At 42.2% G+C, this 144,179-nt stretch overlaps 3 protein-coding genes and 1 pseudogene across 15 annotated transcripts; 1 reads left to right on the top strand and 3 right to left on the bottom strand.

Moving 5' to 3' along the window:
- Positions 1-4,454: 4,454 nt before the first annotated feature.
- On the bottom strand, positions 4,455-5,042 carry LOC139042859 (myelin-associated neurite-outgrowth inhibitor-like). The gene has a single exon (XM_070503428.1). It carries the CDS (start codon positions 5,040-5,042, stop codon positions 4,455-4,457), a length of 588 nt encoding a protein of 195 aa, XP_070359529.1.
- Positions 5,043-41,423: 36,381 nt separating this feature from the next.
- LOC139042851 (ral guanine nucleotide dissociation stimulator-like) lies at positions 41,424-51,375 on the top strand. 2 transcript variants are annotated; one of them, XM_070503419.1, is made up of 4 exons: positions 41,424-41,675; positions 42,051-42,172; positions 42,378-42,469; positions 42,804-51,375. In XM_070503419.1, the coding sequence occupies exons 2-4, from the start codon at positions 42,063-42,065 to the stop codon at positions 42,863-42,865; spliced, it is 264 nt and encodes an 87-aa protein (XP_070359520.1). In that variant the 5' UTR covers positions 41,424-41,675; positions 42,051-42,062; the 3' UTR covers positions 42,866-51,375. The 2 variants fall into 2 exon arrangements, with proteins under 2 accessions (XP_070359520.1, XP_070359521.1); XM_070503420.1 differs by lacking the exon at positions 41,424-41,675 and having other exon boundaries at positions 41,685-42,172.
- Positions 51,376-58,126: 6,751 nt separating this feature from the next.
- On the bottom strand, positions 58,127-112,658 carry LOC139042841 (sodium/hydrogen exchanger 9B2-like; annotated as a pseudogene).
- Positions 110,160-143,769, bottom strand: LOC139042842 (dehydrogenase/reductase SDR family member 6-like). 12 transcript variants are annotated; one of them, XM_070503410.1, is made up of 10 exons: positions 143,361-143,769; positions 140,698-140,789; positions 139,760-139,838; positions 137,882-137,979; positions 136,052-136,165; positions 130,389-130,445; positions 122,089-122,202; positions 118,382-118,440; positions 117,712-117,804; positions 114,496-115,145 (listed from the first exon to the last, which is right to left on the bottom strand). In XM_070503410.1, the coding sequence occupies exons 6-10, from the start codon at positions 130,414-130,416 to the stop codon at positions 115,092-115,094; spliced, it is 348 nt and encodes a 115-aa protein (XP_070359511.1). In that variant the 5' UTR covers positions 130,417-130,445; positions 136,052-136,165; positions 137,882-137,979; positions 139,760-139,838; positions 140,698-140,789; positions 143,361-143,769; the 3' UTR covers positions 114,496-115,091. The 12 variants fall into 12 exon arrangements, with proteins under 12 accessions (XP_070359503.1, XP_070359504.1, XP_070359511.1 ...); XM_070503407.1 differs by having other exon boundaries at positions 136,057-136,165; XM_070503408.1 differs by lacking the exon at positions 143,361-143,769 and adding an exon at positions 141,030-142,087 and having other exon boundaries at positions 136,057-136,165.
- Between the last annotated feature and the right edge of the window lie 410 nt (positions 143,770-144,179).

Genomic DNA, 144,179 nt, shown 5'->3' with positions numbered 1-144,179 from the left:
CCCATTCAGATATTGTGGACATAGCAGGTCCACAGCCAGAAGACAGTTTGTCTTATTTCCTTTGCAGTAATACTGAGCCTTTCTCCTCAAATTCCTGACCTCAAAACTTCCCATTAAAAGCTTAACCACAGATATCAGTTTGATTAATATGTATTAGCCCTTTGCAAAAGGCAAAAGCCCACCACGTCCTCCGACATCACATAAAGGGTCTTGCTCCAGTTCATCTCTATCTCTGGGAAGCTGCTGCCCTCTGCCCCAGTGACAGAGCCTGTAGTTCAGATCCACCCATTCTGCAACATTTCACCTGTTTCAGATCTGCAGATATATTTAACTAGAGTTTCTTGTCACAGAAAACTTTTCTCCAAACGTGTAAATACACATGTATTTGATATGCATACTATTAGTCTTTGGGGTGTGTCTGGAGCAGAAATTGTTTAAGATTCTTCCACAAGTTGGTCCAAATTTATGCACTTTTTTTGTCGCATCTACAGTAATACGTCCTCCATCATCTTTTTGCTTGTTTGGGATCCCACAACCATGATGCTAAGTTTATCATCATTCTGGTGAGAATAAAGTAATATTTTATTGCTGTCTATGGATTAGGTATGGAAGTGATCATCTCCTCCCGTATTTGTTAGCCATTGGACTTCCCATTGCTGTGAATGTTCAAATCAACTGCTGATTTCCGGTCTACTTTGGTGCAAATGTTATTGAGTGCTTGCCATATTTAGGTTATTTCTGGAACGCAGTGAGTGGATCATTTGCTTAACAGAAGCAGGTCTGTGTTTGCAAGTATATTGAGAGTGGGATGACAATAGTGTACTCATTAATATGGTGAAGTAGAACCACAAGGTGAAGTCTCCTTAGTGGTTTTGTGCTGATTTTTGAAACTTTTAAAATTAAAATTATTTTAATTCTTATTATAAAATATATTGTACACACAAGAGAATACATCTTATTAATATTTACACATTTAAAATAAAATGTAATAACCTGTGATCATCACATATATAGGAAATATACATCAGCAATCCATTCAAACCCCTGGTGGCCTCTTCCTACATTTCCCAGAGAGCTACATTTTTAAATTTGTTTCAGTCAATCCTTTGGTTTCTTTATAACCTTATCGTAAGTGTTTGTATCTTCAAATATGTGTGTGTCTCTTTTGAGCTTTATATTCAAAGAATCACACTGGAAGTGTTCTTTTGTCTTTTCTTTTCTTGCCTTTTGTCCTGGGATATGCTGATGTGCTGATGTTTATAAATCACTTAAAAGGATAATAACTTCTGTATAGTTTTATGTTGTTTAAACACAATCTACTCAGGTCTTTTTCCTCTAATTTTCTGCAATTACAAATAAGAGTTCAATGAGTGTATCTGGACAAGTCTCCTTGTGAAAGTAGAAATTGTTTTACAGTGAACACTTAAGACAAAAATAAATGATTGTAGAACCTTTACCAGGTAATTCCTGTTTATTTTTCAGTGATTGCACAGATTTATACTTCTACCCCCAATGCATCCGAGTTCACTGTGCTTCACATCATTGTCCAAACCTGGTCCGTTCGCTCACTTGAGTATTTGACAAAAAAATAGCAGGTGTGGAATACTACCTAATGCTTTCATTTTCATTTCCATAATTATTAATTATACTCAGTGGTATTTGATATGTTTATTGGTCATCCACAATTTCTGTTACACTATTGTTCATTCCTTTTGCACACTTTTTTTCTAGTGGGTTGTTTGCCTTTGTTTTGATGGTTCCTAAAGATTTCATATATATTTGCTTGCTGATTCAGTCACTCATCCACCTGTCTAGGTGACCTTTCCCTTTGAATGGCTCTTAAACATCTCCGACATCATAAGTCCAAACCTGTATCCTGATCCCCCATCCCATACTGCCCCAGCACCTCCTTCCTCAGTACTTTGAATGGCAGTGACTTTTTTCAGCGCCTCAAGCCCAAAGCTTTGAGGTCACCCATGAGGGTTCTCACTGCACACACTCTGTGTCCCGTCCACCAGCTTTTCTGTTGGTTCTACCTCCAAACACACCCAGAATCTGGTGACTTCTCAGGACCTCCACAGCTACCACTCTGCTCTGAGCTGCTCATAACTTTCACTCGAATTTCTGAAATGTTTGCCTAATCTCCCTTCTTCAGTCCATGTCCCTCAGCAACCTACCCTCAACAGAGTAGCCCGAGTCCTATGTGAGAGTCAGATCATGGCACTCCCCAGCTCAAAGCCCTGCAACAGCTTCCCAGCAACCTTGGAGCCAAAGCCATGGTCCCCATGAAGGCCTCCAGGACCCTACCAGTGTAGGTCCTACTTACCCTCTGACCTCATCTCTCACTGCTCTCACCTTCTCCTCTTCCTTCCAACCAAACAGGCATCCATGTGATTCTAGAACACACTGTCCACAGTCATGCCTGAGGGCTGGTGCACTTGGAGGTTCCTCTTACTAGACTGCTCTTTCTCCAAGAATCTATGGGGTGAATTCCCTCATTTCTTTCCAGTCTGTGCTCCAAAGGTAGCTACTCAGTGGGGCCTAGCATGAGCTCCCCACTATCACCCCCGTCACTCTTGATGGGCCTCACTTTTGTCCCACTTTTCCTTTCACTGTAGCACTGATGATCTTCTAGCATACAATAGAATTTACCTATTTATTATGTTTACGTTTAGTATCTGCCTTTCCCACACACACATGCACTCAACCTAAAATATAATGCACCCATAAGCATTTTTGTCTTTGTTCTTCACTGATGCATCCAAAGTGCTGAGGACATTGCTTGCCATATTGTACTTGCATTCAACTGGGTAGATACTAGTTGAGGGATAAATAAAAGTCACGTATATAGAGGAGCACACACAAGTGTATATGGTGATGAGTATAGGAAACTCGGGATCCAACTACTTAGGAATAAATTCGGACAACATTGACAGGCTCTCCCATTTGCTGTATTTTTGGGAAAATAACTGAAGCTTTTAGTTTCCTTATTGCAAAATTGAGCATAAAATATATCAGTGTTGCCACGGAATAGCCAGATGAGACCATAATTATTTTGTTTTGTAAGGCATTCTTTTGAGAAAGTTTAGAATTTTCTCTTTACCTTTCATGGTCTTAAACTTTACAAATATGCCCATGTGTAGATTTTTTTTACTATATTATGTTTGGCATTGCATATCAATTTTGAGGGGGAAATATAATCTTGCTTCAAATGGGAAAAAAATTTCATTATTTCTTCAAATATCTCCTCCTGTGCATTTACTTATTTACTTTATTTTGGTGATGCTTATTATGTTAAAGCAATTTGTTTACCTGGATGTTGTCTGAGAGGGTTACACTGTGTGACAATTCAGCAGAATAATCAGTAACTGGTTATGTCTGTTCTGTTAATTAGCACTTTTTTTAGTTATATATTCTTTAACAATTAATTTTTGTATGTAGCATTTTCATCCAGTTTTTCTTATACTTTTTTTCCCTTTGTGTTTCTTATAAAATCTTCATCCTTAACTTCCAGAACCTGTTTACTGTTTGTTTTAAATTTTACTTTATGGTAAATTAATCATTTTTTATATGGCAGAAGACTTTTGTTTTACTTTATTTTTAGTTTGTTTTTCTCAGATATCTCTTAATTCCCCAGATATATTGCCTAACATTCCTGTAAATGTATTTCTGTGACTAAATATTAAATGCAGGCCGCAATTTATGTCCCTTCTACCATATGTCTTCAGTCATATCCTACAAGTTTGAAAAGTATCTCCTTCTTTTTCATACATCTTGATATATTTCTTTTTACATCTTCCTAAACCTATAGCAATTTAGAAGACTTGTTCTCAATTTCTAAGTGCAGAATTCTTTCTTATTTTTTCCTTATAAATATTCAATTTATTTTAACTTATTTAAGGGTTGTAATCAATAGTCACTTAATAAATTGTGTATTTGTATAGCTGAGTTACTCAAAATCTTTACATCTTTCGTTTTTTTTTTTTGCTCTATGAAGAAATTCGCTTTAACACGTACAACTTTAAGACTTGGCATACGTTACAACAGTGCATTAGGGATACAAGCTATAAAACACTTCCCATTCCTTTGGATTTTGCATATGATGGGTTTGCATCAGTCACTGCAGGTAGATTGAGCAAGCTTTGTTTTTGTGTTTGTTTTTTAAACATGCATTCAACTAGATGTGATTCTGAATAGATTAATACTCCGTTTTTATCATTATAGTTAGCTAAAAAATTGCCAGGCAGCCCACAAAACAGGATTTGCTGTAAGAACAACCCAGAGTCAGCTGGAGACTCATGGCGCTGGGACCTGCCGGGCGGGCCGCAGGAGTGCTAGCTAAGTGTCAGAGCATTAGGAAGAAAGTCCGGGCTGGAGGCGCCAGGCCTGCAGCACCAGCTGTGGAACCTCCATTATGTGACCGCACAGCTCCATCCTCAAACATCGCAGGGTGATCACCACTGAGGGGGCACGTAGCTGTAGGTGGGTGTTCCGGGGGCCTGATATGTGGGCACCTTGACTCGGTGAGGGGTGACAGGAGTTGAGGAGTGGGCAGTCAGCAGGGTACCTGCTGACATCGCCATAGTGGTCCCAGCCACCATGCCCATGGTGACCCCGTTGCCTGTAGGTGGAGGGATAGGTGCAGGGTACACCGTCGCCGGCATGCCATTGGGCTGCACCACCGTGGTGTGGTGGATGACGTGAGGAGGTGCTGCGTACAGGGGTTGTGTGCAGTATGTGCCTTGCTGTGCGTATGGGCTCTGCTGGGGGTAGGCACTTCGCACGGGGTACACGGCGGTCTGGTAGGGGTTGGGGGAGGAGGGGTATGGTGGCACTGCCCCACTGGTGGGGGAACAGGACACTTTGTAAGGTGTGCCAGGAGTGTAACCTGTTTGGAAGGTGGGGTTCGTTCCAGTGTACATGTTGGGGGAGTAGGCGGGAGCCGCTGCTGTGTAGCCCGTGGGGAAACCAGCTGGATAACCAATTCCTTTGGCATTTGCATAGGGAACCCCAGAGGAACCAGGGCTATAAATAGGATTCATGATTTCAAGAACATGACATCCACAACCAAGGCTAAGACAGGAGTCCAGATCAGCGCTGTCCAACAGCACTTTCTGCAGCGATGAAGCTCTTCTCCATGTGGGCCGTCCGATAAGCACCCATCAGCTAAAGTAACAATCGCTCCCCGCGCCGCGGCGGGCGGCCTGGGCCTCGCTGACCAGCTCGCCGGCGGGGGGAGCGCCGCGAGGCCTGCTCCAATGCGGGGCCCGAGCCGCCAGGGCCAGTCTCCGCCGCCGCCGCCGCCGCGGGCCTCTCCCCTGCTCCGCGCCCGGCCTGCCTCTCCGCAGCCCGCGCGACCCGCCCACGCTGCTACATCTTTTGTTTTTATATATTCTTTGATATTTTTGTTTTTCTCCCAACATTGGAGTATGAAAATTATTTTATAAATGAATAAGTTGAAAGACTTATATACAGTCAATGCTCATATTTCTATCTTCATTTAACTGTTTTTTATTTATCACATAACTATATATTTATGAATGCCTTTCTCCATTTAGTCCATTTTATTTATTTTATTTGTTTCAAAGTGAATTTCAGACACTGGTACACTTTAGCCCCTGAACATCTGAGGATAGATATATAATATTAACTAATTAGAGTTGTTTGCTTATTTTTAAATTTTATTTCTATATTTTCAATTAAAAAAATTGGTATGTGAAACTACATATGCTATATTTTTACTTAAATACAGTCAGATACACAAATTTAAATGTACCACTCAATGAATTCTGGCAAATGCATACACCCACGTAGTGTGTTGAATTTATCCTGCAGAAAATTTCTTCCTCCTACGCCCATTCCCGTTAATCCTTGCCCCAAACCCCAGAAGTTTCCACATTGTTCTGACTTTTTACCACCTTGGATTAGTTTGTTTTCTGGGCGTTTATACTAGTGGAGTTCTATGGCATCCAGTTTTGAGTAAGAGTTCTGTCATTCTACATGTTTTTGAGATTCACCCATGTTGTTTGTATAAATACTTGATTTGTTGTTGTTGTTTAATTTAAACTCTTTTCTTTTGAGAGGTAATCTTAGATTCATATGCTATTGTAAGATATAATGCAGAGAGATACTAAGTAACTTTTACCCATCTTTCCTCAAGGATGACATCTTATAAAACTAAAGTACAATAATTATAACCAGCACAGAGACATTGATAAAATTTCTCAATATTTCTCAGATTTTCCTAGTTTTACTTTTCTCGAAAGTATGTGTGTGGGTGTGTGCGTTTAGTTCTATGTAAGTTTATTATGAATGTAGGTTAGAGTGTCCTCCACTGCGGTCAAGATACAGATCAGGTTCATTACCATGAGAGTCCATCAGTTTGCCATTTACTGCCACACCAACACACCCTCCCCTAATTCGTGGAAATCATTAATTTATTCTCAACTCTATAATTCCATCATGAATTACATGAATTTATGTATATTACATAAATATTATATGAGAGGAGTTTTATACACTATATAATTTTTCAGGATTGGCTTTTTTTCACTGAGCATACTTGTCTGGAGATTCATTCAAGTCATTGAATGTAACAATTCCAAAAACTTAGACCATTTTTAATTAATTTGTTTTTATGTTGGAAATGGAAACATCTTGTATATTTTTTAACACTAGAAAAGAGGGGACTGGTGAAAGAGAAAGTTGACAAATATAAAGTTATTACCATGCAATCTTTAGTTGAAATTATTCTGTTTAATATAATAAATTTATATAATAAATTTAAAAATCTCAAACTACACTTCCACATACTAAACTTTTGAGGTGGAATGAAAATAGTTAATAAGAGAAATTTTATAGGAGCTAATGTCTGCATAAAAAAAAACCTTAAATAAACAACCTAACCTTGAAGTTTCCAAAGAACTAGTAAAAGAATAAATTAAGTCCTAAGTTTGTAGTAGAAATAAATAAAACTGAGACTAAAAACAATAAAAGAGATCAATTAAACTGAGAAATGCTTTTTTTTAAAGGTAAACAAAATTGGCGAAAATTTGGCTGGACTAATCAAGAAAAAAAAAGAGGGGTCAAAAAATACAATCAAAAATGAAAGATTACACATTACAAATGATACCACAGAAATAAAAAAGCACATTACATATTATTATGAACAACTATATGCTAACAATTTAGATGATCTGGAAGAAATGGATGAATTTCTAGAAATGTAAAATCTACCAAGACTGTCATGAGGAAACAGAAATGATATCTACATATACAATGTAATATTATTCAGCCATAAAAAAGAGTGAAATCTTGCCATTTGTGACCATGTTGTTGGACCCTGAGAACATTATGCTAAATACAATAAGTCAGACAGAGAAAGACAAATACTGTAGGATCTCTCTTATATGTGGAATATATCTATACAAACACACACTATTTATACACACTATGAACTATACACCATGTATATACTCTATAATATGTATGCTAGATATGTATGCTATATACTATAGAAAGATCGATCGATAGATAGATACAAGCTCATGGATACAGAGACCAGACTGGTGGTTGCCAGGGGTGGGAGGAAGGAGATGGGAGAAATAGTTAAATTGCTGTTTGTTTTTGTCTCGTTTAAATGAATTGAACAAAAAAGTAGAAATAAAAAGAAGTAGAAAATCCAAACAGACTAATATCAAGGAATAAGATTGAATTAGTAATCAAAAATCCTCCAACAAATGAAAGTCCAGGATCAGATGGCTTCACTTGTGAATCTGACTAAACAATTAAAGAAGAATTAACACCAATCCTTCTTAAACTGTTTCAAAAAACGGAAGAGAAAGGAGCACTTCCGAACTCATTTTATAAGACCAGACTTATCCTGATAGCAAAGCCCAATTAGGACACTAGAAGAAAAGAAAATTACAGGCTAATATTGCTGATAAACATAGATGCAAAAAGTCTCAAACAAAAATTAGCAAACTGAATTCAACAGCATATTAAGAGGATCATATACCATAATCAAGCAGGACATATCCCTGCGATGAAAGGATGTTTCAATATGTGTAAATCAATAAATGAGACATTAACAAAATGAAGAATTAAAATCATACAATCATTCCCACAGCTAACATCATACTCAACAGAAAAAGCTGAACACTTTCTCTCTGAGATTAAGAACAAGACAAGGGTGCCACTCTTGCCACTTCTAATTAACATAGTACTAAAATCCTAGCCAAAGAAATTAGGAAAGAAAAATAAATAAAAGGCATCTGAATAAGAAAGGATGAAGTAAAATTTTCTCTGTTTGTAGTTGACATGATCTTACATATAGTAAACCCTCAAGACTCCACAAAAAACTGTTAAAACCAATAAATGAATTCAATAAACTTGCAGGATATAAAATTAATATGCAAAAATAAGTTACATTTCTATACACTAACAATACACTACCTGAAAAAGAAATTAAGATCTCATTTACAATAGCATCAAAAAGAATAAAATATTTAGGAATAAATTTACTAAAGGAGGTGAAAATCTGTACACTGAAAACTATGAAATATTGGTAAAAGAAACTGAAGAAGACTCAAATAAGCTGAAAGGTATCTTGTGCTCAAGCATGGAAAGAATCGATGCTGTTATAATGTTCGTTATACCCTAAATGATCTACAGATTCCAAGCAATGCTTATCAACATCCAATGGCATTTTTCCAAGAAATAGAAAAAAATCTTAAAACTTGCATGGAACCCATAAGACCCCAAATAGCTACAGCAATCTTGATCAAGAACAAAGCTGATTTCAAGCTGTGTTACAAAGATATAGTAATCAAAACCATATGGTAATGGTATAAAAAAGACATAGGCCACTAAAAACGAAAAAAGAGAACAGAAATAAACCTGACTAACATTTTTACAAAGGCGCTAAGAAGGGGCTGGCTCCATGGCCGAGTCATTAAGCTTTGCCAGCTCAGGGTTCTGCCAGTTCGGATCCTGGTTGTAGACCTAGCACCACTCCTCAGGCCATGCTGAGGTGGCGGCCCACACAGCACAACCAGGGGACCTACAACTAGAGTACACAACTATGTACTGGGGGCTTTGGGGAGAAGAAAAAAGAAGATTGGCCACAGATGTTAGCTCAGGTGCCAATCTTTGAAAAAAAAAGGCACTAAGAATACACAGTGGGGAAGGGATTGTCACTTCAATAAATGATGTTGAGAAAACACAATATCTGCATGTAAAAGAATGAAATTAGACTCCATATTATACCATGTACAAAAATCAACTCAAAATGGATTAAAGACTTACAAGTAAGACTTGAAGCTAACAACTTTTAGATGAAAACAGAGAAAAACTCCTTGACATTGTTCTTGGCCATGACCTTGTGGTTTTGACACAAAAAGTATAGGCAAAAACAGAAAAATATAAACAAATGGAACTACATCAAAGTGAAAAGTTTCTGCATGGCAAAAGAAACAATCAACAAATAAAAAGGTACTCTATTGAATGGGAGAAAATATTTGTGAATCATACATACCGTAAGAGATTACTATCCAAAATATATAAGAAGCTCATACAACTCAAAAGTTAAGTAAATAAATAAATAACCTGATTAAAAAACACTCAAAAGACATAAATAGACATTTTTCCAAGGAAGATACACAAAAGGCCAACAGACATGTGAAAAGATGCTCAATTTCACCAATCATAGGGAAAATCAAAGTCCAAACCACAATTAGACATCACCTCAAATCTGTTAAGATGGCTACTATCAAAAAGTCCAAATACATCATATGGGTGAAGATCTAGAGAAAGGTGACCACTTGAACACTGTTGCTGGGAATGTAATTGATCAGCCGTTATGGGAAACACTATGAAGTTTCCTTAAAAAATTAAAAATGCAACTACTAGGGGCCAGCCCAGTGGTGCCGCAGTTAAGTTCACATGTTCTGCTTCAGCGGCTTGCGGTTTGCCAGATAGGATCCCAGTTGCGGACCTATACATTGCTTGTCAAGCCGTGCTGTGGCAGGTGTCCCACATATAAAGTAGAGGAAGATGGGTATGGATGTTAGCTCAGGGCCAGTCTTCCTCAGCAAAAAGAGGAAGATCGGCAGTAGTTAGCTCAGGGGTAATCTTCCTCAAAAGAAAAAAATCATTAAAACTCAAAAAAGTAGCACAAATCTCCCTGGTAATGGTAAATGGATAGCCGTAGTTAAATCTGCAATATGGTAATAGTGGTGTATAACTCACAACTCTAGTTTACAAGGTAAAAAAGTCAACATGGCAAAAATAACCAAAAATTCAATAATCTGTCATTAGTTACACAATACTAAAAAAATTTCAATTGTAGCAGCAAAAATCTAAAATTTGAGGGGGAGAAGAAACCAAAATATAAAGAATGTAAAATATATTGATGTTAAATTGTTAACAGTTCAAAACAGGATGTTATAAGTTTAAGGTATTTTATGTAAGCCTCATGGTAATCACAAAGAAAAATCTCATAGTAATTCTTCAAAAGAACATGATAAAAAGTCAAAGCATACAGTTACCAAAAACCTGAAAACACAAAAAAAGGACAGCAGGAAAAGGAAGAGAAACAAGGAACAATGGATATATAAAACAGCCAGAAAACAATTAATAAAATAGCAATAGTAAGTCCTACCTATATATAATTACTTAAAATTTAATATAAATTAAACTCTTCAATCAAAAGATAAAGAAAGGGTGAATGGATAAAAACAAGACCCAGTGATATGCTGCCTACAAAACACTCATCATAATTTTAAGGACACACATAGGCTGAGAGTGAAGGGATGAGAAAAGACATTTCAGCAAAAGTTAAACAAAAAAAGAAGTGGTAGCTATACTTATCACAGACAAAATAGACTTTAAACTAAACATGATCAAAAGAGATAAGATTATTACATAATGATAAAGGGATCAACACGTCAAGAAGATAGAACAATTGTAAATATTTATGCACCCAAGATCTGAGTAGCTAAATATATAAAACAAAAACTAACAGACCTAAAAAGAGAAAGAAACAGCAATACAATAATTATTGGGGACTCTAATACCACATTCTCAACAACAGATGGATCATTCAGACAGAATCAATAAGAAAACAGTAAATTTGAGCAACAGTATAGATCAAATGGACCTAACAAACATATAATGAACATTCTGTCCAGCAACAGCAGAATACACATTTTCTCAAGCTCACGTGAAATATTTTTCAACATATCATATGTTAGGCCACAAAATAAGTCATAGTAAATTTAGGAAGATTGCAATCATCCAACTATCTTCTCTGACCACAATGGCAAGAAACCAGCAATCAAAACAAGAGGAAAACTGGAAAATCCAAAATCCCATGGAAGTTAGATAACATTATCCTGAAGAACCAATGGATCAAAAAAGAAATCAAAGAGGAAATAAGAAAGTTTCTTGAGACAAATGAAAATGGAAACACAACATACCAGAATTTATGGGAAGCAGCAAAAAGAGTTCTAAGAGGGAACTTCAAAGCAATGAGCCCCTACATTAAGAAGCAAGAAAGATCCCAAATAAATGACCTAATTCTACATCTTTAGGAACAAGAAAAAGAACAAATTGAGCCCAAAGTTAGCAGAAAAAAAAAGAAAATCATAAAGATTAGAGCAGAAATAAATTAAAGAGGACAGAAAAACAATACAAAAGATTAACCAAACTGAGTTGATTCTTTAAAAAGATAAACAAGCTCTTAGCTAGATTAACCAAGGAGAAAAGAGAAAGAACCCAAATCAAGAAAATTATACATTAGAAAGGAGTTAGCCTAGATTCACCAAGAAAAAAAAGGCTCAGATAACGAAAATCAGAATTAAAAGAGAAGACGTTACAACTGATACCACAGACATTCAAAGGATCAAAACAGGCTACTATGAATATCTATATGTCAACAAACTGGACAACCTAGAAGAAATTAAAAAAAAAATTCTTAGAAACAACTTACCAAGAACAAATCAGGAAGAATTAAAAAATATGAATAAACCAATTACTAGTGAGGACATTGAACCAGTAATCAAAAATCTCCCAGCAAAGAAAAGCCCAGGATCAGATAGTTTCACTGGTGAATGGTACCAAACTTTAAAAAAGTCCTTCTCAAATTCTTCCCCAAAACTGAAGAGAAGTAAACACTCTCAAACTCATTTTACAAGGTCAACATTAACCTGATACCAAAACCAGAAATAGATATTACTAGAAAAGAAAATTACAAGCCAATATCCCTGATGAATATCGATGCACGAATTATCAATAAAATACTAGTAAACTGAATCCAGCAGCGCATTAAAAAGATCATTCACCGTGTTAAAGTTGGGTTTACCCCTGGGATGCAAGAGCGTTTCAACATATGCAAATCAATCAATGTGGTGCATCACATTAATAGAATGAAAGAAAAGAATCCTGTAATCATCTCAATAGACACAGAAAAAGCATTTGACAAAATTTAGCATCCATTCATAATAAAAACTCAACAATTTAAACATGGAACATATCTGAACATATTAAAGGCCATATATGACAAGTCCACAGCTAACATCATACTCAATAGCAAAAGGGTGAAAGATTTTTCTCTAAGATTAGAAACAGGACCAGAGTGCTCACTCTCACCACTCCTATTCAACAGAGTACTGGAAATCCTAGCTAGAGCAATCAGGCAAGAAGAAGACACAAAAATTATCAGAATTGGAAAGAACGAAATAAAATTGTTCCTAGTAGCAGATGACATGATCTTATATAGAGAATATTTTAAAGATCCAACCAAAAATCTGTTAAATCTAATCAATACATTGAGTAAAGTTATAGGATACAAAGTTAATATACAAAAATCAGTAGCATTTCTTACACAAACAGTAAAATTTCTGAAAAAGAAATAAAGACATTGATCCAATTCACAATAGCATCAAAAACAATAAAATACTCAAGAACAAATTTAACTAAGGAGGTGAAAGATCTCTGCTGAAAACTACAAAACATTGATGAAGGAAATCAAAGAATGCAAGTGGAAAAGTATTCTGTGTTCATGAATTGGAAGAATTAATATTGTTAAAATGTCAACATTATCAAAAGCTATCTATAGATTCAGTGGAATCACTATCAAGTTTCTAATGGCGATTTTTACAGAAATAGAAATAATACTCCTAAAGTTTACATGGAATGACCAAAGACCCCAAATAGCCAAAGAAATTCTGAGAAAGAAGAACAAAGCTGGAAGAATCTCAGTTCCAGATTTCAAGATATAGTATAAAGCTATCGTCACCAAAATATTACAATACTGGCATAAAAACAGACGAGTAGAAGAGCTTTGAGAGCCCAGAATACACCCAAGCTTGTGTGGTCAACTAATATCTGACAAGGGAGCTGAGAATGCTCCATGGTGAAAAGACAGTCTCCTCAATCAATGGTGCTGGGATGATTGCATATTCACATTTAAAAGAATGGAACTGAGCTCATGTCTTACACCACTTGCAAAAATTAACTTGAAATGGATTAGGCTTAAATGTAGGACCTGAAACAATGAAATTCCTAGAAGAAAACTTAGGAATAAATCTCCTTGACACGGATCTTGCAATAAACTTTTGTATATGGATTTTTTTGACGCATAAAGCACAGGAACAAAATAAAAAATAAACAAGTGGGACTGCATCAAACAAAAAAGCTTTTGCATGGCAAAAGAAACCATCAACCAAGTGAAAAGACAACACTTGGAATTGGAAAAAATATTTGCAAACCATGTATCTGATAAAGCATTAATATCCAAAACATAAAAACTCATACAACTCAGTGGCAACAAACAATGAAATTAAAAAGTGGGCAAGGGATCTGAATAAACATTTGTCCCAAGAAGATATACGAAAGGCCAACGTACATAAAAATATGCTGAACCTCACTTGATATTAGGAAAATGCAAAGGAAAATCACAAGGAGATATTATCTCATGCCTGTCAGAATGACCGTGGTCAAAAAGACAACAGTTAAGAGATACTGACCTGGATGTGGAGAAAAAGGAATGCCTGTGCCCTGTTGGTGAGATTGTAAATTGGTACAGTCGCTGTGAAAAACAGTATGGAGGAGTCTCAAAAATTAAAAATAGAACTACATTATAATTCAGCAATTTCACTTTTGATAATATATCCAGAAGAATAAAAGCATAAACCCAAAGTTAAAATAATACTCCGAAGTAACCCCATTGTTAGCCTCCAATATGGTTCTTTTTGCTTATCATCACCTAGAATATCAATACAGATTACAAGATATCCTGCTAAAACTGTATGCTAATTAGTTTCATATTTGGAGATGTCTTATAAATGTCATGGCAATAAAATATTCTTTTATATTTTGATTTTAATACTCAACTTCAGGTCTGTGTTCTTCGTTTAGGTTCATTAATGCTGCTCTGTTTGTGATTATCAATTTTATAGAATATTCCATTGCACGTTTTGCACTATTCCTTGTATTAAACTAAAAAGTCGAATCTAGTACACAGGGTATCAAGTCTTGAGGCACATTTTTCCCCAAAATAGTTCTCTCCAATTTACACAAACTCCAGCAGTGTTAGAATTTTAATTGTTGCCAAAGTAATGTGTGGGCATACTTGAATCCCTCCTTGTTTGTTCACATTTGCATCACCTTGACCTCTAGTGAGCTTGACATGCTTTTAAAATGTCTGCTAACATTTTGATCTTCCTCTTCTGTGAATTGCATGTTGGTATCCATTTCTCTTTTCCTATTTATTTAGTTATTCATCTTTCCCTATTGAATTTTTTGGAGTTTTAAAAGGCTTGTTCTTTATACCAACCCTTTTTCCATCACGTATGTTGTCTATATTTTCTTCTGATATGTCTTTTGTGTTTTGACTTTGAATATGTTGTCTTAGTTGTTATTGCTGCTGATTGCAATAATTATGTTAATATGCACTTAAATATTGAGGGAAAACCTCCTCATCTTCAGCTCTCTGCCGGCACCATGAAGCCCATCATAAACATCACTCGGCCTACCTGGGACGGACACCATGACCTGAAAAAGAGATGGTGGTGGGGAGGGGGTGAGACGGGAAATGGAGTCCAGTTGTGTTACTAAGCCCCGACTTCTGAACCAGTCTTCTCTGTAGGGATTTTAATTCAACTTGGCAGTTTGGGCTCATTCATGCCCCTCTTCTCACTGGTCACACTCTGGCATACTGCCGTATGAGGTTCACTCTGGGTGGAAGGTCCTTCTTTAGGTTTAGAATGACAGTTCTTCCATCCTGGGAAAAAATGAAGCCTATTAAAGGAAAATGCCACAGATGAAATTATTTTTGTGGCAAAAAGAGGGGAGATCATGCATGCATGTATGAATACCTGCTAATGTACTCCATTCACGTGTCGAGATTCTGCCCAAATCTGAGCCCTTTTCTTGAACTAAGTGCTATGGACTGGATATCTGTATCCCCTCAAATGAATATGTTGAAATCTTAGCTGTCAGTATAATGCTATTGGGAGACACCAGGCACTTTTGTAGATGATTATGTCATAAGGAGGCAACTCTTGAAAGGGATTAATGTTGTTGTAAATGAGATGCCAGAAAGCTCCCTTACTGCTTCCACCATGTGAGGACACAACAAGACTATGGTCATCGATGAACCCTCACCAGACGTCTGATCTGCATGACCTGATCTTGTAGTTTTAGCACCCAGAACCGTGAGAAGTAAATTTTTGTTTTCTAAGCCACCCAGTCTGCAAATTCTTGTTATAGCAGCTGAATGGACTTACACCAAGGAAAGTATCCTTTGAGAGGTTGGAAAAGATCACAGCCCCCAGTACAAGGTAGACGTGCAGACATGGAAACTGTGGAATGCAGAAATTCTGCAATGTCGACAATTTGCTGCTTTGGGGCCTACTGTAGAAACAGTTCAGAGCTGGGAATGTCTGGGTCATAAGGAGAAGGTCTCTCTGATCGCTCACCAGGGGAAGCTGGTGATAACGGCCCCAAATATGCCAGAACACTAGACAAGTTCTTTCCTATGCTAAGGAAGGAGAAGTCACCACAAACCTGGAAACAATTCAGTGTATACTCCAGCACAGCTCCAAATCCAAATCTTGTCTATGGTCTTGTTTCACTCTTCCTCAAAGCTTCTCTGAAGAACAAAAGGTTCCCTCAAGTTTTGAGGGGAGGGTGAAAGCAGGGTGGTAAGCATCTTGTATAAGCTTCTCTCCCATAATCAACTTAAAAACTAGTCTCAGAAACACACCCAAACAGAGACAGTGGAGAAGGCAGACCCTAACCCCCCACACAGGCTCTCTGACCTCACGTAGCAGCTTAAAATCTGGTTGTCCTGGCCTCTCTCACATCACAGGACAAAGATAGTATGATAACAAGCAGGAGACACTGCTTCAAAGTCCATTCTGCAGACTGCAACTCCATCTTCCTTATAATCTGGCTATGAAATCAACTAAGGCATAATGGGAAGTGGGGGAGAAAGGTGATACATAGGTGGGGGGATGTTCCTGTTGTTGGATCTTTGCAAGCCAGCTGTTCCAGTCTGGTTCAAGCTTGCTATAAGCAGAGTATTCAGTCGGCAACCATATCCACCTGCACAGTCTTCTGGGCCACCCCTTGCCAGACCCCTTCCCTCCCATCCCCCAGGGACTTAGTGGAGGGCTCTCCCTTTTCCATACAAACGTGGCCCTTCTGCCTCAGGAAGTCATTGACTGTGCCCCTCTTCCATGAAAGAATGAATTGTACACAGCAACTGCTCAGCCTTCTCTTGAAGGATGTGAAAACACCACAGAGGACAAGCAAAGGAAACAGAGGGAGGTGTGAACTTTATGTGACTCCTTATGACAGGCCTGCTTCCCCTTGGCTGGCGAACTCTCCTATATGTGCTCCATTTAAAAATGATGTGATATTAAACATGGCAAATCACAGAGAATCAATGTTAAAACTAATGCCAACAGTTAAAACATCCAATGACGTAGCAGGATGTCAAACTAACGTGCAAAAGTCAGTAGCTTTCATGTAACAAACAGTAGCCACAGCATATAATAGATGAGTAGACCTTATTTACAATAGAAATAAGGAAAGATAAACTAAAAAAGGTTACCAAGAAATGACCTGGACCTCTATGCACAAAAGTACAAAATAACCTATAAATGCATAACAAACACAGAGACAAGATGGTCCTCTCTGCTAAGTTCAGCCATAAAACCTGGACAACCATAAAAGAAGAAATTTAGTGAGAACTCTGAAAGGTGGTAAGAAGAAGGCAAACTGACTTGGGACTTCAGGACTGGAGGAACAACACAGTGACAGGGTGTCTTACCCCCCAACTTTAGAAGGAGACCCAGATTCAGTAATCTCAGATCCTGACCTGCCAACAGAACTCAGCCCAGGTAGGCTTGTCCTCCTCCAGATGTAATGAGTCTTAGGAACTGTTCCGAATTAGCACAGCAACACTCCCAAGGGGGTCTTTGGAAAGTGTCACTAACAAAGGAAACAAGGAGAAGATTCTCCTTCCCTGTCACCCATGAGACTTTCCTCCTTTCCCTGGAGGTACCAAGCCTGCTGGGCAGCAGCAAGAGGCACTTTGCCCACTGGAGGGGACAAAATGACTTCCTCCTAGGTTTTTAGGTTCTGTGGCTGCTCTGCAGATTAAGTTTGCGTGAGACAAATTAACAAAAGAAAATAAATTGATTACACAGTAATTTAACTATGGCTTGAATTTCATAAAATATGAGACTCAAGAAGGTAGCCAGATGACTCAGATTTTTTTCAATTTTTACCAATTTATTAAAGTAATGTTTCTCTAATAAACACTAACCGCCACTTGAGTGAGATTCATAATCATTCTTGTGATTGTGTTCAAAATTAGAGACAGTTTACTTACCCCTACTGCTGTGAATAAAATCAATTTTGTCAGTGCTGTTGGCACGTCATAACTGAAAATTCCGTAAAGTTGAGATTTGGGCCTACAAAATGCTATTTAAGAGAGCAGGTAGGTCTTGACGGTAAAGACAGCATCAAAAGCTTCATCCAGGCAGTTTGCTGTGACAAAACTTCAATGCTATCGTACGTCACCTGGGATTTCTTCAAGGTCTTTTTCATTCCTCTGAGAAATGATGATTCACTTCCATCCTGCTCTGTGTGCTGCCAGCACTTTTTCTTTAATTCACTGGAAGACCAAGACCCCTCTGAAATTTCTCCAGTCATAACTACATTTGAATGTAAAAGCAGCCCACTAAAAGGTGAGGCAAGACAAGTCACTGGGATAACTCCAGCATGGGGTCCATCTTTTGTGACAGCTCCAGCTGGAAAGTGCACATGGATGTCTGTGTTGTTAAGATCAGAACTTCCAGAAACACAGGGCAGATGGTATTTCTCGGCATTGCTGCAGAGCCTGCTAATAGCAAGATGGGCAGACTCTTCTCATGATATCCCCTAGCTGAGCAGTTAGAGTTAAATGACCTTCACCATCCTTTCAACTTGCCTCCACAAATATGATTTCTCCACCTAAAGGAGACCAAGCCAAACTTATTGCCATTCCTGGTTGACTCAAATGCCCATTTTATCTATCTGGAGCCCAAAGATGTCTTTTGGAGCATAGAAATCAATCAAAGTTGGCGTTTCAGGTGGTAGGGCCAAGTAAGTGCTGTCATTGATAGATTCAGATTTTGCGTCTTCTAAGATGTTTTCTCTGTAAATTTCTTTCTCATTCACATCAAAATGGTCCAACTTGACTTCCTTATATTGTTCTTTTCCCACCTTCACAGCAACAGCTGGGCAAATGGCCCCAAACCAGCTATCCAGAGAATGACCCCCTGCCTCTCTGGTACACCTGGTGAAGATGTGAAGAGGAGTAACCTGAGAGATCTGAATCTGCTGAGGACTCAGCCCATGCTGTTCCAGTTGCTTTGGGATCAAGTGCTTGCTGGCAATCTATCTTCTCTTGTGTATACCCTGGCACCTGAATGTCCTCATTCTGTCCAAGAAGACAGGTGGAGTAGTAGCAGTGGTATTGGCGATAGTTATTAAAATAACTTGGGAGAGGTTAAAGCCCACATTTAGAGACTGATTTGTGAAGCTATGGTTTTGTTCATGATCCAATACCTCAAGCAGAGCTGCTGCAGGATCACCTGGACACAATTTTTTCTAATTTGTCAACCTCATCTAATAGAAACACCAGATTGTTAACCTCAACGGTCTTCAAGTCATTGATTGTATGACCAGGTATACTGCCAACATAGGTGTGCCTGTGTCCTCCAATGTCAGACTATTCATGTTCTCATCCAAATACAATCTTGTGGAAATCTCGATCTAGAGTCTTGGCCACAGACTTTCCCACATTGTTTTGCCAACTCTAGGAGGGTCAGCAAATCAAAGAATGGGCCCTTCAGATTGGTTTTCAGCTGTTTGACAGCCTAATATTCCAAAATTCTTTCCTTCAAGTTTTCAAGGCAAAATGCTTATTATTCAGAAGAATTTAGGCTTCTTGAATGTCTGGATGGTCAGTTGTACTTTTGTTCCAGAAAGTTCCACCATAAATTCTAAATAATTTCTAATCTGAACATATTCTGGCATTGCTTGCAGCATCTTTTTAGTCTTTTTCTCTTTTTGACACAGACCTAATGGGCTTCTTCTGACATATTGGATGCTCACTTTTTTTTCTAGCATGACAATATCATGATTATCTTCTTCCTCATGTTCATCTTTTAAAGTACCTAGGATGCTGGCCAGCCCAGGGGTGTAGCAGTTAAGTGCTCACGTTCCGCTTCAGCAGCACAGGGTTTGCAGGTTCGGATCCCGGGCATCGCTTGGCAAGCCATGTTGTGGTAGGCATCCCACATATAAAGTGGAGGAAGATGGGCACGAAGGTTAGCTCAGGGCCAGTCTTCCTCAGCAAAAAGAGGAAGATTGGCAGCAGATGTTAGCCCAGGACTAATCTTCCTCAAAAAGTAAAAGAAAAAAATAAAGTACCTAGGATGTGTGAAATCCTATTGAGGCATATTCATATAATGCATTTATTATCATCCTTCTTGCTTTTTCTGTTTTGTTATTATTATTATATTTTTAGGAAGATTAGCCCTCATTAACATCTGCCACCAATCCTCCTCTTTTTGCTCAGGAAGACTGGCCCTGTGCTAACATCCATGCCCACCTTCCTCTACTTTATATGTGGGACTCCTGCCACAGCATGGCTTGATGAGTGGTGCATAGGTCTTCACCCAGGATCTGAACTGGCGAACGTTGGGCCACTGAAGGAGAACACGCAAACCTAACCACTGTGCCACCAGGCCGGCCCCATGTTTTCCGTTTTTTTTTAAAGCAATTTCAATTCTTGCGTTTGTTTCACAAGCAGTGGTATCATCATCTTGGACAGTTTCCTCCAGAGTCACGGTATCTACAATTTGGAGCGTTTCTGTTGCTTGTTTGGATAAGTGATGTCAGAATGTCTAGTAAATCTTCCCTAGGAGAACTGTCTAAAAGACGTCTCAATTTAGCAACTGCAGGGACATGTATATTCAACATTTCAATCGATAGTAGTTCATTTTTGTAGAACTCTTCTGATAATTCTCCCAGCTTCTCTTTAGTTTTACAGGTGTTGAAAAATCCCTCAAGTCAGTCCAACAGTTCCACTTTAACGACAGGATATGACTTCTCTTTTAAATCTGTACCATCTGCAAAGAGCACAGGCGTGTGGTCAACAAAAGTGAGAGGGAATTTGGCTGGGTACTGCCCACAATCTGAACCATCAGTGCAGCTGCCCCAATCCTGTGCAGTGGTGGCAGATCCTGAGTATTGCTGGCCAGGTAGGTCATGCTGGGGATGAGACTTAGGATGGTGCTCTGCAGCCCTCGAGCAGGCAGCTCCACACCAGCTGCCAGTTGCAAGTCCAGTCCACACTGGGTGCACATGGGGGAGCTTGGAAGCAGGAAGCCATCTGGGTGAGCAGCAGCAGGAAGTGGCTGAAGAAAAATTATGGGAAGATGAGGGGAGAAAATGTATAATAAATAAAGCTTGCCTTGTTATGCAGATAAATCTCTCAGTTAAAAAACTCTCTAGGGGTTGGCCTGATGGTTCACTGGTTAAGTGCGCATGTTCCGCTTTGGTGGCCTGGGGTTCGCCGGTTCTGATCCCGGGTGCAGACATGGCACTACTCGGCATGCCAGGCTGTGGCAGGTGTCCCACATATAAAGCAGAGGAAGATGGGCGTGGATGCTAGCTCAGGGCCAGTCTTCCTCAGCAAAAAGAGGAGGATTGGCAGCAGTTAGCTCAGGGCTAATCTTCCTCAAAAAAAAAATTCTCTAAGAGTCATTCTCTTTCTCCTGCAGAAGCTTTTACTAATGGAAATTTCCTTTATAAACATAAATTTCCGTTCCAAAGAGGAAGTCTATCCTTCATTTAAAGCAGTCAAGGTGGAGATCAAGAGTTTTTCCTGCATCTGCTGGCTCTCAATTGCTTTTGGCTCCAAATAATTTGTATGTCAAAGTACCATACTTTGGGCATCTTCAGCATTCCTTCAAGAAGAAACAACTTGTTCTTGGAAGTCTCTGTCTCCTCCCCAACCCAGATGCACTCAAGCTGTTAGAGGCCAACAGCAAACAGGGTTCTGCCTCAAGAAGCTTTGGGGAAGCCTCTTCACCCTCAAAGGCCTGAGACACACTAGAGGGATAGATCACTGCAGGTTCTTCAGCCATTGAAAATAATATAAACAGCTCCATTCTCATAAATTTAACAACTTGAAAACAAGGAACAACTTACCAAAAATTTCAAACTAACAAAACTCAACCAAGATGATAGTATTTTCCTCAATCGGGCGCTGCTAGCCAAGCTTTTTGCCACAAAACTCAAGACTTGGATTCATGCGACACACCTGAAGAAAGCACAAACTCTGGGGGGAACTGCACATCATTTGGTGACTTAAAAATAAAGATTTCTCCAAATGGAAGCAGACAGTATCTGATGCGAAGGTTTCCAAGGTGTCTGGACCAGGTCTGTTGGAAGTTTGTCTGCCAAACCTTTGAGGATGACATGACACTTCAGATCATCTCCAATGCCTATGATCTTGATAACATGCAAACTTCAGGTAAAAAGTGCCAGAGAGTTCTCCCTCCTCTCACTCCGTGTTCCTCAAATGTGGCCACAATAGGTTTCCAATCTGTGTGTTTTTCCTCCAACCTGGGACATGACTCCCAGAGAAGCTCCTTCCTGGCCTCGAGGGACGAGAGGCTACTGAAAGTGGAAAAATCTGACTGCAGATCAACAGTGCTTTCAGAGAAAGATGGCAATCAAAATGGGGACATGTGAAAGTTAATAAACGGAAACGTAGTTGAAATAGTGTTGGAAGGCTAATAGAGGGAGTTCTCATGCCCTATGTCAAAGGCGCAGTGCAACAGGAAGAATAAAGACTTTCTCTTCCTGACCAGTCAGAAACTAACCCAAGGAGAGACTGTCACAACTCTGCCGATGAAAAGCCACTGCCCTCAAGACTGTGTCCAATAGCCCCCACAGTTTTCCCCACTCTGAGATAAAAGAGCTTCTCCTCTCTTCCTTGCTGGGTGCTCCTGCATGGCTTGCCATGGTTGCACACTCCAAATGGCTATTCTTTGCTAATCCCAGATAAACCAATTTTTGCCAGAGAAATAACTGGCTGTCTATTTGTTTAAGGGCAAGACTTGTTAATAAGCAAGAGATGTAGAGAAAACATTTGATACAATCCAACTCCTGTTTGTCATAAAATTTTCTAGCAAGTTTGAAATAGATGGAAACTACTTTCACTTGTTGAAGGTCATCTACAGAAAATGCACAGTTGACTTCATGCTTAACAGGGAAAGACTAAATGATTCTCCCCAGAATAAGGAACAAGGAAAGGAATACCACTTTCACTACTCTTATTCAACAAAATACTGAAGCTTCTGGCAATAACAGAAGTAAAGGAAATAAAAGCCATAGAGTTTAGAAAGGAAAAAATGTAATCATTCCTAGTTTCATTGTTGTCTGTGTAAAAAAACTCTGGGAATCTACAAAAAAAAAAAAATCAGAACTAATACATGAGTACAAAAAGTTCACCAAGTACAAAGTACAAGATCAACACACAAAAGACAATTTTATTTCTACAACTAATGAGGAACCTGCAGATGATAAACTTGAAAATGCTGTATTATTTAAAACCACTCCGAAGAACATGAAATATTCAGGCATATATTCAAGAACATGTGTACAGGATCTGATGCTGAAAATTATAAAATACTGATTACAGTGATTAAAGAAGATGCAAATAAATTGAGAGCCTTACTATTGTCAAAGACAAATGCAGCAGAAATTAGTTAAAGTGGTGAAAGCAGATTTTATTCAGTAACAGCTGACAGAAGCTGAGCTGCGCTCAGATTTGTACGGAGGTGAATCTAGAATTTTAAAGAGGGAATGAAGGAGCAGGGTTCAGGGGCTCAGTAGAGTCAAGGAGGTAAAAAAGTACAAACGTTGGTCAGTGTAACTGTGATTAGACCCACTGTGTTCGTTACTTTGCAGTTATCAAAGTTAGGATTCTATCCTCACTCAGAAGTTGAGAGAAAGAGGCTCTATCTGTCTTAATGATCGTATTTCAAAGGAGTGGCTCTTAGGTCCTTTAGAGAATTGTGAGAGATACATATCGACAGTTGTAAGCCCTCTTTAGTAAATACTCTAAGAAGGGGGATCAGAGGCCTATAATTGGGTGTTGACTAAAATAAATAGCAAATTTTTCTGTCAGCTTTGAGCTCTCAGGAAGGCATTTTAATGGTGGGCTGGAGTCATTCCGGTTACACAGCCTTATGCTGCTAGAAGCCACGCCAGAGTTTGGTTGAGTCTCCTCCTGGTGTGGGGGTTTGGAAGGAGTTGTTACGTGCTGAGAATTCTGCAGTCCTCACCATGTTACTGGATAGAATAATGAGGACAGGTCTCAATTATCCCCAAATTGATCTATAGGTCTAATATTATTCTAATAAAAATTCCACCACAGTTTGTAGACAGAGACACCTTTTTCTAAAATTTATATAGAAAGGCACATAGCTGAGAGTAGCTAAAACAATCATGACAGGAAGAATAATGCGGCAGTAAACACTTTAACAATATTTAGTATTGCCTTGTACATACTGTAATCACAGCATCATCATTTTCATTGTAGGACAGCTACATAAATCAATGGAACAGAGTAGAGAATCCAGAAATGGACCACAGAGTTATACCCTAGTGATCTCTGACACCAAGAGTGAACCTTAATGTAAATTATGGACTTTGAGTGATAATGATGTGCCTATGTATGTTCATCAATTGTGAAAAGTATACTACTCTGATGAGGGGTATTGACAACAGAAAGGTTATGCATATGTGGGGGCAGGGACTATGTGAGAACACTGTGTATTTCATTAAATTTTGCTGTAAACGTAAAACTGCTCTAAAAAATAACATCCATTGATTTTTTAATAGGCAATGCAAGAATACCTTGTAGTGATAAAACTGGTCATTATTTTAGCTGTGATGGATACAGAAACTTGCACATCTGATAAAATTGTACAGAACTAAATACACAGGAACAAATTAGTACAAGTAAAACTGGAGAAACCTGAATAAGATAGTGGATTGCATCAATGCCAACAAGCTGGCTGTGGTATCGTCCTATAGTTTTGCAGAATGTTATCATTGTAAGGAACTGGGTAAAGTGTACACTGGAACTTTTGGAGTTATTCCTTACAGCAGTGTGGAATCTACAACGATCACACTATAAATTTCAATTAAAAATAGTTGGCAATGGAAAGTCAGTCTATGTTTTAAGTTAGGAAGTTTCATTAAATGGTCAGTCCCATTACTTTATAAATTGAATACAATGCCAATAAAAATTTTAACGAGCTTTCCTGTTGAGTTAGATAAATGATCCTACATGGAAAAAATAAACGCATAAGCTAAGTTAGGAAAATATGGACCAGGAAGAACTCTGAGGGAGGAGCTGCTCTATCACAGTTAAAAATATGGCAGAGACTGTAATGCGACAGGAGAGGATTGTTGCATGCACAAGAAGAGGAGAGAAGGGAAAGGGGGGGAGAGGGTGGCAGAGGGCAGAGGAGTGGGGGAGGGGTGGCCTGATTGGAAGTTGTTGACACGGGGAAGCCGGAGCTCACTAAGTAGAAGGCAGGCATCCTATGTGATGGTTTAGGGAGCATACGTGGCTTTCTCTGGTGGTCCTGTGTTGAAAGCAGAACGAGAGTTTTGGAAACTGGCAGTTACTGACCAAGTGCTGACTGTTCTGTGCTGAATGCTGCAGGGGCTGTGACTTGGCTTCTTGGGATGTTTGCTCCCCACGTTGGGGGTCAGAGTTATACTGTCATATATGATCTGTCCTTTGTCCATTTGTATATTCAGTCTCAAAAAAACAGTCGGTGCACAAATTCATCAGTTAGCTCGTCATTAAAAAATCGTCTCTTGGAAAGTTAAACCTTCGAAAGTTAAAAAGATGAAAATGTTAAAAAGATGAAAGATGCCAAATAAGTTTTATAGATGAATATGAAGAAATTGAATGAGAATCTCAAAATTATCCTTCAACAGATTAGGGTGTCATGAAACAGGTTTCTCAAAGTCCTATATTAACATTATTTTCTAAAAAAGAAATTTGGCAAAATGAATTGAAGGACTTAAAACGTCCTTAGCGTTGACTTCATGTTTACACTTTTAGTAATTTACAATCAGGAAGTAATTCTAAATAGCAATACGTTTTATCTCCTAAATTGATTTTTTTGTGTAAATTATTGATTAAAAAAAGAAAAAAAACGAAATCAAATCTCCAGCAGTGAAATATATTTACTTGAGAATATATGATGCAAACTATGTTTCAGTAGAGTGTCATTTTTATTATCAGCATAGGAGAAAAGATGAGTTATGGAAGGGATTCTGCTCATGCTCAGTTATTTCCTTTACTTAACATTAAATCTTGAATAAAGTATAATGTCAAGCTGACTCATTTACTCCTTCATTTTAAAAGCTGAAGACTATTTCCTTGGTTTTTAAATAATGAGGTGTAAAGGAGGGGGTGAGGTGTTGAAAATAACTTCCACTGAGATTGACAGTAGCAACTGCTCTTGATTTTTTTTGAGAGTTGTGGGGTCACCCATCAAAGCAGGAATGCTATTTATGTTGAGAAATTAACAATCTGAATTTTATTAGAAATTTTGACTTTTATGCACCCTCAAAAAGTAATTAGGAATTTATTTGAATTTTTAGCTCTGTTGAGGTATGAGTAATAGACAAAAAATGCACACGTTTTCTATATGTGTATTGATTAGTTTGGACATATGCATACACCCATCATATCATCCCCACAACCAAGTGCTGAACACATCCATGACCTCCAAAACTTTCCTTGTGATTTTTGTGTGTTTTTTTAAGCTTAGGAATTTCATGGATTTTAACCTAATGCTCAGATAAAAGAGGGAGAAGATGAGGTGTACGTTGTTTCATTATGGTACCTTAAGACATAGACTTTCAACATACACATGACTTCTGAAAAGCAACATTTATTACTCTCACAATGAAATATTTTCTCCTATTTCCTTCAAATATATGGCCTTCTTATTCTACCCCCCACCCACTTCCTTTTTGAGTAGGGACTCAGGAGAAATTTCCAATGGTACTAAGAAACAGGGTCCAAGGGGTGTCTGCCCCTCAGCCCTGCAGGCTTTCCCCCTGTGAGAAGCGCCCACTTTGCACGTGTGTGAGCCAGTGTGGAACAGGACAGAGTATGTCTGCAGACTGGTTCAGCCTGCTGAGCCCCTTTGCTGCTTCTAACCTATGGCCACGAAAAAGGCTAAATGGAGGGAAATTAAACTTTGATGTGTTGATGATTGAAAAGGAAAGTGCCTTGCTCTCTAAGGGATAAAGTCATTTGGAGGAAAATCAAATAACTGTCATAGTTATTTTTTCCTATCTTATTTTTCCACTGAAGTCACTAGATATTTCAGTCTTTCTGACTTCCTAACAGAATCCAGTAGTACTTTCCTTTTCTAAGGCCAATGAACTGTTATGTAAGGGGCTTCAATTGCTTTTTCCAAACCCTCCTGGGATTCTGTTTATCTACTGTTCGTTTTTCACCCCCTGCTTTTCAGATTGCCTTGTTCACTGTCCTTGTAAAATAAATGTGGCTCATTAAAATAAGCAGCATTAATATGTATCTCTTTCACTGCATTTTATCTAATAAATATGCTGAAGATTTTCTGTATTCTGCATGTGAATCCTTTGTTGAATATTGAAACTGGGACAATCTCTTCGCATCCTGTGACTTGCAAATTCCCTCTTGTAATGTGTCTTATGATGAACTGAAAGCCTAAATTTTAATGAATCCCAGTTTACCGATCTTTCTTTTATGGAGAGTGTGTGTGTGTGTGTGTCTTCTTTGAGAAGTTTTTTCTACCCTGTGGTCCCGAGGATGTTTTCTTATGTTGTCTTCTAGAAGTTTCATTATTTTACCTTTCCCCTTTAGGTCAAAGTGTCCAGGAATTGAGTTTTGTGTGTTGTGAGGGTAGGGCTCAAGGTTTCCTTTACATCCATATGCCCGTCTCTACGAGTAATAACAGGCAGCATTGGGACAGGTGGACACAAGCCTGGGAGTTAGGGGTCCTGTATTCTCAGCCTTACCCTCCCTTTAAAGCACCCTCTGAACGTGGGCAGGTGACTTTCCCAGTTCTCCCTCCTCTCAGACTCCTTCCTTCCTCTCTTCCTCCTATCCTTCATTCCTCCCTCCCTCGCTCCCTCCATTCTTTCCTTCCTTCCTTCCATCTATCCACCCGAGCATCTGTCCAGGTATCAATCTGTCCAACTGTCCTCCTGCCTGTTCGCCGGTTTGTCCTTCTTCTCTCCTTCCATCCTCTTTCCTCCCATGTCTCAACTTCTCTTCCTTGTCTTTGTTCTTCCTGCTTTCCCTGTGACCCTCCATTTGTCCGCTCTTCCTCTGTCCATCCAGGTATCCCCTCTATCTGTGCCTCTACCTGTCTCTTTGTTGCGTCTCTCTCTTCTTCAAGCACACTGTCTCTCTTGGGTTCATCTCACTCACAGGCTCGAACATCCCGCTACTCACACAATCCCTCCTTCTGTCACTCACATTTATGGCTCACCTGTGAATGGTTGTCCTGGGACAGCCACTGTTGGAGTGCAGATGAGCCTGTGGGGCTTCACCCACTGTGTGGGGTCTCTGTGTCTCCCAGACGACAGCCCTTTCCACAGCTCCTGAGCCGGGCAGCATGTTCCTGCCTACTTCCTCATTGCTTGAGCAACCAGAAGCCACCACAGGCCTAGGGGGCCCCTCTTCCTTCCCCAGAGGAGCTCTCCAGCCCCACACCTCAACTGACCAATTCTTACTGGGCAGCTGGGAAGCCGAGGTGTGCAATTCTGCTTTGAGGGCAAGCATGCTGATCACAAGGATTATAGCAATATTTCAATCTGATGCAGCCCTCAGAGAGCCACTGGTCTTGTGAAAGTCACAGAAAATTCTAATACAAGGTGGGATGTTTTGAGGAGAAGCACCTGGCATCCTTTGGGTTGGAAGAGCTCTCTGGAGGGAGTTTTGCCCAATTGGGGTCTTTAAGAAGGAGTAGGAGTTATATAGGGAAATAAGGTGTGGAGCGTGTTCCTGGCAGAGGAAATTGCATGAGCAATGGCCCTGTAGGCAAAAACAGCATAGTGTACGGGAGAAGTGACAGGAATTTGGTTTGCCTGAAGCACAAAGCCTAACTCAGAGTGAATGCATCAATGAGGCTGAAGAGTCAGCAGGAGCCAGATGTGCAAGGGCTTTGAGTGCCAGGTCAAGAAGTTTGAACTTAACCCTGAAGGCCTTAGGGAGCCATGGGTGATGCTAGAGCAGGAGTGTTCTAGTGAGATCTTCATTTCAGAAAAATGCTTCTAATGTTCAAGGCAGAGAACATCCTTTAGACAATGCATCCAGTGAGCATGTTAGGGTGTTGGTTCCGGTGAGAAAAGATAAGACCTACCTGGGACGTGAATGAACAGAAGGAATGCATTGAGGAGCAATCTGGAGGTGCAGTTGGTGTTACTGGCAGGGGAGGGAGGAGGAGCTGAGAGATATGCTGGCTTCAACTTGGATGAGCGCAGCATTGGGTGGTGGTTCCACTGGGAGCAAAGGCAACAGATGATACTGAGTTCAGGCTTCTGATCTGGTCTCAGCCCAGCTCTCATTGATGGCCATCTCTCTCCCTCTCTTCTTGCAGCCAAGGGGCATGACCTGAAGGCCCTCACACTGAACTCCACCATCTCCAACATCCAGTATTTGACAGACATGAGCAAGAGCTCAGCCACATTGAACTCCACTGAGAGAGTCCTGCAGCACCTGATGAGACCCTGGTGCCAGCAGCTCCCGGCAGGATGAGTCCCAGCCAGCCGCACCCCACCTGCTGTCTCTCCTGCTCGTCCTCCTCCTGCCTCCTCCCCTGCTTGGATCCTTGTTCAAGAAGAGCAGCCTGGGCCCCTTGTCTTGGGCTGTAGACTGATCTCCCTCAGGGAAGTCCCTTTTCTGAGCATTTGAGAGTCATGAACACTTTCGGTGACCACCCCAATTTTCACTCTTCCCACTGACTGCCAATTTGCTCCTCCCTCCCTCTGGCCCCCATTATCAGAGGATTCAGGACATCTCTCTAGAGTCCCCACATTCCTCTCTCCCCGGGCCTGCGGAGGAAGGGGCAGCCTCCAGCATGGAAGCTGTCTGCATCTAACACCCTGACCCCATGGCTCATGATGGAGAGTGTGACAGAGACCCCATGTGACAGAGAGCAGCATTCCTGGGTGCGGAACCAGCTGATCCACCATGTGACCCCGAGGGGCCTCTACTCCCTGGTCAGGGACAGCCTTTTTGTCGGTGGTGAGTGCTCGTGCTGAGCTGGATTGACAGTGATCGTTACTTATGCCCGTTCTGCTTTATTTCCTCTCTAACACGTCAGCCCAGGTTCTGAGTGGGGGACACAGAAACCACATATGTAAAAAGTTTCAACTTACAAAAGGAGACTATGTAAATGGATTTGTTGATCCCAATAAAAAAAAAATGTGAACTATCTCACTATTAATTTTTATATAGATTGCCTGGACAAATGGTAATATCTTGGTTATAATGGGTTTAAATATACCATTAAAATTAGTTTCACTTGTTTATTTTTACTTTTTTAAATGTGAGTATTTAAAAAAAGTTTAAATTTCATTAGATAGAGTGTGAAATTCTACTGTTGGACAGCACTGTTCAAGACGTGAAAATAAAGCCCAGAGAAAGTGGTTAGGGACAATTTTTCCCAGGAAAGGAGTCAATCTGACCCACGTGGCAAGATGCAGACAACAGTCTCATACACACATACATACACACACACACTTAGAAAGCAAGACCAACATCATCATAGAGTTGAACCACTACTTCTCAAGTGGCAAGAGCTTGCAGTCCTACATTGTTCTAAGTGGACGAACCTCAAGAAAGGAGCCAGGAGTCAAGAAAATTTACCAACCAGGAAGATCTAAAACCAGAGAGTAAAGGTCAGGATCTTTGGTGAAGTTCCCAGCGGTGGATTCTGTTAGAGACTCAATACGTTAGCGAGAACTTTGCAAGAAGGGTTGTTACAGAACTCACCTATCCTTTCCTATGTAAAAGTACACAAGTTTTGTAAAGAATACTAGCTCCTGCCAATCAACGAAAAGATGGTAGAACACGAATATCGCCCTTGTAAATCACTCCTGGATTAGTGAGCCAGTCAGGGAACAGATGACAGTGCATTGCGCTGGACCTCATTAGGCTGATTCTGACTTCATGACCATCCTGTGGATTGTCTCATGCCAGGAACTCTAAAACATGCTGTCCCCACCACTCTTTTGCCACCAAGGTCCACCAACCAGACCTTGCTGACAAATGCCCTGGCTGGGCCCCTTCTGACCACACCTGGAGGACTCTCCACAAATCCTACTCCGTCACGGCGCTCTTCCACCTGCCACTGGCCAGGGAGGCATTTCCTCCAAGGCTGACACTCTGTGTGCCCAGCTCTGGGAATGACACGTCTCCCTCAAGTGAAGAAAAGGATCTGAGTTCAGAGCCTGTGGGCTGCAGCCATTAGGACAAGGCCTGGGGTTTGCTGTCAGACAGAAGAGAACCTGTGGTGGGTGTGGGTCCCAGGGTTCAAGAAGCCCCCATGATTCCTGGATAGAATCCCAGAAGACGATGCAGGACGGAGGAGGGATGCTTGGGTGTGATTGTCCTTGGGAATGTCCATAGGGAGGCGGATTTGCCATTGGTAATGCCTTCAACAGGGTTGTTCATTCATCGATTCATCCTGTCTCAGGGAGTGCTGTCTACATCCTTCCAGCCCCTAGTCTCCCGTCTGGAGCAAACAGACAGCGTCAGAAGAACATTTACATTTCATTTGTAATGTATGCGTACAGGGCATGCAATGTGCTGGATGTTGCAAGTGTTTTGAAACATTAACTCCTTTAGCACTCTCCATATCCTCACAAATTAGGTACGCTTATCCTTCTTGCCAACAACAGATGAAGAAACTGAGGCACCAATGAGGTAAGTACTTTGCCCTCTACCAATATCTAGGAAGTGATTGAGGTGGAATTTGAACATAAGTTGTGGCTCCATATTCTCTGCTCTTAACCATGTTCTTTGCTCCCTATGACTTCACACCATGAAGACGTTGGCTCAGTGTATCCATTTTCTTGTTACACCCGGTAGCCCCACTCTTTGATCTCTGTCTGAAAAAGATGCTATTCGCATCAAAACTGTTGCACATACACAACCAAAATGACTTCTCCCCATATCCCATGTCCTGGAAAATACATAGAGAACATTTCAAAACATTTCTTGCCCAGGCTGGGAGTGCTTCTGGGAAATCCCACTGTTCCTGTAAGAAGCCAAGGGCAGGCTGGGAGCTGTGTCTTAGCGGAAAGGTGAGATCAGGAGATACTATGGGGTTACAAAATGGATGGGGGACCTCAGCAGGAATTGACTTCAGGATCTGGTGGTGTTTCAAGCTGGGTGCTAATTTTCTGGCTTTGGGTGTAGGGGCTGGTGCCGCATTCCAGGGAGAGGCCAGTCTCCCTGTGTTCTTGGGGAAACCAGACCCTTGAAAGCAAGGGAATGAGAATTTCCTTTCACGATGGACTTGGGAGGGGAAACATTCAGCCCAGAAGAGACAGTCATGATCCTGAGGAAACCAGAAGAAGCTGCCTCCTCGTCCGCCAAGCAGAAAGCCCTCCTTCATGGACTCACTTTATCCAGATGAGACCAAGAAGGAGGACATCATGAGATGCCCTTGCAGGTGGGAGACCTGTGACAGTGGAGCCTGTGCCTGGGAGGCTCTGAAAGGCATCATAGGGGTGACATTTGCTGTCAGCAGGGTGCCAGATGAGAGGCACGCCTGCTTGTGTCTGGGAACAGTTTGAGTGTCAGGGAGAAGGCACCGCTGGCGCAGAGGCTCACAGGAAGAAGTGGGTCTGACCAGACAATGTCCGAAAGAGGGCAGTGTAGCTGGAAGGAGCCTGAGAAGAGAGAGGAGGGTAGATGGGGACAGGCAGGGCCAGAGGGCAGGAACTGGCAGACTGTGCTTTTCCCGTCACTCTCTGATGACACTGCTCTAAGACATTGCACCTAGAAAATACAAATCCTTAACATCTCACAAATTCTGTGTGCCAGGAATGGGGCACAGCTTAGCTGGGTGCCTCCGCCTCAAGGTCTCTGTGAAGCAGGGGCTGCGGCTATATTGCGGCTCGACTTGTGGAGGGTTTGCTCCCAAGTTCACTCACATGCATGCTGACGGGGTTTGTTTGGACTGAAAGTCTGAGTTCCTGCCTGTCTGTTGGCCAATCATTCCCTCCGTTCTCTCCTATGGAACATCTTCATAGGACAACTGAAAACATGCACACTTGCTCCCCCAGTTCCAGAGATATAAGATGCAGAGAGAGAGAGAGATGGAAACAGAAGGAGGGAAAGACGGAGGGGACTAAAGCCAATGAGTAAGAAGGAAGGGCCAGGCTTTTTGTTCTTAACCCTGGGTTGCAGGCCATCCCATCACCTTGGCTGCATTCTATTCAGAAGGCAGCTCCTGACCACTTGTGGTTCCACAAGGACGTGCACAGCAGAAGACAGTGAGCACCAGGAGCCATAGTGGAGGCTGCCCACTACATAGGCCGACACGAGGCACTTGGGTCTGATTCTAAGTCAAACAGGAGACCTTGCAAGGTTTCATGCCAGTGAATGGAAGTATCTGAATTTCCCCTAATTTCCACCTCTTAAAGGTGCAGACCTGGAAATGAGGCCCAGAGGGGCAGTGACTTTCTCAAGGTCACAGAGCTGGAACCCAGGCCTGTTTTGAGGGGTACTCCACACTACATCCCACCCCTTCTTGTCATTCTTTCATCTCTAAGTGTGTGCATCAGACACATGCAAACCAGACCACAGGTGTTGTTGCTATTGTCTCTTCTACACCTGAGGACGTCCCGAGGGAGATATTTCTGGCCTCGTCCCCATTGTGCAGGTTGGGTGATTGAGGAGGCCCTGGGAGGCCCATTGGCATTTCCAGGACACAGAGCTTGTAGGAAAAAAGAGGTCGGAACTCAGCTGCATGTCCTCAAGCTGGAAACCTGGTTCCATCTCAAGGTCCTGTGTTGGGATCTGTGCTGGCTATTTGTGTACAGTTCTGGAGGTGACATGGGCAAGGAGGGTGAGCAGTCAAGATCCCAGAGAGGTTTTCGGTGGGTGTGATTGAAGAAGGCGCCCAGGTAAGGGAAACTTGAGGAAGTGACCTCACTTCCTTGGAGACAGACCCCAACAGAACTTAGCACACTGGTCTCCAGGCGCCCACATTCTAGACATAGCATCCTATTGAGCCCACTTGAGTGGCGACACTGAAGACAAGAGGATGTTCTCCTGCTGTCTCCCGAGTTGTGGAGGCTCTGGCTTCAGGAAAGCCAAGAAAAAGAGCCTTTTCAGTCACTATAGACACTGGCTTGGCCCTCACCTGCACCGCCTCTGTCCAACTGGCAGGAGGAGCACTCAGGTAACACAGGGAAAGCCAACCGGGTTAGGCCACAACTGGATGCCACCCGCACAACAATTTGAGCCTCCTTGTGTGTCGGAGGGGAGTGAGAGACGGACGGCGGTGCTGAGCGGGGACCCACCCTGGGCAGGAGCCATTTGCTCGGTGTTTGGAAGCCTGGCAGTGTGTCGTGTCCCCAGCCTAGGTGGTGGCTAGCAGGATGGGAGAGTGGGTGCTGGGAACCAAGCTCCTCTACCCATAGGTTAGTCCCGAGCCCTCCAGGTGTCATCTCATTCCCTCCCTGGCTAGAGGTCTATGCAGATGCTGCTCGGTACCTGATCTGTGCTGGGGTTTCCTCCTGTGGCCAAGTCGAGGCAGGCCCCTCAGACCTCCCGGCCCGGCTCTCGGGCACTGTCTTTGCAGAGCTGCACGCAGGAGGTGGTGGAAGAGCTGACGGATGGCTTCGGGTACTCCATCTCCCTGGACAGGGACCAGCTGCACCGCGCCACCATCAATAACCAGGGCTGCTCTGAGGTGAGAGTGGGCACGGAGGGGTCTTCCCACCCAGGCCCCTGAGATGACCAGGGCCGGCCCAGAATCCAACCTCAAACTGCCGTTCTCCTGGGACCCTAACAGGGCTGTCCCCCATGAGTGTCCCACAGTCCCATTCCCAAAGGAATCTGGACTTCCGCTCCTCCCCACCAGCTGCATAGGAGGGTAGGAGGGCACTCTTTGCATTTTCCTAGGAAGATTAGAGAAAACGTTGATGTCGTTGTCACTTCCCAATAGGCCCTGAGTATCTTTGAATTTCGCCTTTTTTGGAAAATGAAACCTCGATAACAAGGGTCTCCAAACTCCCTTTAATGTAAAAGAAATAACCATCAGCGTGTTTGAAAGTCAAAGGGATTCTCAGAACGTGTCACTGCCCTGTACACTGTTTCCAGACCTGGGAGGGGTGAGGTGGCCACATAACATTTCCCTCCAGGTCAGGGTCTGATGAAGCCTCAGGCAGTTACAGGGGATGTCCCTCAGCCCTCACTTTGGGCGGTTCTCAGTTCTGAGCCACAGGACCTAGAGAAGCCACTTGGCATGCCTAAGCCTCTGTTCTCCTCTCTAGAGAGGGGTGTCTGTTGAGGATTCACTGGGCTGGTGCCCTGCACAGACGGAGGTCTGTTGTCCCTCAGCGAGCAAATGGCCTTGAGGGAGATCAATGTGGAATCCTTCGCAGGACCAAAGTCAGATTGTGCTTTGAGAGCCCAGAACTTTGCTGAGTTGGGACCCCTGTCTCTCCTGTCGCACACGTCTGGGAGGGGCTAGGAGTTCCTGGGTCAGCTGCAGACCCTGATAACGCTGGTGGTTGGCAGTGGTGACCCTGACTCTGTGTCCCTCCTCGTCCCACCCAGAGTGAAGATGAGTCCACTCCATCTGTCACTGAGGCCTGCAGGATGCGTGCCCTCCGGGCAGGCATGATGCAGAGGCTCTCAGAGACTGTGCTGCCAGCCTTCCCCAGCAGAGTCCTCTGCAGTGTCATCACCTCCCTCTGCAGCTACTCAGGCTCCAGCACAGCCCACCAGGTGCTGGACCAGCTGTTTCCCAGGTGACTGCCCGCCTCCTCCTCAGCACAGTGGTGACTCTGCCCACTGCCAGCTGTGTGTCTTGCCTTGGGAATGTCACCGCATCTCTCTGAGCCTGAGTTGGCTCCTCTGAAACGTGGGGTGGGAGAGGATGAACTTGCTAGGCTTCTCCCAGGGATGAATGGGATCAGCCCTCCAGGTGCTGCCCTGGTGCCCGGCTCTACAGAGAGGGTGGTGGGCCATGCTGTGGTTGCTGGTGGTGATTATTTCTCTGCCCCCCCACGGAAAGTAGTCTTCCTCTCCCTTCACTGGCTTGTGGCTTTTTGAGTTTGGAAAAGCACCTGGAGAGCACCCTGTCAAGGAGTTTGAGATGCCATCCAGCTGGTCCTGGTGCTTGTCCTTGGTGTAGCCACTTAGGGATCTCTAGGGCCACAGAGGGGCCACAGGCCCACTCAGACACCCGGGGTGGTTCTGGTTGGAGGTCATTCAACAATGTCTATGAAGGACCTACTCTGAGCAGGACTTCTGGACACACTAAGTGTCACTCAGTGACTGAAGCAGACAGCCTCCCTGGCCCTCCCCTCTAATCTGAGAGTCAGACAGTCACACTTGACATCATTCACAGGTCCCATCTACCCTCCATCCCGGGCGATGCCCTCATCCCCTTTGGGACACATGGAGGCAGCTTGGCCCATTGCGTGCGGGATGCTGGAGGACAGGACCACCTCCCAAAGTGAGTGGTCTTTGGGTCGAGAAGGACGGCCTCCTGTCTCTAGCAAACAGGGTGTGGGGAGAGGATGGAGGCTGTGGCCGGGTCAGGCCTGGGAGAACCCTGCATCTCACCCATCTTTTGATCCCCATGGGAGGGCTGAGTTCTGGTGGCTTCCACTCCGGCAGGACTTGACTCAAAGAGAGCTGTGCATGGGTCCCAGGCCCCTTGAGAATTGGAAGGGAGGCTGGGCTGCGTTGTCCCCAAGAGACCCACTCCCAGCAGAGTCCCAGCCCCTCCTGCCTCCCTTTCTCCACATCCACACCTTGTGAGCACCACCGCCAGGTCCATAGTAGGAGGTGTGTGAGCAAGCTGCTCCCAAATCTGCTGGTCTTCATTCCAGTGGCCCACATTCATGCAGGGCTTGGGTGGGCTCTGTCCAGACCCTTGGGGAGGAGAGTATCGGTGGGAACAAGAGACTCTCACAGACTCTGTGTTCAGCCTGCTGGATGAGCAGGCCTGCCACAGCCAGGACAGCCAGCCAGGGCTCAGGGCTGGGATGGGGCCCTCCTCTGGAGGGGGAGGGTCTGGCAAAGGGGCGCAGATGCTAACAAGAGTGCCTTGGGAGGACGGTGTTTAAGGAAAGGCCAGGCCACTGACTCTCTGGCCCATCTGCCTCCACGCAGTGCTATCTATTTCCTGCTGGGAACCTGGCTGGGCCAAGGGCAGGATTGCAGGGAGCCCCTGCGGTTTCCCTCTTGGACCCTGCAGCTGGCCACTCTGCACGTCAGCTTTGGTGGCTCCCACGTGGAGGGCCATGCCTACCTTCTGCCAGGCCACCTGGAGCATCTCAAGGCCATTGAGGCCGAACGGAAAGGTGAGGGGACTGGAGTCTGGGAAGACTGTCTGTGTTGAGGTTCATGGGCTAGCGTTCCCTTAGAGGCAGTAGAGCCCTTCCTATCTTTGGAAAGGCACAGAAACTGTCAGGTGTGTGGGTGCAACTTTCTCTTTATCCTGCTCCAGAGCCAGCTCCAAAGCTCCTGCCACTTCCAGAGCCAGAGCCAGTGCCAGCCCCCGGGCTGGAGCCAGCTGCACCTCCAGTCTCACCACGTGTGGTAGAGCTGGAGCCAGCAGCCCCTGAGTCGGCCAGTCCAGGACCAGAGCAAGGGCCACCATTAGAGGCAGCCCCAGAGCCCAGCTGCCCCCGGGCCGTGACCACCGAGGACCAGCTGCGGGAGGAGAAGCTGAACATCTTGGACTTCCCTCCCCAGCTGGTGGCAGAGCAGCTGACGAGGATGGCTGCGGTGAGCAGAGGAGCTCACGGGGCGGGTGGCCCCTGCCTTCCCGGTGCCATGAGCCGCCCCACACCTGCCATTCCCTGCTCGGGATTCCGATGATCTGGGTCCAAATCCCTGCTCCCTCCCTTATCAACACTGTGACCTGGGCAGCTTTCTTTCTCCCCAAGCCTTCGCTGTCCCCTAGAGAACAGGGGACAGTAGAGATGGACACTCAGAGCACCTGCTGTACAGGGTGGCTGTGCCGGTGAATGAGGTGGGAGAGAGTGGAAGGTGGGCAGAGTCTGGCCCTTTGGTGGGGGATGGGCACTCACTGAAGTGCTGCCAGGTCCTTGGGTGGATCCCCCATCTGTGCAGGTGGCCCGGACAGCCTCAGCACTTAGCAGGAAGGTGATGTGTATTGACTCCAGTGGAGACAGTCAAACAAAGCCGGGGGTTGTCCCTGCCTCAGGGGGAATGTGCATGGGAATGGGGAGTGGGACCCGAGGGGCACTGGGATGGGTGGATGATGGCCCTTCTGGTGGGCATGTGTGGGCTGCCTTCTGGAGCTTGGAGGAAGTGAGACGGGGCTGGGAGCAAATGTCCCCTCCCTTCCCCACAGTACTGTGTCCGGGGTCATCCTGGACTGGGTGCATTCAGTGGACACAGACAAAACCCAGGGACTCCCACAAGCCTCAGGCCACATGCTCTGCTTCCTGAGCTCCAGTTCTGATCTCACCCTGCTGGGCCTATGGGGGACTGTGGACGCCGAGCTGGGGTGCGGCAGGACCGGGTGACACTCCGAATCTTCTGCAGGAGCTGTTCAAGACGTTGGTGCCCGCCCACTGCCTCGGCTCCATCTGGTCCGAGTGCGACAACAGGGAACGAGAGTACCTGGCACCCACTGTCCGTGACAGTGTGATGCACGACAACACCGTGGCCAATTGCATCCTCGTCACCTGCCTTGGGGACCCCAGCATGACAGCGCGGGACAGGGCCAGGGTGGTTGAGCTGTGGATCAGGGTGGCTGAGGTAAGCCTTGGCACGCTCTGTCTGGATGCGTGGGAATTGCCTCTTGTTTCTCAGCTCTCAGGATTGAAGTCTGGGGTCTTAGTCCCTGGACTGTCCCTTGACCCTCATGCCAGGGCCACGTTGACCTTGACTTGAGGTCCCAGTGGGGACAAGCTCACTTCCTCCCTTGTGTTGAGCTACAAATCCTTGTGCCTGGCAGTGTTACTCATCGGGTGGCAGGTGTGCCCTCCCTGGCTTCCCTGGGCATGTGTCTCCTCCAGGACAGGGGAAGTCCGTGAGGGGACAGAAACCAGAGGCAGCAGAGCTTCAGCTCCCCCTCACGGCTCCAACTCTTCGCTTCCCCAGGAGTGTCGAGGCCTCGGGAACTTCTGTTCCCTCCACACAATCCTTTCTGCCCTGCAGAGCCCTGCCATTGCCCATCTCCAAGACACCTGGGGACAAGTTTCCAGGTGGGTAGTGGGTGGTCTGCTCTCCAGCCAAGCACCATGAGGGTGAGGTGGCCCAGGCAGCCTGATTTGGGCCGGCATGTCCCCCAAAGTCAGCTGAGACCACCTGGGAGACAGCGAATGCCGGGCACAGGGACTGACCTGGGTGCTGGGTCTCTGAGTCTCTCAGCGCCCTTAAGCCAGCAGTTCCGTCCCAGGGATTCATTTCCTTCCAGACCAGATCCTGGCTTGAGCCCAGGTGGAGATTCTCAGGTGTTTCCTTTGCAGCAACAGAAGCCTCTATGCAGCTGAAACCAACACTGTTCCAAAGAGATCTGTTTGGGACATCTGGGAATGGAGGCCCCAAGGGACAAGAGGAGAGGCCCCTCCGCAGTCCCATGGGGACCTTAGAGCTCAGAACACCCCAGTGAAATCCCTCATCCAGGCCCCAGGCAGTTTGGATCTGCTGGGTTCTCAAACAAATGGGATTTGCCTTCAAGCATCCCACAGTTTTTCTTGCTTGCTTGCTTTCTTTCTTTCCCCACCCCGCAGGGAGAGTTCTCGAACCTGGAAGAAGTGGGTCAGGAGAGAGAAACGCGTGAGCAGGGAGCTGCTAGTGCAGGTAACCTGGAGGCTGGAGATCTGGAAGGAGGCCAGAAGGAGAGGGGAGGGGAGCATCCTGAGGGGATCCTAGGAGGTGAGGCTATGGCAAGGCTTGGCCCAGGCTGGGGGTCAGAGAGCCCTGTGAGGGTGGGGCAGGCCGGGGCCACTCGGCCAGGTCCCCCAAGACACCCTGCCCTCCCCCTCCCTGTCTGTTCAGCTGGGGTCTGGACGCACCCCTGGAGTCCAGAGGTCGGGGCCTTGGTCAGATTTGGAGCCAGGGCTGGGGTGAAGGCAGCGGGGACAGGGCCTGTAGCTGGCACGGGGAGCAGCCTCTCCCAGTGGGTCCTTGAGCCAGTCACTGCCCCTCTGGGGGCCTCCATCTCCTCCTCTGGGAAGTGGAGGGAACTGATCAGTGGTGCAGGCCTCCCAGCGAGGTGCTACCATCCAAGGGAGGACAGGAACGCAAGGAGATTTGTGCCGGCTCCTCCTCGAGAGGTGAGGGGAGAGCAGTGATGACACGCAGATGACTCTGAGTCCTCAGGAGACTCCTGGAAGCAGGTGACGTTCTCCTCACACTTTTCAGCTGAGGAAAGAGGGCCAGGGAGGCCTGGGCAGGCCCAAGGTCACACAGGGCTGAGTCCTGGAGCTGGGACTGGTCTAGAATCAGAGCACCCTGGAGGTGGGAGCAGCAGAGGCAGCAGGGGACTGGAGCCGATGGCCAGGGTCTGAGATCAGGGGCCTTGGGGGACATGCGGAGGGGAGTATGGGCGCACTGACCCTGTCCTCGGCCCCGACAGGAGGCGACCTCCGTGTTAAAGACTGCAGAGAGGGCCCGCCAGGGAGCCCAGGAGAGGCAGCGGCAGCAGGTGAGGGTGACTGTGGGGGAGGGGCCTAGGAGTCAGAGGAGATGGGGCTCCCCCTCCCAGCTGGAGACCTCCCTCAGGAGAGGGGCCTTCCTCCTCAGGCGAATCTGCTGTGGCTGCCAAGCATGACGGGCCTGCAGTGGCAGTGAGCAGGAGGAGGCCTGGAAGGGCTGGCAGCAGGGCAGATTTGGGGTGGGGAAGGGCAGGGGCCACTGCCCCTGGGAGGGGCCAACAGCCAGCCCTGGGACTTGACTGATGGAGTTTGGTGTTCCTGGCGGGGAGCGGGGGAGGGAATTGTGTGTGTTGGGGTGTCCCGAGGATCCTAGGCTGCTCTGTGTGGGAGCGTGGGGTGGGCAGGAGGCTGGGCTGAGGGGTTTCAGGGGAAGGTTCATGGGGGCACCTGAGAGCGGGAGCTCATCGCCATGCCCATCCCGATGGCGGCACAGGGTGTCGTCCCCTCCCTGGTGACGTTCTTCCATTCCCTGGAGCTGCTGGACGCTACGATGGAGGATTATGTGGAGGTGAGTGAGCCCGGAGGTGGGTCCGGGGGCTCAGGCTCCTGAGGGTGGGGAGGAGAGAGTCCTGTCCTGAGCCCTGAGCTCTCTGCGTTTGGCAAAGGTCCTCTCAGCAGGGCCTCCAGCCTCGTGTGGGAGTTGGGGTGTCAGGCCCATCTCCCCAGTGGGTGATGCAGGCTCTGCATAAGCCACCGTCCAGGTTCCCTGGGCTGATGAGGCTCAGAGCTGCCTGACTGTGTGGCCGCAGGACGTGGTGTCTGAGCTGGACTCAGCCTCTCCCTCTGGCCCTGCCAGTGAGGGAAGAGAAGTCGGGCCCCTCCCAGTCAGTAAGCACATCAGAGGCTGAGCTGTCCCTTCCTGCCTGAGGCCTGAGTCTCCCCACGTGTCATCAGAGAGGGTTGGGTCACAAGGTCTGTTGCCTCAGTTGCTCTGCGCCCCCTGCTCTGGAGCCCAGAGACTGGCCCAGGTCCAAGTCCGGGCTCTGGATGGGCCTGCCCACTGGCAGTAGTGCAACATTGCAAGAGGTGTGGACGGGGGCTAGTGCTGGCCCCAGGGGGCTGTTTCTGATGGACTGCGGCTGTCTGCTTTCCAGGGCAATGTGCTCAACTGTCGGAAATGGAATGAGGTAAGCGGCTGCGGCCTCCCGGTGGGGAGGGTGGGGGTTGGAAATCAGAGACCCCCCCCCGCAGTGGGCAGGACCCCCTCTGGCCCAATCCCCAGGGTGGAACATTTATTTGCCCACTTCGATATACAGAGCTAGGGATCCTATGGCATTGGCGGGTGGGGGAAGGGCTGGCATCAAAGACTCCTTCCTGGAGGAGGAGCTATTTTGGGCCAAGTGTGAGAGCAGGCAAGCCCTGACTGGAATCGCAGGGAGGGAGGGCTCCCAAGTGGGCAAAGGCCCCAGACTGGCCCCTTGCCCCCTTCCTCACCCCCTCCACGAGCCCTGCAGGGTCCCCCACTCAGGCCCTGTGGGCATCCTGTGCTTGCTCTGTCCTAGCAATTCAAACTGATGGACGAGATCGAGCTGCTCCAGGAGGCTGCAAATCTGTACACCGTGCAGCCCGACGAGCACTTTGGGGCCTGGTTCCAGGCTGTGGAGCCCCTGAGCAAGGAGGAGAGGTGAGTCGGGTCAGGAGTTGGGGGAGGGCAGGGCAGCCTCTCTCTGCTGACCAGCTCCAGAGCCCATGGCCGTTGCTCCATGGTCAGCCCCTGATCTGACTGCATGGCGACCCCTGGGGCTCTTCGACCCCAGCTGCTGGCAGGCTCCAGGACGCACATGTGATGTGTGGCTCCTGAGAGCTCCCAGCTCCGCTCTGTCCCGTAGCTACAGCCTGTCCTGCCAGCTGGAGCCCCGATACCACTGGGTCAGAAAGATTCGACTCTTCTTCAAAGGCAAGAAGAACCGCTCAGGCCAGAGTGAGTGTCCAGACCGGCAGTGGCTGAAACCATGGGCTCAGGAAACATTCAGGCTGAGCGTGGGCCTGGGGAGGCAGACAGCTGGCCCTGGGTTCCAGCTCCACTGCTGAGCAGTCCCGTCCTGGGCGATTGCACTCACGTTTCTGGGACTGGTTTCCTCCTCTGTGAAGTGGGTGACGCTAAATATCAGCCCCTGTGTCAGGGACAGATGGGGTGCTGTTGGCTGACTGAGCACTGAGCACAGGGCTGGAGCACAGAGCGCAGTGGGGGCTGGGATGCGGTGTGCACTGTGGTTCCAGGGCAGGCCGCTCAGGAAATGCCTCTCTTTCTCCAGACACCAGACCCCCAACCAAGGGCCCAGTGGTGGTGGTCGATGACCCTCCTGAGACCAGCTGAGCTACAGCGGGGACACAGCGTTGATACTCAGGGTGCACAGGGCCACCTCCCCTGATTCTGATGAGGAGAACTTTGTGATCCGTTTCTTGGGGTCCCCTGTTGGCCACGAGGGAAGACACCAACCCCTCTTCCCCCTCCCCCCTTTTGCCCAGCACCTATTTCCCTATTTGGCGGGGCCATATTTTGTTGTCAATGGTAAATGCTCCGTTTGAGTATTATATTAAATTGTTGCTTCTTTCTAATCCTGGGAGTGGAGGTGTGAGTCTTTCGCTCGCAGCGCTCATGGAAACCAGATCCAGAAACTCACATTCCTCCTCGAATTTAGAAATCTCCCAGAGTGAGCGGCTCAGTTTATGTGGAGAAGGGAGAAGTGCCAGTCCCCTCCCTGGCTACTGAAGGACGTGCCCAAGTGCCCCTCCCGCCGAGGACAGGATCATTGCAGTGTGGTTCACCCTGTCCAGGAGCAGAGAGGGCCCCTCCGACCTCTTGGGACTAAGCGGTTGGAGGCGTTTTCTCAGGCAGAGCCACAACCACTAAGCTGGGCGTGTCTGTCAAACTAGCACGTGCCTGTCCCTAGCACACGTCCTGCCCAGGACAGTGGCTGCCTTTCGACACTCTGCCGGAAGAGGGAACATTTTCCCGGTTTCTCTTGCACACAGATTAGGACCTTGTTTTCTGATTCAGTCTCCGCAATGGCTTCAGCTCTAAGTGGGGAAAATACCGTCAAAAGCTCAAAACGTGCACATAGAGAGGACGAGGCCAGAGGAAGGTCCTGTGGACATGGACCATGGGCAGGCAGGACTCTTCCTTCTCGGGCCCACTAGGGGCTCCCTGTTCACCTCTGACCTAGACTGGATCCCCCTGGGCTTCTGGTCCCTGACTCCGAATACCATTTCCTGCTTGTTGCCTATCCAAGGGGAAAGCTGTGGGATGCAGCTTTTAGGGCCTCAGCCAGGTCTCCCTCCAGAAACCTAGTGCTCCCAACAATCTGTTCCAGAAAATATAACCAGAGACAACACTTTCCAACTCATCTTATGAGCCCAGCAGTACCCTAAAAGCAAAACTAGAGTTTAAAAGTAGGGAAAACTTGAGAACAGCAAGTCTCAGAAATGAGCAATTACTGTCTTCTACAAATATTAGAAAACTGAAGCCAACAATGTAAAACAATCATACACCAGGACAAAGAGGAAATTTATTCAGGTATGCAAGGTTGTATCAGCATTCCAAAATCAAATCAATGTGCATCAATTCTGTGTTTGTGAGGCTGTATTCCTTTGAAGTCTTTGGAACTGTTGCTGTCTTTCAGACAAGTCTGAGTTTACATCAAAGGTCATCAACTAAAAACAACTACAGTATAAATCTTTTAACAAATGAATTTGAGAGTCATACCCACAAACAGAATATTCTTTATAAAGAGCATTCAAACTAGATCTATTTTTTCTTTTTTAAGATAATGACTAGCTGGCATTATTGTTCAATCAGAAAAATACAACTCTGGGCAAAACTACTATTCCAATTCAAATAGACTTTGCTACTGTTAAAATTCCTATAGTATTTGGTGTTTGTTCTCAATAATCAGATATTATCTTGAATTTATATTCTTTTCAAGTGCCTAGATCTTGTTTCCACAATAAAATGGCATTCCACGGTTCAGAGTATGCTTTATATTATTCTCTTTCCCTTAGCACCAAACACATTGGTTTTTCTCACCTATAGAACAGTTGCCAACAACTTACCCAGAATCTGTTTTCCACAACATGGCACAAACTATCTTGTCAGCTTTCTCTTGAGTTCTCTGGACCCTGCATTTCAGTCAATTAAACTGTTACATGTTCTCCCACGCATTATTTGTTTTCTTTTATTTGCTCGGAATACCTTCCCACCGCATCTCTTCTTTGTAAATGATATCTGTCTATCGCTTGAGGGTCACTCCAAGGAAAGCTTCCTGCAGGTGTACCACCAAACTGGCAGTCGTCTTCCCCTTTGGAATTCTTACATCATTTTGTCACTTGCTCTGTCTTCCTTCTCCCTCTGCTTGTCCCTTCTTGGTCTTCTTTACAGGCTTCTTTTCCTCTGTCCATTCCTCAATGCGCACTGAAATGTTAGACTTCCTCGGCATTCTGCCCTATGCCCTCTTCTCTTCTTGCTCTCCATACATTTCTTAAGCAATGTATTTCACTCCTGTGGCTCTAATGGTGACCAGTATGCTAATGAGCCTGGCCTAGAGAAGCTCTCTTGAGATTCTGACTAGCATATTTAACTATTCATTGGATATCTCTACCTGATTGTCTTTACAAGTATCTTAAGCTCAACATACGCACAACTGAATTCAAGACCTTTCCCCACCAAACCTATTCCTTCTTCAGAGAATTTCCTGTCTTAGAGATTGGAGCCACCATCTACCTAGTTGCTCAAACTAGAAACCGAGGAGTCATTCCTTCTATGCACTACCCCTCCTTGCTGACATCCACTGAGTTACTCGATCATGTTAAATCAGGCTCCTAAATATTTAAAAACTTTGTCCATCTCTCTCCATATAAATTGCCATTATTTCAGTCCAGGCCATAAGCACCTTTCCCCCAAAACACCATAAGGGCCTCCAGTCTTGGTCCTCCCCAGTGGAATTTCCACAATCCAGAGTAATCTTCTAAAATGTAGGGCAATTATGAGAACTTCCTGCTTAATATTCATCAATGGCTTCCCATAGAAGAAAAATGTCCAAATTCCTTAAACATAGCTTACAGAGCCCTCTGTAATAAGGGCTAACCTTGTCCCTGCCTATCTCTTCATTCTTCACTTGACATTCTAAACTTCAGGCATATGAAATTTCAGTTCTTCAAACTTGCCATGCATCACATCTCTGAGACTTTACATTCTGTATGCTGCCTTCTAACCCCACACCCCTGCTTTTTGCTCAGCAAACTCTATGTCAGTGTAAGAAGTCCTTCTTGTGGAAGCTCTCTTCACTTTGCATTCTTTTTTTTTTTTTCTTTTGGGGGGTGAGGAAGATTGGCCCTGAGCCAATATCTGTTGCCAATCTTCCTCTTTTTGCTTGAAGAAGATTGCCACTGAGCTAACATCTGTGCCAGTCTTCCTGTATTTTGTATCTGGGATGCTGCCACACCATGGTTTGATAAGCAGTGTATAGGTCCATGCCTGGGATCCGAACTTGTGAACCCCAGGCCACCGAAGGGGAGTGTGCAAACTTAAGCATTATGCCACCTGGCCGGCCCCCAGGATGCATCCTTATCATAGCATCTACCCCTTCTCACAGCATCCACCTTACTACTGTAATTGCTTGTTTAACTATTATCATTCTTTTATTTGACAAATATTCACTGAGAGTCCGCTATGTCACTGGTACTGCATTCTCCTCTGCATATAGAATTTAGTCAATTCAGGGTATTGTGTAAGCACATAAGGTATGTGGGAGACGGTCCAAGAAATGTCTCTTAATGACTTGCATTTCCATCTATTTCCCTACCAGCTTAAATTTCATAATCATTTCCGAGTTCTTTGAATTACCTAACACAGTGGATGGTAGATAAATATCTAATCTCATTAACTGTTGGATTTTAAACATATACAAACAATTTTTGCATTGTAAGAGGACTGCACCCAGCCATTACTTTCTACCTAGCAGAGTTTTTCTTTGATATCACTTTGGATATAATGGAGTGTAAACACTTAGGCAAATTTCTGCAGTGAAAAACGTGAGCCTCAGTATCAGAACAGTGTAATAATGCTGCCGCTTACTAGGCTGTGTCCATGGCCAAGAGCCTTAACCCCTCTGAGCCTCAGTTTCCTCATCTGAAAAAGTTAGTTACAAAGTCAAATGAGATATGAGAAAATAAAAGCATAGCACAAAATGTAAAGGGCTATCCAAATGCCATTATTACGATTGTTATTAGAGTGAACACAGATCAGGCCTCCCTGTCACTGGTCATCCCAGCTCTACAGGCAACGAGATTTCCAAATCTCATCCTTCACCTTCCCTTTATCATTTAAGAGGTAGGCTTCTGTACTTTAATAAACACATATTGATGGAAATGGTTAAAAAAAAAACACCCCACAACACCAGGAAAACCAAGCCAAAAAATTTAACAAGTAAATATTAAAGGGACAAGAGAGACAGAAGCACCAGCCTATGAAGTCTAGAATTTGGATATATGGACCAAAAAAAATCAGGCCACAATTACTTTTTTATTTTTATATTAACTAGAAGGGTAAGTGGCACAAAAGAGTAATGATCTGAATCACTTCTCAGTAAAATGGTAACCCACTGAGCTGCAAAGTCAGGAGATTGGGTTCAAGAACTAGTTTAGCTACGAACCTAACCACTAATCCCCAGGCAGTCTACCCACCCCACACTCTGGTCTTTCAGCTCCTGATCTCCTTGGCTCCTATCATCTTTTTTTCCACCCTATCTCAGCCACACACTCAGAAGGCCACAAATATCAAATGGCCACTCCATCGAGCCCAGCGATGCTACCATGCTCCTCTAGTATTACTATATACTGAATGTTTGTGTCTTCTCAAAATCCTTAGGCTGAAATCCTAACCCCCAACGTGATGGTGTTAGAAGGTGGGGCCTTTGGGAGGTGATTATGTGATGAGGGCAGAGCCCTCACGAATGGGATTAAGGCTCTTATTAAAAGAGACCCTGAGAGCTCCCTTGCCCCTTTTGGCCATCCATGGACCAGGAATTGGGCCCTCAGCAGACAGCAAATAGGCTGGCACCTTGATCTTGGACTTCCTAGCCTTTCGAACTGTGAGAAATAAATTTCTGTTGTTTAGGGGCCAGCCCCAGGGTTGAGTGGTTCGGTTCGTGTGCTCCACTTCAGTGGCCTGGGGTTTGCCAGTTTGGATCCGGGGTGTGGACCTATGATCAGGCCGTGCTGTGGCAGCATCCCACATAGAAGAACTAGAATGACCTACGACTAGCATATACAACTATGTCCTGGGGCTGTGGGGAGGAAAAAAGATAAAAGGAGGAAGACTGGCAACAGATGTTAGCTCAGGACCAATCTTCCTCACCAAAAAAGTATACTTAGAGAAAAAAAATTCTTAAATTTCTGTTGTTTTATAAGCCTATGGTATTTTTATAACAGCGTCCCAGACTAAGACAAGTATGATTGCCTTCTGTCCTCCCAATGATTATTTTCTACTTTCCCTTTGCCCCTTAAACTGCCTACCCAAACATCCCTAGTCTCCTCTTACTGATCATGCTCATAATTCATTGAGAAAAAGTGAATCAATATCAGGCAGAAACTCTCTCACCTTCTAATCACTGAATCTACCCATCCACCTGCATCTCTACTTATACTCATTACCTTTCTTCCTATTACTGTAAATTTTATGTTCATATTTCTAAGCCAATACTTCATACAAGTTCTTTGGATCCTATTCCTTCTTGTTTCCTCAAAGACTTTACTCCTCTAATATACACATTCTCTGTTATACTATAATTTTTCCCCCTCTCTACTGGATCGTTCCCATCAGCCTTTTTATCCCCATCTTTAAGACCCTAATTTGACCCCACATATTCCTCTGTTACCTCCGTTTCTCAACTCTTCATAGTAAAGTATCTTGAGAAGTCTGTGCTATGTCCATTTCTTCACGTCACGTTTCGTCTTCATTGTGCTTGTCAGAGCACATCACCATATGTTGCCAAAATCCAATGGTCAGATCTCTTTATTTACGTGACTCTTCAGCATGTTTCAATACCATTGGCCATGCTTTGTTGTCTTGGCTTTTAAGTCATCATACTCTTCAGGTTTTCTTCACCAGATACTCCTTCTCCATCTCCTTTGGTTGCTTCTTTTCCTCGGCGTTACCTCTGATCATTGGAATACTCTACAAACACACTTTCTCTAGGTAGTTTTTCCTACATGCTGATGACTCTCAACTTTTATCTTTCGTCCCTTACACAGAACTCGACTCCCAAATTACTTTAGATTTCTAATAAGCACATCAAACTTAAGGTGAGCAAAACAAGAATATACCCCCCCACACACACACACACTATTTCTTCCCTAGTCTTTTCCATTTGGTAAAGGGCACAACCATCCACTCAAGCTCAAGATGAAAATCAGGAGCTCCCCTTTTTTTTCTCACCTCTATATTTAAAACATCATCAAGTCTGTAGGCTCTGCCTCCAAATCTATCTCACAGCCATCTACTTCCTACCACTTTAGCCCAAGCTACTGTCCTTCCTTCCCTCCTGGATTACTGCAAGTGTCTTCTGCTACTAATCTGCTCCCCATCCCTATGACCCATTCACATGACAGGTGGAACAAACCTTTTCATAAAGTAATCAGATTACTCCCTTCCGAAACACTCTGTACTAGTTTCTCATCACACTTTACATACATTCCAAATGTATACCACGGGTATATTGCCATGGCTGATTCAGAGCACTACCTGATTTCGCCCCTCCCTATCTCTTCATGCTTATCCTGTACCGCTGTCTCTACATTCCAGCTACAGCGGTCTTTATGATGTTCCTTGAAAGAGTCAAGCTCTTTCATACCTTACGGCTTTTGCAATTGAAGTTCCCTTTACCTGAAATCCTCTGGCCCCAAATATTTCTGTGGCTGGCTTTTTTTAAAGATTTTTTAATTTTTTCCTTTTTCTCCCCAAAGCCCCCCGGTACATAGTTGTGTATTCTTCGTTGTGGGTTCTTCTAGTTGTGGCATGTGGGACGCTGCCTCAGCGTGGGCTGATGAGCAGTGCCATGTCCGCGTCCAGGATTCGAACTAACGAAACACTGGGCCGCCTGCTGCGGAGTGCGCGAACTTAACCACTCGGCCACGGGGCCAGCCCCTGTGGCTGGCTTTTTTATATCACTGAGGCCAGCACAAATGTCAGCTCCTCAGAGAGGCCTTCCCTAACCAATCAATCTAAAGTAACCCCTCCCCTAGTCTTTCTCACTTCACACGGTTTTACTTCTTCACTGCACTCACAATTATCAACACTTCCTTGTTCATATATTACCTGTTTATTTTCTATCTTTGTTCACCAGAATTTAACCTCCATGAGAACAGGAATCTTACCAGTCTTCCTTACCGTTGTATTCACAACGCTTGGCAAAGCAGTAGATTCCTTAAAAAGATGTGACATATGCCCATCTCTGAGCAAGTCACTCAACTTCTCTGACTCATATTTGTGGGGCTACTATTGCTAGACTTAGCTCTGGGTGTCGGGATTACAAAGGTGAATAAGGCATGGCTCCTTGAGAATCTTATCCATTTATCTCTTCAACAAATATATACTGAATGCATATTTTACTATGTTCCAGGTCCTGTTCAATGTCATTATGTAGTTCCCTCTTCAGTAAAATGGAGTTTTGTTAACTAACTCTATCTCACAGAGTGTATAAACAGGATGAGTATGAAAATTATGCACAAAAAGAGGACTGCTATCAAAATGTTACCTTATATATTACTATCCCTGCACCTGCCTCTTTCTTTTTGTCTGGTAATGGGCAGGAGCTTATGACAAGAGAGAATCAACTGACAGAAACACAAGTATAAATTCTGGTACTCATAGAAAGTAACAAATATGAATAGCATTTCATAGGTTTTCATAATGTGCCAAACGACTAAGACGTTTGGCGCATTAATGTTTTAGATGTGATAGTAATCTGTTAATTTTCTGCATTTGTATTGCACAAATAACAGTTCTATTTACCTCCCTGCGAAAAACCAGGGAGTAGGGTGTGGCCTCCCTCAGTGCCACCGGGCCAATCGCCCTCTCCATCACTGCGTCTGATCTGTCACAGACTACAGGGCACACTTGGAGGGCGTCAGGGGCCTGGCGTGGGCCTGCAGAGCTCTTGGGCGGCCTCCTAAATGATGCGCCTGACACACGGTGCATGTGCAACAGCTGTCCCATCCTCTAAACGCACTGAGCTACAGCGCGGTCCACTGTGAGAAAGCCAACACCGGGAGCGGGGCAGGGTGAAGGAGCACGGAGGAGCGCTCTCCCTGCATCAGCAGCCAATCCTGGGCCACGTCTCCAGTCACAGGCGCGCGTGAAGGCTCCTGTGCAGGTATTCACTATTTGTACAACAGGCTGCGCTGAATAAAATGGATTGTGCGGTCTGGACTGACAGACCCGCTTTTTTCTTACTTGTGAGTACCTGTAAGACGAGAGAGAGGAGGCAGCGAACAGGAGCAGCGATGCGAGGGACGCGAGGGCGTGAAGGACCGAGTCGGGGGAGAGGAGGGGTCCGCGGCTGTGCCCCGCGTCGTGGGGAGAAGACGGGCGCTCCCTCGAATGGAGGGGGAGCGGCGTTCCCGCGGCCGCCGGAAGGGACCAGCGCGGGGGACGAGGCGCTGGTGCCCCGGGGCCTGGAAAGGGGCAGTGTCGAGAAAAATGGACCCTACCTACAATTCCTTTAGCATCCCCCGCCGCCCCAGGAGCGGCCCTGGCACCCAGCAACCGCCGCGGAGACGGCGCGCCGCTCTGGCAGGAGCCGCCAGGAGCGGACCTCTGCGAGGGTCACGGGGCCAGGCTGAAGGCCGCGGGCGCGGCGGGGGCGGCGGGGCGGGGCGGGGCGGGTGGCGGCGGCGGGGCGGGGGCGGGGCCTGAGCGGGCGGGCCGGCCTGCGGGGCAGGGGGCAGGGGTCGGGGGTCGGGGGTCGGGGGCGGGGCCTGAGGGTGCAGGCCGGTGGGGGCGGGGCGGGGCTGGCGGCGGCGGCGCCTTCCAGTGGCTTGGCGGCCGCCTCGGCCTGCGGAGGCGTGGGTTCCAGGATCACCTGGGACCGCCTGATGTGTTTTCAGTCTTTTCTGACTATTGACCTACTGGGTTATACAAGTCCAGGGACAGAGTTGACGTCACAGAGCCCGTTAGCCAAAAAACAGCGCCAGGGGCTGCACGTGCCAGAAGTAATTTATCAAAACTCAGATCGTATTTCCCCTTAAATCAGCTTAAGTATAGTGCAATCGTAAAAGGGCATAGTCTGTGGGGTCATGACCGTCAGGGTTCAAAGTTCAGCGCTGCCACTTTTTAGCTATGGGACCACCGGCAATTACATGATCTCTTTGAGCTTCGGTTTTCTCACTGTAAAGGATGTGGTGGTGAGAATAAATGAATTGATACCTGGCAAGTGTCTGGAATAGGGCTTGGTACAAAGTAAACACAATATCCTGTTATCAGTATAGAACCTTTGGCTTTTCCCCCCTCACAAAATAACCTTCATAGGAAACAAATGAAAGCAGAACTGCTCTGGTTGAAGGTGGGCCCAGAAGCCTTGATTTCTCAATCCCAAAGGTTGTCTATAAGGTTCCTCTAATGGAATCTCCAAGCTTCCTAAAATATAGACAAAAACAACTATTATGGGAGAATATCCAAACTTCTTAGAAGGACAAACTGCTCTTTTGTATCTAATTTTTCTTGTGATAATCCGAACTTTTCCTCCTGCAGACAGTACTCCTTTTTGCCTCTGTGTTTTTTCTAGTTTGTCTATCGGCAGTGTTCTCTTTCTCCTTTTCCTATTTATCACTTAAGATCTGATTCAGATTACAACTCTTTCTTGGGTGACAATGAGAAATTCTCTTTTCATTGTAACCCCCTCCCACCTTCAGCATGGTGTAGACATCTCAGCAAAGATGGAAAGTTATTTTCCTCCTTGTTTTAGAAGAGTAGACAAAGTCTTTTGTGCTTATAGGGTTAAACGCTTTGTTCTCATGGTAGGGAAAGGGAAAGCAGGTAGATCCCCAAGGATACTGGGAGGAAGGACCTTTGAGAGAAGTCCGATGACCTCCAGGGCACGGCTCTGTGCCTCAGATGCAGTGGACTGCTGGAGGTGAAGTGCTTCCGGGTCCATCTAAAGAAGTGAAGGGCACATCAACAAATGGCGTTTTGGAATTCTCACCAGGTCAGAGGGCTCAGGCCAGATTTGAGTTAGTCAACTAACACTTGTGATGTTACTTGCTCCCAAAATGGCATGAAGCAATTCCCACCTACTACGGAGAACTACAGAAATTATTCATATAGAAATACGTTCAGAAATGTTTAAAAAATAATGTCCTTCATTTATTTAAGGACAATGTGATGAACATCTAATAATGGATTAAACAACATCTAAAGAAACATCTGATATTTTTTCTCGTAAAAAATTAACAGCAACTTAAAAATAATTAAATTGTTTATATTAGCATCAATGCCATTGAAAGCAAAAAACTTCTGAGGAACAAGGAGAACCTTATTCATGACAGCAGTTTTCAATAAATTTAATATGATGAAAATAGTTTTTTTTTTTAAAGATTGGCACCTGAGCTAACAACTGTTGCCGATCTTTTTTTTTTTTTCCCCTGCTTTATCTCCCCAAATCCCCCCTGGTACATAGGTGTATATCTTAGTTGCAGGTCCTTCTAGTTGTGGAGTTTGAGACGCCGCCTCAATGTGGCCTGACGAGCAGTGCCATGTCTGCGCCCAGGATCCAAACCAGCGAAACCCTGGGCCACCGCAGCAGAGCACGCAAACTTAACCACTCAGCCACGGGGCCGGCCCCAAAAATAGTTTTTAAAATATCTTCTATATAAATGGTTCTGTACTTCTGAAAGCACTTCAATAAAAATAGAAATTTGGCTAATGATATATTTGGTATGAATTAAGTGCCAATCTTCTCTTCCAGTCTTACCTCTCACTAATTCTATCAACCTTAAGTGTCAATCATTTACTATATCCTAAGCTTTACTGTTTTTAAACTTTGCTAATATACTGGCCCTCCACCTACTTAACCCTTTCTTCACCTTACTCCCTAATATTAACCCACCAATGCAAACCATAGCCACCCTTGAAGGTCCAATTCAAGTGTCATCTCCTTTAAGAAGTTCCCCTCACTCAGACTCTGAATCCTTCCTTTGGATTACAGCTATTTGTACATATTTTATTTTCTTGTAAGGTTCTTGGAGGCAAGTATCATGTCTCATTCATATTTGTATTCCCCACAGGGTCAATCTCCCAACTAGAATACAAGTTCCACCAAACAGAGCCCTTGACTATCATGTTCATCACTGTATTCCCCAGCAACCATAATGCCTGGCACATAGTAGGCATGTTATGAGAATATTTCGAGTGAGTGAATGAATGGATTTTAAAACATAAGCTCCATGAAGGCAGGGATTTGTCTGTTTTATTCATTGCAAAGTGAATATTTGAATATTACCAGGTGAATAAATGATTTTTTTGGAAAGCTTAGCATTCATTATAGACAACAAAAATTCTTCAATCTATATATCTTCACGGAACTCAAATATAAAGTATTTATGTTACCTTTCACCCAACTAATTCAGTGGATGATATATCTTTCTGAAAATAAGACACCTCCCAAAACTGTAAGAGCAAAATTTAAAAGAATCATAAAATGGGTGTTTACATTAAGAGTAGTTTCAGTTTTCTTCTTTGCACTTTTCTGTGTTCTAAATTTTCTGCAATGGAAATATATTATTTTGTAATCAGAAAAAATAATATTATTTTTAAAGAATGTAATGGATGAGATCATTTGCAAATCTATGGCTGAGGAAATTTTGAGGACACTCAAATCTCATCAGGGTTATTTGGAGTTAATACTTAAAGAGCTGAAACTTAGTCTGCTTAAAAAAAAAAAAAGAGCTTCTCAGAGGGAAGATGGATGACACCAGCCCTAGGAGAAAAGGGCACTGAAGAACAAGAATTTATTCTGTTTATCTAGCACCATCCTTGGAACTCTGACACCCCTGCTGTGGACTGAATTGTGTCGCAGCAAATTCTAACCTCCAGTGTGATGGTATTTAGAGGTAGGGCCTTTGGGAGGTGACTAGGTTTAGACGAGTCTTGAGGGTGGGGCTCTCATGATGGGATTAGTGTCTTATAAGAAGAGACCAGAGAGGCTGCACACTCTGCCCCAAACCCCTCTATTTCCCCACCATGTGAGGACACAGGGAGAGGAGGCTATCGGCAAGCCAGGAAGAGAGCCCTCATCAGAGCTTAATCGTGCTGGCACCCTCCTGTTGGACTTCAAGTGTCTAGAACTGTGAGAAAGTCAACGTCTGCTGTTTAAGCCCCTCCGTCTATGGTGTTTTGCTGTAGTAGCCCGCGCTGACTGAGACAGATGAAGCAGTCTAAGATCTGAACTCTTAAGTGGCAAGGAGTTTTCTGATACTGGAAGAGGATCTCCTGATTTGGTCAACAAACATTTATTAAATGCCTACTGTGTTCCATGCCCTGTGCAAAGTGCTGAGGATTCAAAGATGACCAAGGCAAGGCTCCCACCCCTAAGGGGCTGATTTAATAGGAGACAAACCTGTAAAAAAAAAAAAAACTGAAAAAAGGTTCTAAGTCCTCTGACAGAAGTGTGTGTAGGGTACATACAGCCTTCTTTCAGGCACCCAGAGGTTAAAGTAACCCTTTCTATCTGTGGTTGGGGTGGAGTAAATTAGCTTGGTGGGAGTCAACACTCTGTATCAAGTTAACTCTGAGTTCACCAACCAAGTCAAGAGCTGTGACTTAGGATGTGGTGATGAACCTGAGACTTCACACGGTGAGCCCTGCAGAGGCCAGTACTGGACAGAGTCACAGAGATTTAGACAGTGGCCATCCACCGAGGAGAGGGAGGAAAGAGCTTGCTGCCTGCTGTGCAAAATGGAACACGCTATCGGCAGGGGCTTAGTGGGCTCTTCAACTATTTCTTCACACTGAAGTTCCATTTCTGATACTTCTTTGGGGACTTGGATATTTATAATAACATTCTCATTTACTTATACTAACTTTACTTTGTATAAGTTAGTAAGTATTCAAAGCCTGGTACTTAAACTACTGGTGAAGGTGGGAACGAGCGCTAACTGCTGCGCCCTTCGGTCTCACGTGCCCTTTGCTGTCCAGGTCCTCATCGTCCCCCATGTCCCAGCCGAGGCCACCCCCTGGATTAGCTGGGGGCTCCTGCTGCGAGCTCCCTAGCACTCCTGTACTTCTTGCCTCACAGCACTTATCACACCATTCTTCAATCTCTTGTTTAATTGTCTCTCTCTTCTATCAGACTGTCAGATCCTTAAGGACACGAACAATATTAGTCTTAATAATGTGCCTGGGTCACCAAAGCCCTTTAGTAAGTATTTGTTGAATGGATCTAGTTTCAGAGTCTGTGAAAGTGGAGGACCAGATGAGCATTCGGTTTATGGTACCACCAAGGGGCACCTAACCAACGAAGTGCAGTTTGAAACATCTGTCTGAACTTCGGCATGAATTAACCCAGTCCAAACTGACAGCACAAACACTAAGGGAATATATTACCATGGAGTAACCAGTGTCAGGCTGACATAAAAATTAAGCCTGTTAAGGCTTCATATTGTGTTAGCTTAATAAGAATTAAGCTAGTTTTGGACAGGGGTGAAAGTCATGGTGGCAGTGGCTGGAATGGTAGTCTAATGACGAGAGGAGTGGACAGGCCATATGCAGATCAGCTTGGTGGGATCAGAAGATTCTAATTCATTCATTTAATACGTATTTAATATCTCCTTCAAGATTAGCTTCAACTTCAAATTCTAGATTAAAGAGTTTAGATGGGAAGTGATAAGTAATAAACGCTTCAGGTATACAGCATGATAAAAGGTGTAAACTGTATTTAAACGTGATTATTCTAGCAACTAGGCAGGAGTTGACCTAGACTAAAGAGAAACTTACGGGTGATACACAAAAGCCAAGATGGTCTGTTGAATAAGTGGGATAAAATACGACCTATGCAGATAAGCCTTTCTTCTAATATCATCTCTGTTGTCATGTCACAACGTCTGAAATTCCTGCCACAGAAGTCAGTTTTTTGGTCAAAGGTACTATCTTTAGAAAGCCCTTGTTAACATGCAAGAACATGCTACTAAGTGATGGTAACACCCAATACAATGGTACCTCTGACTCCCAAATCTGATCTTTCCATCTTCATAGGAATGTGAATGTTTATTGACAGACACTTCTCAGCTTCCTCATAGCTGGGTGTGGTTATCACCAATAGAAGGTAAGAGAAGAGATGTGTCTAACTTCCTCACAACTTTCTTAAAAATAAATTGCTTGCCTTGGACTTTCTTTTTTCCTTCTTCCTGAAGGCTAGAAAGGAGACATGGGAGAGAGCTACTTCCAACCTGTGTCCTAAGCTAGGGCGTGGCGGAACATCAAGACAGAAGGACACAAATCGGGGCTGGCCTGGTGACGCAGCGGTTAAGTTCGCACATTCCACTTTGGCGGCCCCAGGGTTCGCTGGTTCGGATCCTGGGTGCGGACATGGCACCACTTGGCAAGCCATGCTGTGGCAGGCATCCCACATATAAAGTAGAGGAAGATGGGCACAGATGTTAGCTCAGGGCCAGCCTTCCTCAGCAAAAAGAGTAGGATTGGCAGCAGATGTTAGCTAATCTTCCTCAGAAAAAAAAAAGGACACAAATCTCAGTAGACCTCATGAGCAGAGTAACCCTGTCAGCATCGACCAGGCAGCCAGTTTCATGAGAGGTAAATAAATTTCCATTTTCTTTTAAGTACTGTATTTCTTGTTTCTTCATTATAGCAGCTTAACTTACCCTGATTAATATGATATTCTTGAGAGTGGCATAGATTTGAAAATTGGCTCTCTGTCACCTAGAGAACAGGAAGAGCCTGAAGATGTGGGTCACAAGAAACAACTAAGAAAGGGCTAGACCAGGGCACGTCTTAGCGGGAGGCAAACTCAGAGGGGCCACTGAAGTGGGGGACTCTGTGGAGCCAGGCAGGAAGTTGAATGAGGGCTTTTGTCATCCAAATAGGTGCAAGAGGAAGAGCCAATGAAGATACTTTGTGTACATAAAAATTTTGGTGGGGCCAATCAGTTACAATACTTCACAGAAAGGTAGTAAGAGGGGCAGAAATGGAGAAGAGGCAGATTAACAGGGAAAGCGAGGGGAGAAACTGATGAGAGATTACAATGTATTTAAAAAGAAAAGAGGATCCAAAAACAACTCAAGGCATGAGAGGCTAGGTGGCCACGCATCATAAAACTGTGGCGGCAACAGTCACTCAGAGCGAGCTGTTGGCCAGCAGAACGCCACACCGAACTCGGTCTTTCCCCTGTTAATCTGATATCGTGGTAGTACATTAAAGAGTATTTCTCCCCACACAGATTAAGATAATGATGGAGTGTTTGAAGCAAAAAGAAGAAGATAGAGAAATCAGGCTAGAAATGTAGAACATTACCACCTACATGGAAAGGGTAATGGCTGAAAATGCTGTTTAAAGAAATAACCACACTTTAAGTTCTGTTACATTTTAAGCTTAAATATTATATATTTCAATATCTATCTTGATAAAAGCAGCCTCTGGTACAGCTTTCTAATCATATATTTAGCATTCTCTCTTTTCACCTCTAAACTTCTTCAGAGGGCTCTCCTCGAACTTCTCCATCATTATTTTGATGTGCAGCTTTCTGGAGAAGCCTGGGGCCCAGCAAACCAATGAGGAGACTTCCAATTGGGGCTGTGATGAGGATGGACAAAAATGCCACTGTCAACACATCCATTCCATATTCTTCTAATTGTTTCTCTCCATGTGACCTTGCTGTGTCCAAGGCCACGGATCCTATTGCAGCCTGTAAAAGTTTAATGGTAAAGTTGGACACAGGCATATAAGACAGGCACATAGAAAAAAGGTGAATTATTTTATCATTTGCAAAAACAAACTGCTTGTTCTTTTGTTCAACTAAGAAAGTTCTTTCTTTCAAAGTGTACTGCAATTGGTTTTGGTATTCTGAAAATTCTCCTGCCCTGGCATGGGGAAGGGATGGTGATTCATATGTACTTAGTTGCAGAAGGCAGGGTTACAAAAATATCAGGCAAATATATTTCAAAACACAAGGTAAATACAGCCTCATGATATAATTGACTATAAGACGATTCTGTATGCTAAATTCCTTATGAGTAAAGAAAGTCACTGGTCATCTCACTCTTTTATCTTCAGGAATCTGGAATTAAAAAAGAACAAGATGAAAAAGTGCAGTGAGCCCTGTGGCCGAGTGGTTAAGTTTGCATATTCCACTTCAGCGGCTGAGAGTTTTGCTAGTTTGGGGGTGGACATGGTACCGCTCATCAGGCCATGCTGAGGCGGCGTCCCACATAGCGCAACCAGAGGCACTCACAACTAGAATGTACAACTGTGTACTGAGGGGCTTTGGGGAGAAGAAGAAGAAGAAAAAAGAAGATTGGCAGCAGATGTTAGCTCAGATACCAATCTTTTAAAAAAAGTGTAGTGATACTTACTGGAAGATGGCAAAGTTTTAAATGAAAAAACATAAGAATATGTATTGCTATAGAGCTAAACTAATTGTTAAACATAAAGAAACCTGAAAGTGGTAGGCACTGTCAAAACTTGAAGGTAATCTTATTAGGTATTTGGTGAACTCTTTGCCTTAGGTCTTGGTGAAATGTTTTATTTAAAATTTGTCTACTGGGAAGTATTATGAAAACCTTCATTTTCTTTTAGAGGCAAAATGCCATATTAGTGCACTTGGGAAAATAATATATTAATCAATCTGGTTATTCCCTTATTCCACAAAACACAACAATGTTGTCCTCTAGGACAATGAATCAGAAGAGAGAATGCTGGTGTGGATGAGACACAATGGCAGAGACTACTAATTGCCCACAAATATCTGAATGCCTCTTTTCCCTTCTAAACTAGAACTCCTGAGTGTTAGCTGGTCACATTGCTGTCCAAACCAAGACTTTTTTTCATCCTTCTTTGCAACTAGATGAAGCTATATATCTAAGTTCTGGCCACTGAGAGGTGAGAAGTGATAAATGCTACTTTTGGATTGTTCCCTGAAGAGAAATGGACACTTGCACATCATTCTTTTTCCCCTTCCCCCTGATGAGAAATGGTGAACTGATGGAAGGCACATGCTGAGGACAGTGTCACCCTGCCAGCTCTGGAGTGTCCATGCTGGACTGCTGGTGGGAGAGAAGGAAAAATCTATCTCACTTAGTCCCTGTATGTGAGGGCTCTTTATTTCAGGTTCCTTGTACCATAACTAATTCAACATTTCAAGAATTCTTGGCAAGAACTGCACTCATTACAATGTATATTTCTCTTTCAGTTCTCCGTTGTGTGTGTATGTTTTGAGGTTTGTAGGTATGCTGATTTAAAATATATTGTGATTTAAAATATATTTCTTACAGCAGGTCATGGACCAAAAAGTTTGAAGAACACTAATATGGAAAAAAACATACAAGAAAGTCTTGTTTCTTAGGCAGTGGCAAAAGAAGAAAAAAGAAAATTCCATACAATACTTGCTTCACAGTACATACATTATTCACCACATCCAAGATAATTTCTCCTTATTATAAATTTGCTTTGACAGCAGGAAAGTGCTGTCTTTCAAATTTTAACCTTTAGAAACAAATCTTTCAAACCAAAGCTACTAGAGTAATTATTTTGATAGTTACCTAATAAAGTTACCAGAAGTAGTGTAGAAGCTGGAGACACTGAGGGAGAAACTATTCCACTTATTGTACCATATAAACCTCACAGTATTCTTAGCCATTATGTCCCAGACATCTTTCAAAGTCTGATGAAAAAAAAACTTCTCTGGGATAATGCCCAAACCTATAGCCACACCAAATCTGGCATATAGTTACAGAGCATACACAACCCTCAAAGTTTCCTAAATTAAAAATATCTGATTTTCATCTCATGAAATAGAAATTTACATATTTAAATAATTGCAAAATAATCAAGGATGCAACAGTTAAATCTTGTTTGCTATAATTAGTCTGAAAATATACAATACAATCAGGGCTATTTGCAACAAATGATAATCTATACAGTTCTAATTTAATTAGCAATTATAGGTATTCTACCAAATGCATGGTCAATAATTTCAAGCACCTGTTAGTGCCTTGTTAGAGTGCACAAATTTTGGGTCATGTGATTGAGACAACTGACAGGAAGTACAGCTAGTTTGAAAAATTTAATATTAACTAATAATCTAGGAAATCAATAAAGCATTTTCTGAGTTGTTTCTCAATAAATCTTTCTCCATTATATATAAAGACCGAGGTTGAGCATAACTGATCATCAATCATATTGACAGTGAAGTATTTCCAAACACTAACATGGGCCGCGCTATTTCTGTTTCACTCTCTTCTTAGAAGACATCAAAACGAAAAATCTCTAGGTGATTCAGAGAGCTCTGACTGATGAAAATTCAAACTCTTCCCTCCCTCTACTACTGCTTTCTAGTAACATAGGGATTTATTGGATTTTCAGTTGTACCCTGGAGATCTAAAGAAATTTAAATGAGCCATCATATTAAAGGAATCAGCATACCAAAAATAAAACTTTTAGAGTAGATTAGTAAAAATTCTTTTCATAAATCAAACTTTAGTTACTTTTGTTCACCAAATTTGGACAAGCCCTCTTATTCAAAATTTTAAGGGATCATATTGAAATAGGAGTTAAGATCCATCATTACCTGGACTGTGGCCTTTGGAAGCCATGCAAATGAAATAAATATCTTTTCCTTTATGTTAAAACCAGCAAAACACACCATCAGAAATGTAGTCAAAATTCGTATCAGTACTGCAATACCCAGGGTGGCAACACAAAGGCCTGTAAGAAATACTCAATTTTTAGACATAACGAAATACTGGGGAAGAAATGGAATCTCCTGATTATTGATTCAAAATTCTATCAACAGAAATAATCTAAAAACATTAAAAAATTAAAAAGACAAAAATGATTAGGCATAATTTGTCAAAACATCAATATTAAGGATCAATCAGACCATTTGTTTAAAAGAAGGTATTTGCCCTAAATTAAAGCCAGAAATTAACTAAATATATTTGAATTTCCACAAAGGAGATTTGAATGTTATTTATCTTATGCTTTATAGCAAGAACCACACTTTTTCCCATGTGTTTATTTAACAAGAATTTATTAAACTATAACTACGCATAACAGAATTTGGACTAGGTTCTGATACCCAAACACGCATAACGTACAGACTTTGCCTCCATGAACTCCAAAGTCAGAGGAAGACAGAAACATAAAGAACCAAAAGGTGAGTGCAGTGTAAATATACCGGTAAGAGGGCGCAGAAGAGAAAAAACTTAATATTTTCATCAAAGTGGTTGAGAATTCTTTACAGAGGATAAGACCAGAGGTGATATTCAAAATATTTATCAGCAAGTATGGAGGCAATCAGGCAGTCAGAAGAGAGCTGGCTGGGCACTGACCAGTCAGAATAGACACTGGCTTCTACACCTGTTTCCCCATACTGGTGTGTGCACTGACTGCCCATCACCCTGGCTGATGTGTACAGCTACTTCGTTCAGTCCTTCAGAATCCTTTGCTGATAAAGGTAAGTTCATTCTGATTTGCAAAATAAGAGATTGTGACTAGGGCAAGGCAAGCTACCGGACCTGAGAAAGGCAAAGCTAAGGTGAGTACTAGGTAATAGGGTGGTTTTTGAAAAAGTAACATTTGTTGAGTGCTTGCTCTGTGCTAGGTTCTGTATTAAGCTTTAAATGCATCTCTTTACTTAGTCTTTACAACCTGTGGAGTAATTATTCTCACTTTACAGTTGAAAAAAAATGAAGATCAGAAAGGATAAATAACTTTCTCAAGTTCAAGAGGCTGGTAAAACACCAGACAGACATTGCTTGATGCTCTATTGTGAATCTGCAACATGGTTTCTTTATGAAAAGGTTCTGTGGCTCTTTATTGGAGGGTATTTTTCCCAGCGTGGTAGATTTTCAAAAGTATTTGTTGCCTTAAGTACAAGATACAAAAGGGACGATCCCATTCCCAGGAGGGAGCAGTCTGGGGAGGATGATGAGGAAGCCTTGGACACACTGAGCCTCAAGTTTTGTGGGATTTACAAGTGGTGATGTCCAAGCAGCAACTGGCTATGTTGAATTCGAGATAAAGATTTTGCAATTACATAGTTTATAATCGAAGCCACTGAGTGTAGCTGAGCTCAGAGAAATGATACCCAGCGTGAAGTGTAGAAATCTTTTGAAAGAACTTGGAGGAAGAGCAGCACTTAAGCCATATATAGTGTAAAGGAAGACTCAGAGGGCACTGGAAAATGTAAAAATTCAACGTAAAAAGTGTTGTAAAGAGGTCAATAGCGTCCAATGCTGCTGAGAGATCAAGTCAAGTCAAGACTAACACGTATTTCGTGTATCCAGCAATACGACCGTGGTGAGGGCGGGGCTGGTTGTGGAATGGGGCAGAAGCTGGGCTGAAATGTTCTGAGGGAGGGCATGAGAGTTGAAATGGAAAAGGGGGACACAGTTACCTCTTTAGAAAAGTTTGAAAAGAGGAAGAGAGAGAGAGAGTGGTAGGTGAGGGGGGAAGTGAAATGAAGAAGGGATATATATATATATGTATATATATTTATTCAAATTTTGACTGTGGTAAAATACACGTAAAATTTACCATCTTAACAATTTTTAAGTGTACAGTTCAGCAGCATTAAGTTAAACACTCACATTTTTGTGCAACCAATCTCCAGAACATTTTCATCTTGCAAAGCTGAAACTCTACACCCATTAAACAGCAAGTCCCCATTTCCCCGCCTAAACCCTGGCAGCCACCGCTCTCCTTTCTGTCCTTATGAATTTGACTCCTCTGGATGCCTCACAGGAGTGGGATCATGCGGGATTTGTCTTTCTGTAACTGGCTTATCTTACCCAGTGTAATGTCCTCAGGTTCATCTATGTTGTCACATGCGTCAGAATAGAAAGATACTATTTTAAGATAGGAGAGATTAAAATCTGTTTCAATTCTGCAGAAGAGAAAGCTGTGACAAGGATATCTGAAGATGTGTCAGAAAAAGGGGAGACTCTGTGTGAGATCTAGAAGGAGGTGGCAGGGATGGGATCCCTAGTATGGACGGAATAATACTGTGATGCAAGAAAAGAAGGAAATAATGAGTACAGGTCTTTCTTGATGTACGATGGGGTTACATCCTGATAAACCAATCATAAGTTGAAAGTCAACTTTAAGTCAAAATATTGTAAGTCAAAAATACACTTTGGGCTGGCCTGGTGGCATAGTGGTTAAGTTCGCACCTGCCGCTTCAGCAGCCCAGGGTTCCCAGGCTTGGATCCCAGGTGTGGACCTAGCACCGCTCTCAAGTCATGCCGTGGCGGTATCCCACATACAAATTAGAAGAAGACTGGCACAGGTGTTAGCTCAGCGACAATCTTCCTCAAGCAAAAAGAGGAAGATTGGCAACAGATGTTAGCTCAGGGCCAATCTTCCTCACCAAAAGAAAGAAAGAAAGAAAGAAAAAGAAAAAAATGCATTTAATACACCTAACCTACCAAATATCATACCTTAGCCTAGCCTACCTTAAATGTACTAGGAACACTTACATTAGCCTACAGTTAGGCAATCATCCAATACAAAGCCTATTTGATAATAAAATGTTCACTATCTTATGTAATTTCTTGAATACTTACTGAAACTGAGAAACAGAAAGGGTAGAAGTGTATGGGTCGTTTGCCCTCATGATCCTGTGGTGACTAGAGCTGCAGCTCACTGGCGGCTGCCCAGCATCTCGAGAAAGGATCATATGGCATATCGCTAGCCGGGGAAAAGATCAAAATTCAAAATTCGAAGTATGGTTTCTAATGACTGCATATCACTTTCATACCATGGTAAAGTCAAAAAATCCTAAGTCAAACCATCGTCAGTCGGGGACCATCTGTATACGTGTACAAATTAATTTTTGAGTATGGTACTAAAAGTCAACAGTTTTAATATGATGGCTTTTGAATGTATGAATGAATAAAAGAATGAATGAACAAACATTTCTATCCCATGGATACATATTATAGAACTGCCTAATTATCTTTAAAATTCTGGCCCTTGATCAGGACAAGCCTAGATGAACATTCTTATCGTTGGAAAAAAATTTTAAGGCCTGCATTTTCTTGATAGTAGTTAAGAGCGACACTTTTCTTTACAAGCAACAATATTTAAGGCATAAAATTTACTGTCTTAGATTGACAAACATTCTTTTCTAACCAACTGCTTAAAAGATCAGTATTAACTTTTTATATAATTGTGACAATGGGAACCACCAAATATAAACCTACTACAGATACTACAACTGAATATAAAAAGTTGATTTTAGCAAAAACACTACTTTGAAATTCTCACCCACAGTTTCTGGTCTGAGAGATGCAATAGATACCTCTGCTCCAATCAGTCCAAAGAGAAGGGGCTGGAAGATATCCCAGGCCACTGCAATAATCTTTTCAACCTCTGCCTAAAAGAAACACACATACACATACAGGGATTTTTATTATGTGAAGTTAGAAGATCTAAGAATTTTACTAATTTGAAATCTGAGTCAATTTGACCTGAGATAGGCTTTATCTATGTGGCATCTATAAATAAGAAGGTAGCTAGAATACAGCAAAAAATTGCATAAAGATACTTCTAACAGTTAAGGTATTACATAAGGTGCGTTGGTGTTGGTTTGCAAAAGGATGTTAACTATAAAGAATCTCATCAAGTCATCTCAGGAGGACTTCGACTTCTGAATACATGATGTGTGTGTCCATAATACTTAGTATTACTTTATAGTTAATTTTCACTCAACAATATGATTAAAAGATCTTGTAATATTTATACATATATCTAGAAATGCACCTTATTGCTGCATAATAATGTATGATATGGAAGTACCATAGTTTATTCAACCATTTCTTTATTAATAGACCTTTAAGTTGTTTCCAATTTTATTTTATTATAAAAGAATACTGTTTATGACTATCTCAAATCATGCACAAAAATAAAATTCCGGTATAGTGAAGTGCTGTGCCAGTTATTAACTTACTGCCCCTCGGCTCCAAATCCTCCTTTCAATTGTTGCTCTGCAGAAGATGGAGCCAGGGGCTGGCCCAGTGGCCGAGTAGTTAAGTTCGCGCGCTCTGCTTTGGCGGCCGCGGGTTTCGCCAGTTCGATTTCTGGATGTGGACGTGGCGCTGCTCAACAAGCCATGCTGGGGTGGCATCCCGCATGCCACAACTGGAAGGACCCACAACTAAAAACACACAACTATGTACCGGGGGGCTTGGGAAAAATAAAATCTCAAAAAAAAAAAAAAGAAGATGGAGCTGGACCCTTTTAAGTCTTTCCCCTTTGCTAGCTGGACCATATTAAATTTTGCCACTAGAGGGCGCCCAAGAGCTACTCCAAGAGGAAGGCGCTCGTCTGGTTCGGTGGCTCCTCCTAGCAGGATGCTTCCGCACCGGGTCCTGCAGCCCGGGTGGCTTCTCCAGAGCCAGGCTCCTAGGGTGTATGGCGGCCAGCAGCACTCAGCGGTCAGCAGCTGCCCCCAGCCTCCTCCTCGGGTGATTTCATAGCCAACTGCCCTGGGCAACATACCACCCCATACACCTTTAGAGGGTAGATTTCCAGCAACTTCTGCAGGCAGGGTACCATGGTGACTTCTCTGCCATCCAGTGAACCAAGGCTCTAACAAGGCTTGGATTCTCAGCCCTGGGTGCCGAAGTAGGTGGGGTGGGGTGGGGAGGTGGAAGCGGATGCTGCATCTCAGCCCTAGGGGTTTATAGCTGCTATTCCTATATTCTTTAGGGGCCTCTTTACATCTTACAAGACAATCCCTAGTATGGTTAATAATAAGCTTTCCCTATTCCAGTTACTATATGGTTTCTCATTCCTTCTAAGACCCTAATTGATATAAGTACTAACTTTATAACACACAATACAAAAACCCTTGGAAAAGATTGACATAATTGACTAGAATAAAACGAAAATATTTTGTGGCAAAAGAAACCATAAAAAAGGATAGGTGACAAACCAGGGGAAAATATCTGTACTATGTGTAACAGAATAAGGAGCAATATCCAATCAATAAGAAACAGACATAGAACCTAATCGAAAAATGGGCAAGGCATACGCACAAGTAATTTGTACCAGAAGAAACACAAGGGCCAAAAAACATGAGATACTAAAACTCAGTAATCAGAGAAACACAAATTAAAATGATATACCATATATTTTTTTTTGGGGGGGGAGCCATCATATTGGAAAAAAACACTAAAAAGTTTTAATAATGTCTAGTATGTATAAGACTGTAAGGAAACTCAGCAATTGGTAGGAGAGCAAATTGATAATGCTTTTTTTGTAGGGCAATTTAGCAGTACCCTTAACAGTGTCTAAGAATTTACATTTAACAGATTTTTTCAATCAACTAATAAGAATCTATGTTTTTGAACGACATTTTAACATTTTTTTACCATTTTTACACATCTAAGGATCTATACTTTCATTTACGTACTCAGCAGTTTGACAAAGGAGGATTACCTCGTTTCCCTATTTTCTTAATTTTTGTTATTTCTGGTATGTTTATTAAGGTGAAGATTCTATTTCCTCTTAGTTTATAAATGTTTAAAGACACCGTATATGAGGGGTTGGTTGATTTATTTATATAGTTCTATTCCTATATCATTATAAAGTTATGTTTTCACATCGTAAGGAATCAGATCATGACTGAGGTTCAAATTCTGCCACACACCAACTGCAAGCCACTCGCCTCTCAGCACCTAATTTTCCTCATTTGTAAAATGAGAGGTTTACATTAGATAACGTCCAAGATCCTTTATCACTTAATGACAGTGAATCGTCTGCCAAACTAAGGTCCAGATGCCACCCTTCTACATATCTTTAAATTTTACTTTTTAATTTAGTTTTTAGAGTATATCATAGCTAAAGTTCAGACTTTAGCTGATATCCATAGTTGTAAAGAACAAAAATCAACTCCATTAATTTTAGGTTACTTAGCCTTCTGTTGCCATGACTAATGGCTTAACAGAAGTCCTCGAAAGTATTTCATGTACTGAGAACTCCAATGAAAGCAGAGGCATATTGAGTTTTCTCTATCAAATTGTTTTTATTTCTAAACTTGGACAAAGGCCACAATTTGGTTTTTTTTTTTTCTCGCTGAGGAAGATTCGCCCTGAGCCAACATCAGTTGCCAGTCTTCCTCTATTTTGTATGTGAGCTGCTGTCACAGCATGGCCACTGATAGACAAGTGGTGTACATCTGCGCCTGGGAACTGAACCCAGACCACCAAAGCGGAGCATGCTGAACTTAATCACTAGACCACCAGGGCTGGCCCCACGATTTGGTTTTTGATTGTAATACTGTAGACTAATTTAATATCAGACATGGCCCTATATATTGTAAAACTTAAAGATGAGAGAGGAGCCACAATGTACCTTCTTGTGGGTTTTTTTGTAACTTCAAAACTAAAATGAATCTGTTTATAAAGAAAATAGAGGGGCTGGCCCCGTGGTGTGGTAGTTAAGTTTGGCACACTCCACTTTGGTGGCCCAGGTTTGCAGGTTCAGATCCCAGGCGTGGACCTACACCATTCATCAGCCATGCTGTGGTGGTGACCCACATACAAAGTAGAGGAAGACTGGTGCAGATGTTAGCTCAGTGACAATCTTCCCCAAGCAAAAATAAAAAGAAGATTGGCAATGGATATTAGCTCAGGGTGAATCTTCCTCAGGAAAAAAAAAAGAAAGAAAAAGGAGTCATCAAATAGGCTAAGTACAAAAGAAGACATGAGTTCAGAGGAATGAAGACTGTGGTGTCCACTGAAAGTTAAGGCCACTTTACCTATCTGTATGCACCATTAGTAAGAATCTTCAACAATGGAAATCACTTTCCATTATGGACAAAAAGAGAAAGTTAAGAGAAACAGAAGTTTCATCATGAGTTAAATATCTACTTAAGCTGACACTTCTCTTCTTAGAGAGAAGATTTCAAGATTCAGAAGATTGAAAATATATCAAGAAAAACATCCTGTAGCTGTTAAAGTCATCAGAAGAAGCACTGCATTTGAAAACAGATGAAAAATATAGATGAAAAAGGCCTTAAAAAAGTGAGTGCATTTGAATACAATAATGGCAAGATTACAAGGAAAACCAAGCAGGAAAGTATGAGATAATGTCAGAAAACTACAGGCGCAAACAAATTTTATAAAATATTGTAGCTTGTCAAAGCATAATTCAACAACAATATAGCTACAGCACTGAGTTTACAAGTGTTTTATTTCCATTTTCCCACATAATAGCCACAATAATTCTTTAGTGATTATTATTATTTTTCTCAGTGTACAGTTGAGGAAACTGAGTATTAGAGAAGGTAAGTGACTTGCTTGGGATTACACATCTAGACAGTAGAATCTCTGGGACTGGAATCCCAATTTCCATAGATTAAATTTTATGCTCTTTTTATTACATTGTGCTGCTCAGAGATAGTCATAAAAATTATTAGTGTGTTCTGACTAAGCACTTTGCCTTATATAGATTATTTCACTTAATCCTCCACTCTATGAAGTTGTTGCTATTATCATTCCCCACTTGAGAGATATGGAAATCGAAGACTGAGAAGTCAGATACTTTGTACATGGGCATACAGCTACTCAGGTGTAGGGCTGAGCTTAATCCAGGAAGTCTGAGTGCTCAGACCCTATGCTACACCATGGAACAAGGAGGAAAAGCAGTCCAAAACCTGGACTCATTGATTTGGTGCCTCCAGAAGTAGGGACTTGCCTGAGTACTAAATTAGAAAAGATATGGAGAGTGTCTGCCATATAAGTGATTCAATGAAGGTTTTTTTACCCTGTCTTTAGGAAATCATTTTCATATACTCAAACAGTGTGTTTTCATCCTGGCTCTGCCACTTATTAGCTTGGTGACCTTAGGCACTCTATCTACTATCTCTAGGCCTTGGTATCCTCATTTGTAAAATGGGTCTCGTATCTACCTCTCAAGGTTATTGCAAAGAATAAATGAGATAACATAGGTAAGATTTCACTAGGAAAGGAATCTTTAAGAAAAAATAAACTGAGGAAAGGTCATAATAAGAGATTGATAGATCGGACCACGTGAAACTATAAGATATTTGTGTGTTAAAAATGAACAATAAAAAAAGGCACAAAGGGCTAATATCATATATATAATCAGTACATTCAACTTTAGGAGATAATGGACAAAAAACCTATCAAAGAAAAAGAAAAAATACAAATAGCTAAATATATGAAAAAGCATTCAATTTTATTGTTAAGCAAGGAGGCATAAAACAAAAAAGATACCACTTTTGACTATCAGTAAGGATAAAAATTAAAAACAATAATATTCTAAGGCAGTGTTTCACAAAGTGTGGTCCCCAGGGAAGCAGCATCAGCATCACCTGGTAACTGATCAGAAGTACACATTCTCAGGCCCCACCGTAGTCTAACTAAATCAGAAATTCGGGAGTGGGGTCCACAAGTCCAATTTAACAAGACTTCCAGGTGGTGCTAAAGTTGGATAAACATTATTCTAAGCTGATGACGATGTAATGATATAGGTACCTCACATATTACTGGTGGAAAAGTAAATGGATACAACTCTAGAAAGCAACCAGTTTGGTAATACGTGTCAAAAACCTAAAAATGTTCATGTTATTTGACCCAAAAAATTTAGCATTAAGAATCTGCCCTAAGGAAACGATATTGGATTTCAGCATAATTTAAAATAGCAGAGACTGGTTTTAAAAAGCTTATGGTGCATCCACGTGTGTGTGTGTGTGTGTGTGTGTGTGTAAAGAGACATACATAGGAGATTAACCAGAGGTAAATATGAAAAAAAAAGCTGTCAGTTCTCTCTCCGGGTTTTGGGATTACATTGATCTTCTATGTAATCAGCCAGGCTGCTGGCAATTCAGGCAAAGTTATGGCAAATGCAGAAAAACAGATGATTTGTTTGGTTTATAACGGTCTTTTCTACATGACTCACATCCTCGTTTTCTGAAGAATCGTGTAACCGGAACTGGCCGGGCCCCCTCCCTTGTCTTCTGCGCGAGTGGCTCACGTCCACTTGCGGTGGGCACCCGTCTTCCCCTCGACGTCTGTTGCTAAAACTACTCTTTTATGTTCTATTCCAAATGATATGGTTCCTTTTCACTGTTTATTTTTTTATCCTATCATTTATTAATTTACAAACAATCTGAAATTGCAAAGTTTGGAAGTATAATGTTTTTAATACACTTGCTATATGTTATTCGAATAGATGTCGAAACATAAAAACGTGCCCTGCACAATGATGGTATATTCTGGTCACTTTGGAGTCGATAAACCTGAGTTAAATCCCAGTGCCACTTTCTAATTTTGTGACCTTGGACATGTTATTTAAGTCCTTCTGACTTACAGTCTCTATAAAATGTAAATGGTAATATTTTTTCAAAGGTTTTTTTGATGAGAATAAATGAGAATATCCCCTCACTGGCTAGCACAGGGCCATACGGAGTGGCAATAAAAATTGATTAATTCTCTTCCCTCTTTTCACCCATGACAGTATAATATAATGAGTTGGTTGTAATTTTTGAAGACTTTTAAACAAGTGACAACAGAAAGCATTTACCTATAAAATTCAATTTGAAGAAACTTACTACAAGCATATTTGAGAATTTTCCTGTTGAATAAATGAAAGGAAATAAACCAAAATAGTTTACAGAGCTGTTGGCTTTAGGTGGAGAAATTACAAATCATTTTTTCTTTCCTTTTATCTGACTTTTAAAAAATTTTTCAAAGTTCTACAATAAGCATATACCGCTTTCATACTCAGAAATCAAATAAACTTTATTCTAAACAATATTCTCTTTGGTAATTTATTTTTTTAAATGCTAAAAAAGGTTACCATTCAAAAGTGAAGGGACAGTTTGTAAAATGCTAATGTCAGGCAAGCTCCCAGATGCTCGACAAGGGTCACAGTGCACACACAGTGGCATGCCTTCACGGAGTGAAGACTGCGAGCTCTGTCCCGGACAAGGGGGCCAGAGTGCTCCGAGAGCAGTGCGCTGGTCAGCAGCCCAGGCAGGATGGAAGGCACTCAGCAGTGAGCGCTCAGCGAGGAGCCAGGGAGCTGAGATCAGACCCGAGACTGAACAGCAATGTGTGATCACCTGCCTCGGCCTGCAAGGAAAGTGAAGCCACGGAAAAGCAAATTTTGACAAGAGCAAATGTTTACAAGAGATGAGGGATGATAAGAGGACCCAATTTATACTGGGAAGTTTATGTTTTAGCTTTCCTCTTGTCAGATGTTAAGTTACGTGAAATCACAAAGGAGAATTTAATAATACGGGTGCTGCTAAGGAAAAAAAAGTAGACCTGAAATAAGCCTTACAGCCAAGCCTCCCCAGGAGGACGCAGCAGCCCTGGGCCCATGCAGTGCCTGCAGCAGGGCTCTGCAGAGCCTTGCTCCTTGCCTGCAAAGCCCAATCCACTGCGGCCTGCTTTCCTGGGGCCTCAGTCCCTTATCTACACAAGGCTCCAGGCAGCCCCACCAATCCACCCTCCTCTACAGCAAAGGGATGCCCAACTGCACATGTCTTGCCTCCCGAGAGTGAAAGCCTCCAAAGGAGTGCCATGTGCCCACAGTGAAGCCCTGCCTCTACAGACCTCTGCAGAGACCGCTCACCTGCAGGGCACTGCACACCCAACCTCAGGACTGATAATCAACATATATTTTTCATGTAGTATTATTTTAAGCTGAATTATTTTCAACAGTTGTCTTTGGTTTTCCCAAATGATATATGTGTATTTAGTTTAGGTCACCCACATCTAATTTCTTCATGAAGCAGAATAGTATATGATCCTCTCAAGTTCAAATCCATAAAAATGTACCTTGAAATTAAATAAATGGCAACCAGCTAATTTCCATAATACACATAAAGGAAATGAATAATTTTAATGATCTTGAAAGTCAGTAAGAAAAACAGACAATCGTAAAAAATGGGCACAGGCTTTTGAATAAACTGGCTAGTAAATATATGACAAGATGATTAGCTCCACTTGTAAAGAAATACAAATCAGATCAATAATGAGAAACATTTTTCACCTGTCAGATTAGCAAAATATCTAAAGATTGAAAGTACACAGATCAGAAAAACAGATCCTTTCACAAACTGTTGGTGGGAATATAAATTGGTACTGCTGTTTAAGAGGGCAACTCAAGGGGCTGGCTGCATGGCTGAGTGGTTAAGTTCGTGCACTCTGCTTTGGCGGCCTGGGTTCACCAGTTTGGATCCTGGGCACAGACCTACTACACACCGCTTGTCAGGCCATGTTGTGGCGGCGTCCCACATAGAAGAACTAGAATGACCTACAACTAGGATATACAACTACGTACTGGGGCTTTGGGGAGGAAAAAAAGAGGAAGATTGGCAATAGCTGTTAGCTCAGGGCCAATCTTCCTCACCAAAAAATTTTTAAAAAGCATACGTTAAAAAAAGGGCAAATTGATACTATCAAAAGTATCAATGTGCATACTCTTTCATAGAGAAATCCTATTTCTAGAAATTAATCCTATAGATACACTCAAAGATATGCTATATTTTGTTGATTTTAAGAAACACACTTTTTCATTTCTGAAATTAGGAAGTGATGTCATAGTTTAATTGGCAGCATTCTTTTTCTCTCTTGGTGGCATGTAAAATAATGGTGCTTCTTAGACTTGATAGTGTCTTAGTGGTATATGCAAGGATATTTTATTGATGCACTTTTTGTCTTGGCAGAAAATTAGAAACAATTTAAATGTCTGTTAAATTAAATTTAGGCAGGAAACTGGTTAAATAAAGTACAGTACAGCTATACAATGCAATACTCTGCAACCCTTACAAAGAATAAGGGAGGCATCATGGAAATATGACCATGATACATTTTAAGTAAAAACATCAAGTTATAGATTGGTATGTAACAGGAAAAAAGGAAGTGTATGTGTGCATTTGGGCATACATTTGTATATGTACAGAAAATAGCTCTTATGATTAATTTTATTAACTTGATATTATGAAAGTATCTGGAAAAAAACTAATCTAATCAGAAAGTAGTCATGAGAAGAAGAACTTAAAATGAAATTCACCTTTTCACTGCTCCATCCCATGCCTGCAAGGAAAGCCATGAGCAACGTACACAGTCCTCCTGACCCAGGGAAACCAAGATACACACTGCTGAACACCGACAGCACAGACAGCCCCAAAACAAGGCACGCCCGCTTCCATACAAGTTTGTCCTTGAGGAGAAAAAACGTGGGTTAGCTCAATTATTTCATAGAACTGATTTTTAATTATTGATTTTTCCATATTCAGGACTTAGTAGAAAATAAAAATGTCTGTATCTGTGCACATAAATGCATGACATAACATTTACTTTCTTTTCCTTAACAAAAGTAGAGTTAGCATGTGTACAAACGCAGCTTCCCCGTTCAGGAACCTCAGTGAGCCTCCTCTGAAGTCATTGACGCAGAAGTCCGCAGGGCTGAACGGAGCAGCAGAAAAGAGTGTGTGGGCTTTGGAAGTGGACAAATTAGGGTTAAAATGCAAGCTCTTTCCCACCATTGGCTATGCAGTGGCCATATTACTTAGCCTCTCCAAGCTTTGTTTCCTCCTCCTTGAAAGCAGTTACATCATGGGGTTTTTGTGAAGCTTAAAGATATGATATCTCTATTATTTTTAGGTTCTCTATTTACTCTTTAATGTGATGCTCTCCAGTTCTTCTTTCTAAATCTTTGAATACCAAGAAACTCTAGGTGGCTGTAGACTGAGAGGAGTCTGTGGTGTTGATTTTTAAAATCTAAGCAATGTGCTCCTCTCTTTCGTTACTTGTCCCTGTTCAGCCTTTAAACTTCTTGATTGCTTTAGAAGGCAGCAGGTCCTTAGAAGGGTTCGACTGGAAGCGCACAGGCCCTGGCAGTGGATGAACTGAGTTCATACCCAGCTCTACGGTGTTCTAGCTACGTGACCTTGTTTAAGTCATCTCTCCCTGAGCCTCAGCAGTGAAATGGTCATATTAAAGGTATTCTCTTCATGGGTTATTGTGTGGATTGCACTAGATCAGTGCTTCCCAACAGAACGATCAGTGATGCTGGAAATTTCTATGTCTGTACTGTCTCTGGAAATGTCCTGTGTCTGCTGGAGCTGCATGTAGATAGTCGCTGCCCTGATGAGCACAGCGGGACTTTACTCAACTCACCTGTCATTTTATACACAGTAAGCAACAAAATGTAAGCCATCATTTTTCTTTGTACTTTGTTGCATAATTAGAAAATCCTTGAATTTTCTTTTATGCATTCATAAAATCTTTTACAGACTATTTTACTTGGAGTTTTTTTGCAGCACAATAAAAATTCAAATCAACATACATTCTGATAATGCAAACATTAATTTTCTTAATTAAAGTTTTACTTCAGTTAAGATTTGAATTCCATTCAAAATGCTCTGAAATCTCAAAATAACACCAATTCTTTTAGAAAAGAAAAGATTTTTATATGTTTACCTATCAGAAGAGACTAAAGAGGTTAAAGGAAAACAAACAAGCCTTTGTTTCTCATTAAGAATCACTATGTACAGTAAAGAACTTCAATCTACTCGGTGAGAAAGAGACTATATTTTAATGAAATGTTAAGGTCTATCTATTTGATAGTATTAGAATCTAAGGTATTTTGACACTAAAACCGTGGGCCCAAAGAACCATTTTATATCTTGATTTAGTTGAGTATTATGAATAATAATAAAAATAAAAAATAAATTAATTAAAAAAATAAGACTTGCGGGGCTGGCTGGGTGGCGCAGTGGTTAAGCTCGCACGTTCCACTTCGGCGGCCCATGGTTGGCCAGTTCGGATCCCAGGTGCAACCTATGCACTGCTTGTCCAGCCATGCTGTGGCAGGCGTCCCACATATAAAGTAGAGGAAGATGGGTACGGATGTTAGCTCAGGGCCAGTGTTCCTCAGCAAAAAGAGGAGGATTGGCAGCAGATGTTAGCTCAGGGCTAATCTTTCCTCAAAAAAATGAAAATAAAAATAAGACTTGCATATCCTATTAGTTTGGAATTCATGTTATTTGTTTTACAGTGCAAGCTGAAGTGTACAGAATATAAATAGGAGAAGAAAATCCCAGGACTGCATTAACATCTTCAAGGTTTAGCTGCCTTCCTAAGCCTCACAGACAGCACTGACAGAGCAGCAAGCAGTTTTAAAATGGGGGTCATTTGCTAAATCACGTCCTTCACATGGCTCTGAGGGAGTGTTCCAGAATGTTTTCCCATGACATTTTAGAGCACGACTTTCCCACAGATGGTTTCCTTTACCTGGTCACTGCTTGGGAAGTACTGAATAAAAAATCCAAGAAGAGCCCCAGCTGCCACACCAATTACTACCTCCAAAATGCCTCTGAGGACATTAAAAACCGTGGAACCTTAGACACACATAAAAAAAAATCTTCAGTCAGAACTCTAAATCCATAAATACAAAGACTTTACTTCAATCATCACACAAAGCATCTGATTACACAGAAGGAAAAGTTTACAGATATTTCCTGCTCTCCACAGTCTTAAATATATGTGACTTAAAGTGTCTAATAAAATGGGCCTATCTTATAAGAAAGGTATGCATTATTAGAGATAAACTTCAAAATAGGCATAAACTATGATTTGTGCACTTTTTTGTACATTTACTTCAAAAAACTTTACCTAAAGGGCCTAAGAAAATATGAAAGATAAAATTCATGATTCAGAGCTAATTGGTATGATATGCATAGGCTGGGTGAGTAGACTGATCTAGTTTTCAAACAGCCATTTAATAGCCTGATTTTTTTGTGTGTGAGGAAGGTTGACCCTGACCTAACATCCGTTGCCAATCTTCCTCTTTTTACTTGAGGAAGATTGTCGCCGAGCTAACATCTGTGCCAGTCTTCCTCTATTTTATGTGGGACACCACCACAGCATGGCTTGAAGAGCAGCGCTATGTCCGTGCCTGGGATCTGAACCCACGAATCCTGGGCCACTAAGGCAGAGCACACGAACTTAAACCATTACCCCACAGGGCTGGCCCTACGAGCCTGATTTTAAAATAACAAATGTACACTGATTTTAGTAGGTTTGATATGTATAGAATACAGGAACTTAATTTGAGAATTAAAATCAAGAATCTTTTCTTACTATGATGAGTGTAAAGGACTCATTCCTTCTTGAATGTTTATTCTAAAAGCAAACTGAAAACAAATTATTTTTGAAATTGCTCTTAGAAGAATCTTTATTTCTTACTCAGCTTCTTTGAAATAATAGAGAGGTAAGTAGAACCAATATTTTCCCCCATATCATACAGAACTTAGGAAACTTTAATTAAAAAAACTTTGTGAACACATTGTGCAGAAAATTATATTAAAGTTGCTCAAAGGGGCCGGCCCAGTGGTGCAATGGTTAAGTTCACACATTGCGCTTTGGCGGCTAGGGTTTGGCAGTTTGGATCCCGGGTGCAGACATGGCACCACTTGGCAAGCCATGCTGTGGTAGGCGTCCCACATATAAAGTAGAGGAAGATGGGCAAGGATGTTAGCTCAGGGCCAGCCTTCCTCAGCAAAAAAGGGGATTGGCAGCAGATGTTAGCTCAGGGCTAATCTTCCTCAAAAAAAAAAAAGTTGTTCAACACATAAAGCCCTTCTTCACACACTATTCTAAGAAAAAATGTACTAACTAGTTATTGTGGGTTTTTGTCATTGTGGTTTAGAGTACACAATATGTCACCCCAAATATGCCACTGGGGCATAAGGATTATTCTGAGTTGAAGGCAATTGAGAAGAAGCAGATATAAGAAAAGCTCTCTGCCCTCTCACTATTTGCCCAAAAGCAGGACATACATTCATAAAGGTGTCCCCTCTCCTTTTTACCAGGAAGGACAGAAGTTAATCACTGAGACAACTTGGGACACTTATGGGCCCTTATCAGCCCCAAGACAGCACCAGAGGAATTCACATCACAAACTTTGCTAAAACAAGCCCTTATCTACCGTTAGGTCCCCATATGTTTCTTTTCCCACAATTTGCTGCCTCTAGAAGCTCAAAGCTCCTTTATCTTGTGCTTCTCCACATAATTATTGTTCTTTGCTAAAATGCTGAACAAGCCCAAATTCTGACCGCTCCTTTGACTTACTCATCTTTGAGGTCTTGTGTAAGCACAATGCACACGTTAATAAACTGTTTTTCTCTTGTTAGTCTGTCTCTTGTCAGTCTGATTACAGGGCCCCAGTCAACGAACCTGGTGTGGGAAACGGTTTTTCCTCCCCTACAGTTTCAATTATCTCTTGTATTTAAAAAAATGATTACCTCTGTAGTAGTTTTATTTAGCTAGGACAGCTCTCTATTAGGTAATAGTGTGACTGTCAAAAACATTTATCTGTGATAATAGTATACGTTGCAAGATATTACAGTAAATAATTTACTATAAATGTGTAGAAAGTAACTAACCACTTTCAGTCTCCCGTATAGTAAGATTGTTTAAAAGAAAAAAAGACTTCTTGGGCCCCACCTCTGAAAATTCTGATGCAGTAAGTCTGGCCGGGCCTGGGATCCACATTTTAAAGAGGCTCCAGGTAGCTCCTATCCAGATGGTCTAAGGACTGCATTTAGTAGGGCAGGGCAGAGGGTACAGAGTATTGTCAAGTAGGAAGGTTCTTCAGGCTAGCCCCACCCCCACCCCCACCCCTCAGATTATGAAAACCCCAGCAGCCGCTCCCCACGGCCCTCCCTACCCTGCTCCTGTGTGATTTTAATGCAAACTCTGTTGCTCTAAAGCTGTGGTTTCCATTCCCAAAGATTATGATTTAAGTGGCCTAAGGTAGGGCCCACATATGAGTATTTTTAAAAAGTTCCCAGGTAATTATAGTGTGCAGCTGAGGCTGAGAACTATTGTTTTAAAGGTGTATACCAGGAAGCAGGGAGAATGTACAATTGGACAGGTACAGTAGAGTTAAAATAGAGACAAGGGTGTAGATTCGACCTAATTGGTAATAGAGAATCCTTGCTGGTGCTTGAACAAGAAAGTAAGACTATCAAAACAATGCTTTGAGAAGATTAATTCACCAGTGATACACGGTGGGGACTAGACGTAAGGCAACTTCAGGGTGTGGGAAGAGGTGAAGTACTAGGTAATTGGCATACGTCAAATATAGTCATAAAATGGGAGGATAACCATGGGGCAGAGAGACTGAGAACACAAGACTTTCTAAGGTGTGTTCCCACTAAATAATCTGAAGCTAAACTTAGCCCACAATTACATTTTGTCAATAATATGAAATTGCAAATCTTATCTTCCAGTCTTGGAAACAGATTAAAAAGTGAACTTAAATGTGTGCTGTCCCAAAGGATAATAAAGGTGTTGAATAACAGTAGGGAAAAAATGCCTTAAGTTCCTGTTTTATTACTACTTAAAACAAAATATGTCTGTATCAGACAGTTATTAAGTATTAATAAGATACACATTAAAATAATTATTTCCCCTAAAATGTTAAAGACGAGAGAACAGAAACTGTCCCTCCCACTTGGACTACTTTGTCCTTTGTGCTCACTGAAACACCTGCTCACCCTCTGTGCGCAGTCTCGAAGGCTGACCCTCCCGGGTGGCTGCATGCAGAAGCTGTTCTCCTTCTTTCGACTTTGCTCTTTTGAAGCCCCCTCACGCACCTACCACAGTACTTGAGCATTTTATATTTAGAGGGTGAAGGGAGTAAAGACAAGAAGCCACTGGTTTCTCCTTAGGTATAGAACTAACTCTTGGAGTTGCTTTTTCTATTTTAATTTGCCTTAATCAATTATCAAGGAAATATGCCACACTCACAACATCATATCTATGTCGCTAGAGCATAAGAGAACAGCACACATGAACTGATCAGTTTACCTGTGGAAAAGGCCATGCCCAAGCACGTGTTGAAGCCAGTGATGGCCAGAATGTCATCAAAGCTGCCAGCAGCCATGAGTAAGGTCGGGACACCTTTTTCAACACCATAGCCCCCTTCCTGCAAAAGGAGCATTGAAGGCACCACCACAGCTGGAGACACAGCACCTAAGACAAAACTAAGCAGGCAGCACTTTAAATATTTATGATAGCATCTTCTTCATTATTACTATTATTAGTGAAATTATAATAACCTCCACTCTTTCAGAGGTTACACTTTAGACAATTACAGTCTTTCAAAGGCAGTGAAGTCCCAAACAGAAACACACGCACAGCTACAAGTTCTACAGAACACTTCTTCTGAGCGTGGCCATGGACAACTTGCGTTGGGACTACGCAGCCTGTCTGAAATCTGTATTTACGGCTGGTCTGGAAGACCTAATGGGGTGAGGCCCCAGGAATCTGCCTTCTATCTAAACAAAACATCCACGGCATGAGGTTTGAAAAACACGGCCATGGACTTTTTGGATTGGAATCCAGTGATGCGAGGCCTTCTATCAGGACCTGGCATGTAAAAATCAGACAACAGATTAGAAGAGGAAGGCCATAGTGACAGTAACAGTGACACTGATAACGGCAGCAGTAGGATAGCAGAAAGCATTTATGAAGCTCACTATGTACCTAACACCATTTTAAGCACTTCACATATATTAACTAATTTAAACCTCACAACCACCCTATGAGGTAGCTACAATCATTATCTTTGTTTTGCAAATGAGGAAATGGAGGCACAAAGAGATTAGGTAATTTGCCGAAGATCACATACTGGAAAGTCAGAGCCGAGATTTGAATCTAGGCAGTATAGCTCGAGAGTGTTAACCGTGAGAAGTAAGTAGTTCTTACTTCTTGCCTACTTATCAGCACCAAATTATTATTTTTTTTTTTAAAGATTGGCACCTGTGCTAACATCTGTTGCCAATCTTTTCTTTTTTCTCCCCAAAGCCCCCCAGTACATAGTTGTAGACTGTAGTTGTGAGTGCCTCAGGCTGTGCTATATGGGACGCCAATGCCACCTCAACATGAGCCGTGGGGCTGACCCCAACACCAAATTCTTACCAAGTACTTTCATATTTATTTACTTCTTATGGCTCTTAAATCTTAGAAGTAGGAACCGGGGGCTGTCCCAGTGGCATAGTGGTTAAGTTCATGTGCTCTGCTTCGGCGGCCCAGAGTTTGCTGGTTCAGATCCTGGTGTGGACCTATATACTGCTCATCAAGCCATGCTGTGGTGGCATCCCACATAGAAGAACTAGAAGGATTTACAACTAGGATATACAACTATATACTGGGCCTTTGGGGAGAAAAAAAAAGAAAAGAGGAAGCTTGGGAACAGATGTTAGCTCAGGGCCAATCTTCCTCACCAAAAAAAAAAAGAAGAAGAAGAAGAAGAAGAAGAAAGAACTAACAGCAGGAGGAAAATACAGCAGAACAGATAATCATAAGAGCCTGGTGAAAGGAGGAGGAGGCCTGTGCTAGGTGTGGATCACCGTTGAGCATTCGTTATCCTTTGTATGGACTTTGAGGAGAGATCTGGCATCTCTCACTGGCATGGAATCAGGCATAATAAAAGTCTATTACTTCCTCAATAGTTTAAATTATTATAAAACTGTCAAAGTTAGCACCTACAAAGACATACACTATATTTTGAAGTTATAATGTTTATATGCTGGTATATTAATAGTCATAATATTATGCTGGAATATCTGTATTGTATTTTCTGATGTCCTTACGAAAATATTATGCATTCACTTGTATAGCGTCAGAGAAAGTCCTAAATGTCCGTGTGTATTTTCATACGACAAAGAAAAATCATTACCCCAGTATAAATCCCCATTGCCACGGCAAACCCATTAGGAAGTGGGCAAGAAGAGCAGATGAGCATGCCTCCACAAGACAGGGACCCATGGCTAATCTTACACAGACACCCTTCAGCTTCCTCAGGGCCTGAAATATAAAAATAGACATACGAAATAACCCTCTAAAGACACACAGAGAGAATGACATTAAATGCTTTTTCTTCAGTGTTCAGACTGTCTGGATCATCCATCATGAATTTTCCAGGTAATGAGTTTTATTTAACAAACATTTCAGTGTTCTAAGTGTTTTAGAGTTGGCTTATTAGTCCTCATAGCAACCTATGACACAGGGGATAATATTATCATCATTGTTTAGATTTTCTCATCCAAAAAGGCACAAGTTAAAGCTGTTCTCCAAGATCATGAAATTAGTGAGTGGTGGAGCTTGGTTTGAGCTCGGCCAGGCTGCTTTCAGAGTCTGTGCTCATAACCTCCACACTAGCTGATCTAACCGTCTCGGTGTTGGCCATATGTATAATTTGTGGCCCCAGAATGAACCTGATGTAAAGGCAATCCTCAAGAACATTCATTCCTGCTTTCAAAAGCAAACACGAAAAAAGCACACTTTGAGACTCATTCTGTATGCTAGGCAGTTTTCTGAGCCAGCATAGTTAGTCCTAAACACTCGTATAGGGCTTTCCACACCAAAAATATGATGTCTTCTCTCTCACAACCCTTATTTATAACTACGGCCTGTATCTCTGTCAGAGAAAAGGGGAGCCTTTATTCTTGGTGCTGTCCCTAGATAGACAGTAACTCCACCTTTCTCCAAGAGAGAGTATGGGAACATCTTTTGGGGACAGTCCTGTATGAAATAAATTTCATTCTGTCGTTCTGAATGCTGTGCAAAGTGTCCACATCCATTTCCTAAAGCTCAGTCATTCTAAATACTTGCAATATTGGAAGAACAAAATTCCAAGTCAATAATTAGAAATTTATACTTCAATACCTGTGGATCAAGCCCAAGGCCAGCACGAACCAATATGACAGATAGTGCTATGCTTCTCAAAGCGGAAGACCACTTCTGCTTGATCTGTACGTTATCATTGATGACAGGGATATTTCTGATGAGAAACCCAGCAAGCAGCATGCCTGGGATGGAGAAATCAAACAAATCTTTAGTTTTCAAATACAGAAAATATTTTCAGTACTTTAGATGTAGAAGAGACTATCCCAGGATTATAATCCCAGGAACCACTTCTTTTATGCTTAGTCCTTAGATGAAATTATGTCAAACTTTTAATGAAAAAAAAAATTACAGGAGCTAAGAAAAGGCTTTAATATGCAGATAAAAATGAAAGATTAGAATAATTAATAATTCATTAATAATTGAACCTGAAAGAGAGAAACAGGATGTAGTATTTGGGTAGAAAGTATGATCAAATTCTGAATATAAAATGTTTTAATACAAGGCCCAATTCAGTCATCTCTTTGTATGCAAACAGCAGAAAGATTCTAAAATTATTTACCATGCCAGATTACTTGAAATATCAATACCTATATGGGCTCTATTTTACCTATTTTCAAACCAGATAATTTAATAAAAAACATATAACCTGCTTTGCAAAGGCTTAGAAGTGAGTTATCATGAAATAGACATTGTTCTGTCATGTCAGCTGGTGACTCTTCTTTCCTTCAGCCATTCAACATTTATCAAATGCCTTCGGTACTTTCGACACTATAGTAGGTATTAGAGATATTGCAATGAACAAAGGCTCAGTACTATCCCTCAACAAGCTTTCAGTCTATGGGGGCAACCTCAATTTTATGGAAGCATGAGGAGGCCTTATACAAGCTGAGACAAGGAAGGGTGAGTCAGCAGGGGCCAAAGAAGGGGAAGGGGAATGAAGAAGGGGCTGGAGAAGTTGAGAAGTTTCTGGGAGAAATAACAGTTTCTTCCAAGGTATGAAGGGAAAGTGTGACACATTCTGGGAACTGCAAGTAGTTGAGTGTGCCTGAGGAAGCCGGGTAGTTTGTCAGAAAATCCTGCCCTCCCTGATACCACATGCCCAGATAGGGGAAGGATTTCTCCTCAGAGACTGCAAGCTGTCCACACTCCGTTCTTCTCCAGCAGGACTCTTTTCTTACCACGTCCTTATATGGACCACACTTCAAAGGACTAAATAAATTTACTAACTTTGGGTTGTTTTATATGTAAGCTATGAGAATAGAGATGAATTACAAGTATAGCTTTTTGTGACTTGTTCCAGACACCATTAGGCAAGGAAGCATCTCTTCCAGGCATTTCTCATTGCTGCCATTTAATCTAGAAGAAGTTATGAATTCTGCAGTCATGATCTTTCTAGAATTTTTGAAAGTAAGAACCAGCCTACAATAGCTGTTTTTAAAAGAATAATAATATATTTGCTCATGATAAAATTAAACCATGACAGACAATGTAAAGTGACCAGCACATGTCCTACCCCAAGTGCAACTTTCCAGCTTCATTCCCCAAAGGTTTCCACTGTCCAGAGTTTTCTGTGCCCTTCCAGAAAGTTTCTCTACCTATTAAAGCATGCTTCTCTGTGTGTGTGTACGTGTGCTCTTTTGCACTGGACTCAAATGAGAGCATGTTTAAATACCATTGTATAATCTGTTTCTTTTCCACTTAACAATATATCGTGGACATATTCCCAATGATGCACATATATATTTGCCTTGTTTTTTTTAATAGTTGGAATAGTTTCTCGTTGTGTGGAAGTACCATAATTTTTGGACTAAGTAAGGGACTTGAAGGACCTTTCCAGACTTTTCATTACAAACAGTGCTGAAATGAGCACAGTATTTATTAACTGCATGCCAGACCCTTACTCTACCCTGGTAATGCAGAGGCAAGCTACACCAACATGGGCCTTGTCCACATAGAGCTTACATATTTGTAGGTTTGTGCAAGTATATCCATAGGATAATTCTTAGCAGTGGAAATGTTAGGCTCCAGGGTACAGTGTATATCATTTTTATAGATATTAATGAATTACCAGCCAAAAATGCTGCACTAACCTTACATTTCATTAATTTGTCAACAGTTCTTTACTGAAACTTAAAATGTGAATCTAAACCAGCCCTAAATTGATTATAGCATACAACTACCTGAAATCAAAAGGAATAATAGTCTAATAAGAACTCACAAATATGTAGGAGTTTCTTTTGGAGTTTTGGAGGGGATGAAGGAGCATTTTTCATTTCTGAGATGAATGTACAAACAATTTCCCTGAGACAGTTCTGTTTGCCGATGGCCTCCGTTGATGTGGCCACCTGACTGTGATTAGGAAGGCGCCCCCTCTGGCCTCTGAGCCCCTGGGGGGGCCTTTCCCTTGGGTGTGGAGAAAAGAATACCTTCTTTGATAAGGAGTATTCTTCTTTCCTCCTTAATTTCTATTACGGAAATTTTTTAAAACATGCAAAAATTATCAATACATGGCCAATCTTATTTCATCTACTCTCAAGTTATTTTGAAGCAAATCATTATTGAAAAAAATTTCCAGCAACCCAGACCATCAGCAAAGGAAACAGTGTCCTAGGAAAGTTGTTTTCACATTCATTTTTGGAATAAAAAATGCTCCTTCATCCTCCATCTCTGGCAATTATTTCAATGAATTTTTAAAAATATGGAATACGCAATCACCACACGTGTCTGCCTTAACAAGTCTTCTTTATGGATTCAGATAATGTTTCAGTTTTAGATACTGGCCCTAATACGCTAAGAGCCAGTAAACTTCTGTCACAAGCGTACCACTATAGAAAGGGATGGTAAGACACATTACGTACGTGACTTTTAAGAATGATTTCAGTGACCTCAGGAGATTTCATGTAATCACAAAGCCCAAGGATTTATCATTTTGCAACATGTGTATTTTGCTTGTTGCAATAACAGGCATGGAGTGGAAAAGAGAAGGATGAGGTGTAAAGGGCCTTTTCATGGCGTCTAGAACAGTAGTCCTCAACTTAGGTTGCATATTAGAATCACCTGGGGAGCTTTTAAAAATTCTGATACCCAGGGCTACTCCATTCAATTAGTTCAGAATCTCTGGGGTGGGTCCCAGGCATCAGCTTTTTAAAAAATTTCCCAGATGATTCCTACGTGCAGCCAGGTTTGAAAACTTATGATTTTTCTGTGGAAAGTGTGGTCTTTGAGCTTATTAGAAAGGCAGAATCTCAGGCCTCACCCCAGACCTACTGAATTAGAGTCTGCATTTTAACAAGATCCAAGGTCATTCTCTGGATAATAAAGTGTGAGAAGCTCTGACTTAGATGCAGGGGTTAGTAAACATTTTCTGTAAAGGGCCATACAAGAAACACTGCAGGCTTTGTGGGCCACATGGTGTCTGTTATAAGTTCTCAGCCCTGCCACTGTAGTATAAAAGCAGCCACAGACAATATGTAAATGAATGAGCATGAGTGTGCTCCAATAAGATCTTATTTACAAGAAGAGATGGTTTGCCAACCCTTTATCATAGCACACAGGCATATTTAGAAACAGCCCCCCTTTTGTTTTTTGGTGAGGAAGATTTGCCCTGAGCTAACATCTGTGCCAAGCTTCCCCTATTTTGTATGTGGGACACCACCACAGCATAGCTGACAAGGGTGTAGTCCACAGCCAGGACCGGAACCCACGAACCTGGGCCACTGAAGCAGAGTGCACGGAACTCAACCACTACACCACCGGGCTGGCCTAGAAACAACCCATTGTCATAATAATTCAATTAAAAACTTTAACAAAAAGCACCCATGATAAACAATATGAATTAAGTGAAATAACTTGAATTTTACCTAAATTGAAAAATATATTGAGAAACAGTGTAGAGTAAGATGTAAATAATTCTACTTCTTTTTACATTTAGTTTCAATTGCTCACCACAAATTCACAAGAAAATAATTTTGGTCTATGTTAACAAATCCTGAGGTCCTCACTAATAGAAAAAAATTTTTACTTAGGAAATGTGTGTGTGTGGGGGGGTCTGGCCCTGTGGCTGAGTGGTTAAGTTCATGCACTCTGCTTTGGCAGCCCAGGGTCTCACTGGTTCGCATCCTGTGCACTGACCTAGCACCGCTCATCAGGCCATGCTGAGGTGGTGTCCCACATAGAGGAACTGGAAGAACCGACAACTGGAATATACAACTATGTACTGGGGGGCCTTGAGGAGAAGAAGAAATAAAAAAAAAAAGAAGATTGGCAACAGATGTTAGCCGAGGGCCAATCTTTTGAAATAAAAAAAGGAGATGTGTGCAAATATGCATGTGTAAAAGGTACATGGTTTTTAAATAAAACTTAATGATTTATAAATCTGTGAGAAAGGGACACAAAATGTCTTTTGTGGTATACTGAAAGTAGTACACTGAAATTTTGTAATATGGAATTTTTAAAAGAAACATTAAAGATATAATACCTAGTTTTAAGACTAATTTTTACGTGTCGTATCTGCACAGTTCTCATGGCCTCTGGAAGAATAGTTTTGTAATACATGTTGGAACTTCACTCGTTTGTCAATGATGTGAGTGACTGACAACATATTAAGCCCTGGGCTGCAGCATTTGCTGATTTCTGTATTACAGATACTTCTACCAGGGCTGATGTTAACCTACCAACCTGACGTCATTGAACGTGGAGCTGGGAACAGATGGGCAGTGACACACCGTGATATAGTATTTCCATAATCTCAAGAGGAGAGATAAGAGGAAAATGTAGTAAAATAATTAAGAAGTGATTGGTTTTGAGTATTGCTCTTGTGTTTAATGCAAGTTATTTAATTGTAAGTATATATAATTTAATTTTCAAATTGCTGTTTACCAACTGGCTCATAAAACTCATCACAATTTAACAATCAGCTTTAAGGGCCAGCACAGCAAATACAGAAATAGTTTATTCCTTTATTTCCCAAACTACTATTTTAAAAATATGATTTACTCTGAAGGACACAGGAAGTGTTTGGTACTTACCAAGAAGAGGAGGCAGTGGAGGCAACGTAGGTAACTTAATGAGCCCCAAAAGTTTCCCTCCAAAGATGGCACAATAGAACAGGATTATAATTCCAAATAGGTTTCCTCCAGGAAGACATTCACTGCCAGTAATTGACCACACTACAGCCCACAGAAGAACAAGGATGGTAACTGAAATAAACCAGGAAAACTTCTATCAATAAGTTGTCATATGTCGGTTTTGATATAATCTAAAAGTTTTTAAAAATAAAGACTGAATACACATACAAATATTTACAACCATGTGTAAGTTTTGAAGAACACCAGTGATATGAACAACTGGGTAATTACCAACCATCTGAAGAAATAGGATACTACCAGTGCCTTGAAGGCACCTCTGTGTTCCTCTTAATCCCATCCCCCATCGCCTTCCACACTGCTACAACTACTACCTTGAACTTTTTTTCTTTTTACCATTCCCTTATTATTCTTTTTAATTTTACTATAAATATATCAGTAGTTAATAAAAAGAGAAACAATCACTATCTTTAACCTCTTCACAGGAGCATGAGAATACTTGAACAACCACACTCCCCTATTTTAGCTCTGCCTTGAATTAAACATTAGCATTGTTTCTCTTCTATGTTGACGTTTGTTTAGAATTACTCAGATACTTACCTTTTTGGGGGGGCCATCATTCATTGTGGCACCTCAAACCTTTCCTCTGGGACAATCATCTGGTTACCTGAAGTATTTGCTTTAGTAGAGGCATTTCTGTTAGAATGCAAAATATGTTTCCCTGTTTCAAAAACCTTGTGTTCTACAAAATCAGACACTGAAAACAAAAAGACTTATGGGAAAAACAGAGTTGGAGCAGACGACCCAAAACTCAAAACTCAAAACTTGTGACCAAAGCACTAAAAAACAGTAACAATTCTAATACAGTATCAGCACAGTTAAATCTCTACTGACATCGCATCTAAAGTCAGTCTCTTCTTTGCAGACTTAAACCCTGGAACCACACTTCCTTTTTCCCGAGATGTAGAATCTTGAGGGCATTTGCTTTAAATAGAGAGCAGCTCCATCAAAATCTTATGCAGATTGTAGCTTATTCATCAAACAAAGGTTTGTTTGTTTTTAACTGAGGGAAAAGTGTTGGCAGCTTCTTCACCTGTACTGTCAGCTTCTTCATCCACGTGTGGTTTCATTAGATAGCTTAACATTGTGGGAAGTTTCAAAAGTCTTTGAAGCCCCTAAACCAGCAACTAACTGCCCAAAAAGAACGCACTTTCACAGAGATTTCAGCTTTTTAAAAGGTCCTCAAGTTGATAAGGCTTTATCTTTAATTGTAAGAAAACATCTATCTGATTTTTGTTTTCAATTCACTTTGTATTCACTTGCTATTGCTTGATGATGAAAAATACTAAGGTGACAGGAAAAATTATGTACAAAAATGCAAATTCCATCTGGCACTCACACAATTCCCTATTTACCATCGCATAAGAGCTAATTGATGGTACAGAAACTCTCTGTAGCAAAGCATGTTATGTTTCTCATAAGGCTCTGTTGGTAGTAAAGTCTTAGTTTTGTCTGAAATTATCTTCATTTTCATTCTTAAGACAGAGTTTTTCTGCATATACAATTCTAGGTTGAGAGTTACTTTCTCTCAGGTCCTTGAAAATATTACTCTTTGGCTTTCTGGCTTTCATTGCTGCTTTTACGTCTAATTTCTGCTTTTTTAGGGAATTCTTTTTCTTTGGCTGTTTTTAAGATTTTTTTCTTTTCTTTGGTTTTCTGCAATTTCAGTTTGATGTATTTAGGTATGACTTCCTTTCGGTTTGCTTGGGATTTAAGTTTTTCACTAATTCTGGAAAATTCTCAGTCTTCATTTCTTCAAATATTTCCTCTTCTCCATTCTCTATTCTCTTTTTCTGGAACTAAGATCAGACAGTCATACTCTTCTCCATGTTGCTATCCCTCATTTTCACATTTTCCATCTTTGTGTGAACTGCATTCTGGATAATCTCTTCAGATCTCTTACTAGTTCACCAATTCTCTTGTCACTTAACCCACTGCTTCATCTATCCACTGAGTTTTACATTTCAATTACTGTACTATATCTTTCATTTCTAGAAATTCGACTTGGTCGTTAGCAAAATGTTTATTTTTTAAAAATAGTTCCTTGTTTTGTACTTATATTTGCTATCTCCTCTTTAATTTCTTTACAGATACCAAAAATATTTTCTATTCTATTTTCTGATAATGCAAATTTTTGAAATCTCTGTTTCCTTGTGCATGTTGTGATCTTTTAAAATTTGTTGTGACAGTGACCTCTTCCTTGGAACTTTACCTTTGGGGATTGTTGGAGCCTTAGGTTGAATGTGAGTTTTCCTGGATCGGATCTGCATTTGCTTCTACCATGTGCTTAGAAGCTTCCAATCTGGGATCACTTTTAGATATATTTTCAGCTTGTGTTTTTTATGTGAATTTGGAGCACAGATCAGCATGGAGTTACACATTTTTAGTGGGACGCTCCTCTCCCCCAGCCAGCACCATAGTTGAGATAGGTGTGGGTGCAGGCCCCATCTGCAGCTGCCACGCTGGGCTCCAGCTTTGTGTGGGTGAGGGAGGATGAATGCTCCTGAGACTTCTGCCCACCTGGACCAGCTCCAGCGCAGCCCCCTATGCTCTCAGGGCCTCAGAATGACTCTCAAGCTCACAGGTGTTTTGCAGAAGCCTCCAGGGTGAAGGCCAGCTTGAGTGCATATTTATCTCCTCTGCTCAGTTTGGTTTTGGTGTCCAATGACTTCCTGTTTTCTTCACAGAAAAAAGGTACATTTAAAAAGACTTAAAATACTGTTTTCATCTTGGCATAAGTGAGAGAATTGTTCACTGAATCTTGTCTACCATACTGCTAGAGACTGAATCTAATGCCCCAGTTTTTACATCCTCACAGAATTCTTCCTGATTTTCTAGGCTTATGATGATGTTACAATGAAATAAATAACTTAAGGCCTTCAGTATTTTCCAGTTGGCTATAGGGGCTGAAATTTCTATACAGTATTGAAGGTATAATGGGAAAGTAGGAATTACCAGCTACTAAATTTTACTGTATCACAGCATGAACCTGATTTTATACTAAATTCAGCAAGGTAGTTTTCTACTTCAAGACCACTTTTAAAAAAAATCTCTAATTTTCCTTTCCTCTCCCATACTCAAAATTCAGTTCTAAATACACAGTAAATATATGTGTATAAGGTTTCTCTAAATCATCTTTAATTTAGTTAATAATTTACTTCTCATTTATGATTTTGGAAAATCATTTTTTCACATGTAAGATTGACTTCTTAAGACAAATACTTATGTATTCTAAATGGGCACAGGAAGGAGTACAGGAGAAAGCCCTCTTGTGAGCCTCAGGAACAGAAGTACAGAAAACAAGAGAAGAGGCGCTCACACACGTGAGTCCACTTCTCAGGCAGCTGATGGACAACGATTACAGAACTCAAAACAGTGAGTCTCCAGACCACATCGTTCATTTACACCTTTCCTATGTCAATCTGTATCAGTTTTCCTGTAAATGTTTTAACTAGAAATGTGCCATAATTTGAAGGGTAAAAGTTTAAAAAAATAATAAAAAGGACAGAAAAGGTATTAAATTATCTGTTGCCTTATGAACTAGTGTACATTTTGGAACCTGGTTTTCTCCATGTGTTTTAAATAAAGTTTGAGATTTTTTTCTCATGCTAGTTTAGAAAATTAACTAATTTCAGTAAAAACATATCCAGAGTCTAAAGTATAACATACCATTGTTCCAGTTGAGAATGGTAAAATGTCTTTCATTTTCATTTCGTGAGCTTCAGAGCGTACATACACACACAGGTACATTCACACACTTCTTTTTTGAACAAAAAACAGCATTACTGAATCTGAACATCCATTTATTAATCAAATTGATATCAGCTTAATGTTTGGCTGCCTCCAAAGACCAAATCCATTCCTAAAAGACAAATATACCCCAACTCTAACAATATCCAAAATTGTGCTGAGATAAATTCTCAAGGAAAAATCTTCCAAATATTTTGTTTTTTTAAAATTGAGATTCATAATAGTTTGCATCATTGTGAAATTTCAGTTGTACATTATTTCTTGTCTGTCACCACATAAGTGCTTCCCTTCATCTCGTGCCCACCCTCCAGCCCCCTTCCCCTGGTAACCACTGAACTATTTTCTTTGTCCATGTGTTTGTTTATGTTCTGCATATAAGTGAAATCATATGGTGTTTGTCTTTCTTAGTCTGGCTTATTTCGCTTAGCAAATAATACCCTGCAGGTCCATCCATGTTGTTGCAAATGGGAAGATTTTGTCTTTTTATGGCTTAGTAGTATTCCATTGTATATATGTACCACATCTTCTTTATCCAGTCATTGGTCGTTGCGTACTTGGATTGTTTCCATGTTTGGCTATTGTGCATAGCGCTGCAATGAACACAAGGGTGCATATGTTACTTTGGATTGTTGATTTCAAGTTGTTTGGGTAGATACCCAGTAGTGGCATAGCTGGGTCACATGGTAGTTCTATTTTTAGTTTTTTGAGGAATCTCCATACTGTCTTGCATAGTGGCTGCACCAGTTTGCATTCCCGCCAGCAGTGGATGAGGGTTCCCTTTTCTCTACATCCTGTCCAACATTTGTTGTTTTTGGTCTTGGCAATTACAGCCATTCTGACTGGTGTAAGGAGATATCTCATTGTAGTTTTGATTTGTATTTCCCTAACAATTAGTGATGTTGAGCGTCTTTTCACGTGCCTGTTGGCCATCTGTATATCTACCTTTGAAAATGTCTGTTCATATCCTCTGCCCACTTTTTGATCGGGTTGTTTTTTTTTTTTGTTGAGGTGTGTGAGTTCTTTATGTACTTTGGATATCAACCCCTTGTTTGATAAATGATTTGCAAATATTTTCTCCTAGTTGGTGGGTTGTCTTTTCATTTTGTTGATGGTTTCCTTTGCTTTGTAGAAGCTTTTTAGTCTGATGTAGTCCCATTTGTTACCTTTTTCTTTTGTTCCCCTTACCCGAGTAGACACGGTATTCAAAAAGATGTGGCTAAGACCAAAGTCAAAGAGTGTACTGCCTGTTTTTTCTTGTAGGGGTTTTACGGTTTCAGTTCTTACATTCAAATCTTTAATCCATTTGGAGTTAATTTTTGTGTGTGGTGAAAGATAATGGTCTACTTTCATTCTCTTGCATGTAGCTGTCCAGTTTTCCCAACGCCATTTATTGAAGAGACTTTCCTTTCTCCATTCTTTGCTCCTTTGTCAAAGATTAACTGTCCATAGATGTGTGGTTTTATTTCTGGGCTTTCAATTTTGATCCATTGATCTGTTTGTTTTGGTGCCACTACCACGCTGTTTTGATTACTGTAGCTTTGTAGTATGTTTTAAAGTCAGGGTTGTGATACCTCCAGCTTTGTTCTTTTTTCTCAGGATTGCTTTGGCTATTTGGGGTCTTTTGTTGTTTCATATAAATTTTTGAATTCTTTGTTCTATTTTTGTGAAGAATGTCATTGGGATTCTGATTGGGATTGCACTGAATCTGTAGATTGCTTTAGGTAGTATGGACATTTTGACTATGTTTCTTCTTCCAACCCATGTGCATGGAAAATCTTTCCATTTCTTTACATCTTCCTCAATTTCTTTCAGTAATGACTTATAGTTTTCAGTGTACACATCTTTCACCTACTTGGTTAAGTTTATTTCTAGGTATTTTATTCTTTTTCTTGCAGCTGTAAATGGGATTGTATTCTTGATTTCTTTTCCTGCTAGTTCATTGTTAGCGTATAGGAATGCAACTGATTTTTTAAAATTGATTTTGTACCCTGCAACTTTGCTGTAGTTGTTGATTATTTCTAGGAGTTTTCTGGTGGATTCTTTAGGGTTTTCTATATATAGAATCACATCATCTACAAATAGTGAAAGTTTCACTTCTTCCTTTCCAATTTGGATTCCTTTTCTTTTTCTTGCCTAACTGCTCTGGCCAAAACCTTATGTGGAATAAGAGTGGTGAGAGTGGGCACCATTGTCTCGTTCCTGTTCTCAGAGGAATGTCTTTCAGTTTTTCCCCATTGAGTATGATGTTGGCTGTGGGTTTGTCATATATGGCCTTTATTATGTTGAGGTAATTTCCTTTAATACCCATTTTATTGAGAGTTTTTATCATAAATGGATGTTGGCTCTTGTGAAATGCTTTCTCTGCATCTATTGAGTGATCATGTGATTTTTATTCCTCATTTTGTTAATGTGGTGTATCACACTGATTGATTCATGGATGTTGAAGCATCCCTGCATCCCTGGAATGAATCCCACTTGATCATGGTGTATGATTCTTTTAATGTATTGCTGTATTCAGTTTGCCAATATTTTGTTGAGGATTTTTGCATCTAAGTTCATCAGTGATATTGGCATGTAGTTTTCCTTCTTCGTGTTGTCTTTGTCTGGTTTTGGTATCAGGGTAATGTTGGCCTCACAGAATGTGTTAGGAAATGTTCCCTCTTCTTCAATTTTTCAGAATAGTTTGAGGAGAATAGGTACTAAATCTTCTTTGAATGTTTGGTACAATTCTCCAGAGAAGCCATCTGGTCTTGGACTTTTGTTTTTTGGGAAGTTTATGATTACTCTTTCAAGCTCTGTACTTGTGATTGGTCTGTTCAGATTCTGTTTCTTATTGATTCAGTTTTGGGAGGTTATATGAGTATAGGAATCCATCCATTTCTTCTAGGTTATCAAATTTGTGGGCATACAGTTTTTCACAATAGTCTCTTATAATCCTTTGTATTTCTTCCGTATCTGTTGTAATTTCTCTTTCATTTCTAATTTTATTTATTTGAGCCTTCTCTCTTTTTTTCTTGTTGAGTCTGGCTAAGGTTCTGTCAATTTTGTTTATCTGCTCAAAGAACCAGCTGTTAGATTCATCAATCCTTTTTACTGCTTTTTTAGTCTATATTTCATTTATTTCTGCTTTGATGTTTATTATTTCCCTCCTTCTGCTGACTTTGGGCTTTATCTGTTCTTCTTTTTCTAGCTCTGTTAGCTGTATGTTAAGATTACTTATTTGAGATTTTTCTTGCTTGTTGAAGTGGGCCTGTGTTGCTATGAATTTCCCTCTCATGACTGCTTTTGCTGCATCCCATAAGAATTGGTATGTTGTATTTTCATTTTCATTTGTCTCCAGTTATTTTTTAATTTCCTCTTTGATTTCTTCAATGATCCAATGGTTGTTCAATAGCATGTCCACATATTTCCGACTTTCCCAGTTTTGTTCTTGTGGTTGATTTCTAGCTTCCTAGCATTGTGGTCAGAAAAGATGGTTGGGATGATTTCAATCTTCTTGAATTTATTGAGGCTGGCCTTGTTATCCAACATATGGTCTATCTTTGAGAATGTTCCATGGGCACTTGAGAAGAACGTATATTCTGCTGTTTTTGGATGGAATGCTCTATATATGTCCATTAACTCCATCTGGTCAAGTGTTTCATTTAAATCTGCAATTTCCTTGTTGAATTTCTGTCTGGATGATCTGTCCCTTGAAGTAAGTGTGGTGCTGCGGTCCCCTACTGTGATTGTGTTGCTCTTAATTTCTCCCTGTAGGTCTGTTAATAATCGCTTTATGTACTTTGGTGACCCTGTGCTAGGTGCATATATATTAATAAGTGTTATGTCCTCTTGATGGAATTTCCCTTTTATCGTTAAATACTGCCCCTCCTTGTCTCTCATTGTCTTTTTTAACTTGAACTCTGCCTTGTCTGATAAAAAGTATGGCAACCCCTGCTTTCTTTTGTTGGCCATTAGCTTGAAGTATTGTCTTCCATCCCTTCACTCTAAGCCTATGTTTGTCTTTGTAGCTGAGGTGCGTTTCCTGGAGGCAGCATATTGTTGGGTCTTGTTTTTTAATCCATCCAGCTACTCTATGTCTTTTGATTGGAGAGTTCAGTCTATTTACATTTAGAGAGATTATTGTTATATGAGGGCTTAATGCTGCCATTTTATCTCGTTTTCTAGTTGTTCTATGTTTCCACTGTTTCTCTTCCTTTGCATTTCTGACTGCCATTTCATTTTGTTGGTTTTCTAAGAGGGATTTCTCAGTTCTCTCTCTTTGTGAATTGTGGTTTTGCTCTGATTTTTTTGTTTAGTGGTTACCGTGAGGATTGTATGAAAGATATTGGAGATGAGACAGTCCATTTTCTCATAGCCTCTTATCGCCATTAACCTAAGCAAGTTCCTTCCATTTCCTCTCCCCTTCTGGGTAATTGCTGTTACACAATGCTCTGTTTTTAATTTCCTGAGTTTGTGGCTAAGTTGAAGTGTTTATCATTGCTTCTGATGCTTTCTTTCCCTTTCTCTTTTAAGTTGTAATTGAGTCTTTACCTTCCTATTCTGGTAGAGAGCTGCAGGTTTCTGATCATGTCTGTCTATTTACCTTCTTGCTCAGAGCTTTGTAGACCTTCGCCTTTTTGTTGCCAGTGTGAGGGCATCTTTAATTATTTCTTGTAGGGGAGGTCTGGTGGCAGTGAACTCCCTCAGCTTTTGTTCATCCGGGAAAGCTTTCACTTCTCTATTGTATCTGAGGAAAAGTTTTGCTGGATAGAGTATTCTTGGCTGAAAGTTTTTGTCTTTCAGTATTTTGAATATATTATTCCATTCTCTCCTAGCCTGTGAGGTTTCTGCTGAGAAATCTGCTGAAAGCCTGACGGGGCTTCCTCTGTAGGTTATCTTCTTGTACCTTGCTGCTCCTAATATTCTTTGTTTATCCCAAACTTTTGCCGTTTTTACTATTATATGCCTTGGAGAGGGTCTTTTCACATTGATAAAGTTGCGCATACGATTAACTTCGTTTATCTGTAAATCTGAAACCATCCCCATGTTTGGGAAGTTCTCAGCAATTATTTCTTTGAATAAGCTCTCTGCTTCTTTCTCCCTCCCTTCTCCCTCTGGGATACCTATAATCCTTATGTTGCTTTTCCTAATTGAGTCAGATATTTCTTGAAGAATTCCTTCATTTTGAAAAAATCTTAGTTCTGTCTCCTCCTCCACCTGTAGAATTGTTACATTTTTATCCTCAAGAAGACTAATTCTTTCCTCCATAAGATCAATTCTATTTCTTAATGATTCTAGATTATTATTTGTGTTTTTCATATCCAGAATTTCTGCTTGATTTTTTTTATAGTTTTAATCTCTTTGGTGAAGAGATCCATTTTGTTGCTGGGCTCCTTGAACTGTCTTTCTGTGTTTTCTTGTAAATCGTTGAGTTTCCTTATGATGGCTATTTTGAATTCTCGGTCATTTAGCTTGTATATTTCTGTATCTTCCATGTTGGTTTCTGGAGAATTGTCATTTTCCTCCTGGTCTGAATTGTTGCTGCAGTTTCTCATGGTGTTTGATGAACTAATCTTTTGTTGTGGCATTTGTGGTATTCTTAGGATGCAGATTCCCCCTGTTACCGCTAGCGGGGAGCAGGAGTAGTGTTTCTGGCCGTACCCCATCTGCTGGAAGCTGTGGGGGTATTATGGGTGCTTGCCCCAGCCTGGGATGCATTCAGGCACTTGTGTGGACTGTCCTTGTCAGGCGGGGCTTCCTCACTAGGCTAGGGCCACTCTTTGGTGCCTCAGGGGCACTCTGAGCTCCCCCTCTCCACCGGAAAGTGATCACCAGTGGGCTCAAAGCTACCTCACCTATTCCCACAGCTGCCTGGGACATGTTCCCTCTTTGGGAGCACTCATGTGTGCCTGGAAGTGTTTGTCCCAGCACAAAAATCTGCTGAGGTCCCTTATGATCCACAGTCCGTGGTGCTACTGAGCTTGGTGGGCAGGGCTTCCAGGCAGAGACCTGAGCTATGGCTGCTCCTTGACAGCCCTGGGGCATGGTGGGCTCCCCCTCCCCGCCAGGAAAGTAAGTGCATGTGGGTTCAAAGCTGCCACACCTATTCCCACAGTTGCCTGGACTGGTTACCTCTTTGGGAGCACAGCTGCACTGTGAGCATTCATGCACACCTGCGAAGTATTTGCCCCAGCTTGGAAATCTGCTGAGGTCCCTGTTTACGATCTGCAGTCCGTGGGGCTGCTGAGCTTGGTGGTCAGGGCTTCCCTGCTGGGACCTGGGCTATGGCTGCTCCTTTACCGCACAGGGGTGTGGTGGGCTCCCTCTCTCCACTGGGAGATCAACCACGAGTGCAGGCTAAGGGTTACCGCCGCCTCCTCTTATGGTTGCCCTGCTGCGTGTTCCCACTTTCCAGGTGCTTGCACCAGGTTGGAGTGTTCGTGTTGCATGCACAGGGTTAGCGGGGAGAACAGGGTGTGCTCACCTGTCTCCATCACTTCCTGGGGGGCCAGTCCACCCACCCTCAGATTTATAGCTGCGTGTGTCTCTCAGGCATCCTGTTGTGCTGTGTGGGTTTCCTCTGTTGGTCAGTAAGTGTCCATTTAGTTATAACTCAAAAGGGAGAGCGAGGAAGGGACTAGCTCACTCAGCCATATTGCTGACGTCACTCCTCCCAAATGTTTTAAGTAATAGCAGCTCTATGGGAATAAATTGAATTGCAAACGAGGATTCTTCCTTATAAAATGATGTGACATTTGGAAGTGTAGCTGTGTTGGCTTAAACCTTAGTTGCATTACTTAACAGTAATAACAACCAACATTTATGTAATGCTTTTCTGTTTACAACTGATTTCTCAATCACTTTTCTCATTGGAGGTCTAACATAATCCTGTGAGATAACTCTGACGCAGAAGAGGAAAAGGTCCTTAATCTCTGCTCTTTTCCTCTTTCTGACAGCTGGAATGGTGGTGACCACAGTGCTCTTGGAAGCCCTCCATGTTGAAGATGGTGGAGCTTTTCAGCCTGGGCCCCTAGTGACTGTGTGGAATAAAGACACATACCATTGTGAATTGTTCACCCAGTAACTTTTTTTTTTCTTTTCAGAAGGGAAGCCCACCCGTTTCTACTCTCCCCTTTTTTTCTTTAAGATTTTATTTTTCCTTTTTCTCCCCAAAGCCTCCTGGTACATAGTTGTGTATTTTTAGTTGTAGGTCCTTCTAATTGTGGCATGTGGGACGCCGCTCAGTGTGGCTTGATGAGTGGTGCCATGTCTGCGCCCAGGATCTGAACTGGTGAAACCCTGGGCCACCAAAGTGGGGCTTGCCAACTTAACCTCTCGGCCATGGGGCCGACCCCTCTTTTTTTTTTAAATATGGTTTTAAGGTATCCTTTTTTTGGTGAGAAAGATTGGCCCTGAGCTACCATCTGTTGCCAATCTTCCTCTTTTTTCTTGTTTTTTTCCTCCTCAAAGCCCCAGTACGTAGTTGTATATCCTAGTTGAAGATCTTTCTAGTTCTGCTGTGTGGGACGCTGCCTCAGCATGGCTGGATGAGGGGTGCTACGTCTGCACCCACGATCCGAATGGTGAAACCCTGGGCTGCTGAAAGGGAGCATGTGAACTTAACCAGTACACCACCTGGCTGACCCCACCTAGTAGTTTTTATGTGTGAGAGAAATAAACTTCTTTTTGTCCTTTAAACCATATTATTTGAAATCTTTCATTATATGACAACTTCATCTTTTACCATCTTTCTGAATTCACCCGTACCATTTACATACCATTTGTTATCACTCTATCCAGTAAACCATGTGGAGGCAAGCAAATGTTTGTCTCAGTCTTTGCAAATGAGTTGATTCAGTTGGTGTTTCCTGCAGCCTTTTTTCACTGCTACTCAATAGGTTACTTCCTTCTGTTGGTTCATTTCCCTCTGTACCTTTGAGGTTCATAACTGTCTCCTCCTGTGTTTAAAGCAATTAAAAAAATACTTAAAACTGTACATTTGCTGTCCATTTTTATACTCACTGAGCCACCACATCACGAATAAAATTTCCATTATTAGAATTAAGGGTAACAGTTCATAGGGGAAATATACAGCTTCATTTCTAGCTAATCAGCTACTGCTTGGAACAAGAACTCTCTTAGGGGTGTTTACCACTGAGTCACTATTGTAGCATTATAAATGCCTGAGTCACATACAATGTCATTACATTTGCAATACTGTTTAAAAATTAGCCTATTTAAGATATGATTCAAAGCAATAGTTGGTAAATATATCAAAGTGGTTCAGAAAAAAAATAACTATCTGTGATGAAAAACAATTCACATTCATTCATCTACTTAAATTTAAGCAATAAAAACAGAGAGGGAAGAAACCAGAAGCATTCTAGGGTTTAGGCTGTGAACACAAAGCATTTCACAGGCTCTCTATTTCTGCAGTTTTATGTAGGGCTAGCTGCTAAAATGACTGGGAAAATTGGTAGTCACACCTACTGTACAAGCTTGGGGATTAAGAATGGGAGAATTGTTAACTGAGTGACAGAGAACGAAGAGGACACGTTGCTATCATAGATTTGGAAGTCCCTTCCTTAAGGAAATGGTTGAGACGGTCTACACTTGATCACAGATTTACCTGGGTTTCTTGATCCGTAGAGGCTATGTTATTCATCTCTGTGGATGGTGCCAAATCTTCATGTTCAATTGTCTTATCTTCATTCTCCATGATTGATAATTAAGAGTAAGATGATAGAGGGAAAAGGAACAAGATCTGTTCTGAAGGAGAAACAGTATAGATATAGAATAGCAATTTGGGATTTAAATAAATGAATCAGACAGCAATTTGAGCCATTTAAAGGAATGAATTGTACTTATTTTTCCCCTTAGAACTCTGAATGGCTAAGATATTTTAGATTATTCTTAACTTTCAATTGCTAATCTTTTCTTTGATTACAATATATTATCCTATTGCTTATCTACCTTTTTATCTCTCTTAAAAAAGCCCTTGTTGACCATCATATGTTCATGATTTCTCTCCCATCCTGTTTTTTGAGTTATACTTTACACATTCCAGGCAATATTACTGTTAAATTGTCCTCTGTAATGGGCCAACTTGATGAAGCAGGAAAGCTCCAGGTAATTTTCCAATGTTGATAGAGGAAATGAGTCACCAAAGAGAAATCTATGGACTCCATCATTTTCAGAGAAACCAGAGTCACTAATTCCTGCCCGGCTCTTATTTCTGAATTAAAGTAAAAAAATACAACATTGATTGAGTAGCCACAATGTCTTAGACACTATAAGTGCTATGGTAGTCTCCTGCTGGTTATTATGGGTAACTCAAAGATTGCCAAAACACATTCTTTGTTTGCCATAGGCTTATGGTATGCCAGGAAACATAAACTTATACCAAGTAACTAAAAACTTGTAGGGCAGACCTACAAGGTTGGCTTCGTAAACACCCACTTCAACCTTTTCTCCCCTGGCTGCCCAGGCTATAGAGGCTGAAAAGCCACATAATCCAATTCTTAGCCATGTTTGCAGCTAGAGGTAGCCATGTGTCCCAGCTCTATGTAATGAGACATAAGTGGGAGTCCCTGGGAAGGGCTTTCATTCCCAAATAATAAGGGAAGGACTTTTGAGAATCATACTGTTTACTTTTCACCTCTAACATTTCCCTTTCTCCTTCCTTGGATGTAGATACACTACCTGGGGGACAGCAGCCCTCTTTCCACCAAGAGAATAAAAAGCCTTATACCAAAGAGAGTACAGAAGTGGAGTGGGTTCCCTGATGACATCCTTGAGTTGCTGCATCAGTCTTGGGCTGCCAAGCTTTGAGGTAATGGTTTAAACCACTATTAGTCAAGTTTTCTTTTTACTAGTAACCAAAGTTATTCCTAATGCAACATGTATGATGAATATTATAGTAGAGGTACAAACTACAAACCTAGGTAGGACCAAAGGAAAAATTATGTAAGATAAGGGAAAATCTAATTCAACACATATTTAAGTGCCTAATATGTGCCAGGCACTATGCTAGGCCATAAAGACAAAGATTAATTAGACAGGACTCCTGCCTCAAGGAATCATTTTCTGTTTAACAAAGTGCCAAGATGTTTGAATTTAAAATTTCAAAGAAAATTATATCCTTTCCACCACGACCACCATCACCACCACCATTTTTCTTCCTTACAAAACACAGTGTTAGCCAGAAAGGCATCTCAAAGAACCTTCAGCTTGATTTTTATTATGTATAATAAACATATGCATATATGATGACATATTATATATATGTATATATAATTTTTTGAATTAAAAAACTTATTCCAAAATTTAGACTCATAATGAGAAAGAACAGCATTTTGACAGGAAAATGTTGGGCTCAGAAAACCCTTGTCTTAAGGGCATAGAAGCATGAAAGCCAGTGGGGTGTGAGGGAAACTTTGCTGCTCCCACTTTGCATGTAGGAGGAGGCTGAGAGTAACGGGGGAGGAGGGTAGAGATTTGGAATATCACGTCCAAAACCATGGGGCTTGGCCTTTACCCTCTGTAGAGAATGACCCTTCATCTCAGAGTAAGTGACCAGGTCTGCTGGCTCTGGAGTTGGACAAATCTGGGTCTGAAGTTCAGCTCCATCATATACCAAATCGCTTAGCCTCTTTCTAACTAATTCCTTATCTACAAAATGGAGACAAGAGTAGTTCCAACCATGCACACGATAAGCATCCAACAGTGTTGGTTATAAGCCACTCATATTCCTTCTCTCTAATTATCATAAATCTCTAAGAATCCTTCTGCTTTTCCTATTAACCTTGAAGAATTTATTACTTAAGCCCATTGATTTTCTTTGACCATATTTTTTACTTCTTTCTGTCAAGGCCAGCTTCTTGATTAGGTGGATGTAACACTCACCACTGTCATTTCTTCACCTTTTTCTTTAGTAGAATTACATAGAAACTCTTGGGCAGCGCCACTAGAACTACCTCCACCAAATTCTCAAAATCAGCCAATTATGCTACTTACGAAGAGTATTTTTAAACAGCCAACAAGTACAACTGATTATTTCTAGTAGAGATAAACTATTGACTAAAATGAAGCCTTTGAGAATTTATTTTATTAATGTTATTCTGGTCCTTTTTAACATAAATGATCAAAACTTGGTGTGTTGCACAGTATATGATATTTGTGGAAATACATAGTTTTGTGTTTCAAAAAAATTTCCCTATTCTCCCCTAAACTCCACCATGAATGCTAAACTACTTATCTGCAATCAGAGCAGTATTACAAAGAGGAAAGGTAAAATAAAATGCCAGTCTTTTAGTAAGTCCAGTAAAGCAACTTACAGCTGCTCAGCTTTGTTTATTCTCTGCTGTTTTCATTTCCAAAAGAACACGTAAGCTATCGTCAGAAACCCACTTAAATTTAGAAAAATCACAAAAATGTAACTTTTACTTAAAGCAACCGTGTTCATGGCATTTACTGTTCATAGTCATTGGATCTTAAAATTACAATAGTATATCACCTATTAAGAAAGCAGTTTTGGCAAAGAAATCAGAAAATATGCAGAAATGACTTTTTTTTAAAGACTGGCACCTGAGCTACCAACTGTTGCCAATCTTTTTTTTTTTTTTCTGCTTTTTAAATCCCCAGATTCCCCCCAGTATACAGTTGTATATTTTAGTTGTGGGTCCTTCTAGTTGCAGCATGTGGGACGCTGCCTCAGCATGGCCTGATGAGCGGTGCCATGTCTGCACCCAGGATCTGAACCAGCGAAACCCTGGGCCGCCGAAGCAGAGCGTGTGAACTTAACCACTCGGCCACAGGGCTGGCCCCCAGAAATAACTTTTGAAGGGCCAAAAGAAATGTGATGAAATCCATTAAAAAGTAGAAAGTTTATACCCCTTACTCAGAGAGAGGCTCTCCAGTCCTCATTCAGAGCCCATTAACTCTTATTTTGAAAACAACTCTAATGACTCTGCTCATCTGGTTTCCAAACCCTCAGAAGATAAGACGTTATAAATTAAAACAAACGAATGAAGAGATTGTAAAGAAGCAAACTGACAACAGCACGAGTGACAGCTGACAGTGAAAGAGATGGAAAAGAGCAATCTAGGTGTACAAAACGTGGGGATAAATGTCTTTTCCACAGGAGTATTTACAGTTTTGTCCTGCCAAGTGTCTCTTCCCCTCCTTTTTTGGCAACAGCACACTAATTTTCTCTTGTGGAATCCACAGCTCCCCTAGTCTCCATCCATGGTTCATGTGAGGCTCACGTCATCCTCACCTCCCCAACCCCCTACTGCACCAATGTTCCAGAGAGGGGGACAGGCCTAGACAATGAGGAGCTCCTTCCCTGGTCACACTGACTGTTCTAGGCATGAGCAAGTGACTCATACCTGGCTAATGAGAGTCAGCTTTATGGTGTTTCCTGGAATCACTGGGAAAGAGCTTGCTTTCTTTTAGAGTTGCTAAGCCCAGACTTGCTGTTGACAATCTTTGTGACATATAAGAAAAGCCTTCCAAAGAATGATCATAGAGCAAAGCAGATTCTGAATATGCAAAGAGAGAGAGAGAGAGAGAGCTCCAGATTAATACTCATATTGTTGGTACACCTAGAAGCAGCTCCTTTCAGTTAGATGAGCCAATTAATTCCTCACCAGTTCGAGCTGGGTTCCTGTCACTTGCCACCAAATGCATCCTTCATAAGAACCTTCATACCTGAACTGCCCTGAAAGATCCCCAGTATTATAAGAGATGTTTAGAAAGGTGATTCTACATCTCCAAGAAAAAGAAAAGAAAAGAAAAGAAAATGATGTGGAGATATTTTCTGTTATTAAAGGCATTAAAATATATAATACAATTTAGAGATTTTCTTTAAAGAGAATGTTAAAATAAGCAAAAATCTGGTATTCAATAAAATAGGTGTCAGTTATCCAAAAAATAAATTTAAGTGAAATGCTCTTTTTTTAAACAATGTTGGTTAAATAAAATACTCTAGTTAATGGACCTTAATTATTTTTTCATTGTGTTCACGGAAGACTTTTGAAGTCCTCAGTCCCAGGGAAGGTTTAAGAGAGCTGTTAAGCATCTGAGATGCTGAGTATCTGGGATGGAAAAATGAAAAAGTGGGGAAATTCAGAGAAACTAGGTGGTTTCCAAGAAATTAAGAATCACAGGGTAATGGTATAAAAAAAGTTGGAAAGGTCTTTAGAAATATCCTAGTCTAATCTCTTTAACATTCAAATGAGAAAACTACTGCCTAGAGAAGCTAAGTAACTTTTTCAACTAATAGCCAATGTCAGCCAAGCCTCACAGTAAAACCGTGTAAAAACTTGTGAAATGAGTTGGTTCTTTAATCTGTATCATTGACTTCATGCATCTCTACCAAATCACTACATTATATTATTACATTTTTGCTATAATATTTTATTTAAAATCCCACTCATATATACTCATAGTTAATTCTAAGTTTGAAAACACATTCCACAAGAAGTTTGAAAACATCTTCTACAAGCAAATACAAATATTTTTATTTTCTACCTTGTATTATGTTCAGCTTTACTCTTTCCCATTGTTAGAAATGTTAATAGAGTTTATTATGAATAAAAAATTGTACTAACCTAAATGGTTGTACAACATTGGTGACAAAATGAATGGAACAAGAACTTTTGTCCTATTCTCATGACAAATATTATTTACATATTCTCAATTAATAGTTAACTGGCTGACACCTTGCCACTTAACCATGTCTTAAGATTCTAAGAATTAAGGAGGTTTTCTTTTAAAAAAATCCAGTTAAGCTGAGAGGCTTTGAGAGATTTTTATCAGAAAATTACACTGAGAACTCGGAAGATATTTTAGATAAAAGCGCCTATACACAGAAACAAGTTTTTTTCTGCTTCTCCATCAAGGTAGTGCCTTATTCAGACTGATATCACAACCTGTACACTATATTAGGAAAAAAAACCTATCCTGCGTCAAATGGTGAAATTTTATAGATTTCATAAATTCAGTAAATAACATGAATTTAATCAAATTCTGTGACTCAAATACAGATTTCAATAGAAGAAGGAGGTTTGACCTGAGCCCAGGGACGTGGCTGCTAAGACCATCTGCCTGTCCACTTGCATGTAGGTCAGTAGGTCAGGTGTCACCTGCATACACACGCCAACGGCTGCTGACTCTCTAGCATTCTTAGTATACAGAATTTCCTACAGGACTGACCCAAACACTTAGAAACAATCTTGGCTCAATTTGAGCTTTGCTTTCCAGTATTATGGATATATGCCACCAAAATCATAGAGCTGTGGACCTGAACAGTTTCCTTAGTCTTTCCTCCAAACCTGAGAGAAAACTGCACATCAAGAAGATGAGCAGTTCTGTATATGAGTATGGATGTAAATAGAGAAAAAAGGTCTGTTAATAGTAGTTGCCTTTGGGGTGGAAAATGGAATTGAAGAGGTTGAAATTTCATTTTCATTCTCTATATTTCTGTACTGTTAGGATTTTTACAAGAAGACTTTCTTACGCAATTTAAAATACACTGAAAAAATTTATGCAATTCTTAAAGCTTTAGAGAAAAGGAATACAGCTTTCCTTGGTAACACTATTTTTCAGAGATAGAATCTCGTCATTTGACTTTAGGTAACTTAATCCCACCCGCTACAATTTAAGGTCATTTTTGTTTTTGTGGTTAAGAAAATGGAGAACTGCCTAGAATCTTCTACAGCAGTTTTCAAATATTTCTTAAGCCAAAAATCTTTCACCAAATGAAACCTTTTCCTGAAACCCAACAAATGGGACAGAGAAAAGGTGGAGCTGAAGGAGCCTATCACTTGCCCTGCTCCTTCTGGCAAGTGAAGCACAATTAAAACCCTTTTGTAAACACGCTTTCACATAGAGGAGATGTTTGTTAAATCAGCCTTCTCTTTTTCAGGTTATCTTATTAATCTAAATGTGTAAAGGTGCTTTCTGCGGGCTGGCCTGGTGGCACAGTGGTTAAGTTCACACGTTCCACTTCGGTGGCCTAAAGTTCCCCAGTTCGGATCCCAGGTGCGGACCGACATGCCACTTGTCAAGCCATGCTGTGGCAGGCGTCCCACATATAAAGTAGAGGAAGATGGGCATGGATGTTAGCTCAGGGCCAGCCTTCCTCAGCAAAAAGAGGAGGACTGGAGGCAGATGTTAGCTCAGGGCTGATCTTCCTTAAAAAAAAAAAAGTGCTTTCAGTAATATTTCAGAGGAAATAAAAGAACTATGATTTGCAAATGTCCAAAGGCTTACTGCTATCGACTGAATTACTGCTAAAAGATCATTACATGGATAAAGGCTGATTATTCCTGTTGTTTGTTGTCTGTGATATGGACTGTCCAACATTTACTGGGATGTTCTTATTGAGAATTTACATATATTGCTGGAGTACAATATGTGCTGTATTCGTACATTTGAAGGAGCATCTCCAGGACTGTTCATGAAGCCTTCTATAATGATTACAATGATAAACATCACCTACCTTCGGGGTTTATCCATTCACGTGTTGAAAGGGGGGGTTCTCAGTCTCACGCAGTACTTCTATATAGAACATACAGAAACCTTCCAGTTCCTGGGTCCTGCTAACCAACTCTGATCTAAGGCTCATTTTCCAAAAGGAGCACTGCCCAGCCGTGACGAATTCAGATCAAGTGAAGAGTAGGGCTTAAAATGTCCTTGATAAATAAGTACTGAAACGACTGAGAATGTTTCCCTGAACAAGAACGACCTCATCTGAAAGTGTTAGCGTGCCAACCACATGGGACCAAGTTATCAGAGAAAAACAACTGCTCTGCTGTTTGGTTAACTGATACAGACACGTAAAGTAAAACACTGTATAATGAGATATGAATGAAAGGAAATTATCCCTAGGTAAGAAAGGACCCAGTACTTGCTTTTCTCCTTTGTAATCTCTCTCCTCACCTAGGAAAAAAGCATTTAATTGAAAGTTTAAAATATTATTTCTAGGCCTACTACAATCAGAATCTCCAGAGACTGAACCCCCCAAGTGTGGCAGACAGGACTTACTAACTACCTAAAACCACTGCTCAGGCATGCCGGTGGGGCCCTCCTCCACCCCAAGGGGTAAATCACGACTGGGCTAAATCAATCTCTCTAACACCATTCCTCTCTGCCGGCTGGTGGTTCAGAGCTGAGCGTAATTCACTCTGTCCAATGAAGTTTGTGAGCAAGGCTATTGGAGGCCACTGGGTAAGACTCCTAATAAAAAGACAGGGAAGCAAGAGAACCCTCTCCTCTTTGTGCCTTTAAATTGTGTGTGTGTGTGTGTGTGTGTGTGGAAATGGAGCTGTGGAGGGGCACTATGTTTCTTGGAACTCTAGCAGCCATCATTCACCCATGAAGAAAAAGGCAAGATTGGCTCATAGAAAGTGACCTAGAGCCTGATATCACTGGGGACCGAACAAACCCTGGACGCGCTTACCTTCAGACATCTTGTTGTGTGGGAAAAATTAAACCTGTATTTTTGAAAGTAATTTTGGCCAAATATCCTGTTACTTGCAGCCAAAAGCACCCTAACCAATCCAACAGGTGATTCTGACGCAGAGCCAGCTCTGAGAAGTTCTGATGAGGAGCAGTGATGAGGGACCTTTGGCTCACACATATCTATCTCCCTAGCTTCTTGACATGGTGCAAAATCTTCAGAGGACACACAACCAGAACACTGCCTTTGTATTGATATATCTCAACAAATAAACCGAAAATAACAATTTTAGTAGCTAAAGACCAATACCAAGGTTTTTAGGACCACCCTTTTAGTCAATAGAGATCATATACATTGTAAAGTTGTATATTTTCCCTCCCCATCCCTGAAGTTCATTTGTAATATTTGAATATCGAATTAAAAAAAATTGGGCTTATAAACATGTGATTGTTTTCTAAATTTCTACCCATGAAACAAACAAAACAGTAACACAACACCACTACCATCCCTGCCTGCACTTCCTTTTTGCTCTCTCTACTTGGTAAAATTCTATCAGTCATTCAACATTTAACTTACAAGTCACCTTCTCAATTAGTATTTCCTAACTCCACATAGACTAGCTCTGTCCCTCTTTCTTCTCTCTGAGGACTCACTCACTTATTTGACAAACATCTATTAAGCTCTTGCTATGTTCTAGTCCTTGTGCTGGGGATTCAAAAGTAAACAGTCTGACATAGTTCCTCTACTCAGAGGTTAAAACCTAATCAGAGAATGACAGATCATTCCTTAAGCAACCATAATAGAATGTAGTAAGTTTCAATTTGGGGCACATAAGACAGCAACCCCATCACTTCAAAATCAGTGACGTTCATCAGACTTTCACTGGATAAGATACCAAGATGACTGAGATGCAGTCTCTATTCTTTAAGGGAGGCACAGAGACTGATATGTGTTCATCAAACCAGTTTCCCCTGCTGCCTGCGCACACAGGTATTTGACATTTCCTAGCCTCTCTTGCAAGTCAGTGTGGCATGTTACTGAGCTCTGGCCACAGGACGTGGGCATGAACAATGTCTGCTACTTCTACTCTTCACTTGTAAGAAACCTCTCATGCAGTCTTCCACATACCCTCTCTTTTCCTGTCCATTGCCTGCAAACTAAGGACTCGACGGTCTTAGGGGATGGCACAGCCATAATATAAAAAGAGTGTGGGTTCCTGAATCACTGAGTAGAAGGCCACTAGCTGAACACCTGATTGAACTTTCCATGAGGGAGAAATAAGCTGCCTCTGTGTTGTTACTGAGATTTTGAGTTTATCTGTTATAGCAGCTAGTGTTACCTCAAGGTAATTTAATTGTGATGTGAGAAGTACAGTCACATAGTTAAACGGAGAAAGGAGGTATTGCCTACTTGGCTGGGGTCAAGCCTTGAAAGAGGACCCACTCTTGTGAAGAAAATAAAGACCAGTACAGGCAGAGAAACCACAGGATTAAAGGATGAGAGGTGAAAGAGAATGTGTCTGTAGGGAACTCTGTGTATATCTGCATCAACTACACCATAAACGGCAAGATGCGGAGTGGTTAGAGGACAATGGGATTAATCCTTACTGTAAATCCTGTGTCACTGCCTCCTAGTTGGGCCATTTGGGGCAAGTTACTTAACCAGTACAGATAAGTTTCTTCATCAGTAAAATGGTGAAAATGCCTATGTCACAGAAAATCTTAAAAAAGTACTAAGTACATCATGCAGTCCCAAAATAGTCCCCTCAATGCTTTCTCCTCCTTTTATAGGATTTTCCCTGAGAAGAAAGCATACATGTGCTGAAGGGACACTGGTAAATTCAAACCTTTCAGTCCTTCATGTAAAGCACAGAAAAATAAAGGAATGGATTTCGAAAAAGGCAAAGAGCTTTTATGATATCAACAAGATATCTTTAATAACTTTATAAAGCTGTTAAAAACTCTTTAGAACTTATCATAATTGTGCTTTCTTTAACATGCAGGATACATGACTCTAAAAACACTGAGAACACCACCGCCTCACACAAGTGCATATACAGGCAGCTCCATTCCCCACATACTGTGTTCCTAGGCTTTGTGTGCAAAAGATGTAAACCCTTTCCCCTAGAGGAAACATCTGTTCTATCATTGGGGTCTGTGAGCAGCCTATCAATTATCAATAGGACTAGGAAACAGTTGGGCATGAACCAGATACTCAACAATTTCTTGTTACAGAATACATTCTGTAAATGTTTTAAATGAAGAAGGCGTTTACATTATATTTGTACAGCAAGAGATGTCAGAGATAATCTAGTCTATGCGTAACAAACTCAAATACCTTCAGGGATAAACTCAATGTGGGGTCTGCAGCACCCGGTGAGGGCACAGCCCAGCTGAAGGCATCAGATCACTGCAGGCCCCTGGGCCTCATCTCATGTCTTCACTTCCCATCAAAAGAAACTGAAGAGATTAGGTTTAGATGACTCTTGGAGGCTACAGAGCAAACATATTAATGAGTCAGCGCAGAAAATAGAAACCACTCCAGGTATTTTAAGCAGAAAGAGATTCTACAGGGAATTGAGTGAACTGTTGAAAGGGCTAGAGAGCAGGGTCTACGCTGGGCCTCCAGGAAGGACTTCTAGAACACTAGTAACTGAACCACTGGGGAATGTACTATTTTTGCCTCAATCAGGAGACCCCACAGGGACTACAGCGTTCAAGAACAACACTGTAGCTGAGACCCAGAGAGGCTGGGATCTGGAAGCTGCCTGGACAGAGAACACAGAAGATGTTTCCCACCTCCCTCAACCACCTCCGGACAGCCAGAGAGCTGGTGCTTCAACACGACAACGCTGACCTGGCTGTCCCTGCTGCTGTAAGGCCCTCCCAACACCCACAGTTCTGGAGACTGGACACTCGCATCTCCTGCACCGTCCTTGTCAACAGAAATTCGCCAAAAATAGCAGGGAGATGCCTCTGCCTCATCCCTGCCTTCGAAATCTCAGGCAAGTCATCTACTTGCCAGACGCTAATTTTACATCCAGAACTCTACCTGCGAGGGAGTCTAGGAAATACTTTAGCTTTCCAGTTTCGCCTGTACAAAGAGGCATACAAGAAGCAAGCAGGAATGGATGTGAGGGCCAAACTTCCACATCCAGGATAGCAACTTTTGGTGTAGGCCCCAGGGCTCAGACCTACATCATCGACCTTTTCCCACTTATTCTACAATGCCTTCTAGGGAAATCCTAAAAAAAGGAAAAAATTAAAAAATAAAAATACAGGCAAAATATGCTGGAAAATATATTATGCGATTCAGTCACTTTGCTCACATCATTAGCATACCATGAATCCACTACCTAATTTTTTGTTAGGTATATTCTGATCCATTGGATTTTGAGTTACTGAATGGCAGAAACTTTATTTAATTCATATTTGTATCTCCTGTCCCCATGCCTGCGTGGCCCAGAGAAGACACACGGGTACTTGCTGAATTGAAACGTTACATTCTTGACTTGGAGAGAAACAGTAAACTAGAATTTCACGAGAGCACTTTGTAGCAGCAATAACTTCAGGCGGAGGCCCCATTAGAGAGATGGAGTGGGGTTGAAAAGGGCTTTTAGTCTTTCAGTGGAAACAGAGGTTGACTTGTCTCAGTAGGGTATCTGCCTCTCTCTATCCACTCATGTTATCCATTTCTTGACCGGAGGCTAAAGGAAATGCGGCTTCCTGCTGTTAATCTTCTAGGGCAACAAGTACACCAGCTTCTAGGGTGAGATAACAGGCTGCTGCCTGGGAAGTACAGTCACTTGACATGTTGATAGTTCTGAGAAATGCGTTCTCGGGCAATTTTGTTGTGCAAGCATCAGAGTGTACTGAAGCGGAACAAAATGTGTGACCCCAAAATGTGTTCTTTCAACATGAACATTATTTTAGGATTATTTGTAAGAAAAAAAAGACTCAGAGGTTTTTCTTGTTGCCTTCACTTTAAGCGCCTAAAAGTGATACAAAAACCTGTCTCAGGAAGCGAGCTATGTCACCTTGGTGTGACAAGAACGAGGCAGTAGAGCGGGAGGAGCCTAGAAAAGCCTGTTTGCTGGGCTCCCCTCTGTCTTCTGTTTCTGCGTGGCCAAACACTTGTTTTCCAAATGTTTGCTCCTTTTCTCCTACCTGTGAACTGCCTTCCTACCCTCTGAAGCCCCTGGCTCTCCCCACCCCCAACATCTTTTGTCTTCAGCTGAGGATGGCATTTAAGGCGAGGGCCTCGGCCATTTTGGCAAGTTACTTGTTTTCCTGGGTTTCTCTCGTGTACACACGCTATTAGGCTTTCCTTCTCCCGTTAGAGTCTCTCGTGGCGATCTGATCATAGAGCGGCCAGAAGAGCCAGAAGGCAGAGGAGCATCTCTCCGCGCCCCGCAGCGCGCACGCAGCCCCGGCGGCAGAGCCCGCACCGCCGGCTGCAGGGCCGCTGACGCCCCCGCGGGAGGCCCGGGCAGCACGGCCGCCCCCAACTCGACAGTGGTGCCGGCTCCAGCGGCGGCGTCTGGGCGCAGCGGCACCTCGGCCCACAGGAGCCACACCCTCCGGTTGTTTTAAGAACTAAAATAAACGAGAGAAACCCACGGCAGCAACAACTAACAAGTGAGCGCGCACACAGCCACGCACCCCAGGGCCGCGCCCGCCTCCGCGCCCCCGGCCCGCAAGCCCTGAGGCCCCGCCGGTTCCGCTTACCCTGGCGTCTCGGGGGCCCAGCTCGCGGCCCGCGGGGGGCCCGGCTGCGCCGCGGCTCAGGGACGGGCGGGCCCGCGGGGGACCCGGCTGCGCCGCGGCCCAGGGACGGCCGGGCGGGCGCCCGCACGCATCGCCCCAGGCGGCGCCCCGCCCTCTCGGCGCGGGAGACCCGGGCGGGCCCGCGGCCTCCACGGGTCCGGGGCTCGGCGGCGCGGCGCTGGCGGCCTTAGGCGCTGTGCGGGCGGGGAGCCGGCGGGAAGGGTCGGACGAGGCCGCGCGGGGAGGGCGGGCCGGCAGCCCGCGGCGGGGAGCCCGGTTCCCGGGCCGGGCCGTCGCGCGCTCCGGGCGCACCGCGGCGCGTCTTCTCCGAGGCGCCGCGAGAACAGGACCCTTGCAGCGAGCGGCGTGGCGGGCGGCTCGTCCCCTCGGCCGCGTGTTGGCTCGAGCCTCCCGCTGGCCCGCGTGGATGCTGCGGTGCCGGCGGCAGCCCGCGTCCCTCCCCTCCCCTCCCCTCCCTTCCGCTTCGGGTCTGCCTTCCCTGATTGACCCCGCCACCCGAGTGTGAGCCTGGGCGCGCGCCCCTTCCGGGGCATTTCCATGTCCTTCAGAAATAAAGAATTTCTTACCTGTTTTTTACTCCTTTAAGCAACTGCCAGTTTTAATCACCGCTGTTCAGGCGAGACAGACAGTGTCCAGGACCATCCCCAGCAGACAGGAGCCGCTCCTCCTCGTCTCTCAGGTGCTCCTTTGTGGACAGGATGGAGGAACCCAAGTCCCGTCCCATGACCTGGCTCAGGCCTTCTACAATGGTTATTTTCCTACACTGACTCTTCCTCCCTAAAGCTTGAAAGGCTTCTGGTGACATCCAGCTTCCTCTTACCACAGGAGTGAAATGTATTTTTCCTTTTCTTTCAGTCATATGCTCCTCATTGATCCATCAACCTGATTAATTAACCTTACTTTAGAGAACATGAACTTTTGGGCTCCAGTTTACTTTTATTGTTGACACTGTTTTATAGTTCACAGTTAGCTCTGAGAGAACTGACCCTGAGGGTCATGAGTTAATGTTAGAATCCACTGCAATTATTATAACAAAATGTTATCCTTTCATTGTCCATTAAAAATTTCCTTGTTAATATTAATTAACATTCTAAGAGAAAAGACTGCTCATTTATTATCTATATGTGCATCATACCATTTGGTCTTTTGAGGTAGCTACAAATAAAAAACAAACACAAAACGCTAAAACTAAAAGAACAAGAAAAAACTTCCTAGTACTCTCTCATACATGAATTTACTTGAACTTTTTCTTGGAACTTTTATTTTCTTTAGTTTTGTTTCCTGTTATATGATTCATTTATATTTATTTATCCAGAGACTATTTCTAAGTTTTATATCCTCCTGTCTGTTATCCTGGAATTTGGTGAAGAAATCTATACTTAATCTAAAAAATATCCCTCAAACTGATGATACTGCTGATGCAGATCAAGGCTGCCCGCTGGAGAGAAGCCCAAGGCGTCCTGGCCTACATACCGATCTACATCATCCTCCGGGAAGCACAGGACATCCTGACCTCATTGATCTGATTCTTACCCAAAGTTCTAGGACCACCCAATAACCAGAGCCACCTGCAAAGACACCATTTTAACATTTTTTTCATGATCTTTCCTTTGTCTTGTAAAGAAATAACTCACATACCTATGCCTTATAAATTTAGCCCTACCGTCAACCCATTGCAGCCCTTCACCGCCCCTGGGTCCTGTCCCCATGCTGCAGCTCTTCACCGCCCCTGGGTCCTGTCCCCATGCCTGCAGCTCTTCACTGTCCATGGGTCCTGTCCCCATGCTACTCCATGCTATTCTCTTAATAAAAGAGCACTACTGCCAGACCTCGAGAGTCCAAGAAATCTTTCTTTTGACTCCTCGGCTCGCCAAGACTGCATCACTGCGTTAGTTAACTATTATGTTTCTTAGGCTCATGTCAAATGTCATTGTTTATTTTAATAAAGATCTTTTAGTTAGACTAAGAAAATAGTACTTAATTACAAGTGATAACATCCATTAAGTATAAACACCTGATGATTATTTTTATTTTATATAACAGACCAACATATAGTTCTGAATAGTCTATAGTTCTTTTAACATAAGTTAGTGAAGCCAAACTCCTTCCTACCTTTGCTGTTCATTTATAACGGTGTAAAAATTTTAAATTAGTATCCACATACAGACCAATGCAGACCTGAACAAAAACATCTGAATATTGGGAAATAGAAATGAATACACTTTTCTTTTAAAAAACTTACTTTTTTCCTTCATATTTTAATTTTATATGCTTACAAATTGAGGCTTATTTTAAAAACTATTCTTTTGCAGTGATGTTATTAAGCTACAATGATTTCAAAAGAGATTAAAATATTTAAAGAATCAAATTCTTGTGAACAATGACATCCTTAAAAAGGGCTTGTTTTCATTAATATTCCATTAATAGGAAAGAGATGATGAGTGAGTTTTCTTCATAGCCGGGTTTACAGTGTATAGGAAGGGCCTGCCTTCCCAGCAAGGAGATCCTGAATCACAAGCTCCAGCCTCCATCAATGATGACAGGATTACCTGTGATGTAGGCAGACTGTAGTGATAAACACAAGGAGACCCAACAATTAGCCAGGTTTAACACAGGTTGTGTTTCTTCAATTTTTGTATGACTGAGATAACTAAACAATTTACTCTCCTGGTAACAGGAAACTTCACTTAACAAACAGAATTTAGGAAAATTAGAATTAAGTTTCGGGTGATTTAAAACTTCTGAGTGTTCTTGTGATCCAGAGCTAAGTGGCCTCTAGCTGGTGTTTGAGCATGTATCACATTCTACGCAGGGGCTATTAGGTATTTGGTCTCAGAATCAGAAAATTAAGCAGTTTGGTGATATATACCCATTCTCCAAATTAGGATAAAGTCGAGGCTAAAATAGTACACTTTAATTTTGAGACTCAGAACTATTCTAAACTAGCTGAGTTTTATGCCACTAATAAACTTTTGAACATAATCAAGTGTGTCAGTCATAAAGTGGTGGTGTCAATTTACAAATAGAATTGTTTTAAAAGATGGTGTATATTTAGTTGGTCAACATACACAGGTAATTCCACGAACTGGAGCATGCTAAATGTGTTTTTAAAATTTATGTGAATACTAATAATTATCTATTGAACTACAAAAAAATATTCTATACTAACTTCAGACATCTAAATCTGTGTAAAACTAAAGGAGTTAAAAATATTACTGTTTTTTCCCCACAGAATTTTTCATTTTCTAAAGAATTCAAGGTGAAGTGATCCTTGTGGTAGAGGTTTAACAGTCTTTTAACTTAAACATGGATAATAAAGACTCAAATTTGTGTTCTTAGTTTTAAACTCATCTAAAGCCTGAGACAATGGAAGAGGCAAGAAGGAAAGACATCATAATAGAAGAACAGAAATTTTTTTTTTTTAGGAAGAGTAGCCCTATGCTAAGATCTACTGCCAATCGTCCTCTTTTTTTTTTTTTTTTTTTGGCTGAGGAAGACTGGCCCTGAGCTAACATCCATGCCCATCTTCTTCTACTTTATATGTGGGATGCCTGCCATAGCATGGCTTGACAAGCGGTGCATAGGTCCACACCTGGGATCCAAACCAGTGAACCCCTAGCCACCAAAGTGCAGACTGCAAACTTAACTGCTGCGCCACCAGGCTGGCCCCAAGTTCAATATATGAAAACGGATCATATAAAGCAGATAAATCAGTTTATCAAGAAACAACCCCAATTCCCTCAAGTTTTTTTAAAAAGGCAAGTTCTCTGTTTTATATATGGACTCCTCTGGTCTCCTCTAAAAGGCCAATGGTCCTTTTGTTGCACATTTCAAGCCAGAACATTTCTAAATATTTGGTAACTTAAGTTCTGGCTAAACAAGGACAATTTAGCTTATCAGCAGTACCTCAAAATCAAGTGAGCTCTTCTGAAGATATAGATTCAGAGAAATCACAAAAGCCAATGTATGCTCCATTAATCAAATGCCTAGCAATTTCCCCAGCTATTAACAGCTGTTGTAATAGTTCTGACAAGTAGTAACTGCTCTGTCACTAAAACATTTCAACCCTTCTATCTGCCACATTCATCAACCACCTCATGTGCACCAAATCACTGTAAAGAGGAGCTAAGTGGCCAGTGACACACCTCTCTCCTGCCTGCTCCCTTTTCCTTCTTTCTGCTCACACGTTAGTTTCCAGGGCATGTAACATTTCAAGACATAACATAGGGGGATATTCTTGTGCTCTATTCCTTATAAATGTAGTTTCTGCCTTCACAGTTGTAAGCCATTTAAAAATATACAATAGCCATTAAGGAAGAAACTGGGGGGCTGGCCCGGTGGCGCAGTGGTTAAGTTCGCACATTCCGCTTCTCAGCGGCCCGGGATTCGCTGGTTTGAATCCTGGGTGTGGACATGGTACCGCTTGGCATGCCATGCTGTGGCAGGTGTCCCACATATATAAAGTAGAGGAAGATGGGCACGGATGTTAGCTCAGGGCCAGGCTTCCTCAGCAAAAAACAGAAGGACTGGCAGTAGTTAGCTCAGGGCTAATCTTCCTCAAAAAAAAAAAAGGAAGAAACTGGTTACTAAATAGATGCAAAGTGGAAAGAGACAGAATTAGGAATTTCCATATATGATGACAAACAGTAAAAATTCATAGGAAAAGAGTCAGTGGGATTCTTCTAAATAAGTTTCCAGTAAAACTAAGAACACCAGATGCCAATTCTGTGTCTCCTGGACACAATTATATCTGGTTAACTCTCTCCCCATTTCACCTGAAGCTCTCATGATTTTGGAGGTTCGTTTGATTTACACTTAATCAAGGCTTCCCCAACTGTAATTTTTGAAAGTAACTGTTTCTCATAAAATTGAGTGATTTAATTTTTTTCCATCCTCCATTTTATTTGCTACAAGATTTGGTGACATATAAACTTGAATGAGGAAGAGTTAGTGGCTCAGATCAAAGTGGTCTTTCTTTGAGCAAATTAAATCAGAACTTATCCCTACCTCGTAAATGCAGCAACTTAACGATCATATGCTGTAACTCTGTAAAATGACATTACTTGATGAGCAAAAATAGCGGGCCAATGTGATTGAGAATAATGACCTCCCTGGGAAGAATAGCGCTTACTTCATCAGAAGCCAGGTACACGCAGAGCAGGGCTATTTCTTCTGCGGTTGCAAATCTTCCCGTCCTCTGTCTCTTCAGGAAGTCGCTCCGTGCCTGTGACCAGACACCACACCAGACATCAGTGGTGTGAGCTAAAGTATGAACTCACTGGCAGCTCCTTCAGGAGGCAAAGCAAGAGAGATCTACAGAGGCCACTGGCCTGCTGCCTCGATTATTCACGCATGATACATGAGAGTATCATTAATATTATTAACTGTGGGCCACGCAGGACTATGGTGACTCCTACGCTGCTCAAACTATTTGTGTTATACTAAAACCTACAGACACTGTGACAGATCAGGAAGTTAATCTTAAAGTAGAGGGTTTTTAAATTTTTCTGAAAATGTGGTGAAATATACATAATATAAAATTTATCATCTTAACCATTTTTAAGTGTACAGTTCAGTAGCATGAAGTGCATTCACACTGTTGTGCAACCAATCTCCAGAAGTCTCTTCATCTTGCAAAGCTGAAACTCTATGCCTACTAAACACTAACTCCCCAGGCCCCTCCCCCAGGCCCGGCTACTACCCTTCTACTTTCTGTCTCTATGCATTTGTCTACTCTGCGTAAGGAAGAGGGCATTTTTTTTAACTAAAAGATTTAAACACATTTAAAATAGGAGACATACCTCTTCAGGGTTTGGTCTGGCTTGTATTCTTTCTTGCAGAGATGGGGTATCAACGGTTCCTAAATCAAAGGGTGACATTCAGCTTGGTTACTTACTTAGACTGAAAAAGAAATTGGCAACTCAACTTTAAACTTCCTTTCCGTAGGATACAGGTACCAGAGAAATCCTGTCCATAACTTGGAACAGCAATTTCACCTCTTCTGCCTGCCCTTTTATTTCATAGGCTTATAACTTCTTTAACAGCATTTCCATGATTTTTAAAAGCACAGACTACAATTCACTATGACACTAGGCAGGGACTCTGAGTGAAACACCAGCATTTTAGTCGCATTACACTGACATGATACTTTATGGACTGTATGCAGTTTTACAGGTATTATCTCAGTAATCCTCACAACAACCCTGAGGGCTAGGTAATATCACACAATTCTTTACCAGTACAAGGACCCACATTGTCTCAATGATCTCAAAACCATTCTTTGCTGTCACGTTCACTCTGAATCCTCAGGGACAGCTCCATGCTTGTCACAGTCCTTGCTTCTAAATTTTCCTCATTATCTTGCCAGTTTTCATTGGCTTCAAATTCCTATTTTAACATTGTTTCATGTTTTTCATTGAAAAATATAATTTACAATATTTTACTTAAAAAAAGAAAAATAAGAATGACACTAAAATTTTTACAACCCCACTTAGTTCACCTTCCTACAGAGCAAGTTCCCCAGACTTTTTTTGTTAACGTATGTAACCTGTAAATTCTCAGGAAGCCTCTTTCTGACTGACAGTACTCCAGGAGGCCACACGGTCTTCCTACGGTCACGGAAAATGATCTGCAGTCATCCTTCAGGTCCATCTTTAGAGCGGGCTCCTCACAGCACTGCAGATTTGAGGTCTGCTCAGAAATAATTCCTTAATTTTATGACCATTTGCCATTTCTCTGGAGAGGCTGGGAAGCTTCAAAATTTGCACTTTCTGACACTTTTCTGTCTAAGAACCCTTTCTTTAGCTTCTTTCTCCTCTCACATTTTACTCGGAGGGGCGGCACTCTCCCCACTCTGGGAGGAAATTGCCTTCGCTACATTGCCTGGTTCATTAGAAACATTTTATACCTTCCATGTCACTGCAGCCAATAGTGCTGATAAAATTTCTGAAACCACATAACAAAGACCCCCTTGTATCCAGTTTCAGACAACATTTTTTTTTTTAAAGATTTTATTTTTTTCCTTTTTCTCCCCAAAGCCCCCCGGTACATAGTTGTATATTCTTCGTTGTGGGTCCTTCTAGTTGTGGTATGTGGGACGCTGCCTCAGCGTGGTCTGATGAGCAGTGCCATGTCTGTGCCCAGGATTCGAACCAACGAAACACTGGGCCGCCTGCAGCGGAGCTCGCGAACTTAACCACTCGGCCACGGGGCCAGCCCCTCAGACAACATTTTGCTTACTTCTCTCATCAACAGCCTCCTTAAAGTCCAAAATTTCACCAGCAGTGTGCTCAAGATGCCTTGAGCTTCTCTAACACTCTCCTCAAAATCCTTACAGCTTCTACAGCTTCCTCCCACTGAGGAAAATGAGCGTCACATCTTACATGTGGCCAGTATGAATGGCCATTAAATGAGAGCTGTGGATCAAGCCTATGCCTTCTGCTTCATTCCACTGTCACCTGACTCTGCTGTGTCCATGGCACAGGCTGACACACCATGCTACTGTCTACCCAAGTCGTGCTGACCAGCTGTGACTCTACAGCCATCAGCACCATCCCACACACACTCATTCCCCATCATGTTTCCTTCTGGGACTGGCTCAGTGAGTCACAGCTAGTTCCTTGTCCCAGAGAATTTGATAACATATTTTCCAATCTTCTGAAAAGGCTAGCTGCTAAAACAATCACATTTTCCAAATCATTTTGCCATTTATTCCACCGGGTAAATGGTACCAAGAACAGCTAGGCTCAGGTATCACCAGTTTGTATGTTAAAACCAAGTGAAACTGTCTCTTCTGTATCCTCCTGTTTCTTAGTGTTACCGATGTTTACCTTTTTAGTCCAAGAAAAATTATACACAACACCTCCATAAGGGGAATGCTGTAGCTTGAAAGTGACAAGAAATTTTCACATATTGAGGTATATGGGGTAGCTATTTTGGTTTAAAACTGATTTGGCTTGAACTAAAGACACCTGACTTATAGCCTATCAAACATCTGCCTTAACCATTAAAGAGGGCATTATGCATTATCTCAAAGTAAAAGAAGGCACTCTTTGAAGATAAGGATGCACACTTCCCCTCCTGTGCCCACCAGTATCAGAACTCTTTAAAGATAAGTTCCCCTTCCTGACATCAGGGTCATGTTGACCTGCTTGCTAATTTGCAACTGAGTATCTCTCTGAAACTTTGATGAATATGTATCCTGGGTGTGTTTTATGGATGTTCTGTGTTCTAAAAAGGTATAAAACTGTACTGAAAACCATGCCTCTCTGGAACGCTTTCTTCCTTTGTAGAGACTGCCTGATTCAAGTAAAACGCACCTTATCTTTCTTATCTATAAAATGGTTATTGGTTATTCTGTGTCAACAAAAGGTATATAGTCGTCTTCCCTCTTTAATAAATCAGTGGTTTTCAACCTGAGGGGAGACCAGGCTGGATTACATCAGAATCTCCTGTGGGGCTGTCCAGCCTATTCCCCGTCAACTCCCCCCCAGATCCTAGCATACCCTCCAGGTCGTGAAAGGTCCCACAGGGAACTGCAATGCTTCCCCTCCTCAATCCCCACACCAGCTGTGAACTACTGAGAAAAACCTGGATCCTGGATGTTCATTTCATTTCTTTCCAGAGAGGAAGTTAGTAATTCTTCTTAGGTAGCCTATATTCATTTTGGTCAGTGGAACCAGGTGAAAGGGCATATCTAATTAATAGACACACCTACAGATATTAAGAAAATGAGAAGTCATTCCTAAGAAATAGGTTATTGAATGCTTTAGTTTGGACATATTGAATGTCCTTGCTACTAATAAGTTCTGCTTTTCTCCTTTCTTTTATGAGCGGTCAGCACATTTGGGTGAAGAGCCAAACAGTAAATATTCTTGGTGTTAAGAACCATTTGTTTTCAACTCTGCTGTTGTAGGATGAAAGCAGTCATTGCCAATACAAGAAGCAAACTGGGTGTGGATGTGTTCCAATAAAACTATATTTACAAAATAGGCGGTGGGCTGGATTTGGCCTGCAGGCCATAGTTTGCTGACTCACTTTGTATAGCATCAAGGAAGGTATTAATCCCTCCTTTTTATCCCTGGGCCAACCCAGGTGATTTCCACGGCAGAGCCCCTGTGTTCTGGGAGGCTCCTCTTACTTTCTTCCGCTGTCCTGTGAGCATGGGCTACTTTTCATCTTCCCCCCGACACAGTCATCCCTGGTCTGCTTCCAAAACAGTAAGCCCTGGTGACTCATGTCTCTTAACCCAGTGGTTTAGAATTGCCGCCACGTGCATGAGCAGCATGTAAACTGTTTGCCTCAGTGGCTTATTCCTGATGACTTAGGATCTCTCTCCCAACTGACTGTTAGACTGTTACCTTAACAGGATGGGACTCTTTCCCTTTTGAACTTGTCCCAATGACAGGCCACAGTAACAGGTAGTAAACAAGCTTATGGAGATCTCTCTCACAGTGGCAAGTGGGATGTCACAAAGGACAATTTCATAGCCCTGTGGAGCCTAACTCACCTGGACACACACAGTTGCACCTGATCCCCTGCTGGATGAAGTCTGCAGCCACGGACTTTGTGAGGCCAATCACGGCTGCCTTGGTTGTGCTGTAGACACATCTGTTCACAACTCCTGAGGATGAAGAGAAGGTTCGACAAGTGAAGGAATGAAAAACACAGTCTCCTCTAGAAAGGGAACACAAATTAGTGTCCCCAGTAACCAGTGTCATGCTTCCTCTCACCCCACTGTTTTTTAAAAATTGATATCAGGTTTTCTCCCTTAATAGGGTGAGTTTCTGAATTTAGGAAAATAGTATCATTATCGGCACAACTCAACTGAGACTCAGGTGTTGAGATGCTGCACTTAAATGACAAGTGGTTTTAGTTTTTCATCATCAGCTGGGAGAAACCTTAGGCAGATTCCAAAAGAAAATTAGGAGTGACATCGGCATCATGGTGGAGTGAGCTGTTCCCTTTGTCTCTCCCTCTTCGAACTACAACTAAATGGTCATTCATTGATCAGCAGAAGATACCCACACAGCACCTCAGGATGCCTGAGAGACCTGCGCAGCTATACATTTGAAGGGGGATGGACTACCCCTGGAGAGGTGGTGGAGATAGGTGAGTACTCTTCTGGTCCCCCAGCAGACCTGTACACGCATGCAGCTGCTCTCCCAGCTGGAGGCCCATAGTACTGCTGCAGCCCCAAGGGTGGGAGCGTGCCTCGGCGTGACCACAGGAACAGGTGATGGCAGCCCTGAGCCCCCGCACGATCGCTTTCTCGTCTGGTGGGAGAGCCCAGAGCCACTGCAGTCCCAGGGAATGGCTAGGCTCAGACCCAGTGGGGAGGCCCTGCCCACAAAGCACTAATGGCTGGTGTGACCTAGGAGCAGATGGCAGTGGAGCTGTGCACCCAGGCAAACAAATTCCCAGCTGCCTTGAATGCCCATAGTACCACTGCAGCCCCAAGGGGTGGACTGCAACTCAGTGGGACTGTGGGAGCAGGCAGCAGCCCTGAGCTCCTGCATAATCGCTTTCTTGTCTGGTGGGAGAGCCCACAGGGCCTCTGCAGTCCCAACAAGTGGCCCAGGCTCGGACAAGCAGGGCTGACAGGGATCACGGTGGGCTCAGATTACACAGGTGCTGCCCCCTCTCCAGTGGTGGCAGGTGGAATGTATGACCAGATACTATCAGTATGCAAATGCACAAATCCACCCCATTGAATGGTATGAAGTATATTAATACTCCTGACCAGAAGGAAAAAGACAAATACTCAGAAAGCAATCCTGAAGGCACAGAAGTCTACAATCTAAATGACAGAGAATTCAAAATGGCCATCATAAAATACTCAATAAGTTATGAGAACTCAGAAAGACCGTTCAATGAAATCAGGAACAAAATTAATGAACGGAGAGAATTCTTCACAAAAGAGATTGAAACTATAAAGAAAAAAACGATCAGAAATGTTGGAGATGAAAACACAATAAATGAGATAAAGAAAAATTTGGAGACCTTGAATGACAGAGCTGATATTACGGAGGATAAAATTAGCAATTTAGTGAACAGAAATACAGGTATTCCAGAGGGAGAAGAGAAGGAGAATGGAGCACAAAACTTGTTCAAAGAAATAATAGCTGAAAACTTCCCAACCCTGGGGAAAGAGCTGGAATTAGAAGTAAAAGAAGCTAAGAGAACTCCTAATTGCATCAATGTAAAAAGACTTTCTCCAAGGCATGGATTAGTAAAACTGGCAAAACTTAATGGCACGGAAAAAATACTAAGGACAGTAAAGCAGAAGAAAATCACCTACAAAGGAAACCCCACCAGGCTTTAATTGGATTTCTCAGCAGAAACCTTACAGGCTAGGAGAGACTGGAATGATATATTAAAAATTCTGAAAGACAAAAACTCTAAGCCAAGAATACTCTATCCAGCAAACATATCCTTCAGATATCATGGAGAAATAAAATCTTTCCCAGATAAACAAAAGCTCAGGGAGTTCATTGCCACAAGGCCCCCTACAAGATTTGATCAAGAAGGCCTTCATACCTGAAAAGAAGAAGAAAGGGTTTACACAGCCTTCAGCAAGGAGATAAACAGGCAGACAAAATCAGAAAACTGCAACTCTTTATCAGAACAGATTAGCATAACATTAAAGATGAAGGGAAGGAAAATATCAAGAATAAATATAGTCTCATCATTTTAACCACAAACTCACAACACAAAATGGAACAAGTTGTGACAACAATAATGCAGAAGGCGAAGGGGAAAGGGATGGAAACTGCTTAGTCAAAAGAGATAAGAGTCTATCAGAAATGGACTATCTCATCTATGAGATCTTGTACACAAAGTGCAGGTTAACCACTAAAAAAATCACAACTGAGACACAAATGATAAATAAGCAGAAAACTGAGAAAACCATCATAGAGAGCCACCAAACTGAATCATCCGTCTGAAATACATGGGATAAGAAAAAGGGAAATACAGAACAACTGGGAAACAAGTGATAAAATGGCAGCATTAAGCCCTCATATATCAGTAATCACTCTAAATGCAAATGGATTAAATTCCCCAATCAAAAGACATAGAATAGCTGGATGAATTAGAAAACAAGACCCAACAATATGCTGCCTCCAGGAAACACGTCTCAGTTCTAAAGACAAACAAGCTTAGAGTAAAAGGATGGAAGACAATACTCCAAACCAATGGCAAACAAAAGAAAGCAGGTGTTGCCATATTTACAGCAGACAAAGTAGACTTCAAGATAAAAAAGACAATGAGATGGGGCCAGCCTGGTAATGTAGTGGTTAAGTTCACGTGCTCTGATTTGGAGGCCTAGGGTTCATGGGTTCAGATCTTGGGCGTGGACCTACACATTGCCCATCAAGCCATGATGTGGTGGCATCCCATATACAAAAGAGGAAGACTGGCATGGACATTAGCTCAGGGCCAATCTTCCTCACCCAAAAAAAAAAAAAAGGCAATGGGAGACAAAGAAGGGCAGTATATAACAACAAAAGGGACACTCCACCAAAAGGATTTAACACATATGTGTATGTAACCCAGGAGCACCAAAGTACATAAAGCACCTATTAACTGACCTAAAAGGAGACATTAACAGCAACACAGTAATAGCAGGTGATGTTAACACCCCACTTTCATCAATGGATAGACCATCCAGAGAGAAGCTCAACAAGGAAATAGTGGAACTAAATGAATTACAGACCAGACAGACTTAATAGATATATATAGAACACTCCACCCAAAAGCCAGCAGAATACACATTCTTCTCAGGTGCACGTGGAACATTCTCAAAGAAGGACCACATGTTGGGAAATAAGGCAAGCCTCAATAAATTTAAGAAGATTGAAATCATATCAAGCATCTTTTCCAACCATAATACTATAAAACTAGAAATCAACTACAAGAAAAAAGCTGGGAAAGAGATAAACATGCAGAGACTAAACAACAACCTACTGAGCAACCAATGGATCATTGAAGAAATTAAAGGAGAAATCAAAAAACAACTGGAGACAAATAAAAATGAAAATACACGATACCAACTCACATGGAATGCAGCAAAAGTGGTCCTGAGAGGGAAATTCATGGCAATATAGGCCCACCTTAACCAATAAGAAAAATCTCAAATAAGCAATCAAATTACGCCTAACAGAATTAGAAAAAGAAGAACAAAAAAGGCCCAAAGTCAGCAAAAGGAGGGAAATAATAAAAATTAGAGCAGAAATAAATGAATTGAAACCAAAAAAACAGTAGACAGGATCAATGAAACTAAGACCTAGTTCTTTGAGAAGAAAAACAAAATTGACAAACCCTTGGCCAGACTCACTAATTTAAAAAAAAAGAGAGAAGGCTCAAATAAAATTAGAAGTGAAAGAGGAGAAATTACAATGGATACCACAGAAATACAAAGAATTATAAGAGAATACTATGAAAAACCATATGCCAACAAATTGGACAATCTGGAAGAAATGGATAAATTCTTAGACTCATACAACCTCCCAAACTGAACCAAGAAGAAACAGAGAATCTGAATATACCAATCACAAGTAAAGAGATTGAAACAGTAATCAAAAGTCTTCCAAAAAATAAAAGTCCAGGACCAGATGGCTTCTCTGGAGAATTCTACCAAACACTCAAAGAAGATTTAATACCTATCCTTCTCAAACTATTCCAAAAAATTGAAGATGATGAAATACTTCCTAACACATTTTATGAGGCCAATATCACCCTGATCCCAAAGCCAGACAAAGACAACACAAAGAAGGAAAATTACAGGCCAATATTGCTGATGAACATAGACGAAGAATCCTCAACAAAACATTGGTAAACCAAATACAGCATCACATTAAAAGGATAATACAACATGATCAAGTGGGATTTATTCCAGGGATGCAGGGATGGTTCAACACCTGCAAATCAATCAATATGATACACATTAACAAAATGAGGAATAAAAACCACATGATCATCTCAAGAGATGCAGAGAAAGCATTTAACTAGAGCCAACATCCATTTATGATAAAAACTCTCAATAAAATGGGTAGTGAAGGAAAGTACCTCAACATAATAAAGGCCATATATGACAAACCCACAGCCAACATCATACTCAATGGGGAAAAACTGAAAGACATTCCTCTGAGAACAGGAACGAGACAATGGTGCCCACTCTCACCACTCTTATTCCACGTAGTCCTGGAGGTTTTGGCCAGAGCAATTAGGCAAGAGAAAGAAAGAAAAGGAATCCAAATTGGCAAGGAAGAAGTCAAACTCTTGCTGTTTTCAGATGATATGATTTTATATATATAAAACCCTAAAGAATCCATAGGAAAACTATTAGAAACAAGCAACAACTACAGCAAAGTTGCAGGGTACAAAGTCAGCTTACAAAAGTCAGTTGCATTTCTATACTCTAATAACAAACTAACAGAAAGAGAACTTAAGAATACAATCCCATATACAATCCCAACAAAAAGAATAAAATATCTAGGAATAAATTTAACCAAGGAGGTGAAAGACTTACACAATGAAAACTTTAAGACGTTAAATGAAAGAAATTGATGATGACATAAAGAAATGGAAAGATATTCCAGGCTCATGGACTGGAAGAATAAACATAGTTAAAACTTGCATACTACCTAAAGCAACCTACAGATTCAATGCAATCCCAATCAGAATCCCAATGATGTGGAAATAGAACAAAGAATCCTAAAATTTACATGGGGCAACAAAAGGCCCCGAATAGCCAAAACAATCTTGAGAAAAAAGAATGAAGCTGGACACATCACAATCCCTGACTTCAAAATATACTACAAAGCTGTAGTAATCAAAACAACATGGTACTGGTACAAGAACAAGCACACAGATCAATGGAACAGCACTGAAAGCCCAGAAATAAACCCACACATCTACGGACAGTTAATCTTCGACAAAGGAGGCAAGAACATACAATGGAGAACGGAAAGTCTCTTCAATAAATGGTGCTGGGAAAACTGGACAGAAATATGCAAAAGAATGAAGTTAGACCATTATCTTTTGCCACACACAAAAATTAACTCAAAACAGATTAAAGACTTGAAGCTAAGATGTGAAACCATAAAACTCCCAGAAGAAAATATAAGCAGTACACTCTTGGATATCAGTCTTAGCAGTATCTTTTCGAATACCATTTTTACTTGGACAAGGGAAACAAAAGAAAAAAATAAACAAATGGGACTTCATTGGACTAAAGAGCTTCTGCAAGGCAAAGGAAACCAGGAACAAAACAAAAAGACAACCCACCAACTGAGAGAAAATATTTGCAAATCATAAATCCAACAAGGTGTTAATTTCCAAAATAGACAAAGAACTCATACATCTCAACAACAAACAAGCTGATCCAAAAATGGGCAGAGGACACGAACAGACATTTTTCCAAAGAAGATATATAGATGGCCAACAGGCACATGAAAAGATGTTCAACATCACTAATTATTAGGGAAATGCAAATCAAAAATACAATGAGATATCACCTTTTACCTGTTAAAATGGCTATAATTACCAAGAGAAAAACCAAAAAATGCTGCAGAGGATGTGGAGAAAAGGGAAGCCTCATCCACTGCTGGTGGGAATGCAAACTGGTGTAGCCACCATGGAAAACAGTATGGAGATTCCTCAGAAAGTTAAAAATAGAAATAACCATACCACCCACCTATTCCACTACTGAGTATTTATCCAAAGATCATGAAAACATGAATGTGTAAAGATATATGCACCCCTATGTTCACTGCAGCATTATTCACAATAGCCAAGATGTGGAAGCAACCCAAGAGTCCACCGACTGATGAATGGATAAAGATGTGGTATATATACAACGGAATACTACTCAGCCATAAAAAAGACAAAATTGTCCCATTCACCACAACATGGATGGACCTGGAGGGTAATATGCTAAGCAAAATAGGCCAGATAGAGAAAGACAAACACCATATGATTTCACTCATATGTGGAAGAAAAACTAACACATGGACAAAGAAAACAGTTTAGTGGTTACCAGGGGGAAGGGGGTTAGGGTGTGGGCACAAGGGGTGAAGAGGCACCATTTATAAGGTGCACAGAGTTCATTGACCTCCCCACCTTCCAAGGATACTGGGCCTGGGCCCTACACAAAGGAATGTGTCTGGGCTCAGGGCCACTTCGGCCCTGACTCTAAGGCACAAGTTACAAAGAATGAGTCCTGTGTCATGTTCCTTGTCTGGGCTGGCCACCCTGACGGGCACCTGACAGGACTTTAGAAACATCCTATCCATGGGAACGAAAAAGATAGAAGCACCCCATCTGTGGGAACAAGAAGAAATAACTCAAAATATCCAAATGTCTAAAACCCTGAGTCAGAACCCAGAGAAACCTTAGGGTAAAAGGGAGTCACAGGCATAGAACAATTGGGAGTCTCACTGAGGAAAGGACACCTTGCCTCAGACCCGGACAATCGGCACTCCCACCCGCCGTACAAACTATTGGGACTTCCCCAGCTGATTGTGGTGTGGATGTTGTAAGTACCGATTTGTTGTTCTCCCTTATGCCCACTCCTTGTTCTGTTTCCCTTTATCCAAAACCTTTGATTGCTGAAACAACCAAATAGCCTTGGCGGTGCCTGTCATTCCTTGCCCTTTGCGGCTGCGGGCAACATATGGTGACTGAAAAATAATAATGCACAACTGAAACTTCACAGTGTTATAAACTATTATGACCTCAATAAAATAAAAAAGATAAAAAAAGAAAACTGGCGCAGTGGTTAAGTTTGCACGTTCTGCTTTGGCAGCCTGGGGTTCGCCGGTTTGGATCCCGGGTGCGGACACAGCACCGCTTATCAAGCCATGCTGTGGCAGGTGTCCCACATATAAAGTAGAGGAAGATGGACATGGATGTTAGCTCAGGGCCAGCTTTCCTCAGCAAAAAGAGGAGGATTGGCGGCAGATGTTAGCTGAGGGCTAATCTTCCTCAAAAAAAAAAAAGAAAGAAAAGAAAAGAAAATTAGGGTAAAGCAAAGCAAAACAAAAGACCAAGAAGCTTAGGCATTTCTTTGCATTTCTCTCTCATGCAGGCTTAATGTGTGTATCCTCGCAAAGAGAAGGAATGTTCTCTCAGCAGTGGCTATTTCTTTTTTTGTTTTTTTTTTGTAACAGAGCTTTGTATGAAGTGCTGTGACAATACGGGAAGTAACTCTGCCTGTGGGCTTGGGGGGGTGCTTCACAAAGACAGTTGATCTGGGCCCTAAACGAGAAGTCAAGTTGAAGGGCCAGGATTGCAGTGCAAGATGGAGATAAGGGCACAGTCTGGCACACATGGATTTTCAAGTTTAAAATGAAATAGCTGGGGCCAGCCTGGTGGCTCAGTGGTTAAGTGCGCGTGTTCCGCTTTAGTGGAACTATCACATGGTGGAAGACGTGTGTTTGCCTGAGCCTCTCCCCACTCCCCGTTTTGGACTGTGAACTCTCTGGGGGCAGGGGCACACAGTAGGTGTTCAATACATTTTTGATTAATCAAATGAATAAATGTTTCCTTCTCCCACTTTGATCTCCACTGCCATATCCATTAGAAGAACTAAACGGGAGAGCACAAAAAACAAACTTTCATTTAATGTCACTGGATCACATGTAAGGTGAAAGGACTGGTAGACAAGGAACTTAATACTAATTTTAAAAGAGCAGTTTTGAAGTTATGGGTAAGTTTTATCATATCTGCTATGCTTGTTTCCAAAACCCTTAGCTTGTGAAGATTATGAGTATGTTCATCACAACCCCCAGAGGAAAACAGACTTACCTTTGATGCTGGAAGCCACAGAGGACATGTTGATAATATTGCCAGATTTGTGAGCATCTGCCAAAATAAAACAAATAATAAAAAAAAAATGCCACTCTGCAGGCTAAAAATACTACCTCTTTAAAAGATCTGCATTTACTCTGGGTTTGCAGAACCATCTTATTAGCTGTTAACATGAAGTACTATTAAGCAGTCTTAACAACCTCCTCATCACTGCTGGGAACTGATGGCAGAGTACACTCTCACTGGCAAGAACATCTCCCAGGGGGACTACCACCTTCCCTGTCACAAGAGTATCAGCAAGACCGAGGATGAACTCTAAGCCAGTGCAAATGAATGTTCATATTTACTGTGTTCCTGATGTTAGAAAACTCTTACTCCAGTGAACACATTATTTGATGAATACCTACAGTGGCTGGGTATTGTGTAGGTCCAGGAGATTCAAAGATAAGTGACACAGTCCCTGCCTATGGAGAGCTGCCAGTCTGACTGGGCGGCTGACATAATCAGCATCCAGAGACAGCATGGGCCTTCACAGAGAACAGGTGGTGGGTGGTAGGAAGGGGCCAATCCACTGTTGGATACTCAGAGGAGGGCTCCTAGGAGGAAATATGTGGGTCGATTTTTGAAAACTAGAGTATTAGTGTAACCGTGGGCCCTCCAGGACCAGTTCAACTGACCCCGTCTTACCAACAGAGTAATAAGAGTGGGTTTTCAGGAACTGAGAGTCCCCCCTTGTCCAGTTCAGGCCAGGTAAGACCACCATTCCATCAAGTGGGCCTGCGCAAATGCCTGTTAAGTAATCTTTTTGACATCAAAGGGCTGAAAACTCCACCCTCAGATCATGCCAACATCACCATTCTGTGAATATGCGTCCTATGAAGAGCCATGGAGCTGACTGCACTTGCACAGATCATCACTCACCTCATTTCTCACCTCCAAGTATCCGTCTCCACCCTTCAGACCACCCTGCCCTTCATCCCATAAATTTTGCCCCAAGTCCTTGATCAGGGAGACAGATCTGAGAGAATACGCCTCCTGTCTCTTTGCAGATCAAGCTAGCAATAAAGCTTTTTTCTTTCCCCAAATCTGATGCTGTAATTAATTGTTTTTTTTCTACGTGCATTGGATAGGAGAACCCCATTTTTGTGGAGTAACAGTCAGAAAAACAAAAGAGAAGTGTGTTTTAAGGAATGAGAACCATAGGTATAAAGGTTCTATTATGGAACTGGGGGGAAGGGATGGGTCTGGCTGGAAGGCAGGCCCTGGGAGGAAAGAGGCCTTAGAGGCCAACAGGGACTAAATTTAGGAATTTGGGATTTCCCCTGAAGATAAGGCAGGCCTTAGTGCAGAGGAGGAGCGGTATGTCTAGATCCGGGGATTACAGGTTCCTCTGGCAGCCTATGCTGGAGACGACTGGAAGCTGCAGTAGTGGTTCGGGAAAGGAGTGGTAAAAGCAGACACAGCAGGCAGAGCTCAGTCCATGGCCACATGCACTGATGGCAGCCTCCTGTCAAGGGCAGTGTTTCCTAAAAATACGTCCTGCAGGATTTCCCCACTCAATTGTGAACTTTGAGAGAGGAGGGTCTGGGGCTGTGTTGTCCTCCTAGACAAGGGGCACAGTAGGCGGTCAATACGTTTTGATGAATTAAGATCTCCTGAGGTGCTAGTTTAAAGTGCAGATTACTGGGCCCTGCCCCAGACCTAAAAGAATATATAATGAAACAGGCTGCTATGACTTAAAAAATGTTTTGTTTTCAATGAACTTACACTTTATTAATTATAACATATACGTATGTTTTCAAGATAATATTATGTACATGCAAGGGCATGGGTACTCATAAACGTTTTGGAGGAAGAAGCAAGAGGTTGAGAGAATGGGCCTAATGGGCACTAACTTTTCATGGAAGTCAGAGGCTGGGAGGATGACTATAGAGAACAAGGGGAGATGGTGGCCACGAGAGAGTGGGGAAGAGTTCAAATAACTGCCAGGAGGAAAAGGGAGAATATCAACTAGAGAACAGAGGAAGGAAAACCAGGATATACTCTATCATGAAAATCAAGTGAAGTTTCTAAAAGAGCAGAGTCTTGAGAGGCAGTGTAAAGGGTCTAGAGAAAAAAGTCACTTCCGTTGGGGTGAGTTTCTCCAGTAGCTTTCAGACAGAGGCAGGAATGGAGACGGTGAATGATCGAATGGATCAGGGATGAGGCTGCCAAGATTATACATCTCTTTATGGTCATCTTCCTACTTTCCGTTTTGATACTTAGCTACCAATCATACTAAAAGCAGAGAGTCTGAAACCAGCCTATGGCATGGTGCTGGAGACAGCGAAGGACACCGGGAGAGGCTGAGGTGACCCACCAAGTCAAGGAAGATGGAGGGGAGAATATATTTAACTCAACTTGTGTGTCTATAAAATAAAGAGAATCATAATGAAATGGGGTCCTCATAAAAAACACTAGGAAAATTAGTAGAGTAGAATGGTGTTGAAAACTAAGCCTTAAAATTATTCTTTCTTATCCATTTTAGCAAATAACCCATTTTACTTTATTGTTCCAGTTTTATTGAAATATAATTAACATACATAATCCATTTTTAATACATACAGCCCAACTTAATATATAAAAATGGGCTATTAAGTGAGTTCAGTCTCCAATCTTCTGAAATGCAATAATCTCTCAGGCAAACTAGAATTTCACGCCTAGAGATGCTACTGCTGCCCCAACACTGGTACCATACATTCGGCTGGGCCTGTCTGCTGATTCTCCAGCCCAAAGTCCTTGCCTCCCTCCATGCTGCCTTCCTACCCCCAGCTCAGAACCTGCTGTCCCGTGTGATGCTCCCTCTGCCTGCCAAGCAGCAGCCCTCTGTGGCCCATAAAGTGGAGTGTCTGTACATAGTAAGGCCACATAGGACTGATCTTCCAGAAGCTCAGGCAGGGCTACAAAGGTCTCTAAAGATCTCCTCTAGCTGTATCTAGTCAGTCCCACTCTGACTCAGCTCTTCTGTCCCCATCAACCAGAACTCAGCTCCTAAACTTGGCAGACCTTGGCTCCTTGGGTCTTCAGTGATTCCATGCCTGACCCCAACCTGGACTGATAACCTAGATTCACTTACTCATTCAACCAACATTTGCTAAGCACTTCCGTGTGCTAGGGACTCTTCTACAATACAGCAAAGGAGGAAAAATCCCCAAACATCCAAGCCCTCCCCAGATCCTTGCCGTAATGGATCTTCTTTTCTAGTGGACCTTGGATTCTGCACTGACCTCTTACAGAATCTTCAATTTGTCCTCTGCCTTTTGACCGATCTTTCAGTCTTGGAATGTCTATCCATGAACAGAAATTTCCTACAAGTGTTCCTATATTTTGACCACCTGACCTTGCAGATCTGCTTGGACTCCAAATCCTGGCTTCCTCTGGAAAGTTCTAACTGGGTATATGTGTGTCATGGTTAACGAACACAAGAGGATCCTAGACAATTACTGCTGGAAGGGATTGTGTAATCTATCACCCTCATTTTAAACAGAAGAAACATGGGGCTGGCCCTGCGGTTGAGTGGTTAAGTTTGCGTACTCCGCTTCGGTGGCCCAGGCTTTTGCTGGTTTGAATCCTGGGTGTGGACATGGCACTGCTCATCAAGTCACACTGAGGTGGCATCCCACATGCCACAACTAGAAGGACCCACAACTAAAAGTACACAACTATGTACCAGGGGGCTTTGAGGAGAAAAAGTAAAAATAAAATCTTAGAAAAAAAAAAGTAAATAAATAAATAGAAGAAACAGATGCTGAGAGAGCCTAAGTACCATCTCCTAGGGCACCTGGCGAATTAGGGGCAGAGCTCAGGCTGTGCCGAAGGTTTTTTGACACCAGAGTCTGACCTTGGGGTCAGGTTGGTTAGGGTCACCTTAACAAGTGGCACTGACTCCTTTTGATTCCCCATCCCACTGGTTAATATTTTGGGGGATTTTTTTCTTTTCGTTTTTTACAAACGAGTGTCATTGTTTCATATGGATTATTGTTAAGGTGCTTTAAATCACAGGCAAACTCACTAATTTGCAAGTTATTGTTCGATATTTTAAAAGTTAACACTTACAAGTGTAAATTTCAGCTCCACTGTGCCTCACACCTACGTTCCTCACTGATACTCGTGAAGCACTGCAGACACGAACAAGCTCATTTTACAAATGAGTCTCACACGTCTCACCAGCTGTGACGGACGCTCTCCCCTTTTACCACAGCCTCTGCTTCTCCCCAAATCCTGTGTTAAGGACCAGCCTTCAAAAAATGCATCCAAGTTCCAAATAACAGATTTTCATCACCTCCAGATAGGTAAAAAAGGCAATTTATATTTTTAAAAAATTTGCTAGTTCAACAATCTGTGGGCCCACCCAAAGATCCCTTCTAGGCACTAAACAAATAGATTAAAAACAAATTCCTTTGTTACTAAGTCAATTTCTCTAACTTTCCTTTTAGCATTCATCTGCATCCTTCTTGACGTTAGGTTGAATGTTCAGAGCAAAGTATCAGTCCTGCTGCGCCATTAAAAAGCTCTTCTCCTGTCCCGCACAGGGCAGCATTCAGTACTCCAGTCATCTCATCCAGCAGGGATGGATGGAAAGAATGGCTCTTCTGCATTTCACTAGGATTTAATTTACAACCTTGAACTGAGCTGGTTCTGTACACAGTCAACCCGTCCATTGTCTGAGCCCGTGCTGTCTGCTACTGCTGGCTTACAAGCTCATTTGAAGTCAACATTTTTCATATTTACACCTGTCTCCCCTAGAGCACCTGGTGTGGTGCTTTGTATCAAAAGGTACTTAAAGCTTATTTGTATAACAAAATGAAAAACATTGATGAGCTGTGTGAAGGCTGGAGAATTCAAGGGTGGCAGACTCAGGAGGAATACTCTCTCTTCAGCACATGCTGTCTCTCACCTCTCTGGAACTTCAGTGGCTCAGCTAAAGACAGGAGAGTAAGGAGGGTACTCAAGGTACAGAAAAGCAGTGGGGTACATCCATCCTGAGAGCGTGTGCCTAATCTTAGCTCTAACCACTTGCTAGTTATGTGATTTGGGCAAGTTACTTAACCTCCTAGTTTCTTTCTCTGTACAGTGAATGGGACAAAGTAGTACCTACCTCATCGGATTGTTCTGGTCCCACAGGCCTCCTGCTGTCCCTCTCCCTGGAAGCTTCTCCCCAAACACCTGAATGGTTAGCTCCGTTGCTCCATTCGGCCTCTATGAAAATCTCACCTTATCAGTGAGGCCCTCTGGGACCTCTCTAATAACTGAGCTTTTTTTCTCTTCATAGTACTTATAACTACCTCACATGTTATATGTTTATTTGATTACATATTATCCTGTCTCACCTCTCCAAAATGGAAGTTCCCTGACAGAAGGGACTTTGTTTAGTTCTCTGATTTGTCTTCTGCACCTAGAATGGAGCCTGGCATGTAGAAAGTGCTTAATAAATATTCTTTGAATGGATGAACTGGAAGGTCAGACGAATTAATTTATACTAAATGCCTTGGTATTTATGTTCACTACATGTTAGTCATTACGTTAACTACCATTACTCTTCAGCACATGTGAGGATTCTTTCTGGATGCCCAGGATGGAGACCTGGAGACTAACGTGGTGGTCATCCTGGTGGTAGTCACCTTACTTTAGGAAGAAAGGCCTTGATCATCAGGTACATGCTGCGGACGTTAAGATTCATTGAGAAGTCCCAGTCTTTCTCCTCACAGTCCAGGATGGTTCCATGATGAACAAAACTGGAAGAGTAATTAAACAATGGGGAAAAATTATCATTAAAAATGATTTCTATTCCACTTCCTTTTCATTTTTATTTTCATTTATTGACTTAGACCATTGTCCCTTCCCTAACCAAGACTTTTAACAATTCAAACATAGTATCACTTGGTACATTAGGTAAGTAAGTGTCTCAACAACTTAAGGTAAAAAATTCATTATTTGAAAACAAGATCCTTCTTTTAAAAGAAGGCGGCAAGTGTCTGGAGCCCCCAAACATAAGAAGCTCTATACCAAATGCACAGGAAATATCAACGCCATTACAAACAACTGAGGACACTTGCCCCAGTGGACTCTGATTTCAAGAGCAGCAGTGCCCTCAGGTGGCAAGAACTTATCATTCTCAAGGGAAATCAAAGTTGCAGGGAAAACAAGTATCTCACCATCTCAGGGCAGCAAAGTAATATCGCTACTGTACAGTTCTGACATACTGAGTAAACAAAGCAGAACAAAAGAAAACCCTCAAAATAGCCTTTGCTATTTTCCAAGTCACATTTCCTCAAGGAAGCTTTATAACAATGGGGTCCTAATTGATTTCACTGTCCCCTGGACCAAGATTATGTAATTACTTATAAAATATTGTCAGTTGTGATTCCCATGTACCACTGTACTTCCAGTTCAATCAAATGACAGCAAGAACCACATGCTATATTTCTATATCCCTTACTTTGCTGAAAATTTAATAGATGCTCAAAAAATAATTTTGCTAGTTGATTTTTTCATGGTTCTGAATATATTCTTCTATGAAAGATGAGCAGATTATTTATAAAATAGATAATCATAAATTGTTGCTTTAATTTCCATACATTGTAACACATGATAAACTATGAATAGACAGACTTTTTTCATACTGAAACATGATTAGGAAGAATCATAAAAATACATAAGAAGGCTCTAGGATTTTTCTATCAATGCCACAGTATAAACGTTAACACCACACAAGAAAAGTGGAACATCAGACTCTATCTACTTAGTCCTGCGTAAGCCTCAACTGTCCTCATCTCTACTGTCATGCCTGAAAAGGGAGAGTGAGCACAAGCACTAGCTGCTCCACATGGGGCTGCTCCAGCTCCAGTCTCTCATCCTTCAAGCATGGTTCAGCAAGTTTGGTACTACTCTATCAAGTTCAATTAAGCCATTCTCTTTGTGCTGTATATAAAGCAACAGAGTGAAACTTCTTTTGCTGGGATTAATTGTCCTAATAAGAAATGCTGCGCTTGGGAGGTAGAAAGAACTTGCCAGAATGTTGTGCCAACAAATGGGGAACATTCGCATTTCAATAAACTGAGTACTCAGTTTTTGGCAGATATACTTTGCCTTAAAGACACTCCTGGAAAACAGTTTTTAATTTTATTTTATAAGTCTTAGTGGAACATCAGTGACAAGTCCACTGGTGTGAGCCTGTCCCCAGCCTTAGGTAGATCAACAGCGTTGGATTGGTAGCAGTTGTCTTGAGTATCCTTAAGTGCCTTTAGGCCCCAAGCACATGTCAACTTCTATGGCTGTTTTACTTGCTGAATCTTACTTGTAACAAAAATTCTGTCCAAAATCCAGCTTTATTTCCTAAGGAATATATTAGGGTTCACAAAGAATAATTTGGCCATATTATCAAATTTCTTTTAATAAAAGACATAGAAAACTTTCTGTGAGGAGAATGAAATTAAAAAGTTATGAATTACCCAGCAACATTAAAGAGAATGTCAACTCTCTCAATTTCATTGGCAAACTCATCAATTTGTTTTTTTTTTTGTGACATCCAGGACTCGAGTCTGAATACCTGAAACATAAAACAAGGGAAACTATTTACTTATACCCATAAAAAATGTTTAGTCTTGTAGATGTAGCTGCTTTGAAGTACAAAGATTACAGTATCTGTCCATTTTGCCTTCATAGGATTGTTGACCATTGGTAGGGTCTTAAGAATCTTAAGAATCTCATTAATAAAAATCTTAAAATCCTCCCCATCCTGAACTCCCAATAACACACCTCTCTTTCCCTCCCTTTCTCTTCACTCTCTAAATTGAATACTAAAGGCCTTTTCTGAGAAAAGACTTTACAGTGAAGTATGATCTATATTAGATGCTTCTCAGTGAGCCAGCAGTAATAACAGAGCGCAGGCTTGCTCTTTCCCCAGAGGTGAGTCACTGCCCCAGGAACACTGAATCCTATCTGAGTGAGGGGTAGGGAAGGGCAGGGCAGTGAGACAGGAGACCGTTTCCATTTGTGCACTTTACCTTCATGTCAATTCCATTATTTATTGGAAACAACTTTGTCAGTCAAGGGTATAATCACTTATTTCTGCACTAAATTGCAAGGAGAAGAAATGAGGGGCCAGGAGAAGGGATGAAACACTTGAAAGCTAGACATGAGAGATCCAGCATTGGATCTCAGAGACACACTGTAATAGTTAGTAAAAAACCCCAAACATTCTCTAATAAAAGAAAGTCACTATTTTAATGTTTTTAAAAAAAATATGGTTTATTATTCTTTTATAGATATAGAAAGAAAAGATTATAAACATAGAAAAGGAGAGAAAGGGGAGAAAGTTTTGGGAGGACTTTCTTCCCTTAGTACTTTTTCAGTACAACAGCGTTTTTCTGACTTGGAGTTAAAATTCCCTATTATTAAAATTAAATAATTTTCCAATAATAAATAAACAATCCAATAATTAAAATAGCATAGTCTAATTCCGTTCATGAATTCAATGTGCTAATTTGCATTTGATTATATAACCTGTTCTATTTTGCTGGAAGAATTAACTTTCAAATGAGCTGTCTGTTCTGATTTCTTTCAGAGGAACTCTAGTTGAAGTCCTTTGATGCTGGAGTTGAGTTCAGTGTGGTGCAGTAAGGGGTGATACACAGCGAAATAATTTGCATGATCTCTTAGGGTTTCTGATCATATGTGGCTTTAGGGCTGAGCTGTCTCCAATATGGTAGCCACCAGGCACATGTGGCTACTAAGCACTTGAAATGCAGCTAGTCAGAACTGAAATGCGCTGTAAGTGTACAACACACGTGAATTTAAAAGATTTAGTATGAAAAAAGAATGTAAAATATTCCATAAATTTTTTTTATATTGAGTATGTTAAAATGGTATTTTAGATATATTTAGTTAAATAAAATACATTACTAAAATTAATTTTCATCTGTTTCTTTTTACTTTTTAAATGTAGCCACAGGAAATTTAAATCACACACGTGGTTCACATCATTTTCCTACTGGACAGCACTGTGCTGAGTAGGGCACAGAAGTGAAAGTTGTCATTAAAAGTTAACGCAACAACTGTTAAATTTCACATACAACTTTGTAATTAGGTACTGAATCCTTCAACATGCTGGATAAAAAAAATTTTAAGTATACAACTTTTATATATTTAAGTATACAGATTTTTGTCTGTAGGTTCACAGAATATAGATTTGATATCAAAGAATCAGGCTCTAAGAAGAAGGCCGGTGGAGCTGACCAGCCAAGTAATTTTCTTTCAGCAGACGAGTACTGTTTTTTATAATACCTTATGGACTCTGAATCCCAAGTTCAAGCTGCTGAGTTGCTTACCCGGGTACTTTTCCAGTTCTTGAAGTTTGGACTCATTGATATCTGTGGCTATGACTTGGGCACCTTCTCTTGCAAAAGCCTGGAAGACAACACACAAATGAATCCTTTGTTTACTTGGTTAAGCTGCTCTCATGAATAGAAAATCCTTTAGCCTTTTCTCCCTTTATCTTATTTTCATTGTTTTCCTTATACATGGGTGGAATTTCAAACTATCTAGTCTCGCTTCGCCCTTCCCTTTGTTATTTTTATCATTAGTACAACATGACATACATTGTGCTTGTCATCTGACTTTGTCCCTTTTAGTAACATCAAATACAATAGTGTTTTTAAAAAACTAGGATTCTGTTATTAACACCTCTCAAAATACTACTATTCTGTGATTTGATAGCCTTTATTCCATTTCTGAGGTGACTAAACCCCAAATAATGAGAAAAATGGGTTATTTCAACACTTTTCCTCCTAAGAGTATACTAGTGTTTTCACAAATATCAAACTATATCCTACCGTTACAGTTAAGCTGCATTATTAGCTCAGGTGAGGAATATAATGTGCAAGAAGCTGCTATAAATTACAAGGTAAAGGTAACGGTAACCTGATAGTCTTAGAACTCTGGAGTCCTATGTCTGAACTGACATGATTTCAGAGGGCTATGCACTCCTTTAGGCCCCCTGTAATAAATTTATTACAGTGCAGAGAAACTGAGGCAAAGAAATAAGTTCTCAGAGTCAAAAGTTATGAGATGTCACATAATAAATATGTGAGGTAAGCCTTGCTTCATCCCCCTGGGATCAGGAGTAGCAACTTTTATTTTTGTAACTTAAGACAACAGAAGCACAAAAGCCAATAAAAAAAAGTAGAGCAGAATTAAACAGCCATGGGATCTGTCCACGTGATTCAACACCTCCAAAGGCAGGAAGCAAACAGAGATAGTAACTTACTATGGCAGTGGCCCGGCCGATCCCCTGAGCAGCAGCTGTCAGGACGATGACCTTCCCATCAAGTCGACCCATAACGGAACCTGCGGTTTAATCTACAGACACGTGTATTTAATGGCATGCACTGTAGACATGGTCCTATGCAGTAACATCTAGAATGAATGGTTCAATGTACTCCTTTAAGAACCTGAAGATGGCACCTCAGCACAAATATTCCCACCATGAGAATTCTCCAAGAGCGCCCACTCTAGATACCTAGCTTTGTACATCAAAACCATTTGGCACAGCCCACTCAACTGATACTCAGTAAGAGACAGACATTGGACTTGACCCACCTTTCGGTTTTTTGAGAACCCAATGCTGATCCAGAAGGGGTGGAGTCCTCCCCTGCCCATCCTCCCCGCTGTGCCCGCACGCACTGCTATGCCACTGGGCATGTCCTTCCTGCTTTCTGTCCTGTAAACTTCCGTTGGGTTTGCACCATCAATCATTTCTAGTTTGTTTATTTATATTCTTATTTTTGCAGGGGAAGATTCGCCCTAAGCTAACATTGAACCAGGAGGCTGAAGTGGAGTGCACCAAACTTTAACCACTAAGCCATCAGGGCTGGCTCTCATCTGTGGTTTTTCCTTGTCCCTTGGAAAGATTTCACCATCGGCCTCAGAAAGTCACTGAACAAAAGAACCGGAAAATCAAATCATGTCCAATACCCCCATTTTACAGATGAGGAAACTGATGTGGCCTGGTCCAGGTGAGAGAGACAGACGAAACGCAGGCCTCCCCATAACGCTGCCGATCCTCTTCTCAAGCTTAAGCCGGCGGGAGTTAACGCTTTAACAGCCACAGTCAGTCACTTCTGACAGGCAGGACTGAGACACTGTGACCGGGGGAAAGGTGGCATGCATCAGGTCTGACCAGTGCCGACTGCAGGGCGCGCGGAACGGCTAGTGCTGAGGTCGGGGTGGCGAGGAGTCAAACGATGATCAAATGAGGTGGTCTTCAAGGAGCCAGGCTCTCTCCCCCATCCTGCTGTTCTCAACGTGTGCCTCTGACCTCGCGCCAAGTCACAACATGGCTGCTATGTCCCAAGGCACCATATCCGCATCCGCGCCAAAAAACACCAAGGGAAGGAGCAAAAGCCAAAGGTCTTTCTACCCAAGAAGGAAGGCCTGCTCAGAACCCCGGCCCACGTTTCACCCGCCAGCCCTAGCAGCCGCGGGGGCCGGCATGTGGGGGCGCCGTCTTCCCCCCTCAGGATGGGAAAGGCAGGGAAACGAGCTGGGAGGGCGTTGAGCGAACGCACTCAAGCAGCACGCGCGCACACACACCGCGCCCGAGAAGGCGCAGGCGGCTTCTCCGGCCTGGGCCCCTAAGCCCTTTCCTCCCGAGCCCCACTCCGTGCTCCTCAGCCAGGCGCGGCTCGGCCCGCCGGGGGCGCTCACGCGGGCAGGCGTCAGGCAAGCGGGGGCGGGGGGCGTCAGGCAGGCGGGGGCGGGCGCGCCAGGGGGGCGGGGCGGGGGGGCGTCAGGCAGGCGGGGGCGGGCGCGCCCGGGGGGGGGGGGGCGGGGCGGGGTGGGGGTGGGGGGGCGTCGGGCAGGCGGGGGCGGGGGCGGGCGCGGCGGGGGGCGTCAGGCAGGCGGGGGCGGGCGCGCCGGGGGAGGCGGGGCGCGGGGCGAAGGCCCGAGGTGTGGCCCGGTCTCGCGCGCTCCTTCCCGCGTCCCAGCCGGCGTCGCACCCGGGCCTCCCACCAGCCGGCCCAGCGGGCCTCGTGTCGCCCGGACCCCTGCCGTCCAGCCCTCGGCCGCCCGGGGCCCGCGGCGTCCACGCGCGGACAGGAGGCGGGCGTTCCAGGGGGTGCCCCGCCGTCCCCGCCCCTGCCCGGGCGCTCGCTCCCTCTGCTCCCAGCGCTGCCCCGAGCTGCCGGCGCCCGACTCCGGGACCAGCTCGCCGCTGCCGGAGGCGCTCCGACCGCGGCCGCCCTCGCCAGCCACCAAGAAGCCCAGCCACTCTGAGGCAACGAAATTTTCACTGGTTTTCCCCCTTCTTACACGAGAGGTTCATACTCACTTTAAACTTGGGGAGAGTTGAGATATTTTCAATATGTACTTTAGGAATGAGAGACTCCAGGAACCTTTACCCACCCCCAGTCCTGAGCGTGCGGATCAAACGCTGTGACTTGAGCCCGTGCGCCCCGCGGCTCTGGGCGCCGGGCTCCGGGCGGCCTCCCCGCCTTTCTGGGCCCGGAGTTTGGAGCCGAAGGTTTACTGTTAGGTCAACTGCACTGCCACGCTAAAACAGAGTTTTTGGGAAAATGAGTTGCAAACATGGCCTGAAATGGTAAATTCCAACATGAAAAGCAAACGTGATGGCTTTCTTACTGTAAACACTGGAATCAAAGTGTTAATTTTTCGTTATCAGAGGCAGAGCATTTTCGGGAATTCTGTCTTCATGAACCCGGAAGAAAAATGTTCACTGAAAAATCCTCTCTTCTTTGGTTATTTTGAAAAACTTAAGATACCAGACTTCCAAATGCACCCTAATCCTGATCTAACTGCTAAGATTTCCTGAAATAAGTAACGTGCAGAGCAAAGCAACACATAAAAATTAAACATCTCCTTTTCCCAGTCCATTTAAAGTTTCATTGAAAAAATACCAGGAAATCTTACTTTAGAGTAGCAGCAGGTGGATGGCGTCCTCCAGGTCACTGCGCGAGCGGCAAACGGAGACCGACCTTCGTGCAGACAAGTCAGGCGCTTAATGATGAATGCTGGGATGTGTAGTTCAGGTTTCTTCCGAGTTTGCTGGTTCTGTTTCCTTGAGTTTTTAAGGATTCGCACATTGGTATACTCAATGTGTGTACGTGCTGCCGTCTAGTGGAGCTCAGGTCGAACTGCTAACTCCGAGTAAACGGTGAAAAGCGGAAAAAGCCCCCGCAGCATGCTCAGGACTGGAAACCACTCCCTTGGCTTTGACCCCTCTCAGTCCCTGTCGTTTGTGTCTACTACGTGCCGTTCTGCGGTGTTCAAGATGGAATGAGGCAGAAGTCGCATGTGGAAGACGGCAGAGCCGCGAAACAGAAGGAGCCCAGGTCACTGAAGATACTAGAGCCTTCTCTCCTGGCCCTTGACATGATTGCTGAGAGGGCAGCACACGTTCTCTCGCGTTGAAGGTATGGTTGTGGTTCTCTTGTGACGCGCCGTCTCTTCTAACACTAATACACGCTTAGTGGCGGAATGCAGGCGTCCTGACTGCACTGGCGGTGGCGTCAGGGAGCAGGTTGAGCCTCAGTGGGAGTGTGGAGGCTTCAAGGAAAGAACATGCTGGGTAAGAGCAAAAAGCCAAGTCTGGCTGAAGAGAACAGAGACACAAGAAGGAAAAGAAAGGACTGGGTCACGTGAGCCCTCTACACTAGGCTTCGTAACTCCAACTTTCTCAGGCAGGTAACTGAGCAGAGTGAGTGTGTAGGTTGTTTGTGCACGTGCTGT

This window comes from Equus asinus, unplaced genomic scaffold, assembly GCF_041296235.1.
Source record: "Equus asinus isolate D_3611 breed Donkey unplaced genomic scaffold, EquAss-T2T_v2 contig_1, whole genome shotgun sequence".
Lineage (NCBI taxonomy): Eukaryota > Metazoa > Chordata > Mammalia > Perissodactyla > Equidae > Equus > Equus asinus.
Note: the sequence above shows the minus strand (reverse complement) of the source record. Positions and strands in the feature narration are given on the sequence as shown.

Bases quoted from the DNA above. Each gene is read 5' to 3' on its own strand.
- LOC139042859 (XM_070503428.1), bottom strand. From the start codon at position 5,042: ATGAATCCTATTTATAGCCCTGGTTCCTCTGGGGTTCCCTATGCAAAT.
- LOC139042851 (XM_070503419.1), top strand. From the start codon at position 42,063: ATGGACGAGATCGAGCTGCTCCAGGAGGCTGCAAATCTGTACACCGTG. The intron at 42,173-42,377 runs GTGAGTCGGGTC...TCTGTCCCGTAG, and splicing joins CCCCTGAGCAAGGAGGAGAG to CTACAGCCTGTCCTGCCAGC. The intron at 42,470-42,803 runs GTGAGTGTCCAG...CTCTTTCTCCAG, and splicing joins GAAGAACCGCTCAGGCCAGA to ACACCAGACCCCCAACCAAG.
- LOC139042842 (XM_070503402.1), bottom strand. From the start codon at position 122,299: ATGACACTGGTTACTGGGGACACTAATTTGTGTTCCCTTTCTAGAGGA. The intron at 118,441-122,088 runs GTGAGTTAGGCT...CCTTTGATTTAG, and splicing joins GTGCAACTGTGTGTGTCCAG to GAACCGTTGATACCCCATCT. The intron at 113,266-117,711 runs GTAAGCGCTATT...CTGTCCACAAAG, and splicing joins TGTACCTGGCTTCTGATGAA to GAGCACCTGAGAGACGAGGA.